This window comes from Watersipora subatra, chromosome 6 (assembly GCF_963576615.1).
Source record: "Watersipora subatra chromosome 6, tzWatSuba1.1, whole genome shotgun sequence".
NCBI classification, from domain to species: Eukaryota; Metazoa; Bryozoa; class Gymnolaemata; order Cheilostomatida; family Watersiporidae; genus Watersipora; species Watersipora subatra.
This window is the reverse complement of record NC_088713.1, coordinates 19,723,628-19,867,806: the sequence shown is the minus strand read 5'-3', so window position 1 is coordinate 19,867,806 and position 144,179 is coordinate 19,723,628. Positions and strand designations below refer to the sequence as shown.

General features: G+C 34.9%; 1 protein-coding gene across 2 annotated transcripts; it reads right to left on the bottom strand.

Moving 5' to 3' along the window:
• Positions 1 to 65,783: 65,783 nt before the first annotated feature.
• On the bottom strand, positions 65,784 to 124,053 carry LOC137399019 (ER degradation-enhancing alpha-mannosidase-like protein 3). Of its 2 annotated transcripts, none has more exons than XM_068085163.1 (22): positions 123,923 to 124,053; positions 121,533 to 121,578; positions 113,852 to 113,952; positions 111,974 to 112,126; positions 110,609 to 110,762; positions 108,050 to 108,162; positions 105,317 to 105,429; positions 104,927 to 105,014; positions 104,585 to 104,720; positions 101,935 to 102,102; positions 100,066 to 100,190; positions 97,008 to 97,164; positions 95,482 to 95,636; positions 94,215 to 94,425; positions 92,723 to 92,840; positions 90,302 to 90,459; positions 85,813 to 85,930; positions 81,503 to 81,682; positions 76,639 to 76,820; positions 73,108 to 73,242; positions 69,742 to 69,910; positions 65,784 to 66,578 (listed from the first exon to the last, which is right to left on the bottom strand). In XM_068085163.1, exons 1-22 carry the CDS (start codon positions 124,009 to 124,011, stop codon positions 66,034 to 66,036), a joined length of 3,414 nt encoding a protein of 1,137 aa, XP_067941264.1. In that variant the 5' UTR covers positions 124,012 to 124,053; the 3' UTR covers positions 65,784 to 66,033. The 2 variants fall into 2 exon arrangements, with proteins under 2 accessions (XP_067941264.1, XP_067941265.1); XM_068085164.1 differs by having other exon boundaries at positions 94,215 to 94,344.
• Positions 124,054 to 144,179: the final 20,126 nt, after the last annotated feature.

Sequence of the window (144,179 nt, the reverse complement as noted above, 5' to 3'; positions counted from 1 at the left end):
GTAATTCCGTTAGTCATTGAAGCATCGCGACGTTATTGTGGTCAAACTAATGCAACAACACCTGTACTATGGCTCGGTCAAATACTGGCAACAGTCAACACAAGTGAGTTATAGAAAAGTAGGCTATTGAGAAAGACTAAAATCTGGAGGCAATTGCTAAAACTCTCGGGTCTCTGGTAATACAGACATCAACTCATGCATTCTGTATTTTTTGTGAGTTGTCTAGACAACATAGTAAGAGTTGTGGACTTGACCAACTGAATACTTTATTTGGAATGTTGTTAAATATACAACAAACAAGTCAATGTTTTTCAAATCATATTTGGTATTTTGTGAATGGAAACTTAATAGCCTGGCAATTAAAGAGTTTGTTAACTTAACTGGTTCTAAAACTATGTCATTAACATAAAAAGTTGGAGATTCAGGAGCGTGCATGTCTGTGTAACAACGCAGTTTAGCAATTATATGAAGGATTATTGTACGGTTTCAAAATTTTACTCAAATTTGATTTTACATGTAGTTTAATAATTAGATTGTTTGAAGCCCAGGTTAAAAGAAATACAAATTTTAGAAATAATTTTTAATGTTCAAAGAAGTTTTAGGAATATTACAAAATTGTCTTTATTTCAAAAAGTATCTCTAACAATTGATGTCTTGATGCCTATAGTCACTTGGGCAATCTCCATCTTATTGGCAACTGTTGTAGTAAAAATTAGGTACAGGCATATTTCTGTTCAATAAAATTCTAACGTAACTATTAAATTACTGGGTTTCCATGAATTGAATGGATTTGGAGTTTCTTCCACTTCGAATCATAAAAATAGTAAAATATGAACAGATTCGGCACCATTTTGCTTTGCAAAATTTTTGCGAAGGCATTTGCAGTGAGACTACTATTCGAAGTTACAGAACTGTTTTCTGCAAATGCATTTGAAGCAGTAATATCCAATGAGGCTCTTTTCAGTGGAGGTAAAAATGTCAACGCTTTTATCACAGCAGGTATATTCTAACTACTATTATCAACCATAGGTTGCTCATACGACAATTATGGGTAATTACTTTTTTTATTTTATTATTGTTTACGGTTGTAATATTCTGTAATATGTTTTTCTTTTGACTACATTATCTATGTTATTAATAACATATTGATATTTCATAAATAATATTTCATATTGTCTGCAAATAGAGGCTTTTTTCTATTCAATTCAATATAGCATTCATCGTCATAAAATAGACTATCAATCAAGCGACCTCAGAAGTAAGAACTGCATTGCAAGTAGTAAACTCTTTTGCTGTTTTGTAATATAGGAAGGAACAAAAAACAAAAAGAAAATACTTTTTAGACATCTTGGCTGAGCTGGTGCAACCAGTGTACAAAACGTGAATTGAAATAAATCTGTTTGTTTTGTTTTACTATTGTTGCATGGCCTAATTTGAAAAACATTTCTATTTGTGAAATTAAATTATTGCCAATAAAGTACTATATATAGATATATATATATATACTATATATACTACAGATACTATATATATACTATATATCCACTATATATATACTATATATCCACTATATATATAGTATATATACTATATATATACATATATATAGTATATATATAGTATATATATATATATATATATATATATATATATATATATATATATATATATATATATATATATATATATATATATATATATATATATATATATATATATATATATATATATAATCGTGACCCGAAAGAGATTCTACTTTACCAATTTCTGTTATGAGGAGTGTACATCGCTAGTCTGGAAAAAATCGATAAAGTCCAATTCCGAATCGTTGCAAAAGTAATTTGCAAATTTATCAGGAGAGGTAAACTCCGAATCCATCCAAAGCATGAAAACCCAGTAATTAAGACTAGTCCCTTGCTAGCACCATTAGAGATCATCAGGTGTAATAACTAACTATACATTTGTTTCTCAATCTAGGAAGGCAGACAATTTGTTATAGATGCATGTGGTAGAATGACAGTCTACTACTTAAAAGTTGTGATTTCGAATCCTACTGAAAGCAATATTTTTCCTAACCTATAAAAGTAGCTTTGGACAAATAAATGGACGAAGCTTTTATTATAGTATAGAATGCACAGGTTATTTTAAACAAGATAGAATGATGCCACAGTAAAAGAATGAATGTATAGCCCTTATCGCATACCTGCTCAATGCTGACACATCTGTTTCAAATTTGAGGTGTTTATTTTCAGAGCATCAGTTTTTTCAAATATTCATTTTTATCAAAGGATGATTCTTGCCTTAACAAAGATTTTTTTCTTTCTTTTTCCTATGCATTGTTGTTTATTAAACCATAACTGTCACGTATAACTTTATCGTATTTTCTAGGTAAATCAGACACGCTGATTCCAATTTTGCACACAAAATACATATTGGTCCACTAACCTTCAGTCATGGAAGGCTTTTTTTACAGCATTTTAATATTGGTCTCGAAAACAACCCGATCGGCACAACAAGCTCCGCCCACAAATATGTGAGGTATGCCAGCTTTTTAGGGATGTTTAGTTCGATTTAGAATGATAGAGATAGGTGTCTTAAAACCTATTATTATCTAAATTCAGTTTTCAAAATAATCTGTTTTTTATGAAAGGTAGATAAACTATTTAAAATTGCTCGTAGCTTGTTACATGATGTTTAATAGGCTGAACGTCAAGAAAAATGAACTGAGAAAAGAATGATTTTATCACAAGCTAGCATTTTTATCGCGCTTTTTTGAGCTCATTTTCAAATATGCAATGTTAACTAGCATATCTACCTTTCAGAAAAGACTGAGCTTATTTTGAAAGCTGAATTTAGATAATAATGGGCTTTAAGACACCCATCTCTGTCATTCTAAATCGGGCTAAACATCGCTCACTTCCATTCCTAAAAAGCTAGCACACCTTAGATATTTATGGGCGGAGCTTGTTGTGCCGATTGTGTTGTTTTCGAGACCAATATTAAATCGTTGTAAAAAAGCCTTCCTTACTCTGAAAGTTAGTGAACCAATCTTTGTTTTGAGTACAAAATCGGAATCAGCGTGTCTGATTTATCTTGTAAATATGATGAAAGTTGGACGGGACAGTTATGGTATAAACATCATTACTGAAAGACCTTCTCAATTTTTAGGAGCTCAATCTATTGATTAAAAGTTCATAACTAACCTTGGCAGAATGACCTGTTCAAACTCAATTGTGAGATTTATGAAACGTCTGCTTTGATTTATGAAAATTCTGCTTTATGATACAGTATAATGCATCCTCAGGTAATTCTACAGTGGACCCTCGCTCTAAAATCATATGCCGAGGGTCCACCGTATACAGAAAGTCTGCTATATTGTCTATGCATAAGCCAAGGACTATTTTTGAGTAATCAGTCACCAAAATGGTTCAAGCTCAACTTTTACAAATGTTGTACGTCTACTAGGTTAAATTAAAAAGCTTTCGCAATAAAATCTTTGACACCTGATTCTACAATGCTTTTGATTACACTAGAAATGTGTATTTTTTCATTTGTATTTTCTTTGTAATGAAAGCATAATTTTCTCATGATGGGATGGTGTTTTAATATTATTCAAGTTAATTACTAATGGTATAGCCTGGTTCCCATATCAGCTGAGGGACCCCGGCGATAATCTTGCACAAGAAAACACTTGAGGCACTAGGCTAGGCGGTTGATGTTCACATAAAACTGCGCCACTGATGATCACATAAAATGACCGCTAGCAATTACATTTTAAGAGTGCTAACATTTACCTATACAGTGCATTTCAGAAATGTTTTGCCTGCAAAAGTTAAAAAAATTGAACAGAGCTGACCTTTTGCGTTGACCGCTAGCTACTACTAGCAGTACGCGACACGTAGGTTCGGATTTCACCACCGATAGCCGTACGATCTTGCCACCTGCCACCATAAATGAGAACCAGGCTTACTTTAACAGTACTGTGTGCCAATAAAACAGAAAAGGCTGTCAATTTGCGTAGGTGTGAGAGGGCCAGACTGCTAAGTCAAATGTCACGAGTTCAAAACCCATACCCTGCAATCTTTTTTCCTAGGCTTTGACTGCGGCTTCTGTCAGATTTCTGTTATATCTGTCATGGCTTTTGGTATAATAGTGATTGCGTAAAGATTTTAAGCTAAAATAATCATTCACACAAGCTTCTTCGGAAAACATCTTCTCATATATAATACAGTATTTACCAACGATTGTCATATGATAGCATTAGCCAAAGAGGCACTTACAAACTTGACAGAGATTCAAAAATAGAATTTAAAAACACTAAAATATATCTTGTATATAGGAAGAGAAAATAATATAATAAAGTTAACTTTATATACTACAAATGCTATGAGAAGAACGTAACATAACACATGGCAATTGTGATAAAATAGTCTCACTGATCCAAGTCTTGCGACATTTGAAACATTACTAAATATAAATTACTCCTAAGGAATTCAACACAAACAGTACAAATTGTAACCATAAAATAAAATAACTATTTTCATAAAAGAACTTGACTGGCAATAATTATATATAACAAGCCAATATTGGTTAATGATACTCATGACATGAGAAGGCAATTCCTTATGAAGTTTTTTAATGGAAAGACAACTTCAACACTAGCAGCTGCTCTGGCTGACTGTCATAGCAGGAAGTTCTATTAATCTCTCTAAGCATTTGTCAAGCTCATTTTCAAAGACAGATTTCTCTAACGAATCGATGCTCATCGCTCTACCAGCTTCAAACAAAATGGCCGACTCATTCTGGTTCTTGCTCCTTACGCTGACTTTAAATGTTGGCTTGGTTCTGGCTAAAGCATCGACAGCCGTATTTGATGTGAAGTCATTTGTGAGTGCTAGGTTCGACGTTTTGTTGGAACGCTTTGGTGGAGCTGTCTGAACAAGCTGTACGTACGTACCCATGGGCTTCATTGCTGAATACACGCCTTTGTCATGACCTGAAACAGAAAAAATAATTACCAGAACTCTTTCACCATTAAAACACATAGTTTAAGCTTCTACTAATCAAAAATTCATGATCCACTTTTGCTAACTTGAAAAGAGTGACATAGTGTAATCAGTAGATGAGGCAATTGTTAAGAGAACACACAATTTTAATTTAGCTCAATGCAGCTGCGCACAATATTTTGTCTTATTCGTAATGATTTCTACAAAAAATTATCTGGGTAGGAATACACTATTTTACTCTAATAAAAAATTTGTGTTGATCATAATAAAGAAATTCCTTTCTAACCTTATTTTTAATGTAAAATTATGTTATGCGATGAACCAATGTCAAATTTTGAAAAGTTTACCTATTGATTTTTTAATAAAATGTCCTTTTGGGTTGGATTCTAAATATTCACCAGGAAATATTGTTTATTACCAAGCAATACAGGCAATTGGTCTAAAAAGGTTTGTAAACAATAAATAGCGCATGATCTCATACTCAAAGCACATTTACAACTTTTGTGCCTTATTTGAAGCAGTATAACGATATAATAATATAATATATAATATAATAGATATATATCCCTGCAGCGGTTTTAGAGCCGATTTGCTTACAAAACCTGATATAAATTCTTAAGTATTATAAACTATAATTATAAACTAAAAGTGTTGTTTCGAATTTTCTAACTTTTACCAATCAAAAACCATTTTAGATATGTAATTTCCAAATAATTTGCTTTTTATAATTTTATATAATACGTAAAAATACTATAGCAAAAAACACACATGCACTTATTGATTTGAATATTATTGTCACATGGTAAAATTTGCAAAAGAAACACGTAAAATCTTAAGAGAAATTCAAAAATAGACTTTCAAAACACTACAAAATGTTTTTAAAATATGTTTAAATGAATAAACATCTAAAACCTTATGTGTTTACCAACATATTCCATATAAAAATGTTCGAGCACATTTACACCAATATTTTAAAAGTCGCCTCCATAAGGGCATAACTCCAGATCACATCAAACTCTTAGACTTAGCCGCTGTTTTAGATAAGTAATTTTCAAAAAACTCAGAACAGTGAATGATGCACAAGGTTCTATCAAAGCAAGGAAATCTAGAGGTTGAATTTGTTTCCACTACTTAAGTTGTGTGTGCCGGGTTCAAAAAAAGTGAATAAACACATCAAAGACATACTCTACACATCACAGTAAAAATTTAAAAGCACGAAAAATCTTTGTGTAACCTGCCATAAACTAGCAAATGGTAAGATTTCTTGAAGTTCAGAATTTTTTCAATTGTTTTGCTATTTCATGTTTTCTGCACTATTAACCATAAAGAAATAAGAAAGCAATTTTTTTGCCAAAAATGCAAATAAATGCTAGCCTTAGCTATTTACAGCTTTGCTACCAAATTAATTTCTTTACAAGGACATAATTACATATTCGGTAAAATCTAACATTTGATAAAGACGGATATAAATTTTCATAATGTTTGAACCCTACGATTTATAAAATATGTTTTGATACCAAATTGATCAGCATGAAAATTTACATCAGCCAGTCTTGTAAAAATGCCAAAAATGTGTTGCAAAATGAGCGTAGACATTTTTTTGCCCACTTACGTTATGACTGGGAGCATGTTCAAACTGGAAAATTTATCAAAATTATTACAGCTAACAGCATTATTATTACTGCTAAGATTAGCATAATCACTCACAGTAACGCTATTGTTCAATACAAATCACACAAAGTCCATTGACCTACAATTAGTTAAACCTCCGTGGCTGTATTGCTTCTGACACGACTGGGCATTGTTAAGAAGAAATTGTGATAAAAAATATCAAATTTTTTTGTTCAATTAAGTACATATTAATAGGCTAATTAATCACTCACTAATTGGAAACATTTATACAAAGCCAACTTAAGCCGCACCATGTGGCTCCTGGCCATGCAAATGCTTTGCCGAACTGAACTACGTCGCTCATGGTAGTGAAAGAGTTAAAATGGCGTCTACCTGATTACAACTTTTGTTAGCTTTTATTAACTAACCCAAAGTTTTCCTTAACACCATGATTATATCGACAAAAGAAATCTGCTTCATTTTTATTTAAACTCTCACAAATATTAATGGCTATTTTGTGTTAAAACCAGGTTTTGCGAAAAACTATCTTATTCTTTGCCAGTATGGTTGCTAAATTTATGCGTAAATTTGCAAGACTTATTAGTCAAGTGAAACTTAAATTAACCTTGTACAGCTAGGAAATTCACAAGGCTTATTAGTCAAGTGAAACTTGAATGGACTTCATAACAGACATGCGTCTATTTGTAAACATACCATGTAAAACTGCCTTCACTGCTGAGTGGTCTCCTCTCTGCTGGTAAAAGAACAGAAGAAAATTCAGCGATGTTATGTAGACACGACAAACTATTTATAATGACACTAGAATTAAACTTGGATTTCTCCTATTTTCAACAAATTTTTTCATGACAAAAATCCATGAATGTGTTGTGTTCACTGAGGACAGTTGCTTTCAATGCATGCAAAACCGTGTTCTTGTTTTTCATTAGATAAATTGTGGACACATTTATGCAGAAAATAAAAGTTCTAAGAGGCCAATCAGGACCAGCATTGCTTGAAATAGGCCCGCTTTTAAACCTCTTTGGAATTTGATCAAATGACAAAGATAGTAGGGTGGTGGCCAGGCAAGTGAGAGGTTATGAGTTCAGAACCAGCACTAAACATCCTTTTAAGAAGCTGTTTATTTCAATGCGATGGTTTCAAGGTTACAAAATTAGACTTTAACGCTATCACAGATTCGTGTAAATAGATTATTGTATATAATACATCAGACAACAATTGAAGTGAAAAAGACACTTGCTGTTATCTGGTTACTTGCAACCACCCAAGAAAAATGGTTCCTTCGAGAAGACAACTTCTAATTCCTTAAATTTCCATCACATTCGGTGGTTTTATAACAATACTGTTTTTTTAAACTAACTTTATGTTAGAATATTAAACGGGAAGTTCGTGCACACATCTCTTCTGATAGGTCAGCTTAGTTCATTAATTTAATTCAAAATAATTAATAATCAATTAATTACAAATATCTAATTAATTATATCATGATGTAAGTGATAATTATATAAATATAATTATAATTATAAATATATAACTACATATTTATATTGTGAACTAAATAATAATTGTACAATTATAAATATACATAATTATTATTACTCTATATAAAATTATAGTTATATAATTATGTATAACTATAATTATATATAGGTAATCATATATTCTAATAATATTACAATATATAATAACCTAATCAATTAGTTCACAATATACAAACTTGCATGAACTACTAATTTATTGCCTATGACCAAAAAATTTAATCTAAAAAATATACCAAACTATACACGAACTCTTTTTTGATAGAAACAACATATTGCTTGACAAATTCGTAAGCATTAGCTAGCTACGCGAATCAACTTTATCATACCTGCAGTTGGTCGAACTTTTCATTCTGAGGAGAGTTCAGAGTCGTGACCTTCTGGTGTGCGTAAGGATATCTGCGACCAGCTAGACTTGACCTAGAATGACTTAAGGATTGACAACTCCAATATAATGGTTTGTTTCGCACAAAGAACTCTTTCCCTTGACTTCTGCTATCCGTCAAGTCAGCTGTCGATCGTCGTATAAGATACGTTTCGCTTCTTTTTAGCCGAGAACTTGATGAGCTGCCATTCGTTGAATCACACGAGATGTTCTCATAGTGAGGAGACCTCTGTGAGCGACTGTAAGTTCCTGTTTTAGGAATATTTGGGGTTTCCATCATAGTAACGGTGTCTCGCATTTTAGATGTCGACCTCCTTTCTATTGGCTCATAAGGATTCTCTTCTGGCTCAGTAAACACACTGTCTGTGGAAGTTGCTAAACAAATAGTAAAAAATTGAACAAGCAAAAAGAGACATCATTAGTTAGGGGCAAACATACTGTCCACAAAAGTTGCTAACCAACAATAGCATTTCAAAATGTCAGTAAACAGCTTTGCTTTGTGGGTAATTGTTTTTCAAACTGGCTATAGTTTACAGCTTACTTTGCACGAGCTCTTTAGCCTCGGAGTAAATGTGCTCACTGAGTTTGAGTCGCTTAGGTTCAGAGTCTGAAGCAGGAGTGCTACTGGCTGAAGGCTTTCTTTGGGGAGTGAACTCATCAGCTGGTGAAGAGACTACATCTGAAAGAGGTTTGGTTCAATAATCAAGCTTGGGTAGCATTTTTATAAACAAAATTAGAACAGCAAGTAATTACTAAATAAAAAACATGTGACGACTAAATCGTGAACATATGACGACTCAATTACAAATGACTGATGACTAACCCAAGAACAAGTAACGAATAAATGACAAATAAGTAACGACTAACAGTTCTTAGAAAAGAAGCAACAGTAGGTTATATTATGTGGTGTTAATAAATTCCCTACACAGTTATGTGTGAAAAAAATAGCTTATTTTATTTTTTGTAGAATGGTACAATAAGCGCATAGAAAAAAATGTTGAAGCTATTTTCTACTTGTCCTTTCTAACAATTTGGTGCTTACACGTTATTTACTCTATCGATCAGAAAGTGAACTAGCCTGATCCAAGAAAAACATTTTTAGTTTTTTTTCATTCATTTATGTTACACTGCAAATGCTTTCTATTACCATAGCCTCCTAAATATTTCAGACTACAGTTTTTAATGGTGCATTGAGAGGGTGTTTTCATTCTTTTCAAATTTGGCCTACCCATACCAGATATCATCAGTATGGGTAGGCCACATACTGATGATATCTGTGCATTATTCACCAATACTATACCAGAAACCACAGAAACTGCTTTAGTATTGTGTTTGCATTTTGAAGGCCACATGTAGACCCATGGCTCTCCTATATGTAGAAAATTGGAAATCACCTTTAATGTAGTTTAGCAACTTAAAACCTAACTTTGTATACGCAAGGAAATTCCTTGATTCTAGGCCGTATTAGGAACTTTTCATTGACTGTAAAAGTATTTAGAATAGCAAAATTCTTTTTGAACGGAGTATCATATTGAAGCTCCAAGTTTGCAGAACTCAATGAAAAACAGAAATAACATAAGTCCATATTATTTTCTCCCACACTAACAAAGAAGTGGTTCTTTAGAGGTAGCTGAAGAAGTGTAATGATTGCAGTACACCGAGTCAGATAAAGTGTGTGTTTTTTATGAGTAGAAACACCAATAATTTTAGTCTAAAAAATGTTTTTGTTGCTGAAGAGGTGCTTTTTAGCTTTGCCTATTTTAGATCATTCATTACTAAAAATTTCAGTCAATGTGTCTCTAGAAACTAATGTTCTGTCTGCAGCCCATTTTTATTTCTCGGCAGGTTAGAAATTTCCTCAGTATTTTATCAATATCTCAAGAATTAATAATCCAATCAACTTGAAACTTAAAAATTACACTGAAAGCCTATTTCCCACTAGGCGACCAAAATTTTGTAATTTTTTTGTAAACTGGAAGTATAGAAAAACAAAACGAAACTATGGTGTCAAGTTTACTCAGCGTGGGATCTAGGATAAAAAATTTCCTTGAAATATCTCAAGCCCAGACCTCAAAGTGTGTGTGCTGGGTCAAACAAAGATTGGAATATTCCAAAGTTGTTCATTTTATACCAGTTTTTAGCAGGTTACAAAATCTTTTCATACATTTAGGCAGTTCACAGCCGACTATTGGAGGTATAATGGAGATATAATTGTCAAAGACTAACTTACTGTATAAATGCTTGCCTACGGATAACTCCATACTTTCTAGTGACCTACGGATGACCTTCATCTTGTCATAAATGTCGTTAACGCTGGGATTATGAGGTTTTTTTCGCATTTGAGGTTCGCAAGGTGGCGCTTTTCCAGAGTTGGTTTTTTTAATTATCCGGTTTCGTGACACCGTTTTTGTGGTATCTACGTCGCTGAGCATTATGTCTCGTAGAAGCTGTTTTGCTAAAAATAAACAAAATTATCATGAATTTTTTTTAAATATATAACATATGTTTATTTAGTATATGCAATGAGTTAATTACAAAATTATAAACAAATTATATTCAGAAACAGTTGGAAAACCATGTTTAGGTAGTGTATGCAGTAGGTTCATTACCAAATTATAAACCAATAATATTCAGAGATAGTTAAAAAATATTTGCGTAGACCATAGCTCTATGCATGTTAGCTCTATGAAAACAGGACAGGAATACAAAAGCTCTATGCAGGGCTAAAACCTGTAGAAGCAAAAGGAACTAGCAAGCAAGGACATCCCAAGCCAAAGACTACATACAACAACTACACTTACCAGAGGTTAAATTAATTAGAAACCTGGCAAAGTCAATATTTTAGATAAAATGACTTGAATTTAAAAAAATACATCACATTCCCCATTTCCAAAAAACTTGACAATTAAAAAAACAGGCCTTTTAATATAAACCATCTATTTAGAGGTGAAAGAACCCATTCTATCAAACATACCATTTGTAAATTCAAATTGTCAACCATGTCAAATTTTAAAAGATTCTATCAAAAAGTATAAATTTTTTTTCTTTGAGATTTTTTTGTTGTATTGGGTGATCAGTCTGCAAAAATGTCTTAAGATGAAAATCGGCAAAACTTGATTGCGCTTAAATTCTCAGAAGAGAAAAACATGCCCAGACTTGCCCAAAAAGACATCAGTAGCTGTGCATTTAGTTTATAAGTGACAAATATGCTTGACCTCAATAATCAAGTATTTTATTTATAAGTGACAAATATATGATCTCATCAGCATTGAGTATGTATATATTTACACAGAATTGAGACGGACAGTTTTTGACGAACGTATTTTCAAATCATTTGAAAAATCTTTAGCAATGTATCTGAGGCTCCGTTTCAAGTTTTGTTCCAACAATCATGAGCAAGTACAAACTGAAACATGTCAATTGAGATGCACGACACTGCAACTTGAACACAATAGCCAATGGCATAGCAAAAGGGATCAACAGGAAGTGCAACTACTGACATCATTTATAGAGACATTTTTTCTGAGCATTTTAAACCTATTTTAAACCCTAATCAAGTTTTTGCCGATTTCAATCTTGAAACATCCTGATAGTCAGATCACCTCAAACATCAAACAAAATTTCAAATGCTGGAAAAATATCTAGTATTTCTGAAAAAATCTTTTAAAATTTGATGCGATCAACCCTCTAACACACAGCTTTTGATGCGATCAACCCTCTAATACACAGCTTTTGATGCAATCAACCCTCTAACACACAGCTTATGATGTGATCAACCCTCTAACACACAGCTTTTGATGCGATCAACCCTCTAACACACAGCTTTTGATGCGATCAACCCTCTAACACACAGCTTATGATGCGATCAACCCTCTAACACACAGCTTATGATGCGATCAACCCTCTAACACACAGCTTTTGATGCAATCAACCCTCTAACACACAGCTTATGATGCGATCAACCCTCTAACACACAGCTTATGATGCAATCAACCCTCTAACACACAGCTTATGATGCAATCAACCCTCTAACACACAGCTTATGATGCGATCAACCCTCTAACACACAGCTTATGATGCGATCAACCCTCTAACACACAGCTTATGATGCAATCAACCCTCTAACACACAGCTTTTGATGCGATCAACCCTCTAACACACAGCTTTTGATGCGATCAACCCTCTAACACACAGCTTATGATGCGATCAACCCTCTAACACACAGCTTTTGATGCGATCAACCCCCTAACACACAGCTTTTGATGCGATCAACCCTCTAACACACAGCTTATGATGCGATCAACCCTCTAACACACAGCTTATGATGCGATCAACCCTCTAACACACAGCTTATGATGCAATCAACCCTCTAACACACAGCTTTTGTAGAAATAGAAAAGTTCTATATCAATGTTCATCTCAAAATCAACATGTGGAATTTCCTAAATGTATTTATTCATTTAGTTGCATATTTTAACACTAAAGATTAAAAAAATTGTCTAACTGGATTGAAAATAGAATTTGGAACAAAGTCTTTTGACTTGAGACCTTACCATTAGGCGAGTGACTGTAAGGCACAACAGGCGTAGTAATTGGAGCATCCGTGAAGCTCTGGTTGGCTATATACAATTTGTCATCATCAATGTCATTGGCTAATTTTGGCAGCTTTCCTCCATCACTCGCTTGCTTATCCAAGCTTTTTATTAACTCATCCAATTCATTCACACCATTTGTGTGAGTCGGCATATTTGATTGGTTGGTACTATGAAAATGGTTCTCTGATTGGCTAGCAGGTTGTGAGGGCAGCTGTGATTGGCTAAGACGAAGCATAGCCATGTCGGTGAATGAAAAATCTCTGTCGATAGAGAGTTTTCTTTGAAGCATCTGCTGCTCAAACTTGGAAGACCTGATCGAACAAACAACCACTGCTTTCTGACAAAATGTGTCTTATAATTATATAGTACTAGCTGAATGCCCGGTTTTGCAGGAGTAATAGAATAATTACCTAATAAATTTGAGTAACTTACCTTGAAGGATAGCTGTTTTTACTAAAATCTTTACCAAAACAGCATCCACGTTTTGAGCCAGTTATTAATCCCGAGCAAATGTTTTAAGCTAGAGTATTTTAACCAATGCAATGACTATTTGTCCAATCAATCTAATGGATTCTGTGTGGCTTAATAGTTAAGTTTGCTGCTTCTCTATGTGGATGTCCCGAGAGCAAATCAAGTGCTGTGGGCATTTTTCATTGCAAGACTTAGTTGCTATAATTGGACACAGGGTTTAACAAAACGGCAAAAAACAAACACAGATTTATTTATATAAAATTTTGTAATTTCATATGTGTAGGGCGATGTGTAATCAAAGTTTTAGAATGTGTTAAACTCTGGTATTACTGTGATCGCCCAATGATTGTGGTAAACATCTGTTCTCAAAGCACAAAGATGTCAATGGACATGAATTGTAATTGAAAAACTTCCACTTAGATCTTAGCAGATGTTTAAGATTTGTAGACTATGATAAATGAATATTTTTGTATAAACTCGAGTATCAAAAACAGCGTTAATGAGTTTTCTAGATAATTTTTTTATAATAAATACAGGGAACTGTTTATTATTAAAATTGGCAAGTAGAGGATAACTCCGAGTTTATCCTAAAACAATGAAATATGTTTTGTGTAGCCAAAGGAGTACATACATGCAATTCATAAACCTTAATTAATTAACCATAAGCTGAAAGAATAGTCTTGATATGATTCGGCTAGTTGCCATCATCAAAATAAAAGATTCATCATTTAACCACTATCAACCAAGTAAGCCAGTTAGACATCACCTCATGGCGTTACGACACGTCATGACGTTACTGTCAGTTAAGCTAATAGTGTCGCAAGTGCTGCACACATATGTGCGCATTTATTACCCTAGGACACTTATATTTCGCTAGTATTTAGTTTCGTGAGTAGCACACAGAGTAAAATTTCGCTGCAACTTAATTTCGCAGCTCTGATGAGTGCGAAAATATAGTGATGTGAAAATAAATACAGTGGAACAAACAAATTAGATTCCTCAGGTCCGGTCCTCTAGTAAAAAAAGTTTTTATATTTGCGACTAGTTTGTATTTGTAACCCGCAGGTATAAATGTATGGCAGAAATCGATAATTCAACGTGATCGCTTGCTGCCATTTGTTTCTTGGACTATCAATGACGTCTCGGTCCTTTCCGTCGTGACCGATATGGTACCAATATTAGATCTCAAGTATTTATAGCAAGCGATGGCCATGGCACGTTTTGAGTTCACAATATTTCAAATTTAAACAAAATCAAATACAGGTCATGTCTCATAAAAAAGAAAATAGATAACAACCAACATCACAACCAGAACTGTATAACATGGTTGGACCTGGTGAGGGTTGTTATCGTTTTTGGTTGGCAGTAAAATTCATCACTACAATAAGTATTATTTAATTGTATGACTTCACCTACCAGACTTTCATCCTCATCAGTTACAAATTCGGTGACTAAACTGATATCATCATCTTCTTCGTTTGTCTTGGCTTTTCCAAAAAAACTTGTTATCTTAATTTGCTTTGCCATGCTGCTCATTCGGTGTATTAACGAATTTACTAGAAATTTCCCAATGAGCTCAATCACACACAAAATTATCTGCATCTCTAAAATCATGATTTTATAGTGGATATCAATGAACTACAGGGCCGTATTCCCTTGGACAGCTGGCCGGCTAAGACGCCCCAACTTTTTAGGAATTTCATAGTCCAACGGCTATAGAAAGGTTTTTATCGCTGTAGAATATCACTTTATTCGAAGCCATAGATACAAACATCAACTTTTAGTAGTTCTTAGGCGTCATTATTATCTTCATCAGCGGCAAAATATTCTTGTTAACGACTTTTATAAAGGTTTGCAAAATATCAAGTTTTAGCAAACATCTGCTTGCCCATATCCTACTTAATGAACTTGAAATAAAATCGGCAAAAATGATCTTTGTTAAAACGCTTAAAAGAAAAAGATGTCTTCTTTCTGAGCTTTTTAACTGCACACAAGTTTTGCCTGTTTTAATTTTAAAACGTTTTGTCAGTCACATCAGCTAAAACAAAGCAAATCTCAAAAAATAGAAAAATGTTGATACTTGCCAATAAAATTTTTTAAAACTTCACGTGAGAGGCCCGGCTGAGGCCCTACATAAGAGAAACCTGTTGGGAGCTTACAGCACCCCCCCTCCTTCTCCACACCCCAGATGTTCATAACTAGTCGTCTAACATTAGCCCCCCAACTTGCAACCAGTGAATACAGGCCTGTGTAGAACATAGCTATTTAATTTCGAATTTTCGCTAGTTCGTTATGATAGTTTAGTTTCGCGCATGAATTTTTCGCGTGATGATGACTCCGCGAAAACGCGAAAGTTAGATGCCGCGAATACTTAAGTGTCCTAGGGTAGTTAATATCGTCAATTGGATTAGTAGTGTAGTGGTTAGTAAAGAAACAAAATAATATGGAAAACAAAATAAAATATTCACCAAGAAAAGCAATGTCTCTTGATTAAATCTGTTGTTTTTATTTTTTAAATAAAGAAATGAAGTTTCATATCTAAAAGGATCCTGCACGGGTTCATCTTTGTCAAAAAATTGTATTAACTGAAAAAGCTAAAAATTCAGTATGTCATTTGCTGTTTTTCCATGCTGCGAACGGGTTTGGAGTTGTTTCCACTCTGAATCATAGAGATGGTAAAATTCTAACTCGCTAAATTTTGTTTCGCTAAAATTGTGCACAATCATTCGTTGCGAAAGTGCTATTTGATATTGTAGAAGTACCCACTACTGATAGATCAGAACTGATAAGACTCGACAAATCTCTCCACGTGAAGATAAAAATATTCAGCATTGCGATCGATTGCGATCAAGCATTCTAGTTTAGTGAGTGCAACTAGTTGACTATGCATGAATTGATAAGTGATCAGGAGCCGACAGCGAATCCACTTCCACAAGATTTGTTTTGAAGGATACATTTGGAATTTTGTTAAGATCTATATTGCAACTCCAAATTGCTGAAATGGTAGGGTACGAATTCTTCGGCAGCGAGCCAATGCAAATCAACTCAAAGAATGAAAAAGCAATGATTGTATATGTCTGGTTTTACATTCCAATTAGCTAGCTAAGAGATGAACGTCTAGAAATCTGTGACAAATAGATTTTTGTATATTAACAATTTGGCAGACAATTGTCTCATGATAGCTGATCAGATCTCTTAAAATACGTGGACAGCACAACACATAGACTTACAGCTGGTAGCTAGAATTGGTTGGAGTCGCTAAAGTTTGAAGGGTGTCGTTCAGCTTCTCGTATTCAACTCTGAACAACAAATACAGGTCTAAGGCTACTAAAACCGCTCATGCAGGTAGAGGGGGTGAGGCGAAGGCACTCGATTGCAATACTTTTTCAGAAAAAGCAAATGATGAACGATATGAACATTCATACACAAATAATGTTGGAGTAAAATAAAAATTCACTATCCAAGAGACAAGCTATCACTTCAGAATTCACTAATGAAGCAAAGCAGGGACAACTCTTATTTCACGATCGAGACATAACAACATGACAAGTACAAGCATGTATGCAAGTATGGCATGCTTGATACCTACTGCTTATATCTGCAGCCAATTGAGCGATTGATCATAGCTTACCCTCTTATCTCATTCTTACAGTAGGAAGACAACTCCAAAAAAGTGAACAAAACCTAATCACATGGTTCAGTAAATGACTTACAGCAGATCACTCTGAGAACTCCTAGCTGACATCTCCTTGTGCCCAGAGTCAGGAGACGTTTTCACAGAGCGACTACTTGCATCATCTTTTGGTCTAGAACTTGGGCTACCTCTTTGAGTGCTCGACAATATGGGCTAAAAAAAGCGTTAAAAGTTGTGGCTTAACTGATAAGGCGATAATCAAAAGATTGAAGCGATTAATATAATCATTTCAATTTATTTTTGAATTAGATAGTGACTTATTTTTACACCTAACTATAACTTATATGGATTTATAATTGAATTGTTTTTTGTAAGTTTCACAACTGTAAAACTAATTCTTTTAATCTTTCGTCAAAAGATATAAGATGTACACCTATACTTTGGAGTTTCAAGTCCTCCTTGTATAAGTTTTTTTTGTTTATGATACCGCATGGTAAAAATTGTATTTATTAATTTTCATGTCCCGCCATATGGAAATTATTTTTCTGTAAAAATGATAATGGGCTGTGCAATAAAAGCAATATGTACACACATACGTACATACCTACGAACGTACGAACGTACGTATGTACGCATATACGTACAAACATACAAGTTAGCATACTCGCAGCTGAAGTATTATGGTGAGCTGACAAATATTTTAACATAATTGGTTTCTTATCAATATTTTAGATAATATTTAGTCTTGTGCTCTTTTTTTGTTTTTTAAATAATGTTCTGCGCAAAAAAGTTGAGACCTACAAGTTTCAGTATTGCGAAAAAATTCCAAGGTAACAAAATCATTAACCACATGCATAGTTTAATCAGTCTCTATGGTTACCTGCTGATTATAATGACTCATACAATCTTGAATATATTACAACATGCCAGGGTCTAGTCTTCAAACATACCTGTGAAGCGTTGTATTCGTTGTGATCAAGATTTGCCTGCTCTCTCAGCTGCTTGTTCTCCACAACAAGCCGGTTTATGTGTTCAAGGAGGTCTTTGTTGTGAAGCAGCAGCTGGTGGCAGCGAACCTGATAAGGTAACATGGTTAGACAACTTCCATGAGGATATAGCATTTCTTGAAAACTCGAATGGTTTTTCATAATCAGTTGAGATATCAAAGATCATTTGCATTTTTCTATTAAACGATGCGTTTGTATGGCATACTCACTGCAAATATGCTTTTATACAAAAAATTGATACCGTTGAAGCGAATAACCATTTGAGTAAAGGGTTAATTTACGAATATCTACAGGAAATAATCTGGCGCATCACATAATCAATAGAAAATGAAACTATGCTATCAAAGATAATGGCAGAAATGAGGAGGAGCCCAAGTAGCAAAAGGAGACCGGATGGGTAGACAACTCCTCATGTGCCTATCATCGCAAGGAGTGAGAAGCTGAGAAGTTTTAGCTAGGAGCTCAATAACTGACCCTTGCAATCGTAAAATCTCATATAATGAACAATAATAATAAAAGTACACAATTTATATTAATTAAAACATGTTTTAAATATGAATTTTCAAGTAACGATTTTGAATGACATTGTAGGCTTTCAGACTTTCAACAAAAAACAACTTTTTAGCTAATCGGATCAAACAAAAATAGGTGTAGGAATCAGGATAAAAATCCAAACTAATCTCACCTCTGCATCATTTCTAGCCTGAGTCTCTATAGCAACCTGCTGCTTCAGTACTTCCATCTCGCTGACAGCCAGACTTATCTGCTGCTCCTGGTGCTCTACCTGCAGCCAGAGCAACTGTACTTCCTGTTGCTCTGTCGACGTCAAGTCATTGTCCTTCAAACAAGTAAAGTTAGATGTATTATTGATACCGAGATATTATTACTTTGTTAAATTAAGCAAATCATTATCTGTATCTATAGTTATCCTTTTTCTACATTTTTAGGCTTCATTGATTGGTTTAAAACTAATACAATCAAACCTCAGCATACAAATCCAAACCTTTTTGATAAGTATTTTGTATGTCGAAACTATTGTGTGTTGGAGCAAATATTATATTTGCTCCAATGCACGATGGTTTCAGCACAAAAATGTCAAAACAAAAAATAGGTGCAGAAATAGGTGATTTAAAACAATTAAATTGTAATTCAAGTAATTCGTTCTACAGTTTAAAATTCTAACCATAAATACATCAGTTAATTAGATCAAGTCTCAAAACAAATTATTTTGAACTGTAAAAAATTAATTAATCGAGTATTAGTTTATCAAAGGATTTTATTGCTAAACTACTAGCTACTGTAGAGACTCAGATACATAGGGTAGAGCAAGTTTAGCAGCATAACTTACCCTGACTTACACTGAATGTTGTTTAAATTAATTCATATACTTTTAAATAATTTTAATATTTTGATCGTACTAACTTCTGTACTTATACTGATAAAACTGTAACTTTTGGGAAATTTCCAAAGTTGTGTGTTAGAAACTTCCTTGTATGTCAAGACAAATCTTAGCTCAAATTTTAAGAAGGATACCTAATAATTAGTAAATATTTACTATAATTAGAGCCATGTCTGTCCTTCTGTCACTACAAGTGACAAAGTTCAAAGTAACACTAGAAGTGTTAGGAAAAAAGATTGCCTAGCACCAAAATTGTCTTCGGATATTCTATTCTGAAGCCAGGCATGCTATCAACTACACCACTATGAACCTTGCTAAATTGAAGAATAATTGTACACAGAGTTAATACATCTAACAATCTTTTGTAGTGCACAGATCTGTCATCACACTAGCTTCTACTATAATACAAATCATGTCCGTCAGTTCAAAGTCATGATTAGAGGATGGAAAAAAGATTGTATTGTTCTGGATTCGAACCTGCAACAATGGGCTTCCGTGCCCAGCAAGCTACAGCCTGCACCAGTTTGCCTTTCATGTTTTAGAAAAAATTGTTGAATACTTATTCTCTGTGATTCATCAACACAACCAAAAGACTGCCAGGGCACTAGTTAAGGTAAATGTAGGCAGAGGCTGCCTGTATACTTAATAAATATCTAGGAGCTTTACATGCAGCTTCTCTATTTCTGTCTGGCAGCGTTGAAGGTCATCACAGCTTTTTTGTTTAGATACCAACATCCTCTTCTGCAGTGCCTGCTGCTCCTTTATCTGCTGAGATGCTTCAGTCGTATCACGCTTCGGTCTTTTGTCATCTGACACACTGCTGAATATAGAGAGCACGACTCCGGCTTATTTTAGCGCTTGAACATCATTCATGCCTTTTCAACAACCTGCGATTTATTTTATTTTATTCCATTCTATTGACAGTCAGTTTAATTAGGAGCAAAAATACTTGAAATTTTTTTGAATGATATAATATGTTTTTTTTCGCTTTTTTATTTTTTTCATTCCTAAAAATTTTTTTAAGATTATTTAAATTATTTTAAAAAAAAATTTGAACTTTGTATAAACCAAACAAATTGAAAAGAATTTATAACATAACAACTAGAAGTCATGCATTACTGTAACTAAATGCTGATCGAGTTGCAGAAGAACACATCACAATAAACCAGCTTAAAATCTGTCATTTTTACAGTTGCACTACAATAATACATGTTTTATTATTCCTTTCATTTTTTTTGATGGCCTAGCCAACATTGAAATTTTTACAAAAGTCTCAAGACGTCTAGAAACATCTTAAGAACGCAGGCAAATATGTGATGTCTAAATTTTTTATTATTGAGCGGGGATGATACTTTGCCACCATAATCTTAAGGTCTGTAAAGCCAGCCAATAAATCCACAGTTTTTATTTTAAAATACTTGCAGCAAGAATATTAAATCATTTTAAAATACTTGCAGCAAGAATATTAAATCAAAAGAAAGCACACAGAATAATTTTTGTAATATTCGGCCTTTAGAAAATCCATTGCATATATAGTATATCATACCATGGCCACTGGCAATGTTTTGAGCTGAAAGCCGCATCTATCCAGATAATAGCATCTATCCCGATAATATCATCTATCCAGATAATAGCACTCGGAAGATGACAGCGACCCTCTAAGGAAGCAAACCTACCTTATCTTGCCATTGCCAGTATTTGGTGTCTTTTCATCAGACAAAAACACCGAATCCTCAAGTGATTGACTGGCTTCACGTGACTCTTTATGACTTGAGGGCACCTCCAAGCACTTGCCATTACTTGTTACCTCTGTATCACATGGTTTAGGTAAATACTGACAGATGGTGAATATTCTGCCAAGTCCTTGAATGATGAGAACAGCCTGTAGCTGTAAGTAGAGAATCACCAAATATTGAGCATATAGTTGGACTTGGTTTCCAGAAAGGACATCAATTAAATTAGCAGTATTAAGGATGAGCTCAAAGTTTTAGCAGATTTTATCAGAAAGTATCAATGCTTTGCTATCACTTGAGACTGTTTTCAATGTTTGATGTGATCAGACTGCCAGAATGCTTCAATATTAAAATTGACAAAGTATTTGTGCAGCATGATCTTTGTCCAGCACTCAATTCTATCCATGTGGCCAAGAGAAGCTTACAGCCATCCTGCCCTGAATATAGCCAGGGCAACAACTTACCTTTTTGTACGCCTTAAAAACGTGACAATGGAATGTAGAGGGCTCCGTCTGCTGACTCAGAATGTTAGTCCTGGCAGCAGCTGATGTCACGGCCAGAGCTGGGTTCTTTTTTGAGATGTAACTGAATATCTTGTTGTCCTGATAACATAAGTATTACAGTTCAAATTATATAGAAAGTGATGTCATCACGATGTGAGCAAGCTAGTTAGCCTGTGCTTTTCGTAATTAACATTTCCATCTCTCCAAACACTAAACACTAAAAACTAAACACGTTAAACTCTACCGGATACAGCTTTAAACGACAACATGGTTTTGCTTCTCCACAAACTTGCAATTTGAGGAATGCAATCATAGGCTGTAGGAGTGACCAGCAAACTTACCTGTTTAATTAAATAACAAATGGAAGGCACCAGAATAAATTTTTATTACAATCATTATAAAATAATTAAAATAAAAAAATTAAGTATTACAAATTAAAGAGTGTAAAAACTAGGGTTTTAAACTCTCTATCCAATATTTTTAATTTTTTCTTGTTTATGTGGAAAAAGTTGCTTCACACCAAAACAAGTCTTTAAAAATATTTCAGTTATGATAAGAAAAATGAGCAAATCTTCAGAAACTGGACCATAGTTTTCACATTAGCAACATAAAAAGGAGTTGTCTGCTCAGAGCTGATAAGAAAATTTTTTAAACATTAAATATGAGAGGACGATTTCTTTTACATCTCATTAGACTGCGATGTAATATGAATGACTGCGATATACAGCAAAGGTGAGCGCTAGAGTAGAAACTTTTCTACTCATATTATATATAAAGTATGTGACATTATTTTTATGATAACAAAAGCCTTTTCGGTCCATAACCATGATCACAAATTGAAAAACAGATTGCATTATAAAGGATTAGAACTCGTAACTTTCGCATGGTAGACCAACACTAACAGCTGTACTAGCCCACTACCCTATGACACTCCAAAATAACTGCACATATAGTTATAACATCGGATGATCTTTCACAACGCACTAAACTGCCAGGGTACCTAGCATTTATTATACTATATAATACGAAGAACACAATATACATGTACAATAGAACTACTCAACTCACATGTGAATCATGGGATACATAGAATATGTGACATATGGGTTCCTCCATGAGCAATAGATCATCATCATCCAGAGCTTCCTTCCTCTGAAAGTGTAAACAAAACCTATCTGTATCCATGGTAACACTGTAAACTAATAGCTTTGGACTAATATTAATAGCAACATTGATATCATGCATATCAGCTGATTGGCAGTAACCTATCTGTCCTATATCCATCATTTGTTGAGATTTGAACTTTGAACCCTAATGGCTGTTATTCCGGCATTGTGTATGGTGTATCAAAAACCTAACTACCGGAATACCGGCATCCACATGGCTGTGCTTATAAATGCTGTTTCTAAGTAACAGCGTGAAACAATCAAATTAATCTTTGCACATAGAATTAGACCAGAAATTTGGCTTCCACTGTTAATCGTTTTCAAATATTTTTATCCACTTCCTTCGTTATGATAACAATTTTACTGGGACGACAATGCGAAAAAGATTGATTTGATTTGCTTGTTGGTATGTGATAGATGATTATAATACAAATAAAGAATTATATGATACTAACCATAATTTTGCCCATTACACCATTTTGAGTCGTAAATGATGATGAAAGTGTGGCCAAAAACATGATGCTGCTGTAAATATTTTAGGTTTTAAAATCGGATGAGTTTTTATTTTTTTAGCCCCAAGAATTGTGAAACAATTTTTTTCATTTTGTTACATTTGATGTGTGTTGCTGGACAGTTTTACAAATGTTTTACTAAATATCATTGGATTATGAGCATATTTCGATTTTTTTTCAAAGTTTCCTATTGCTGAAAAAGTTGGCTAGAGATACTGACATACATTAACAAGGTTGACCAGGGTTCAAAGGGTTAAAGCAGCTTAGGCCATAATCTTTCAAACTACTCAATTTTAAGCAAATGAGTTGATATTACATAATCTGTCTGCATTATATCACAAAAATGGCATTCTCGGGCAACCTATTTTCAACAGCTAAACCTTGGTATTATCTTGCTAAGCACTTAGTGGTACAGATAGAGCAGTAAATGTGCTCATTTAAACAAATTACGCAAAAAAAACTAGTGAGAAATTGGCACTCCAATCATTAAAGACTTGAATAAAAAAGGTTTTTTACCTAAAACAATTTTATGTGCACTAGAAATTACAAAAAAGATTTAGCAGCTCAATACGGCATAGCTTACTATATTTTTAAACTTCATATCCATTTTCTTTTCTTTAAATTTTTTGAATGTTAAAGCTTTTAATTAACCTAAACTCTTCCAACTTTAATTAAGATTCTTTTTGGAATTGTCTCTTCTTTCTGCTTTGATAATTGAGCCAGGAGTATACCCAATAAGCTCTTTAATATGTTCAGTCAATAGTTAATGGAGTTATCTTACCCTGCGCTTATTCAGCCGTACTTTTACTCCATTCACGCCAATCTCCAAGAAAACTTTCTTTTTTTTAGTGTTTCTTGTTTTATACTCTATCTGCAAGTGTCAACACAAATAGGAATTATTAGTCACAGAAACAAGTGTGTTTAGACATTAAAAGTTTGAAAGGAGTTTGTACCTACCCTCACTCGTCTCATTGCACTCAGAATCTCAGCCTTTGATGTAGGCTTCATCATTGACATGCTTCCGATGTACTGTTAAATACACACATTACAATTTAATTAAATGAAATGACATATGATATAATATAACGCAATGTAATATAATAAAATATAAAAAGAACAGTGCCATACAATTTAACAGAAAATAATGTAATATATCATAATATATAGTAGCATAACATGACAAAGCATAATACAATAAACATAACGAAATATAATAAAATATATTTAAATACAATATAATTAAATATTACATAATATAATAAAAATATAACATATTATAGTAAAATATAAAACAATATATAAAAATATAACATATTACAATAAAATGCAACATACTATAGTAAGATATAACATAATAATTAGCTCTAATACAACTAGAAAGCAATCAGTTTATCTTCAGCTCTGTGACCAACCAGCTTCAAGCTACAAGTCTACAATTGCTTGATATCTAAAAAGCTTCATAGATATAAAGTCAGAGCATCCATAGAGGTATTCTGTCATGTATAACATTCATAAAAGTATAGAGCTATTAAGTACATTCATGAAGCGTTCATAGATATGTTCGGCCAAATAAGCTACTCCAAGAAGTAATGTATGATGCTTTTGAAATCAAACAATAAAGTGTTTGGATAGTTATTACTTCAGCAAGTGCTTAGTGATGTACTTAAGTATTCAAACATACCATGGGTATATTAGGGTCATAGATAGATATCATAGACAACTCATAGACAACTCATAGACAACTCATAGACAACTCATAGACAACTCATAGACAACTCATAGACAACTCATAGACAACTCATAGACAACTCATAGACAACTCATAGACAACTCATAGACAACTCATAGACAACTCATAGACAACTCATAGACAACTCATAGACAACTCATAGACAACTCATAGACAACTCATAGACAACTCATAGACAACTCATAGACAACTCATAGACAACTCATAGACATATCATATACATATCATATACATATCATATACATATCATATACATATGATAGAGACACATATCATATGATGCATAGACAGCGTCATCAAAAGCATTTCGGCATGAATAGATGATGTACTCAATTAGTCTTATAAAATCTTTTTAATGTAAAAAAATTCTGGAAGTTGAACTAGCCAAAATAATCCCTCCAAACATACATGACTATGAAGAAAAAAATTAATCCCAAGCTGAACAAACACAAATCAAAATTTTGTTTCAATCAAAAATCAAACTTATCAAACAAAAATCAAAAATATTCTGTAAGGAGTCAAATTCCTCTACCAAACAGCCCACTGTGGTAGTTGTTTACGAAAGGAAATACTAACAACAAATTGTTGTTGACAAGAGGCAGTCTCCTAGGAGCGCTTTATATAATTGGACTAGTTATTACGAGCCAATTAAATGTCTTTGCTAATTGAGAATGGCAGATTACCAGATGCTCAGATTACATTTCTAAGAAAAAGAATAAATGGATTATTTTTATCTTTGTAAATGTCACTGCTGGGCGAGCTAGCACGTTCCATATACTCTATTCGATATGCGTAACTCTATGACTCTGAGGTAGCTCAATAAATGTTTCACCAGATCAAGGGACTCTTTTTCTATCTATTGAACTGTTACTACCTCGTATAAACCCTTTTCATAGACAAGGATAGCTCTATGAATATAGTTTATAGGCTGTAATTTGTTTAAGAAACTACGATTTGGTTAGGATATCTCTATGAACACAATTCATAAGGTAAAACCCTTTTATAAATAGAATTCACGTAATAATAGCTCTAAAGCTAAAATAAAATTATCGTCAGTTCTATGAACTGCCTTTACAGGTAACGATCTCCTAGTGTTAGTGTTTAATAACAAGAACAGATTTTTCTGTAAATTAAAAACAGCAATATATTTTTGGCTATTTTGCATAAACTGATGCGTCTACAATAAGTGATTGAAACCTAAAGTCTCTATGAATACTCTCTATATAATTATATCTCTATGAATACTTTTCAAGACCTGATATGGTCTTTGAGTGCTTTCTATAGGCAAATATCTCAATGAATACTTGGTATGGGCAAATATATCTATGAATGCTTTCTATGACTTTTTTCACTTTATAGAATTTTCCTATGCCCTGATATATTTACTGATAGTTTCTGTTGTGTGATACTTCTATGAATACTGTGAAACTTGACACCCCAATAAATGCTTATTATAGCATCATATCACATTCTACACAGATTTTAACAAAACGATCTGCAAATTACTACAATGAAGAGGTTTGATGAACAACCTAAACATAGAAAAACCCTAAACATACATAAGTAGTCTAGGTAGCTCCAGGAATACCTTGCATGGGTAGGTAATTCCTGCATGATAATCTTCATCATTGGCTAATTCGACTGGTGCTGGGTTTGACCTCTTCTCTGAACCAGCCATGTACTTATATCTCTTGCTGTCAGTAGATGTCTTTGACATCGCTGCCTCTGATGTTGTTTGCTCAACAGATGGCTGTAATTAGGAATATAATAAGAGAATTACCATCTGGATATTTGGATCGTGACAAAGAATAAAAACTTATCTGTAGTACAAATCTATGCTAGCCAGGCTTATGAGTAAAAGGGAAGTCATATTTCAGGCCTAATGATTGCTATAGTAGGTCATTTAGTAAATTTACACTGTTTAGACAATTTATCTGTAATTACTTTAGAAAAACATAATAATAAGAATAATAATACAAGAATATAATGAAAGATAGCGCTAGTACTATACAATATAACATGGCATATCCCAATGCAATACAATAAAACAACACAACATAGTATTATAACACAATGCATGGTATATAATACATATTTTATAATGTATAAAATAGTATAGCTTGATCTAATACAATAATATATAACGCAATACAATATAAAATAATATAGATAAATACTATACAACAAATACGATACTATATAATGTTACATAATATGCTATAATCTGCATAATTGAATACCATATATAATATAAAATACAATATAATAAATATAATGTAAAATATTATATTTGTTATTGTATAACAAATATAATATTTTATTCATATTTTTATAAATAAATTTATTTTTTTATACAATATTTAATATTATATTTTAATATGATGCAAAAAAATATAACCTAAAATAATATAGTACAATATAGCATGCTATAACATATCAGAAACAAAAACGAGAGCAAAATCATGATTTAATATTTCCCAAGCTTCTTAGAAGGCCTTAATATTAAGATGCATGCTACTTGTGCATATTTATGCTGTCCAGCTTCTATACGCTTCTCTGTTTACATATATGATTTATTACTTCTTAGAAATACATTAAAACTTCAAAAGTTTCCACTAAAGCTTAGGCCTACCACAAGGATTATATAAACTTGTCAACTAGACAATATAGGCTTTAAGGTTGAAGCGAAGTAAATTACTCTAACTTGGGGATAAAAAACTAACTTGCTTTGTACATTTTCCTTGTCGTAATGCTTTCTTCTGTGTTTAACTTTTAACAGATGCAATATTTCATATATATTCATATATATATTTCAATATTTCATAGATTGAAATGCGTTGTCCAAAAGATAACTTTGCCTGTGAAGCCAAACATTTATCAAATTTCATGTAAACCAAATTGCATGGAAAATTTTTATGTAGAGGTCGTTATCAACAAAAGATAGTGTGTAGTTTTCATGCGTAGCTGAGAAGATAAAGTAATCCATGAAAACGTGATGCCGATCGACTACCTGAGGAAGTGTTATTGACCAATCATAAAGCTTATACAATTCACTAATCCTAAAAATAGCAAAAAATTTAAAATTTGAAACTCGAAATAGCAAACACCAATTTGACAGTTTTTAAAGATCAACCTTCTTGATACTTTTCTTTAATATATTGTCAAACATAACAGCTCATTGTGAATGAGGTCTCTGCAAGGGTAGAGTAGAATAAAATCTTTCTAACTCTCCTACTAGCATAAAATCAATAGACTACACCACGCATTGTTAACCCGTCCCCCTTCTCACACACAATTATAATACACGGCTAATCGTTAGGGTTTTCCCTGCAGAATATATGGAAGACATCATGAATATTCAGACACCTATATGACATGCCATAGTAAAATAGCAGGTAGCTTGCATGATCAAAAGCCACAGGTCCCTGAACACTTTCTAGTGCTTGTTACACAAGGCGTTGACAGCTTCCGACAGGTGCTTCAATTTATTCAGGTCATTCTCGATATAAATTTTTAATGAATTCAAAAGATTTGTCCAGAGAAAAAGCTACTATTTCACTGTCGCGGATTATTGCCGTATGGCAGCTATTGCCTATTTATAGACTGTGCGTTGTAAACCGATGACATCGCTGAGATGAAGATGAAATGTCGTAAAATGTTGCAGCTGTTCAACTTTCTTAATACTTTACCAAATATCCACGACAACCGGTGCAATGTACACCATCTCAGCAATGGTGATTGGCTTTCACATATTGCTAAATCAATATTTTCTTTCATGGAAGTTGCTGCGAGACGAGTATTTCACCATTTCAGAAACTGCATTGCGTGATGAAAGCACTATATCGAGCAATATTTGCTGATGTAAATGATTTTACCATAAATGAACACGAATGAAATATATGAATTGTGTTGCGGAATTAACACCACCATATGTAGATGCAGAGTAAACCAAAATTAAATTACCACCAATTAAATATGTCGGTCACAGATGTTACAAGTTGTGGACAGGTTTTAACAATCATTTTGTATTTCTTTTAGTTTTGAAAAACATTCCTACGACTAATGGAATCCCACCGGAAAAGAGACAGGCATGCTCAATCTTATAAGGAGCGTCGAACTTTGGAGACATTAACCATTTTGAAACTGCATTAGTTGCATCCACCTTGTCTTGACCACTAGGAAGAGCTTAGGTCACATCTTTGGTTCGAGATATCTCATAGCTTGTGATCATATTAAACATTTGCTCCACAAAAAGTTCTTTTATCATTCTATGTTGAATAACTCGAATAATATCTTAAAAAAGAGAGCGATTCATTTTACTTCGTTTTATTTTGAACAATCGTCTAACCAAGATCATTACTGACTCGATGCCTTTAGCAGCTGCTTTCCGTTACGCCAGTGAAATGGCGCAATACCTATTCAGCTGGTGTCAGCCATGATGCATACCAGCGGTCTATAAATAGTGAAACAGTGAACGGGTAAATTACGAGCTTTGTTTGAACTAGGAGAGCATACGTCTGTGAGCAAACTAATTACAGGTTTTTATAAAATGTAGCAAAAGATTGTATTATAAAAACTTTGTGTTAAAGATTTACCAGAAAAGATAGGCAAAAATGGACCAGGGTTATAATTATCTAAACATTAAAGCAATGATTAACTCTATGTTCAAAGCTGGTAATATGTTACAGATGTCTATGTGAATAAGCTTTCTCCTGCTGTGTCTAGCCTGAATATAGCCGGTTAGTGGCATTTCTAAGAGAAGTAGTCGATTCCTTCGATTATAACTACGTAAGGAGTTTCTACGTGTGCTGCTTGCAATGGCATGTGCAAAAAACTCCCCCGACAAGGGTAGATCATTGTGTGATGTCATGCAGAGTGCGACAATTTTGTCAGCTTTCGCCTTTGTGGATACAATGACCAACTGAGAAGTAAAAAATCAAAAATTCATAAACAATATTTTTTAAAATTTTCAATATTATGCAAATATTATTACAATGCATGTAAACTAAATAGTAACAAAGTGGACTCATTAATAAAGTTATATTTTTTGTCTCTTAAGAATAAGTGTCAGAAGAGCATTTCATTCAATTCGGGTTATAATTTGTTCTATACAAGTAAAAAAGGCCAAAACGCTAAAATATAACTCACTTCATTGAATAAGGCCTAATTTAAGAATTTCAAACAAGTTGAATAGTAATTTTTTCGGCATGGTCGAGTAATGCCATAAATAGACACTAAATAATACGCTCACAATATCTGTGAGCTAAATGAACATTGAGACAAATACTTGCATGATATATGTAAGACACATCTGACCTCTCAACTGGCTCTATCAGCTGAATAAATTATCTGGCATGTCAGGCCTACCTGGTCTTTCTAGTGGAATGCTACTCGTTACAATCAACATATCAGAGCAGGAGAACAAATGAAATATATGTACACGACTTTCCTTTTACCTGCTGTACATAAAAATGTATAGCATTGAGTCTATTCTAGTAGTTGAAATTCAGTGAAAAACAAATATTTTCCAAATTTTTCGATACAAACATCGGGTGTTTTCAATTTAAAAATACTTTCAAGTGATGAAGTTATCGGTTAGTATATTTGGATATATACCTCTGGAGTATATACTCAACAAGCCATGAGCCTGGAAACAGAGATGTTGCTTTTAATCAGATAGCTCGCAGCATTTGATTTTCAGCTGATTTTCAACATCCGATTTTCAGCATCCGATTTTCAACGCACCATTTTCAGCACCCGATTTTCAGCACCCGATTTTCAGCACCCGATTTTCAGCACCCGATTTTCAGCACCCGATTTTCAGCACCCGATTTTCAGCCGGTGTTCAATCGTATAGCTCCCAGCAGGCGTGTAGATTTTCAATGCAAATTACTACACTACTTTTTAACAACATTCCATAAACGCATTCATTGGGAACGATTGTCCTTAATGAATACAAAAGTGCATTCTTGTGTTTCTAATCAGGTAAACTGAACGTCTAAGCGGCTGGTTCTCCCGAACCAGACGGAGCTTTTAAACCTAATATTTGAGCGAACTGGTAGAAGGTACAGAGCATATGTGTGTGGAGATCAGATGAAACCAGGGAAACAATTTTGAAATGCATAGCATTTACACAGACTAACAGACAGACACAGACAAACAGACAGACAGACACGCGATGACAAAGTGAGATTTATAAATATAGTCACAGTTAAATTTGCCTTTTTATTGTAAAAAATGACAAGGAAAACTTCAATGTTGTAGGAAATTTAAATTGGTTAGAGATAGTTGGGGAAACTGAAAACCAACTAAAACACGTCTATGGAATAGTCATACTGCCAAGCTTTTACAAAAAGCTGCAAGATTAACTATCAGGATTGCATACTAAGCGGTAAGGAAGCCAAAGAACTCAATGTAATCCATACAAGAAGGCTAGAAAACAAGACGTTGAGATGCTAATGATAGAGATCTGGTCACACACTGTGCATATAATAAGCTTGAAGAGCTATAAGTTGGCAGATACAATTGGCAAAGCAAACCCTATAATTCCAGCAGTGCCACTTTTATGCTAAAGTGTTAGGTTTTATAATACAGAACTTCAAAACCCTATCAATCATTTCATATTTCCACTATGCTGACAGCTTTCTAGCTGCAGACAAAAACTTCAACATATTTTAATACAACTCCGCAAATGAAAGTGCCTTTAGTCGCCTGTAGATTAAAACTATTTAATAGTGAAAAGGAGTGAAGCAAGAGCGATTGTTCATACCTGAGAATATTCATAAATTGGGAGTTACTTTTTTTATAACCCAAATGTGAGTGAAAAACTATCAACAACGTAATTTATCTATCAAAGCCAATGTCATCACTTTTAATATTTTTTGAAATTGCCTGTTTTATAGTAAAGGGTTGTTTAGTATAGTCTATAAACATTAGCAATCAATAGATCTCAGGTTAAGATTCCCTGTGACACACCATAGAGGCCTATTGATCACTACTGCATGCAAGGCTTCTATTTGAGAACTGCTAATCATTCTCTACTCATTATTCTCTAAAATAACTGTTAAACTTACCATTATAAAGATAAGTTAACTGGAAGTCCCTTTTCTAATACATACGCATCATGCCTAGTTTCTAAGGGTAGGAGACCCAGGAGCATTCTAAATATCTCAAATAGTCATTGATACAGAGAGCATGCAGTTTTTATTTTAAACAAAAGCAAATGATTTAGGCTGGTTGCCAAAATTAACCAATTCCTTTAGTGCAAATAATGCAGGAAAACAAATAATTTGAAAAACTTTACAGAGAAAATTGTTAAAAGCTTCCAACAACCTTTTCAATTTGGTACATGGAGCTGACCTGACCAGAAATAACCCAAGAACAGACTCACTTCCTAGCTTAAGACCTACACAAACAAAGGGAACGGTAGTAGAGTACCTCCAAGCTTTCCATTATACATTCTCACCGATACTACATGCTTGAAATAATCTCTATCCAAACTATTGTTTGCAAATAGCAAACAAATTTGGAAAATGCGTCAACCAACACACTTACATTCTCAAACCTACCTACTTACCCTACACTTCAACAAATGCAACTGCCGAATGCCTTAACGTGAGAAGAATCGTGTCGGGCACTCCATAGACTCTCAATCTACTCAGGCTAGCTAACAAAATACTCCGTCTCAGACTAATGCTATGCAAATGAATACTAGATGAGATTATATAATGGGTGAGGTGGAGAGTTACTCAGCGGTGCAGATGGGTCTCTCGTACGATATCACATCACCTCTCCTAAAGCTGGTTTAATAGGACGGAAGCTCTCTAATTAAAGTGTTAGTATTTTGAGGCATTCTCTTCACAAAAGCCTTTTGTTAATGTAAGCTGTCATGTTGTAGGCTTTAGTGCGAGCCGCACGTGCCACCAGAGTCATAGCTCAGCTGGTCTGATGAATGAGTGACTCATGCTCAGCGGTTTGGTGCTTGAGCGTGATTTCTCTACGCAAACGGTTTTGAAGGACTGTGATGTTAGGTCAGAGATGTTAGGTGTCGGTGCGTTAGTGAATAGGAATGTAGAGCATGTTTGTCAATATTTTCTAGTGAGACAGAGCAGCCTTAAAGCCTGGTTCCCATATACGCTGCAAAGCACTAGCGTCAGCACTGCAGGCTATCAGTGGTAAAATGTGAACCTACGAGCCGGGTACTGCCGGTAGTTGCAAGAGTCAACGCAAGAGTTTAGCGATTTTCAAATTTCACGAAGAGCTGCAAACAAAACTTTCCCAAAATGCACAGTACAGGTGAAGGTCAGCAATATCAAAACGGCATGGCGAGCGAACATTTTTTATGCGGTTGTTAGCGATGCAGTTTTAAGTGAACAGAAGCCGCCGAGCCTAGCGTCACAAGCGTTTTGCTGCGCAAAATTACCGCCGGGGTCTCGCAATCGATATGGAAACCAGGCTTTACTAATGATGACCTAAGCATATTAATTCTCCGTCATGCAATCACTATTTTTTCACGACACTGTTAATCCGCAAGAAGATGCTGCGTATTAACAGTGTCGTGAAAAAGATAGCTATTCCCATTTTAAATAATTACTACACTTCAAGAAAGCGCGTTGCACAGTGAGACACGTGAATATCTATTGAAACACTCATCACACGATAACTAAATGTGCACACAATTCCAAATCAGCATCATCCTCACATTGATAACTTCGTGAATGTGAACTTTAAAAACACATTCTTCTTTAGATCAAATGTAATTTACTACATACAATTTTTGAAATGTTTTGAGATATTACAGTTTTAAAAATCAAGTCAGGCTGGTAAAAAATTTACAAGCTTAGAAAAGGAGATGAATAAAAAGTACACGTATATAAGGTAGGTTTAGTCTAAGTTAAAGTAAGTTATAACAAGGTTGTCTCTGTCGCCATCTCTATCACTAACTATGATCAATTTTATTTCATATTAACTTGAATACAAATATTATCTGAATAACCTATTTGGATTCTTTAATCAGAATAAATCCATCTGTGATATGTAAAAATAGCATAGGAACAGCATTATCAGAATAATTGGCTTCTGTAATAAAACTGATTGCAAAACGCGAGGCTATATGCTTACTGCCTATCGTGTGACAGCGCTGTTGTGAAACACTCAGCTTTCAGAAACCAAAAGCACACCACTACCATCTAAACATATTACTTGTTGAAAAAATCCTCTGTTTAGATTATCCTGATAATAATGAAACTACCGACTTTAAAGGGTTATCTGTATAATGTTATCCAAATAATACGAGCCCAAGGGTCGCGTGCAGTCTATGCAGTTTATCTTTTGTGTGCGATTGCTAAGCTAATAGGTTTAGTTACCAGAGATTTGTTTCAGGAGCTGGTGTGCCACATTCTAACACAAGGAGACTAGCAGTTATACACATTTAGAGCTTCCAAGGTTATACACATATAAGCTCACAAGCTTATACTGCAAGGTTAACCCTGATTTGAAATATTTTGAAAAACGAAAAAATGAAAAATCCCATGAAATTTTTTGAGTATGAAATTTATTAGCTATATTAACAAAATCCAACTTTGTCATTGTGTCTGTCTGTGTGTCTGTGTGTCTGTGTAAACGCTGAGTCTTTCAACATTCTAAATACAATTTCATCTAAATATCACACACATGTGCCCAGTGCCATCCGCCTGGTCACTCAAATTTTTGTTTCAACTCTTTGATAATTTTACTAAAAATGTGTTACTAAATAATTATTTCATTCTCTTAAAATAAAGATTAATTTCGTTTTAAGATTATATCTTTGAGTCTTTAGCCCAACTTACTAGACTAACTGTATTCTAGCAAGCTAATATACTCCACCTGCTAAATATATCTTACCAATACTTATGAGTCACGAGAGTGAGTGTCACCGAGAGACAGCCGATAGACAGCCGTTTCAATGAATGGAGTTCCTAAGCCGTCTCGGAAGGAAAAGACGCAATGAGGTAACATCAATAACTGATGTGTTTGAAGCTCATTACGGCAATTAGCTTGTTTGCATGTCGCTAACCACACTAATCATCTTCCACACACATTGCCTCTACCCTGCACAGATTTGTTACTGTAAATCTCTGCATATTGACCTTGCTACTGTAAAGTTCTGAATATTCACAAGTGCAGCGTATATGTGTAACATTAGCAAGAATGGTTAGTTTGCAAAAATGAAGATTTTTTACTGTAAATCTCTGCATATTGACACGGCTACAGTAAAGTTCTGATTATTCAAAATTCCAGCGTACATGTATGTGTGTAACATTAGCTAGAATGCTTCTGCAGGCATATGCAAAAATGAAGATTTAATACTGTAAATCTCTGCATATTGTTTTGTTCGCAGCATTCCCCCAATAATGTTTTGAATGTTCCCAAGTTCAAACCATCGCCCGTGTGCCATTCTGTATGTGCACTATCGACTGTTTTTCAAATATGATATTTTTGGAGAGTATCAACTCTGGTTGTTCATAAACCAAAGAAATGGCTCATTCGAGGTTTTATCAAACATTATTTTTTCTTCTTCATTAGTGGCAAAAAGTTTATCGTCACATGCTTTTTACATCGAGAAAATAGGTCGATTCAGAATTGACCAATGAGACGAGAGAGAGAGAGACGCTCATGTCTGTCTACGGTATCTGGGGCCTTTGAGTAAACAAAAATTGTTGGTTTCATAGAGCTAGCTTCTGCATGTATGTGGGGGAACAAAATATTGCAATCTTCCTGCTGGCAAGTCTGTAGGCATGTTGCGTAAAAAAGACAACTCCAATTTTTTAACAAAAGAAGGATTAAAATATTCCCGCTATTACCGTGTTTTTATGCTTTGAATGGGTTCAGAGATGCTTCCACTTCTAGGTGAAAGTGAAAAAAATTTAAACCATTTCTATGGTTCGGAGTTGCTTCCACTCTGAATCATAGAAATGGTTTAAATCCGACAGCTAAATTTATATGAAGGCATTTACTGTGAGAGTACTTCGACATAGAAACTCTCACTGCTGATGGATCCAAATCAATAACAAACGGCTAAGCTCTCCCAAGTGAAGGTACAAAAATCTGTGCACACCCACAGAGGCCTCTACTACGGAAATTTCCTACTGTTACTGCTTGACTTTGTATCTTTACATTAACATTTCCATGCCAAGAATGGGCTGCTCGTGCGAGGATGACAAAATAATAATGTTTTAGCGCAACTAGTTGATTACACATGAATTGAAAAGTGACTATACCCCGAAAGTGAGTCTACTTCAACATGTTTTGTTTTGAAAGATACATCACAAATCTTGGAAAGATCTAGAATGCACCTTCTAATCCTTGAGCTGGTAGGGTACGATTTCACCGGCAGCAGGCAACTCCGAACCCATTCGAAGCGTGGAAATGCTGTAAATGTATTTATCTATAAGATAGAAGAGGTTGTAAATACCTCATCAGATTTATATCAGGCATCAATTTTTTACGCTGCCGTTAAACATCTGTGCGCTGACTAGTTCCTAGTTTTAAAACGTCAAGCATATCTATTGATTAAATTTTGAAATACAGGAAAACTTTTAACAAGATAAAAACTGTATATTGATAGATACATATTCAAGTTATTACGATATAGCTAACGCCTTAGATCAAAGAAGGAAGTCTTTCAGACCACTTGGCAGCGATTTTAAGTATATTGTTCTCTGTGATGCACTGGTGCAGTCAGTCCTGCAGGCAGCAAGGAACTGTTTTAACACTTGATGATTTTAACGACTCTTCATGACTTGTTCAGGTTGAATTTACTTGAGAGAGACGATATGATTGTTCCTAATTATGAGCCATTTGGTCACTCCTGTGACCAGGGCCTGGAGCTTAAATCATTCAGACAACAGCATTGACTCACAGAGTTAAGGCCCCTGCACACTATCGCTCAAATCAAATGATTAGCTGTATTGCGACATCACTAACGATAAGGTGTCACACTATGAGCTATTAGCTGTAGGTGTTCGATAACCAACAACCAATTAGAAATTACGAATTTGGATTGGTGATATCGCAGGTCCTTCTGTTATCTTTTATTTATTTGATTATGTAACTCATCACCACGAGTGTAGTTCTTCGGCATGCTTGCAAATATGAATTGACACCAATCTTTAAAACTGTTGAAACTGTATTTGATGCCATCAACAAACAGCTAATCAAGAAGCTAACAATTGCGATCATTGGTGTCAAAGTTTAACATGTTGGAAGTCCATCGCATCGTCGCTAGCAACGTTTACATTGGCCACTCATCGCAAAATGATGTCATAGCAGCCCATCGTTGCGGTCAATCGCACAGCTAATCGTCGATTTGAGCGATGGTGTGTACACAGAGTTATTACATCTAACGATCTTTTATAGTGCACAGAACTGTCATCGCACTAGCTTTTACTATAATACAACTATGTTCGTAAGTTCAATGTCACAATTAGAGGTTGGACAAAAGATTGTATAGTTCTGGATTCGAACCTGCAACAATGGGCTTCCGTGCCCAGCAAGCTGCAGCCTGCACCGGTTTGCCTTCCATGTTTTAGAATAAATGCTGAATACTTATTCTCTGTGATTTATCAACCAACCAAGGATCTATCGCGAAATGTAGGCAGAGGTTATCTGTATATCTAGTAGCATTACATTACATGCATATAGTCTTTTTCTGTCTGGCAGCGTTGAAGGTCATCACAGCTTTTTTGTTTAGATACCAACATCTTCTTCTGCAGTGCTAATCATCACAAATAGTGAGAAGCTGAGAAGTTTGAACTAGGAGCTCAATAGCTGACCATTGCAATCGTAAAATCTCAGATAATAATAAAAGTACACAATTTATATTAATTAAAACATGTTTTCAATATGAATTTTCAGGTAACGATTTTGAATGAACTTGAATGATTCTGAACAGACCTTTAATGTAATGACCAGCATTGGTGCCCCCTAAAACTGTTTATACATTTCATTTGCGTCTTCACATAAACACATGGTCGGGGAGTTTCCGTAGACACATGGTCTGGGAATTTCCGTAGACACATGGTCTGGGACTTTCCGTAGACACATGGTCTGGGACTTTCCGTAGACACATGGTCTGGGACTTTCCGTAGAAACATGATCTGCGACATGCCGTAGACACATGGTCTGGGACTTTCCAAATACACATGGTCTGCGACATTCCGTAGACACATGGTCTGCGACTTTCTGTAAACACACGGTCTTCAACGTTATGTAGACACATAGTCTGGGACTTTCCGTAGACACATAGTCTGGGGGCTTTGAATATACTATTATCTGGGATTTTACAAAAACTTTTTATGTAAAATGACTTTTCATACACAAGTTGTCTGCGACTTTCCCGGTACAAGCCTTCTGCGATTTCACACACATAAGTCACCAGTGATTTCACATTAAGACATTCACGATATCTCCATAGTACGCAGGATGCAGACTTGGAATTGTGTGTACGTGTAGTTACCACGAGAGAGATGTTTTAATGGACATGCTCTGCTGCAGATTAACGCAAGCGCTCATTAACAGAAGAAGAGGAATTATATGTTCCAGGTCATAGCAGCACACTCTGGTCTTGCAGCATGCTTTCGAAATAGAAAAAACTGAAGCAGAAAATGTTTTGAAGTGGAGTAGCTTGCACAGCACCTTCTTGCGCATCTTGCAAGTGCTGTTTCCATCTTTCACAACACGAAACACTCAGTACAAACTTGCAGATTAACAATGCTATAGAAACATAATCACTACTCATGACACAAAATCGATCAGTCGATAAGGTGAAAGATCAATACAAATATACAATATAGCTATGAACTGGGATCGTATCATCAATCATAGATAAACATCGGTTCAATACAATTGAAATCATCGATTTTGTTGATAAAAGACTGTTAATGAGGAAAGTCATCCCTGAAAGATGCAATCAAATATGCTTAAAAGTAATCATAACATCACAGAGCAGTAAATAAAACAGACGATCTGTAAAAATTTGAAAATTTATTTACGACAATAAAGCTAAAGAAAGGCTGAAAAAATTTGAATAAAATCGTACGGTCCTGGAAATATACGATACAGGCATGACTGCTGCAGTGATTCCTAAATGTGTAGAGTGAGATGTGATAAACTTTATTTCAAAAAGTTAGTCGTCTCAAGTGCCTTCAACCAACAAATATTATAACATTGTCATTTAACGCGATTGCTATTTTATCAGATCGACCAACTGTTGGTCCTGGTGCTGATAGAGGAATAGTCTACAAATCCTACCCGTATGAATGAGTAATCTTTTTCAACCTTTCCAGTCTTATATGATTTCATTTGCACTCCGGTAGCCAATAAAAACTAATTACTTGTGAAATTTTAAGATGAAAACTAAAAAATCGTAATATTTGTTCAAGAGCAATTTTGTGAACATTTGAACTGCTGCTTATCAAGTAATCTCTCGGTACTACACGGCTGTAAGACAAATATAAAAAAAATTATTTGCGCTAAATTTTTATTTATTTTTTATTTTTGTGGTAAAAATATTTAAAGCCTAAAATAAAAAAAAAACTAGAATCTATCAATGTCTCCCTATCTTGCCCAGTAAGACCCCTCTGTGAACCTCACTGTGATAGTTGTTTACCTTTTACACTTTGTAAAGCATGAAAGTGTAAGTGCTTATGAGACCCTCCACCATGTGTCTTAAATGTCCTTGACCCTCAAAATATGTATTGATAAGCACTCTCAGTGTCAGGTTAATGTTTTAATCTATAAACAATGTCTATAAAACGGTCCGATCAATCGAAAGTGTGATTATGATTATATAATTACAAAGAGACCGACAGAATAGATGCGTAACTTTGCAATTTGAACGCTATAATAGCCAATACTAGCTATTATAGCAACGATAGCAACTAGTGATGTCATTTCACCTGTATTTTTCATCTGAGCCAGTTAACTGCGATCAAGTTTTGTCCATTTTAATCTTGAAACATCCTGGTAGTCAGATCACCTCAAATATCACATACAATCGCAAATGATAGAAAATACTGATAGACAATTTCTGATAAAATATTCTACAATTTTGTGCAAGTGTTCTTTAAAGGTTTTCTGTTCTTTAAGAAAGCATCTAACCATAGACTATATAGGTGATGTTTTGTAGACTATGGGCTATGGAAAATAGATTACGGACTATGGACTATAGATTACAGGCTATGGACTATAGATTGCGGGCTTTGGAAAATAGATTACGGGCTATGGACAATAAATTATGGGCTATGGACTATAGATTACTAGCTACAGACTATAAATTACGATCTATGCACTATGGATTACAAGCTATGGACTATAGATTACGGGCTATGGACTATAGATTACCAGCTATGGAGTATAGATTACAAGCTAGGGACTATAGATTACGAACTATGAACTATAAATTACGAGCTATGGACTATAGATTACGAGCTATGGACAATAGATTATGGGCTATGGACTATAGATTACAGGCTATGGACTATAATAGAGGAAGAAACATTTTTCTGAAATATAATAGCACTGAATTGGCATCAAATGATTTACCTTATTAAAACATCAAACTTTTTGTCAATGTTACAGATATTATATAAAGGAGTCAATTAGTTTTCTCTTCTTTAGTTTTCTCGCACTATAGCTTCCATCTATAGGCAAAATTTATGAAATCCGTCTATAGATTTCCCTATAAATTCCATCTAAAGATTTTCCTTATAAATTTTCAACAGCTTAGCCTCAATGCAGGCTCTGATATGTTAAACGCACGCTGCCATGGCAGTCTATCTGTCTAAAATGCATTCACAGCTTTTTTCATTGATCGGATTAGCTGGCTAATCATGTTATTTAGAAAGAAGGTTTAAAAACCGATTGCTCTAACTCCGAAACATATTCTTATTACAAATTATTCAAACAGTCTTAGTGTGCTTTAAAACTGAGAAACAAAATTTTTAAAGCCTTTTTAATTATTTCACACCAAAACTACATATTAAAAGAGCAGGCAATACATAAAGTACACTGAACACCGTAAGGATACTTAAGAGAAAACCGGGGTGAGTATATGTTCGATTTCTGAATTTTTGTTCGACATCTGAAGCAAAAAAACTCTGGACTTTTGCAAACTCAGAATTGTTTGACCGGAGATATTAAAAACAGATGTTGGGCTGTAACTATTTTCTGCAATAAATACACAAAAAATACTTTGAACCCATATTTCTTTGGTCTACGAAAGCCTGCACGGACATCACTTTCTTATAAGCATTAATTAAGAAAACATTGGCTTGTTTTTTTGGCAAGTCAAACCAACATTATGTAGCAAGGTGTACCTTATCCAACATAGACATGTGCAACCACCTGCTGTCCTTGGTAACAAAGACTGGCGCACCATTTGTGCACCGGTCTTTTGAATGAGTGAAAAAAATATGTGCTACAAATTACTTCATTTTACATGTGATATAGCTTATATTAACTTAATTTATAAGTTTATGCTTTATTTTAATTGCTACTAGCTTTTCTGCTTTTAGTTTTAATGTTTCAATAAATTTTGGATGTCATATGTTGAAAATTACTTCTTATGTTGAAACAAATATTGGTTCAAATTTTGTCATATATCGAAAGGTTTACGCATCAAGGTTTGAACTTTATGGAATTCGCTATTTATAACATCAGCATTTATCATCCGTAACACCATAGCAGTCATCTCCCTTGCCTCTGGCAAATGGCAAATGACGTATCGGTCTTAAATAGTAGGGCCTTAACCATCCTTAGAACTCTCTCTGACATGAAGCAGTACATCTGAACTCTTACTACATACATATCTAGTGATTAATATTACTAGTGTGACGCATATGCGTAACAGTGTGGGTAGTCCTTGCAAACAAACTTTAAGTACACTTGACTCTCTTCCAACCCACACAAGTGTACGCCTATGTTTATGGTGTGGGCTACTGACCTGGATGTCTATGGTGTAGGTTATTGACCTAGATATTTATAGTGTGGGTTATTGACCTGGTGAGAAGGCATTCACCTCTAGATCAGACTGCAGAGAAAGTTGCCCCCTCTTACTTAATTAAAGATAGACTCATACAAACTTTTATTAGTTTATATCAGAAAGTTTCGTATTTTTCTATTATTTGCGATTGTTTTTGAAGTTTGAGGTCATCTGACAGCCAGGATGTTTCAAGATTAAAATTGACTAAATTTTATCGTAATTAAAGCGCTCAGTTCAAGCAAAGGTGCCTGATCTTAATTCTAAATTCAGATCTGATTCTAAATCACCAATTTAGAAAAAATAATGATTTAATTTTGTAGTTAGCAAAATATGACCTCAACAATTGTATCAATAAGTCGTTAATCTTTCGTCAAAAGAGATAAGCTGTTCACATAAGCTTAGTGGTTTCAGTTTCAAGTTTTCTTTGCGTAATTTTTTTGTTCCTGTGTTTATGATACAACACAGCTATGATATCCTTTTACAATTAATCAATTTTATATCCATGAAGATGTGTGTACACAGAAAAGATTACTGTTGCAGCCGAAGCTCGTTGTATTCAAAGTTTTGATGGACGATACCGGTACAAACAAAAAAAAGAAACATCAGACTTTCTTTGTCTGATATTTTGTGTGACCAAATGGGGAGATAGTGTAGAAGCAATTCCCCCGCCAGGTAATATAATTGTCCACGTGAAAAGCATTTAGCTTTTACAGGTTTACCAAAACTGGAAATATGAGTATAATAGCATATTTGAAATTGAAACGACACCTTTGAAAATTACAAATTAAAAAATAGGTGATAATAAAAAAATTAGCTTTTCAAAGATTTTTCAAAAAAATAAACATAAATAGTAATATTAATTGATAATAAAAAGTGCACATTTAGCGAGTGAAATCAAAGAAAAAAAGGTTGAATGTTGCAAGTTCAAACCCAGCACGAAGATGATTATTCGTTGGTAAAACTTTAATACTATAACTGGCATATAATGGCGTATACATATGCTGAAAAATAATGAACAGGCGCAGCCCTATGTCATGCCCTCTATGATATCATCAGAGCGTTCTGCGAGGGTTGTGAGTGTATGAGAGATGTGAACTGAGAGTTGAAGTGTGTATGAGATAGAGAGGAGGGCTAATTGTATCTTATGACATAATGCAAGAGTCACATGATCTAATTATCTCACAGTGGGAATTGGTAGTTGAGACGCTGGTCACTGTGACAAGATGAGCTTTGCAGTTTTGAATGACATGCGAGGAAGATTTTATGCACAACTTCAAACCACCTAGGTATATCCATAGAGTTATATCCCCCTAGATAACTCTATGGGTATATAAATCAACAAGATGTTTGTGAGTATAGTTTAAAATCGCAGAGAAAAGTTAAATGTGGATTTAAATCGTTTCAAAAAAAAAACAAAATATTCCGTTTCAAACCACGTCGGAGAAAAACCAAACGTGCAGTTTCAAATCGTGTTAAACTGGCAACTTTCATAGGAGAAAAGTCAGCGCACATTTATTTTTAAATCACATCAGAGATAAAACCATATGTCTAGTTTCATGCTGCATAATGAAAACCTACTACTATATGTCGGTCTATGTTTAGTAAAAGAAACGCACTACCAGAGAATTTCTTAAACCATGCAGACTGGCTACTCGATAGATGGCGATATATCAATAAAAACCAGTATCTCATTAGCACTTGGTATAGGCACTTAAAGATGTGGTTGCGTCAAAAAATTCGATTTAATGAAATTAAGACCCATAAAAGGCTAAAACATCAGCTACAATTTAATGCCATTTTTGTCTTTGTAGACCAACCCTGTCCAGAGATATATGCGTTTGAATGAGGCCCCCTTTTAAAAAGCTCACGTTCCAGCGGGTGCTTCTTTCGTGACGTCACAAGCAATATATCTGAAAAGAAACCACGAGCGATAAATATGAGGTCGCTTCCTTAGCCAATCATCAACGCAAGATTTTTATATAGGCCGTAATAAATGTTATCACTCGTAAAATGTGTTGTCTGTGATCTCAAATTTAGGGATTTTACTCTATTATTAAATCACACGGACATTGATATTTACTAAATTAATTAACATCGTTACTTTAATTAATTACTCGATCGACACGTTTTATTGGTGAACAGCATACATGTAATTGTAAAATTGCTGTAAAGTTACTGCGAAGGTGACTCCGAGTTTTCTTGGCATCAGGTAGTTAAAGTTCTACGGAGGAAGATCGGAGAATGGAGGTAAATTTATCTTTTACTTTGAGTCTCTATAGAGTTTCCTGTTGAGTTTACATTCAGATTATATTTCCCTGTTTGAGGCTAAAATGTAATTTCCTGCGTGTGCGAGATACGTATGTACAGTGAGTTCTTGACGGCTTCTTTTTAATCTTTAGCATCTAGCTATACGATGGCTTAGATTGATGAATATATTAAAGGTAATATTTTAGTGCTCATTAATAAATGTACTAATTAATAAAATTATAACTTTGGCTATTACTAATCATCGTTTTATATTTCTTTATTGATTCACCTAGCTACATTTGTTTCAAACTTTCTGTGGCAGCCTTATCTAGTAAATTAGATTTATGATTTGACATTAGATGTTTACTTTTCACTTGTAGAAAGTGAAGAAAATCGATTGATCAATGCAAATCTTTAATTTCCAGAACCAAAGCTCCGAATCGTTGGCTTGGCGTACTTGTGCCTTTGTTAAACTTTTATTCGTTTTTAAAATTACACTCGCAATCTATTTAACTCCCAATTTGAAAGCTTTCAATAGATACACTTTAGAATGACATATCTATGAATGACATATATTTATTGCATTTGTTTTACTGATTACAGAATGTTTATGTCGTCCCACCAGCCGAAGCAGCTTTGTCAGTGTGGAAACTGCCATAAAGGGGAAAGAGAAACTTGAATGTGTGCTGCATAAACCACGATGTTTTGTTTGAGTTTGTTGCAGTAGATGAATTTGTCTTATTGTATCAGCTAAAACTATGTGAGTGGCCACGACTTGATGAATATTTTTAATAAAAGCTTTATGCCGAGATGAAAATATTTTTGCTTGTAAAAATTATATAATAAAATGATATTGTTGAAGATAATGCAAAACATGATAGTGAATTGGATATGGTATATGGATGTCCGCAGAACTGGGGAATGTGAGTTCAAATTCAGTTTGCAGCAGACATCTCATCCTTGAAACTCTATCCCTATGTATATTCTTTCCAAAGACGCGGCTTACTTACCGTAGTAAGAAACTAGTACTGTAGTCGGTGTAGGCAACGATATGCAGCCCCGCCCCAAGGATAGGCGACGGACATAAGGTGGGCGGGACTTATGGGAGGCTGTATATCGTTAGTATGGGTAACAGCGGAACTGTGCTGATACAAAGACCTTATTCAACACAGTTAGCTTGACAGAATTACCGTAGACCGGTAGAATGGGTAGTCGGTACCCAAATGTTTACACATTTGGAGAAAGTGAGTAGAACAAATTTTCAATTTTCGTTATTTGATGCCTTTGAAACATTCATAATAATGCATCTGTAGCTGGATTTAAAATTTTATTCTAGCCAACATGAACAAATACAAAATAAGATATATGCCAACAGAGCCGCATAGGACTAGACTTTTATCGCAAATAGCCGATGTGAATACGAGAGATTGAGACAGGTTGTATAACATGTGACATCATTTTGGGCAAGTCGGGGCACGTTTTTGTGGCCTGAGCGTTTTTACGGCGATCAGATTTTCTCGGTTTTAATCTTCAAATATCTTGGCAATGAGATCGCGTAACACAACAAACAACATATCAACTGATAGAGAAAAAAATGCTTTCTTTTAAGATCAACTCAAATTTGATGCAACCACACCTTTAACAGCATTTACATGTGGTGCGCACAACTCTAGTTCAACGCTTGTCTGAATGAAATTATTTTCAAGAAAATGTCAACCAATTTGAAATGTTAAAGAAATATCAAAGATTAGGTAAGATAAACTCTCAGTGGAAACTCTGGCATAAAATAGGAACAAAACAAGTTTTCCATCCAAACCCATCTTTGGCACAGAGAAGGGGAAGAAATACATCAACGCACCTCGTTCCAATTTTTTTTATTACAAACCTATTGAAATAACAGAATTTTTCATTTATTGTTCACTTTGATATTTTAAATGTTGATATTTTATATACCTAAGAATATGCACATTTTGTACACAAAGTGTATGATTGCTAAAAAACATCTTAAGTTCCAAACCAGTTACATCAGTATTAGACTACCGACTGTTAACATAAATAATACATACATTTTAGCTTTTGCCTTCCCTGCCAATAACTGTTAATTTTTTTAAATTGCTATAATTAGTTACATCTATAACAATACAATGGTGGTTCATTCAATTTTAGTAATGAGTTCATATTTTAAAAACAAAGAGTTTCACACAGTATACTCTCCATACATAAGTGAAGTCAGAATTTGGCAGAATAAAAAAAGAAAGAGTCCTTGAATATGCTTCGAGAGTTCCTACACATATCTTAGATGGATATGCGCGCAACAATTAATAAAATCATGTTATTATCAATTTGGTCATATCACTATATCATGCCACTGTCATTATCATGTCACTATATCATGACATGGTGTATATGATAAGCATTCCTTAAGTACTATGCATGTCCATTATTAGGAGTTATCCTCTATATTCCTATTCGGTAATTTGTAACTAACACAGACATTACTCTATGAATGACGCATGAATTAACTCAATAAATAATTTTTTGCATATACTCAATGTGTTTGTTGTAAAACAGTTTATTGTAGCCTAAGGGCATTAAACTTCATATGGATCTTGAAATACCGCCCCGCATGCGCTTATTCAGTGTAAATCACGCTTCTTAAGTTCCCTCGGCCCTCAAAATTTAATGAATTTAATGAAATGAGGAAAACGCATATGACTTCATAAAATTTACCGACCCTGTTGTTGTGCACCCGACTGTTGGGTGCACAACCGATTGTGCAGCCGAGTTGACTCTTTCGGTTGTTGTTTCCCCTCGTGAATCCTGATAAACAAACTACTGTAACTCTCCTAAAAGTGTGAGAGGTTCCCGATTGGCAATCGAATGCTTCATGTGTACCCTATCTGTGTACTAGCTATTTTCAAGAAACACAAAAGCCTTCGAAGCTAATGTATAGATGTAGTACAATTAGCTTACGTATAGTTACCACTTAACTCTTTTGCTACCGCATTACATCCTCACCGAGTGATTACTCTGCCCAAATTAATTCAAACGGATTTTCGAAAAACCGATATACCACTAGTATTTACACAATATCTCGAGAATAAAAATCGATACCATTTTACTGTAACATGCATCTTATTCAAAAAAGAATTATCTACAAGATAAGTACAAAATTGTTTAGTGAATCTCATTATCACAATTTTTATGACGCTTTCTTTGCGCTGAACGAACACTTTGTGTTTCTTATTGCCATGGCAATAACAATCTGGTTTTACCATTTTGAAAAAATAATTAGAAATAAAATTGTTGAGCCAAAAAAATTTCTATTGGGTGCACATGATTGGCAACAGGGTTGTTCCGTTGGAGACAAAATTTGATTAGTCTAGCTGTGTAGGCTTCGTAAAGAAAAGTAAAACCCTATTGATAAGCCAATACATCGCCTTACGGTCTGTACTTATATTACTGTGAAAGTCGATACATCGGCTTACGGTAGCGAAAGAGTTGATAAAATAAAACTTCTACTTGTGTTCGTATCAACATCTGCATTTTCCGACATAAGATGTTCAACTGAGGGAAATATTTCAATCTACACGCAAAGTAATTGTTGACACCCATGAATGATAAACATCTCCAACATACCTGACCAACTCCTGTAGACGAATCTCCAACTGCTGCGAGATTGGCCAGTGTAACTGTGACATCATCAGCTCTGGCAGCATGGCCGTGTATGGGACAATCACTTTCAGCTGTCAGCACAGAGCTATCTTCGCTAGAGAGTGTCAGCTGCTGCCGCAGTCTGTAAAGATCCAAGGGCTTGTTTCTCGTTTCATCGACGACTGAATCTTCCGGAAGATCAGCGAAAGCGGGCTTTTGGTTGTACACGGGCTCCTCCTCCTTCTGAATAGTTGGAAGTATAACTACTTTAGGTTCTAAGGCTAGAGGGCTCTGGACTTTACTATCCAACTTAATTTCTTTCAAGCAATCATCTCCATTTGACATTTCCTCTCCTTTTTGCCCTTGACCCAATTTTAAGGACTCATATCTGGGCGGAGAAAAGGGAGCTTCTATGACAGTATCAGAAAGGTCAATGAGATCGAATGTCACAAATTCTTGCGTATCATCCAACTTTTCTGGAGAGACATCAATGGTGACCTTCTTTCCAGTGTTATGCGGCCTGTAGACAGTGAATGTTCATTTGCATGGCAAATGAATTTAAAGTTACACTTCCCTATATAATGTATGAGTATGAGTTTGACAGTCTAAATATGAGAGAAGACAATTCTAATAGTTTTAGTTTCTGATCTGTAAGGAATTAAAGAGATGCAGTGCATGACAAGACAAACTGATAGAAAATTTAAAAGGGATATCTTCCATGTTGTAAGTTCTTCACAATTTGTTACAAAACTAAAATACTTTAGGAAGCTTTGAACGTCATATCTTATAAATTAAATCATATTTAGAATAAAATATTTGTTTGATTTCTACATTACTTGAAAACTTGTAAGTGGTAGTCAAACTAAAGTTTCCATTTACAACTGAATAATATCCACTGTACAAAGATACAAACACATGTAACACATACACTCTACTGTACAAAGATACAAACACATGTAATACATACACTCCACTGTACAAAGATACAAACACATGTAATACATACAGTCTACTGTACAAAAATACAAACACAGTTAATACATACACTCTACTGTACAAAAATACAAACACATGTAATACATACACTCTACTGTACAAAAATACAAACACATGTAATACATACACTCTACTGTACAAAGATACAAACACATTTAATACATACACTCTACTGTACAAAAATACAAACACGTGTAATACATGCACTCTACTGTATAAAGATACGAACACATGTAATACATACACTCTACTGTACAAAGATACAAACACATGTAATACATACAGTCTACTGTACAAAAATACAAACACATTTAATACATACACTCTACTGTACAAAAATACAAACACATGTAATACATACACTCTACTGTACAAAGATACAAACACATGTAATAAATACATCTACTGTACAAAGATACAAACGTATGTAATACATACACTCTACTATCGAGGCAGGTAGACTCAGCTCCACATGCTGATATGTCCAGCTCTGAAATGGCCATCTGCTGATATAGACTGGGAGTACAGGATTTAGTGTGATTAGACGGAGGAGCCCGGCCTGCTGCCAGAGATCTGAAATTGAAGGCTGGAGAGATGGCACGAAAGTAGATATCCCGTCTTTTAGCTGCATCCTGTAATCAAGAACTGAGAAGTGAAAACAACCAGGATCATAGGTAAACCATGTATAGATTGACTGACGTTTTTTGCAAAATAAATTGACAGAAAGCAAAAACAAACCATCGAAAGAGTTGTCTTTCCTTGAAGATAAAGAAATCATTTGTTTGCGATAGATGTATTGTTTGGATGGTTAAGAGAGAAGATTGAAAACTAAAAGGTTGCTGTTATGCAACATACAGTTTAGTATATAGATGCTAAAATACAAAACGCTATGGTTATGATTAAAATATAATGTCATTTATATAATATTAATAAAATTTAAATGTTATATTGATATTTATTATATATAATTTATAAATTATATAAATATATTATATAATAAATATTATTATTTATTATGTTAATATAATATATTAATATAATAAATAATAATATATTATATTAATATAAAATATCAATATAATACAACTTAAAAGAATAAGCGTTTCATCGAGTGACATCTTACGAAAATATGCTGAATGTGCTCAGCTGTTATCACAGTGCTATGAACATAGACACTATAAACTTTTAAACCCTCGGAACACAGGCTATTTTAGCTAATTGAGATCAGCTAACGACATGACTCCTGATGGTTGGTGAAAGATAACTGAATTGAGAAGTTAAAAAAGCAAAGAACTACATCTTGCATTTGGAAAAAGTTTTTGAATGCACTGAAAACATGTATAGACTAAAGGCCTGTGCACACTAACAATCAAATCAGCGTCCATCAGCTGTGCGATGGACTGCAACGATTAGCTGCTTTTATGTCATCCCCAATGATAAGGTGTACACACTATGAGCGACTAGCTGTAGGTGATCGCTAACCAACAACCAATTAAAAATTACAAAATTGATCATGCTATTCATCAGGAGTGTAGTTCTTCGCCATGCTTGCAAATATGAATTGACACCAATCTTCAAAACTGTTGAAATTTGATCCTATGCGGTCAACAAACAGCCAATCAAGGTGCTAACAGTTGCGATCATCGGTGTCAAAGTTCAACATGTTGAAAGTCCATTGCATCATCGCTAGCATTGATTACGTTGGCCACTCATCGCAAAATGATGTCATAGCAGCCAATCGTTACGGTCAATCGGACAGCTAATCGTCGATTTGAGCGATAGTGTGCACGAGCCTTCAAAGAAGAAAATTTCATAAATAAATCTCTAAAAAATATTGTCACGTAAATCAACCATTCAATTGTTTTTTAATTTTGGAGACACATATAGAATCAAAACTTACTGAAATTAAACCAGTAAATTCAACAGATACGTATTCTATCAAACATTAATCTTGCATTGAGCAAATTGTATGTAAATAAAAATGATGACGCAATTGGATCAATAAATGAAAGATGATTGCTCTAAAAAGCAGAGGGGGGTCAGCTATATGCTGGCCTATATATATGAAATAAATGAGGTCAATAACTTTGATGTATTGCTGCGAATTGTTGTTAGGGGATATCTTTAAAGCTTACCATCAGCCTATTTCAGATATTAGAATAGTCTGCAACATCACCTACTGCTAACATACATCTGCTTGTAATATACATGTGCTTGTAATGTACATTTGCTAGTAACATACATGTGCTTGTAATATGCATTTGCTAGTAACATACATGTGCTTGCAATATGCCTTTTTGTAATATGCATTTGCTAGTAACATACGTGCTTGTAATGTACATTTGCTAGTAACATGCATGTGCTTGTAATATGCATTTGCTTGTAACGTACATTTGCTAAAAAGTTGATACCCTCCCAGCACTAAAATTACTGATAATTGTGTTAATGTTACCAGCGCTGAGCTCTCTGACAGATGATCATCCGTGTCTTTACTGACACTGAGTCTATCATAACTAGATCCTGGGCCCACTGATCTCTCCAGTATTGAAGTGATTGTAGAGCGGGAACTTGACCGTCGTCGTCTTTCAAAGGCCATCACCTAGACTATGTGATACTTAGTAAGGGATGGGATGAAACCTGCCCGTTGTTAGGTGATTAGCAAAAATATGAACCTACAACAAAATGTGTATCATAAATAACTGTTGAAAGATTTGTTTTTATGAGTTAGTGTACAGTATGCCCTCACTTTTCGTTGTTAATCAGGACTGAAGAACTCGCAAAATGTGAAAATCTACAAACTTATTCTAGTAAAAACTAAAATACTAAGTAATAAACTCATCTCTATATATGTGACCTATATATGATATATATAGGTCGTATCACTTTCAATACTAATGAGGCGTTTTACATAGCGCACGATGAGCTCCCAAAGTGAAACTTGTCCATGTGGCTTAGAATTTTGTGAAGCCAAGGCATTCCCAACATTTATAAAAATGTAATGTTTGTAGCGTGCGGTTGTTATGACCTTCCTAAATGTCAACAAATGTTTTGAAAAGCTGATAAATTTATTTATTACATAGGGCTAAAAAACAAGTTTGTGATCTGACCTCATTTGTATCGAAAATAATATGACCTGTCACATATAAATCTCAGTGTTCATCTGTTTGTCTGTCTGTGTGTCCAGTTATGGCACCTAAGTTTTATTAATGAAAAATCCACTGCGCACTGGATTTGAACTCAGAACCTCCAGTTCAGCAGATGGGAGTTTATCCAAAACACTGCACTGTCCAATAGACTATACTTTTGAATATATTGGGTACTTACTTATTTCATTTGCCAATCCTTCGCGGCTTTACGCTTAACACTGCAGGCACCGTTATGTGCGAAACCATATCACAAGAAAAATGCTTACACTCACATGGCCAACAAGACTATTGCAATCAGTATAGAGCTGTGATAGGCACTGAAGCTAGTATGGTATGAATTACACAGAAATAACACACAGTACACATGAATAAACACAGTACACAGAAATAAACAAAATACCTAAATTTAAAAGTTAGAATGGTTAATGTTGTTGTATCTATTGATTAAAAATAAATTTTCTGCGCAAAAACGTTTTTATTACTTGTGAAATGCCGAGCGTTCATCAAGTATGTAATGAAGCATCTTTTTTAATCGTGAGCATTTTTCTCTTTTTATGTATTTATGTACTTCCGTTTTTTTCTAAAGTTTATTTATTTGTTTAATTTTTAATTTTGTGATGAATATTTTTACACTGCAAAGTACTGAAGCTGCGAAACCTGAACTGCGAAGTAGCATAGATTACTGTATAATATGTTAATATATAGTAATATAGAGAGAGGCGGACAGGTATGGCTTTGACACAACATAATTGGCTCAGTGCCAGTATTAGCAGGAATGAAACCAAAATCTCGCATGATGGAGTTTGTTACGATCACTAGTGTTACACGCTACAAATTTTTGTCGTATTTTCCATCTTCGTAGCATGTAAACGGTTTCAAACGTCGCGGATTTATTTCTTCGAAGCGATTTAAACCTCTGATTCAAGGGGAGTATTTTTGAAAACACTATCATGTATACATCAATATTCGTGTTATTGCACATATCTTTGCGATTGGAGGATTTTCATCGTCTTCATTGGTGACGTCCTTACAGTATCAGCCTTTGGATGTTGACATTTGACCTTAGATGCATTTTAATAGTGTCAGCCTTGTTAGTGTCAGAAAATATCAGTCCTGTTGTAGCTAAAAGCGCAACAAGCTAATATAAAAAAACTCAAGTGTGCGCCAATTTTTTCGTAGCACGTAAACTCGTCAGCTACGAACAATTGGGAGTTGTATGACCACTCCTGTGTATCATGCAAATACGTTCTCTTCATTCCTATGATCAAAACCACAACTTCCAAGCTATAATATTTGTAGCATGTAACACCAGTGATTAATTGCTGTAGTTACTTCATTCAAAATAGTAAAATAGCCCGCGACTAGCTAAAGAAATATTTATACCAATCTGCTATCAGATGCCCTGTCTGGCTTATAGCTTTTCTTCTTGAAAACAAAGCGGTGGGGACAAGATGTAAACAATGGAACACACACAAACCCAGTATGGTTAGAGTGGCGTAAATGTGAATACAAAGTTTTCAGTTAAAAGACTGCAACCAAACAGAGAGGAGCCAGATAGTCTGACCAATGAATGTACGGCAGGACCGCAATACCGGCTAGAGCTACAGTCAGAATAACAAAGTGAAATCAATCGATATAAAATATTTGTCTGAAAGTATGCAAAGGGGAAGGCTGGAGATGATTTTGTATAAACCAACTTTCAAACATCTTGTGAGCGGTCATAGAATTAGATCACAGCAATGGAATCACTATGTTTTCATAGAGACACAACTAATAATGTAAGTGACCAGTAGTAAAATATCTTTGAATTCGGGTTAACTGTCAACAAACCATGTTAACAGTAAAGAAGTAGGTTTCCAAAATATTGATCCAAACTAATATTGAGAAAACAAGATGGATCATTGAGAAATCCCTTTTGTTGATGAAGTTAACAGTCGCGCATTTGAAATTTAGGTTAAGCGTATCACTTGAAAAAGTGAAAAGTGGGGCTGAATATGTTTTCCTTTTCATATACTAATTTCTGTCATTAAAGATGATCTCACACAAAATTTTAGGAGATTTTATCAGAAGGTATCGCTATTTTTCTATCGTTTGAGATTGTTTTTGATGTTTGAGGCGGTCTGACAGCCAGGATGTTTCAAGATTAAAATTGATAAAATTGTTCCAAGTTAAAACGCTCAGAAGGAAAATATGTGCCCAAATGACATCACTAGTTGCTATCAATGTTATAGTTGATATCAGCTATTGTGTTCAAGTTGCAGCGTTACGCGTCTCCATTCTGTTGGTTTCTTTGCAACTATAGACATCATAATCACAATTCAATTGATATGATCATTTAAACCATGATGAAGTTTTGTCAATTTTAATATGAGGCATCCTGGTACTCAGATCAACTATAAGAACAAACAAAATCTCACAGGATGAAAGAATGTCTATACTTTCTGATAAAATCTACTAAAATTTTGTGTAAAATCATCTTTCATGACATAAATCAGTAGGTCATGAAAGGTCAGTAGGTCATTTAGGCTGACATAAATCAGTAGGCCTAAATGAAAATGAAAACAGATTCAGCCCCACTTTCGTCTTTCTCATGTGAGTCACCAAATATGCTCCGTAAAATTGAAGCATGATTATTCCTCCAGGACTTTAATATTTCCTCCGGTTTACCTAAGCCTTTGAGTCCCGCTGAGAAGACAACTCCTATGTAATTAGATCAATTACCCAGACCTAAGCATATCCGATCAGACGTGTCTAGTCTATATACAAAGGAAGAAAAGATAAACAGAACATTTCCTGTGTTAACAGGATTAGCAAAAGATAACTTCCCTCTCTCAACTATCCTACTTGCTGACCCACTGCCTGCTGCCGGAGGCGCAGCTAAATGTGGGCCTATGTGTGAACTAAACTGAACTAAACTGACATTTCAAAAATTGATTTAAATTTTTTGCATAACAACATAAGATATAATTTTGTTATAAAATATATTTCTTTTTATTTTGAAAATGCCAAATCCGAAAAACTCTCTTATAGAGTAAAATATAGCCATAGCATTTTATCCCCTCTTTAGTGCAAACCTTCTAATTGACTCACAGTGGGAGAGTTAGAGAAGAAATTTATAATCTATATTAATAACTAATAATTTCTAATTGTGTCTGTCTGTTAGTCTATTGCACGCATTTTCAAATTTTTTCCCCGATTTCATACAAACGTCATATACGTATGCTCCATGCCTTCTGCCTTGTCGCCAAAGATATTTGTTTTTGAAATTGCGTTTGTTTCCTTGTTTCCTTCATTTGTTTGTTTGTGAAAAACCTATGCTTAGATTAAACTGGCTGCTTCTCCTGAATATAGCTTATAGCGTTTAAAACTTTTCTTTGTTTGCAGTGTGACACCTTTATTTATTCATTTCTGTAACTTCAGTATACTTTTGTAATTTTTGAAATATCAAACGACACTTTCTCAAACATCCTTTTTCATAACAATATCTTAACTCTTTCGCTACTGCCCTAAAATCACTATTCTGACCAAATTAATTCAAACGAATTTTCAGAAACTTGATATACCGCTAGTATTTAAGCAATATCTAAAGAATCAATGCAGATATTTTTTTACTGTAAAATGCATCTTATTCAGAACAAAATTCCCTACAAGATAAGTATATAATTGTTTATTGAATCCGACTTTCGCAAAATTTCTCACGCTTCCTTTGCATTGAACGAACAGGGTGAATTTTTTAAGACCATGATGATAGCGATCTGGTTTTCCCGGTTTGAAAAATGTTGAGGAATGGAATGGTCTAGCAAAACGATTTTTGATTGGTTGTACGTGATTGGCAACAAGGTTGCTTCATTGGAGACCAAATTGGATTGGTCTAGCTTATGTGTAGGCTTCATAATGAAAAGAACAGTGAAACCCTATTGATAAGCCGATTCAGCAGCTTATCAATAGGGTTTCAAATGGAAACCCTATTGTTCAAAGTTCGTCGGCTACCTTGGCTTAAGGTAGCGAAAGAGTAAATGTGACAGATAGCCAATCTACCTGATGATTTATTGTTTTTATAAACTTGTAATCAATTAATAATATAAATAATGAATAATAATAATATAATAATAAATAATGTAATATAAACTTGTAATCAATGATTCTAGAAGGCAAACTAACCAAGAAAAGCCCTGTAGCATGTGCGTACACATTATGTTTCTGTGAGCTTCATTTGCTGTTATATTCCGGTGTTGACACAAACTGGCAAACACAGACCTGCCAACCCAAGAGTGGGGCAATGCTTGAGATTTGGTTTTTGGGCAATTGATGTATCAATGATAGTATATATAAAATTGTGGAAATTGGTGCAAAAATCTCACGCATTTCTCGCGCATTTTCAATTTTTCTTTGGGGTGATTGCGTGAGTCTCACACCCATTGCGTGAGAGTTGGCAGGTATGGACAAACAGTAAAAACAATATGAGATCATTGGAATCATGAGACATTGACAGTAATATTAAACGGCTAAAGAGAAACTACACAGCATAGCTGTTACAACAGAAAAGTATCCTTTTTGTTTGTTGTTTCCCATTTAGATAATTTGTTCTAGCCGGTAAAAAGGTTGCTAAAGAGAAACCGCGCAGCAATATTAATACAGTCATAACTTGACATATGAGAGACTGAACAATTGAAAAAATCGACATACGAGTAGAATTTTGGGATTTTTTCTTCTTTGAGATACAAGAATGGGTGCCAGTTCTCGATGGCCACTATATGGCCAAGTATGCGTGAGGCCGTTTTCGAGAACAGCACTGCTCATTCTTTCGCCTCAAATCAGTTGGCAAAAATTTATTTAAAAGGTTGGCTAAAAGTCTAGGGAATGCGAGGCCCAAAACGCCAAACCAGAGAAACCAATTATTCTAGATTCATTAAACTCTAAAATATTCTAGATTCTAGAACATTCACTGGTAAAAAGGTTGTTAAAAAAAACACGCAGCAATGCTATTACAAAAGGAAAATGAAGTCCTCTTTTGTTTAACATTTCCGATTTAGATGGTCTTTTTCTAGAACATTGTAAAAACAGTCTAGCCGCAAACAGGATTTGAACCACACACCTTGGCAATACAACACATTTATTCAACGGCCCTTCTACATCACACCATTCATCATTCTTATTATATAAATCAAGAAGCCTTACCTTACACGAAAGGGAGCTTACGAAATTAGATGATTGTGATGGCTGGTTCTACAGTCAGTCACTAAATGGAAGCCTCCTTCAGTCAGAATATTACCACCCTAGCAGAAAATTAAGGTGAATATAAGAGATGATAACAAACATTGCATAAGGTCATTAGCTAATCACTCCATGTATATATTACAGCATAAGATTTCATATCCTTGACAGGTAGGGGCCCTCAGCCCCTCATCCTCTAATCAACACGAGGAAAGTAGAAATTAGTAGGCTAACATTCAATGGAACAACTATTTCTAACAACGAGAGTTGAGTCCCGCGGCACACGGGAGGAATTTGCTAATTTATGAACATTAAAGGTGTGGGTAAACACAGTGGTGAACAACAGCAACCGGTGTGAGCTTCAAAGTGTTTGATACATTAGTTGGCTATTTTGCCCTGATTGGCCGAAATTGTCAGTGATTATGTTTCACGATGAACCCCGGGATACGATGTCCCTACTAGATGGGTTATTCGCCTTACAATGTCGTATGATGTTTTTTCGTTCCTGTCGTTCAACATTTTTTCTGCCATATGGCATTGACAAAAAGTTCTCTCAAAATTCACATTTGGCAGTCGGTGAGCTGAATACATCGAAATAAGATGCGGATATGCTATTCATCGAAATCTCTCCCACAATGCCTGAAAAATAGGATGCTTGCTATCTCTCAGTTTAGCGTTACTCGTTATAAGTTATAGTAAAATTTAAACCAGAAACAAATAAATGATAAATTTTTTCCAAGTTTAGATTAGTAAAATACAAACCAAAACTTAGCTTTAAGCACGAAAAAAGCTAAATTCATTTACGTTAAATTCAAAGTTTATATTATAATGTTGTCTCAAAGGTAAGAACTCCCTACGTACTGCACATTTAACAGTGTAATGTTACATTTTATTGCAGATCATAGCCATTAAATACATTAAAGTTACTGTAGGTAAGTATAGTTACTAAGGCTAACATACTATTCAGTTACTAATATTTAATATGTAAAATACGTATATAAAATTTTGATGTTTTTACCAGGGGTGCTTGCATTAGATAATTACTACGGGCTTCTATAACCCTTCATACGACGTTTTCGCCTTACAATGCCAACAACGGAACGGATTGATGTCATCCGTTCTACCTTAAAAATAAAACAGTAAACAATCTTTACTATAATGACAGTCGTGACTCTCTGAAACCACGTTTAGAGGGTGAGAAAAAAGATCACATTGTGCAGGATTTAAACTTGCAACTTTAACCTCGGTAGCCAAAACTTCAACACCTGCTCCATGCAACCACTGCCTAGCTCTTTGGAATAATTGTGGAGATAGTTATTCTCTAGCACAGCAAACAGCACACTAGACTACCAAGCTACATAATATAGAAAATAGCTCAGAGTTATATTATTAAAACTAAAATCTAAAAACAGCTAAGATCTCACTTGGGACTAATCTATCAGGCTTCTTCCGTACTGCCTTTAGATTCCTTATCTGATGTAATACACTAATCTACAGTACATTAGTTCACGCCCCACTACTTGCTGACCCTACCACTTCCACCTTCCTCCTCTACATCGGGTCATAGACGGGTCTTGTTTGAGGTGTTGGCACTCTGGAACTCAGTGTACACTGAGCTCAGACAGATGAGCAGGTTTTGAATGATTCTAATCAAGTCTCAGGCAGCACCTTGAGTCACTGGAGTAGTCATCATGTTTTCTCATCTAATTAACTAACAACTAACCAGGATCAAGCGCCAGGACTAGCGGACGCCGATGCATATGCTGGTCCTGATTGCATCTTCTTTCTCTAGTATTTCTTGCTATTATATACTTTTTCAAAGAAATTAAACAAACAAAACAATTTTTTTAAATAAAAGCGAATTGTTAAATAAATTAAGTTTAGAACAAGCTCTCAATTCTGCCACAAGCTTCAAAACAAAATTTCAGTTGTATGTTAATAACATTAGCATTCACAGAACATGACTATTAGGTAAAACTCAGTCTACGAGCATTGAATACTGACAGAGAATGCTACCACATTTTTCGAGTGATTTCATCAAAAATTTGAATGCATATTTTATGTGTCTTCTACAAGATAGTCAAACATATTTGGTTTCAAACCTCCTCTGGTTCCTGAGCACCAGTCTCTTCAACATAGAAATGTCAAGGATACAAGTTATTTCTAATGCCTCTATTGCGCTTCAAAAAACCTCGCTATCGCTTCTTGTAGAATTTGGTAACGACCTATTTCTCCATTACAGTTAACTCCGCCCTATAGAAGTATTATTACTAACGACTAAACATTACGATGTGAAAATACATATCTACCTCTCACCGTATCCCTCCACCGGCATGTAACGGCATTGCACTAAGTTAGTTTGGCATTTATATTAAAATGGAAAAAATCTCACAGCATCCAAGTGTAGCACTATTCAAATATTTAGCAAGTTACACATTTGCAATTTGTTTGATAGTTGGTTATTTCCTCTGTTAGCATAAAATCAATACTTGGCATGCAGATAGGAAATGTGCAGTAACACCTTGCATTGTTATTCATGAGCAGAAATTTAATACTTCTTTGCAAGCTATCGAATTTCCTTGTAACAATCGTTTGAGCTTTGATAAACGGAAAAAAACTGTGTGATATCGACAAAGTCTACACGTTTTTGCGAAAACAAATACAGACAGACAATTTTATTTTTGATCATTAGGCAGACCTCCGTACAAACAGTATTTCCCATCAATAATATAAATTGTAGTGGTTATAGCTATCTACTCATTTCCCAGGTCTAAAATTTAGCTAACACTAAGTTTGTTAACTGTTAACTCATTTTAGTTAACCGTTAACACATGATCAGTTTGCCGTTTCATTTTTTAGCCTTAGAGATTTCTTTAAAATAGCCTAGTATTCTTCATTAAATCATTCTAAATACAGGTACATTCCTTTTGCTACAGTGTTTGAATGTTTTTGCTAAAGGTATGCTCTGTCGATCAATACCAGCAATGTTTTATCATTATTACAAAAATACAGAAAACAGTATTTGAGGGTAGCATAATGTGAATGGTAGACCGAGGGAGGCAATTTCAAATTTGGTTTTGACAAAAGTTGAAACATAAAAAGGTTACAATAAACTTAAATTTTCAAAATTGTCATATTGCATTTCCTTTAACAAGAGTGCTAAAGCTACATAGATATGCAAAGCAGTAGATGGCAATTAACACTTTCACATTTACAGATATGTATACAACAATCCCTTGCTGTTACCCAACGAAGTAATGTAACTAAGTGCGTTTCAGTACTTAAATTCATTGCTACGCGGGGTAAACATAGTCATTAAAAAACAGAAAAGCGACTTAAAATAAATAAAAATAAAACAACTTAAATACATAAATCTCTCTCCTACTCTCGCCCAGTGAGATCGACAAGCATCACTGTAACAGCAGTCGTCGCGGTTTGCTGTTTCCTGTTACTTTTTGTGAAGTGTAAGAGTACTAACTGTTTATGACACCCTTTATCATTTCTCTTAAACATATTTACATCATATTCCTACATTTATTATTCCAACAAATGATCTTTCCAAATATTTGCATCTTCTTACTTTGCCTATGCTAAATGTTTATTTTACTTCAATTCAGGTTTCAAGATTTTTCATTGGTTGTGTCCTCCTTTTTTACATGGCAGTTACAGGTTCTCAACTCATATCAATTTACGTGATATGAATAAATTGCATACAATCACTAACAATCATTTTGAAAATATCATTGTCAGCTGCTTTAACAATCTTCCCCTAATATCCGTTCTCTTAGCAGAGAAAGGCATTGTAAACACTATGTGTCAGACTATTTATTCAATTTTAATGGCAAACTGTTGTTTTTTCCCCTTTTTTGTTTTACTATTGTTGTATGGCCTAATTTGAAAAAACATTTCTATTTGTGAAATGAAATTATTGCCGATAAAGTACTATATAATATTTAACTACTTGTCTGTATATTCATCATTTCTCTTAAACACCTTCGACCCTCCAAATAGTCTAGCAAAACTCAGAAAAAAAGGAAAATGCGTTAGGAATGAAAAAGTAATATTTTTAGTTTCACAGATTTTCACATATCGCGGGGCGCATCAGTCTCGGATTAACCGTGAGAAGTGAAGGATTATTATGCATTGTATTACCATCCCTCAAAGACACTATCAGGATTTTCTTGGATCTTTATAGTACTCTATAAAACCTGAAAGAAAGAGTACTACAAAAATTAAGGTCTGAAATAATCCTTTGGTGAACAGAAACACATGTAGAAATATCGAAAATAATCAAATGGTAATGAAAATAAAGTATTTTGTAAATAGACTTTAACTTTTTTTTAAATTCTTCCTATTAAAGTAAAATGTAAATCTATTTTATTTTAAGTCCAATTTTTTGAGAAGTCGTTTAGATTTTATATTAAACGATAATCGCTGGTGATCAATAAGTCTTTCAAGACAAAGCAGAAACTGAAAGCTTGACGCATTCATCATTCACATAATTTATACTCACGAAATCGCGAATGAAATATCGGCTTTTATACAACCGTTGGACCACAAACTATACACATCAGCCACGCCATATTCAGTTATTGTTCAAAATAAAACACGGCAATTCATATAAGTCTACAAAATTGTGTTTACAGCAATTGTAATTCAGATCCAACAATTTGAAAAATTATTGAGTAGAAAACCTTTAAATCTGAATAAGACAGAAAAGGAGTGACCGACTGAGAAGAGAAAAAGGTTAAGAACCGCGTATAATAAGCCGGGGGTCTTTTTTGAGCTCGTGAACCTACCTAAACGTCGGGGCACCATAATAACTGACCAATGACTGTATGGAAACCAGGCTACAATTACACCCAAACAGCAATAATGGCTGGTATGGAGGGTATCTTTAAATGGCGTGAATAGGAGCAATGAACACAAGCACGGCGGGATATGATACAATTACAACCGCTGACTTGAGTGCTGCCGGACTCTCCTAAGTCAGCAGTTCTTAACGTCATTGGACGATTGAACCAACCATTTACATATGCGCTTTCAACGAAGTCTTTTTCATTGAAAAGAAAAATATGCCTTCTCTCACTTTCAAGATGGTGAACACAGTAAACTGTGCATTAACATCACTGTGTTCAAGGAACAAACCAATACAATGCATGAACTCACAACTAATTACATATCTTTTTATAAAGATATCAAATCAGTGTCATTTCCGCTGTAGCATTCGACAGACCTCTACCGAACCTCCAAGACTGACTCACAAAGCCCCTAGTGTTTGAGAGAACCTAGGCTATGAACCCCTGTATTAAGTAAACATTTCCGAGAATTTCGATAAATATTTGTCATCAACTGGGGATACACAATGAGCCATTGTTGTGGTCTATGCTTACCTGTAAACTTGGAGTCATCTACCACATGGCAGTCAATAATAAGGAACAACCACGGTTACTATTCTAAGGTAACGTAGAAGACCTAGGCAGTTGTATGTCAATAATATTAGCATTCACAGAACATGGCTATCAGGTAGAACTCAGTCTATGAGCATTGAATACTGACAGAGACCTCAGGCGATATGTTTGATTAATAAATCCAGCTGTGTTGTGGTATATGTATGCGTGTCTGTTAATCTGTGTCAACGCTATGCGCTACCACACTTTTGGGGCGATTTCATCAAGATTCTAAAAGCATATTCTATGTGTCTACTACCAGGTAGTCAAAAATAATTGATTTCAAAACTCTGTCTGGTTATTGAGCACCAGCCTTTTGAACACCCAACTGCAGGCTATATGATTGAAAATAAAGGAAGCGCCGGGCATCACCGACAACTGTTAGTTTTGATGATTTGCTGTCTACGGCAGTCTAACGTAGTCCACCGTAATAGGTCTACTGTACTTGGGGTTACTATTACTACTGATATAGTATTGCTTACACATATTTATACTCCTGCCTACTTGCCCTTAGCCAGCTCGTGAAAGGTTTAGGCATCGCTAAACATAAGTACAGTAAGTACAGCAGTGTGTTAAATAAACTGGATTCTTCTGTTGAAAAACTAAAATTCTCATTTAAAATATTGTTATTCATTGTGAATTTAATCAATAGTCATAAATTATATTAAATATTAAATTAATTATTATTTTGTACTGATTTCAAATATTTCAACCAAACAGCTGTAAAATTAAGTTTTTAACGATTATATAGGCTGAATTCTGAACATTTCATTATTTTAATGGATTCTAATAACATTCTGTACAGATATGATCATACCACATACATTTTTATTTGCTTATTCCTACTCATATGCATGAATGCGAGTAGGAATTTTGGAAATGAGGATTTTACCTTTGAACAAAGAAGTCTAGTTTATTTCACCCACCACTGTATATATCTATGACAAGAAAGCTGATGAAGCCAACATTACTTGGTGAATTTTTTGTCACGTGTAAACCTTATATTACTAACATACAAACATATCTGTTTGCTCTGACGTCAAGTCCTGCTCAAAACTATAGTTCACCCCAATGACACGAAAGCAAACTTCCTAAAAAGATCTATTAATGAACGCTGAATTTGTTATAAAATAGTGACAATGATGATGCCACAAACTTCCAGCAAGAAATCTATCACTGCATGCTAAATTTTTCTTCTGAAACTTACAAACATGTTTGAGTTGTATTTCGGTGGATTAAAAGTAAAAAATTTAAAATAATACAACTATGAACAAAGAGCAAGAACAAGTGAGCTATTGAAACCAGCTTTATCGGGTTCAACCCTCCTGATTACCATGAGCTACTCATCACCCTGGCTTGGCTCAACTGTGTTTTTACTGTCATTTCAAATTAGTAGCCAAGGTCATGAAAGGAAGCCTAGCCAGTGCTACGACTATTCTTTCGAGATTCCAAATAAGGAAATGGAAGAAATCTTTACAACCTTTCGGCATATAAAACTAGCAGTTCGGACATCAAGCTGTGAATAGCCGCATTATTACGAATAAAGTTCGGTAATAGGAATTTTTTCCCTCTCTGAACATAAGGAAAAGAGTGAATAACTCCTCATATGTTAATAAAGTTATTAGATCCATCGCTACCTAACTCTTTCACTACTGCCCTAAAATCGCTACTCTGACCGAATTAATTTGAGTGGGTTTACGAAAGATAGATATATACCGCTAGTATTTACGCTAAAATCGATATTCTGACCGAATTAATTTGAGTGGGTTTTCGAAAGATCGATATACCGCTAGTATTTGCGCTAAAATCGCTACTCTGACCGAATTAATTTGAGTGGGTTTACGAAAGATAGATATACCGCTAGTATTTGCACTAAGATCGCTACTCTGACCGAATTAATTTGAGTGGGTTTATGAAAGATAGATATATCGCTAGTATTTACGCTAAAATCGATATTCTGACCGAATAAATTTGAGTGCGTTTTCGAAAGATCGATATACCGCTAGTATTTGCACTAAAATTGCTACTCTGACCGAATTAATTTGAGTGGGTTTATGAAAGATAGATATATCGCTAGTATTTACGCTAAAATCGATATTCTGACCGAATTAATTTGAGTAGGTTTTCAAAAGATCGATATACCGCTAGTATTTGCACTAAAATCGCTACTCTGACTGAATTAATTTGAGTGGGTTTACGAAAGATAACTATACCACTAGTATTTACGCAATATCTTGAGAATCAATGCAGATATTGTTTTACTGTAAAATGTATCTTGTTCAGAACAAAACTTTCTACAAAAGTATAAAATTGTTTAGTGAATCCCACTCTTGCAAAATTTCTAACGCTTCCTTCCCATTGAAAGAACACAGTTAATTTTTATTGCTAAGACGATAGCAATCTGGTTTTCCCATTTTGAAAAATAATTAGAAATAGAATTTCTAAGCAAGAAGATTTTTGATTGGTTGCACCTGATTGGCAACAAAGTTGTTTCGTTGGAGACAAATTTTGATTGGTCTAGCTAATGCAATGAAAAGAAAAGTGAAACCCTATTGATAAGCCGATACATCGGTTTACAGTCTGTACTTCAATTACCGCGAAAGGTAATACATCGGTTTACGGTAGCGAAAGTGTTAAGCGGTGTGTTGGAGCATTCGGTCAATAATTTAGTCCCAAATTCTAGTCACAAATTTACTATTTCGCTCATCTCAAACAAATAAACCGAGGATGCCTTAGCAATTCGTGTATTTAGCATATCTCAGAGTGATAATAAAAATATAGTGGGATACCAAATGCACTAATCGTCGAGGTATATTCTGCAAGGCATCATCCAAAGACTAGCATCCAGTCGTAGCTGAATCGAAATCAATAAAACTTCTAACAAAGTATTTGTGTAAAGTTCAAAAATACTCTCTGCAATTATCAACAGCTTATGATAGAACAAGAAATAAATAAACGGAAGGCGATAGACTGTAAAACTACAGCTCGTCTTTAGCCTGAGTATCCTGAGATGTTGGTTGTCTTGCGTCGTGGGAGTCCTCCATTTTTTCGTTAACGGGTTCGACTGGTTTTATACCATTTGTTTGCCAATATTCTATTGGGTCTGTAAGTTGCACACCGTCTCTTTCCGATATTACTGTGTCCACAGCCCTTGGCGGTGTATTTTGCGAATTTTTACTGGTTAGGTGGGGTGGTTTGCCAATGCCAGGAGGATATATGTGGCTGGGGTCATCTTTAATATAGATATGAACATGTTCTTCGCTCGTTACTATGTCCGGAGGTGCAACTTGAATGGGAGGTTTTTGTCTCATTTCATCATCTTCTGAGCCGCTATTATCAGAGTTGTCTCTCCCTTTAAACTCGTTAACATATTGCCGTCTCTTATTGGCGGAGTCATCCGAAACAGAATGCTCATTGGACGGTTTGAAATAAAAATCGGGTAACTCACCGACATGTGGTGTTTCTAAATTAGATACCTTCACATTTCCATTCTCATCCTTTTCCGATTCTTTCCGAAATGTTTCTGTAACAGAATACATTACATATTTAACATATTCAATGGTATTACATCATACTGTTGAGCTTCAAGATGAACTCTCACAAATTTTTAGTTTATTGGCATTTTTCTACCACTTGAGATTGTTTTTGATGTTTGAGATGATCTGACAGCCAGGATGTTTCAAGATTAGATTGATAAAAATTGATCAAAGTTAAAACGCTCAAGAAGAAAAATATGTGCCCAAATGACATCACTAGTTGCTATCATTGCTATAGTTGATATTAGCTATTGTGTTCAAGGTGCAGCGTTATCCGTCTCGATTCTGTTGGTCTTTTTGCAACTATAGATGTCCAAATAACACTTTCGATTGATCTGAGAGTCTTAACCAGATTAAAGTTTAGGTCAAGTTTTATCGAGTTTAATACTAAACCACCAATAAAAACTTACAGTAGTGTACATAGTAATGTTATATTTTATTGCAGAGTTTAACAACTAAATATGTATTATTGACTTTGTTGGCGTAGGTACTAAATTACCATAGTTAAAGACACATTTTTCCACTATTATATCCTGTTTCATGTGGGCTTTTACATAATATGGTAACGGATTAATTTGTATTTAGTTATTTTATATAAGAAATAGTGCCTTGAGACACGAATAAATTGACATATAGGCTCATCGGGCTGAGTCTCAGAGCGCATTAAGCTTGCATGTCACTTGAGTGTACAAAAGAATTGTGAATTCCTTTTTTGAGTTCAAGCAGTCAGAGTACCTTCAACAATACGTATTAAATGATGCCACTAGTTGCACCTGTCTCACTCATTATAGATTATCAGTTATTGAGTTCAACTTGCAGCTGTAGTGCAACTATAGATGCTGTAACCAGACTTTCATTTAAACCTGATCATTTTAACCGCAATCAAATTTTGTCGATTTTATTCTTAAAATATTCTGGCAGTAAGTTTACCTCAAACATTCATAACAATTGCAAATGATGGAAAAATATCGATGCTTTCTGATAAAATATAATTGAATTCTGAGTAAGTTTATCTTAGGCATAGATTAAGAGAATTATTACCGTAAAGCAACACAGCACATCCCTAGGCTTGGTATTGCATGGGGACAATCTGTACCATGAGAACATCATTTGCAACACTGTGGCTACCTAGTTTAGACATGACAGCAAAAATTCGAACTCGTGTGGCCATTTGCTACAAACTTTTATCGCTGTGGCAAAGGTTTGTGTACTTATGAAGCTTCTCCTCAGGGGCCATGTGGCCGCAACTCCAAACACAATTAAATGTCGGAGCAAAAGAGGCTGGCAGCAGAGTTATGTGTTTGTAGACGGCAGTATTCACGGCCAATCGTTCTTACTTCCTCTTTATCTCTTTCGCTAAAGAACGCCTTTATAATGGCTTACTTTAGTACCAATACGAAAGTTAATTGTAGATCAAAGAGTTAACCGACCTATCCAAAATTTTGCTGAGGCAAACTTATAATATTGGGTTATCATTTTGCCAAATAAATGAACCAATCAGTTTTTTGACTCAAAATTTGAAGTACAATATAACGGTTTCCAAAATATATAAATTTCGGTTTAGAAAATACGAAAAGAAAAATTGTGAACAGCGAACTAAACATATTTCTGCTAAATAAATTATTTAAAATCGGGCCTCAGATATTTCTGTTTGCAATGTTTTTATATTAGAGAATTGGGGTCCCCGTTTTGGTCAACCTGCGAAAAGGATAACATTTTTGGCAGCCGATTCCATGTAAACTACAAAAAGAATTAATAAAGATTTTGTTTGTTAAAACATTGATTCTTGCGCAGAGTTTTCTGCTGATTCCAAAAAACTTTAGATTAAAGCTCTATGACAAGCTGATGATAAAAGCTCGAGTCTTTTCAGCAAAAAAACCAAATTTTACGTCAGCCAAAACCTTTCAGCATGAGTTCTGTAGTTCTGTAGTCTGTAGTTCTGTAGTTGCAAATTAATTGCAATTGTATTTAGATATCTATGACAAGCAAACTGATGAAGCCAACAATACTCGGTAAACCTTTTGTCCCGTGTAAACCTTAAATTACCGAGTAATAACATACAAACATTCATATATTCAGCATTTCAGAACGACCAAAAATTTCCATAGTGAACAAGCTCAATACCTAAAATCTACACAACCCGATCAATTGAGTGTATGTACACAAACTACCACCATGCCAGTTGGTGATATACCTTGCTAACAATATTCAACAGCCCTTAAGTACTTATCATTGAATGACGTAAAACTCCAATGACCTCTTAACCTTTTAAACCTTGATGACCGGTATTCCGGCATTTTGTAGGCTATGTCAGAAACCCTGACGGCCGAGATACCGACATCCACATGGCTCTATTTACAAATTCTGTTTTCAAGTAACAGTGTTAACCAATCAAATTAATTTTTGCGCAAGACCTTAGAACAGAAATTTTACTTTCATTTTTAACCCTTTTCAAATATCTTCATCAACTTCCTTCGTTATGATAACAATTTCACTGGGACCATGTCGCGAAAAAATTGATACGACTCGTTTGTTGGTATGCGATAAATTGAGTGATGTGGATGAAGAATAATATGATACTAACTATAATTTGCATATAACTTTGATTCACGAAATGATGATGAACATGTGCTCGATGGCTATTATGTTAGTGCAAAGATTGTCAGAAGTTATAAAAACCGCTTCAACCCGAAGAAATGTGAAAGAAACTTTTTTGAAATATTTGGTGAGATTTGCTGTGTGATGTTGGTCTTTTTTTACCAGTGTTTTACAATATCCTTCGTTTTTTCGTGACGTCATTTTATCGTTGTCGGCCATCTTTATAGACAATTTTATCGTTAAAAACACGAAGCTAAAAAGCTTCATTTTCAAAATGAATTTTTGAAAACGATGCTTTTATTTGCAATTTTTTTATTATAGTATCAAAACAACACTAAAAAGTACTAGTAAATAAAAGCAAAACGATTGTTTTCTACAAATATAGCGGCTTATTCGTGAACGAGCGCATGTGCGAACAACTTAATGACGTCAAACAAAAAACGATGGATCATTTGATTATGAGCATATTCAGATATACATATTTATCAAAAGTTTCAAACATTGACAAAGCTGGCAAAAAATCAAAGGGTTAAAGGTCGGCAAGTAACATACCAACAGTAGCGCAGTTTCTCAACTCTTTGATTAGCGTATATACTTCAGATTCTGTCACAGGATTTTGGGGTGCCTCTTCTTCCTCCTCAAATGGCTGATAAATATAGTTGGCTACTGCAGTGATGGTGTCTATATACTCTTCCGGCTCCTCAGCCTGGGGGCATTTTTCCTGTTTTAAATAAGTCTGGACTACTGAATGTCTATCTTGAGACCGGAAAATCTAGGAGCAAAGGTTATTTAGAGAAAACATGAGTCCTTGCATAACAGCAAACATTTTATTAGTCATAAAAACTCCTCAGTACCATCTTAACTTGTTAAGCGTGATAAAAAGATGTTTAAAAAGGGATATACCAAATAATTAATGAATATAAGCAAGCCTAGGAAATTTGCTATTCAATATTAGTAGTAGTAATGGTTGTACACTGGACCCTCAAGATACAATTTTGATCCGTTCCACAATTGGCATCGTATGGTGAAAAAATCATATGTGGGGGTACAGAAACCATAGTAATTATATAATGCAAACATCCCCTAGTAAAAATTATCAAAATTTTATACAAGTGCTGAACATATTAAACATTAGTAACTAAATAGTATGTTAACCTTAGTAATTATAGTCACCTACAATAACTTTACTGTATTTAGTGTATTTAGTAGTTATCATCTCCAATAAAGTGTAACATAATGATGTACTTATAGTTCTTAGTTAGGAGTTCTTACCTTTAAGACAGATGTAGATATAAGATAAACTTTGAATTCATCTCAAATAAGCTTAGCTTACTAAACACACACATTTGAAGCTGAGCTTTAGTTTGTATTTTTAACTAAATGTATTTTACTGAATTTCAACTTTTTATTGCTAAAATTTTATCACATCCGTTTCTGCCTTTGCTTTCACTATAAATTTTAGCTGGTCTGTTTAAAACTTTTTTTAACGATGCTGCTTTCATGATGAAGTAGAGTTTCGTTAGCAGGTCTATAGAAGTTATCTGACCACATCAGGTGATCAAGTGGTTGATAACCTTTTTGAAGAGATCACAACTCCAACTTTGCTACTGGTTTTAAAGGGAAAATATCACTGTTTTACACATGAGAATTGCTGAACTCAGAGATAAGATATTGATAATCACGTATCTTTCAGGCATCGTAAAAGTATTTAAATTGGCAAACAACATTTTGGCGTCTTTGTTATTTTGACATACGTAATAAGCACACCGACCACCAAATTTGAACTCTGGCGAAAGATTTGTTGAATTTGTATGTGAAAAAAAAAGATTCGTATGGTGAGGTGAAAAAAATCCTCTCGTTCCACTTCGTAAGGTGAAAAAATTGCATATCAGGGTAATCGTATCCTGAGGGTGCACTTTAATAGTATTAGTAATAGTAGTAGTAGTAATAGTATAAATAACATTCCTTTGAATAGATATACCGTACTTTTCGGACTATAAACCTCACCCCTATATAAGCTGCATCTGCTTTATTTTCCAAAACTGATAATAAAACAATACATAAGCCGCATCTTTGTATAGCCCGCAGAACTCAGGACGTTGCTTTTTAATGCGGCAGCAACTTTGCTGTTGAAAACGAAACAGTGCCTAACAGCACTGTTTCGTATTAACCGACGCTTTTTAACCTAACGCCTATCGGAACAGTACCGTTAGACATTGTTTTGTATTTTCTTTCACTGCTAGAGGCGCACTAACCAGAGATTCTGGTTAATGCGGCCTAGCAATGAAAAAGCCAGGCCACAGAATAGCCGCACCCTTATATAAGCCGCATGGCTCAAATCGTCAGAAAAAAGTTGCGGCTAATAGTTTGAAAAGTACGGTAGTTTTTACTGTTACATAAAGTTTATTTAATATGACATGACTCCAGCTCAGAAAATAGCGTTTTCTGAAATACAGGAAACAGTCCAGCATTGGAAAAAGTAAAAAAGGATAAAAATGTCGGACAAAAGGACAGCACCATTACCAAGAAATAGAGACAACACCGAGACCAACCTCACCATATAATCTGTAAAATATTCTTATAAGTCTCTCACGAATATTTTTTGTAGCACCATTTTAATTGTTCAAAACAGTAATAAACTTTATCTCAAAAATGAACATTAAATTTAATTCACGTCGTGAACATAGAGCATTTTTGTGTTTAGCTGTTTTTAATACTTTTTATGGTTGACGGGTATTATTTTTATAGCAAAATTTATATTCCTAAATCCCACTCGGTCATTCCATGTGTGTCGGTCTGTGTGTCTGTGCGTCTGTCTGTGTGTCTGTATGAGTGTCTGTCTGTATGTCTGTCTGGGTGTCTGTCTGTCTATCTGTGTGTCTGTCTGGGTGTCTGTCTGTGTGTCTGTCTGTGTGTCTGTATGAGTGTCTATCTGTGTGTCTGTGTGTATGTCTGTGTGTCTGTCTGTGTGTCTGTCTGTGTGTTTGTTGGTCCAAGTAAAGCTAAATTTGCGGCCGATTTCATCAAAATGCCACACACTTATGCTGTGGACCTTCCAACAGGTTGCTAACATATTTGATTTCAAAACTCTGTCTGGGACCTAAGAACCAGCCACTTTGATTAAAAATAACAGGTTATTTGATTGAAAATAACAGAAATGACCAGGCATCTCCAGGCTCACTCCTAATATTACAACAAAAATAGCTGTACAAATGTTATTAATAGCCAGTATCGTTGATCATCCATATATCAGACAATAAACATCCTGAAGATACTTAAATAAGTTTACTGGAAAATCCAGCAAAGATGTGATGACTTTACACGACTGAAGCCAATCATATTGGTCAATCTATTTTTCGGCATGCGTAGCCTTCGGCCTTAATTTCAACCAAAACTATGACTAACAACTCACACAGTTTTCCCCTGACGTGAAGCCAAAACTTGGTTAACTGTTAACACATGTGCATAACATTACATAGAGTGAGTTACAGCTGTGAACCAGTGAATGGGATAAAAACTAAATTTTATACACTAATTAAAACATAGAAATTGAAATGTTAACCATTGATTACAAATTGTCATCAACGGAAAGCTAGCAATAATATGCTGCCCAAACCAGATATTTGACTCAAGATAGTAACAATACTACTGAATATTCAGAGGTAATGTCAGACGTTATTTCGCTAAAATGAGAAATAGTTGAGAAAATACATATATCATCTCGTTATTTATATGCAACTGTTGGTAGCAACAGACAGTGTACATTGAAAAAAATTGAAATAAGTTGATGCTAGTCAATTTGGGTATTAAGTTTTAAGAGTCAATATTTTTTGTACATATTACACCCAAACTACAATATTCTTGAACATGCTATTTATTCTTAACCCCAATGAACTTTCTATGACCTTTAGAACTTACCAGATGACTGATGATGAGATCAGCTATAGCTTCAGAAAGTTCTCCTCGAGACGGGAATGTCTCAGAGAGCATATCAAACTTGAAAATCCGGGCAGGAGCCAACTCCAAGGTAAGCAGTCCGTCTGACATACTAGTCTACAACGCGTGCAGCATTTTATTGGAGTTGTCTGACCATATAAGTTGTGATCTTAGTAACCTTAAAAATGTTGAGACATAATCACAATGGCCCTGATAACGCCAAAAAATTTTCCAAGGGCTACATACGTTGTTAGTCCAGCATTCAGACAAACTATCAAAAGTCCTAAAAACTTTAATCAAAACTTAAAGAGGGTGTTGAGACGATTTGGATTGTGAAAAAATAGTTTTATTCATGTATAGAAATCCAAGTGTTTGTTTGTTGGTCTGTCGTCATCTGTATGTCCAATTATAAAGATTAAAATCTAGGAAGGGAAAGCCGCTTCACACTGAAATTTAACACGTAAACACGGGTTTTACCGTACTATGAAATAATTGTGGATATGCATATTACATCTGCTAATATTTAATGGTGATTGGTTAAAATACGCACACTTCACTCTTCATCTAGAAAAAAATGCATGTCCAGACCAGACTTTCCCAAAATGCTATAAGTATAATTATGTGTATATAACATAAACTTAATTAAACTTATACATAAAGAGCTATAAGCAATGCTATGGTGTATAGCTCTATTGCCACCACTTCTATGCAAGCTAAGGTATGCTATGGTGTGTAGCTCTATTACCACCACTTCTATGCAAGCTAAGGTATGCTATGGTGTGTAGCTCTATTGCCACCACTTCTATGCAAGCTAAGGTATGCTATGGTGTGTAGCTCTATTACCACCACTTCTATGCAAGCTAAGGTATGCTATGGTGTGTAGCTCTATTGCCACCACTTCTATGCAAGCTAAGATATGCTATGGTGTGTAGCTCTATTGCCACCACTTCTACGCAAGCTAAGGTATGCTATGGTGTATAGCTCTATTGACACCACTTCTATGCAAGCTAAGGTATGCTATGGTGTATAGCTCTATTGCCACCACTTCTATGCAAGCTAAGGTATGCTATGGTGTATAGCTCTATTGCCACCACTTCTATGCAAGCTAAGGTATGCTATGGTGTATAGCTCTATTGCCACCACTTCTATGCAAGCTAAGGTATGCTATGGTGTGTAGCTCTATTGCCACCACTTCTATGCAAGCTAAGATATGCTATGGTGTGTAGCTCTATTGCCACCACTTCTATGCAAGCTAAGGTATGCTATGGTGTGTAGCTCTATTGCCACCACTTCTATGCAAGCTAAGATATGCTATGGTGTGTAGCTCTATTGCCACCACTTCTACGCAAGCTAAGGTATGCTATGGTGTATAGCTCTATTGCCACCACTTCTATGCAAGCTAAGATATGCTATGGTGTGTAGCTCTATTGCCACCACTTCTATGCAAGCTAAGGTATGCTATGGTGTGTAGCTCTATTGCCACCACTTCTATGCAAGCTAAGGTATGCTATGGTGTGTAGCTCTATTACCACCACTTCTATGCAAGCTAAGGTATGCTATGGTGTGTAGCTCTATTGCCACCACTTCTATGCAAGCTAAGGTATGCTATGGTGTGTAGCTCTATTACCACCACTTCTATGCAAGCTAAGGTATGCTATGGTGTGTAGCTCTATTGACACCACTTCTATGCAAGTTAAAGTATGCTATGGTGTGTAGCTCTATTGCCACCACTTCTATGCAAGCTAAGGTATGCTATGGTGTGTAGCTCTATTACCACCACTTCTATGCAAGCTACGGAATGCTATGGTGTGTAGCTCTATTACCACCACTTCTATGCAAGCTAAGGTATGCTATGGTGTGTAGCTCTATTGCCACCACTTCTATGCAAGCTAAGGTATGCTATGGTGTATAGCTCTATTGCCACCACTTTTATGCAAACTAAGGTATGCTATGGTGTATAGCCCTATTGCCACCACTGCTATGCAAGCTAAGGTATGCTATGGTGTATAGCCCTATTGCCACCACTGCTATGCAAGCTAAGGTATGCTATGGTGTATAGCTCTATTGCCACCACTTCTATGCAAGCTAAGGTATGCTATGGTGTATAGCTCTATTGCCACCACTTCTATGCAAGCTAAAGTATGCTATGGTGTGTAGCTCTATTGCCACCACTTTTATGCAAGCTAAGATATGCTATGGTGTATAGCTCTATTGCCACCACTTCTATGCAAGCTAAGGTATGCTATGGTGTGTAGCTCTATTGCCACCACTTTTATGCAAGCTAAGATATGCTATGGTGTATAGCTCTATTGCCACCACTTTTATGCAAGCTAAGGTATGCTATGGTGCGTGGCTCTATTGCCACCACTTCTATGCAAACTAAGGTATGCTATGGTGTATTGCTCTATTGCCACCACTTCTATGCAAGCTAAGGTATGCTATGGTGCGTGGCTCCATTGCCACCACTTCTGCCAAATTGCTGCATTGATAGATATACACTCCCATTCGAGAGACTCTGAAGATAAAATCACTATAAAAAGTAGTTTTCTATTACTCGTGAATGAATAATAATGTATTATTTAAATCTCTCTTTATAAGCTCTATTATTCATCTATTTTAATGCTATATATAATTAATAACCTGCATTATTTATTAAGGAGTGATTGTAGGCTTTTAGAAAGTGGAAAGTATTAAATGAAATACAGTGTATTTTTATAGAGATATTTGATTTAACATACGATGGTTCAAACATATGAAATAGGTTCTTGACTGCATTAAATAGATATGTAAAGGTTTAATTTTACTCATAAAATTTCAAAGCCCTAATGAACTAAATTCAAATGCACTAATTCTGAGTCTGATTGGTTGCGGAATCATCCAATAAAATCAATCAACTAATATAAAATGACAACAAACTTTAGCCTTATAATTTCTGTGAGAGTTGGAAAATTTGAGGATTTAAATTAACATAAATTAATTAAATTAATTTAATGACTTTTGATTATTATATGTAATCTAAAAATTTTATAAAAAGTTCAATGGATGTTCGAAGGAAAAAATTAGTTCAGTTTTAAGAGATTCTGGAAGAAGAAAAATTATTTACAAACGTTGCACGCTAATTCCTTGCTTTTCATGTTTCATTCATGAGTATAGTATAAATAAATGAAATCAGACAACTCCAAAGCAATTTTAAAAATATCTAAAATCACAAATTGAAAAAAGTTTTATAGAATCATAAAATAAGAATTTAGCATAGAGTCATAAATGAAGTAAAATTGTGCACTTAATATTTATAATACATGTCAGCTTGTAATGTAATACATGTAATGATGTCAGCCTTTCAATTGTCAATCACACAGAGGGCAGACCAAATGAGGTGCATATAAAATTGATTTTGAGATAAACCCAAACATAGAAAGTTTGTTGCGTAAAAAAGAGCCATAGTTAAAAAAACTATCAAGGGCAGACAACTACAATAATGTTCCATAAAAGTCACGAGCGAATAAGCCTTACCTCAAGGAAGTCCTCTGGAGCGCTGCCTTCTTTTAGATTGTTCATGATAGTTAGAGTCAGTCGAAAAGACTTCGTCTCAACAAAGACCATAAGTTCAGGGTCAGCACTAGTTATTATACTTCTAGGGTATTCTTGTTTTTTGGGGCTTCTTGTATGTAAAGGCTTCTCCTTCTTGTCATACTCTGTAAATGAAGGGCAAACGATTCCTAACAGACCTCTCCCCACAGTTGCGAGTAGAAGACTATGCCATAGGTCATACTAATCAAGGGTAACTAGTCAATTGCAAGACATGAAGATGACAGGTGATGGGGTTTTATGTAATGGTTTTAGGTTACATAAGATGGATGACCTACAAATATATTGCCTACGCATTTTGTTAAAAGCAAACCCTTACATGTTTTAACAACAACTAGATATTTTTGCTGCTAGGCAATCTCGTGTGCCGTGAAAAATCATCATCATCATGTGTAATACCTATGTGCACAATAATTCCTTCACATTGCAAGGTGGTTTAGTGGTGCAGTTTGTAGTTCGCTTGGCTGCAAAACTCAGATAACTGAGTATACTACGAGAACAACTTTTCTTCCTAACGCTTTGATCGTGCTTCGAACAATAGGATACGCCTCCTAATATAGTAAAGACTAGCGGAATGTCCGGAGTTGCACGGGTAATAAAAACGGCTTATAAACAGTGACAGGTAATGTAATTGCCATTGGCTAGTTTGAGTATGCTATTATCTGTATTGCTAAACTTACCTATAAGAATTGTGAGAGCAAGCTTTAGTGACATTGCGCGTAACGCAGAACTGCTATGTGTAATTTAGCCCAGATAATGACTCATATTGCCCAATGAAACCATTTCATTCATGTTTAGCTTAATGGGTTAGTTTGTCGCCTTGTGAATGGGAGGCTCCGAGATCAAATCTTCTGTGATAACAACATTTTCATTGCTAAATTTTAATCGCTATAGCTGGACGGACACCAAATGGCGACAGGCGGCGAACTATGAGATTTATATATATATTAGCTGGATTACCCGTCTACAGGAACAGATTCACGTGCAGCATAAGGTTTATTGAGAGTTGTCTTTCATACTGTAAAACAACTCCAAATATGCAGTCTACTGAAATCGTTGTCCTGATCAGAGAATGCATGCACATATACATGTCAATGTTGGGGAGAACAATGGAAATTTGCAATGTGTCTTACAGCTACATGCGTGTAAAATTTAGTAAATATTCTAGATTCATGTGTCTAGATTCATGCATCAGTTCACCCTCGTCTATATTTGCAGTTGAAGATCGCGCACTTCTGCCGCTGAGCCCCCGCCTTGGCTGACCAGTCTTTACCCGCCTCGCAGTTGACAATCACGTTCTTGCACTCGCCTCACAATCAATCGCCTCGCACTCGCCTTGCAATCAATGACCTTGCACTCGCAACCAATCGTCTCGCAACCAATCGCCTAGCACTCAATCGCTTTGCAACCAATCGCCTAGCACTCAATCGCTTTGCAATCAATCACCTCGCACTCGCCAACTCATTCATCCAGAAAGCCGCGCCTGGAGACTCTCGCTGTACTCGGGGCAAAAAAGGTCTTCCGTGGATCCCCGAGTGACGCCATGGCCCCAAGCCTAGCTGTGCTACCCGGCGTTGCCAGGGTAGTAAAAAAGTATTTGCACAGAAAATTGATTTGTTTTTAACATAGAACAACATTTGCCATTCTAACTTTCAAACTACATATCATGAAAGAAGTGTTTTGTGTAGTTGAAATAAATTAAGAGCGAAAATAAAACAACTGTAAAGGTTTTCAAACCAATGTAAATCTAAAATTTCCTAACTTCCAGCGACCTATATTTTTTGATAACGTATAGTGGAACCTCAGTTCTCAAACATAATCAGTTCCAGAAGGTAGTTCGAAAACCGAGTTGTTCGAGATCCGAAACAATTTTTCCCATTAAAATAAAATAATGCAAATTTTAATCCGCTCCAAGGCGAGAAAACAACTTCAGTAAAGTATTTTTTCAACATTTTACACCATAAGCTGTACTTGTACCTGGGTAATAAAAAAGTCTTTGCACAGAAAATCTATTTGTATTTAACATAATATATAACAACATTTGCCATTCTACATTCTGCCATTCAACATGAGAAAACATGGTAGGTAACGTATCATGAGAAAAATGTTTTGTGTAGTTGAAATAAAGAGAAAATAAAAACAACTGTAAAGTTTATCAAACTTTGTCAAACAACTGTAACTTTCAAATTCCATATCATGAGAAAAATTTTTCGTTTAGGTCAAATAAATTTTAAGAATAAGACGACTATAAAATGGTTTAGATGTACGAGGTCTGATCAATAAGTTCCCGGAATTGTGTTATCACGACTAGTAGTCTATGTCGGAGTTACTTTTTCATGGCTGCAAACGAAAGAACAACTCCTAATTAGTTAGTACAGAAAGTTTTAGGCCAAAATTCTTAGTCGTTGCTAAGCAATATTAATACAATCACGGACTAGTTTGGATCATTCGGCGAATTTTTCAAAATGGCCGATCAAAACGAACAACGCGTCTGTATAAAATGTTGTGCTAAACTCGGTAAATCACCATCAGATACCCTTCAAATGTTGCATACAGCCTTCGGAGATGAGTCCCTAAAGAAAACACAAAGCTATGAATAGCACAAACGGTTTATAAAAGGAAGAGAAGAGGTTGAAGACGATAAACGCTGTGGAGCTCCAACATCACAAAGGACTGTCACTGCTATTGACACTGTAAAGGCTATAGTCAACGCTGATCGCCGTGTTACTATACGAGAAATAAGCCAACAAACTGGGCTTTCTTTTGGTACCATTCATAAAATATTAAAAGATGATCTTAACATGCATAGGGTAGCTGCAATGTTTGTTCCACGTTTGCTGAATGATGATCAAAAGCAGAGAAGAATTGGCATTTGTAGCGAACTTAAGACAGCAGTACTGCATGATCCCGACTTCCTAAAAACTGTAATAACAGCTGATGAAAGCTGGGTGTATGGGTACAACCCTGAAACCAAAATGCAGAGTTCACAGTAGAAGTCACCTGAGTCTCCTAGACCAAAGAAGGCGAGGATGTCACGGTCAGCGATCAAAACGCTTCTGGTTGTTTTCTTTGAGATTGATGGAATAGTACACAAAGAATTCTTACCTCAAGGAACTACTGTTAATCAGTATGTTTACAGAGATATCTTAAGGCGCTTGAAAGAAAGTATCAGGCGCAAAAGACCAGCTTTAGCGAAGCCAGGTGGTTGGAAGTTACATCACGATAACGCCCCAGCACACACATCTTTGACTGTGAATGAATTCTGTGCCAAACACTCCATCTCTATTGTGCCTCATCCCCCGTACTCACCAGACCTTGCTCCCTGTGACTTCTGGTTGTTTCCAAAGTTAAAAATTTTTCTTAAAGGTGAACGAGTTGAAGACATTGAATCAATTAAAAGAAATACAACTTCGGAGTTGCGGGCCCTGAAGAAAGCGGACTTCTGTCACTGCTTAGAGCAATGGCAGCGGCGTTGGACTAAATGTCTAGACTCTCAAGGAATGTATTTTGAAGGAGACTAATTTAGTTTGTTTGTAAAACTATCTATATTGCAACAATAGAGCCATTCCTGGAACTTGTTGATCAGACCTCGTAACAGTGAAATAATTAGCAAGTAATAGCTAAATTGAGTCTGTTTTGCTACGATTACAATATGAGATGATTCGGTAATGATACAATTAATACGAACTGAGAAAACAAAATAAAATTCGCGAATATGTTGAATTAATAATAACAATTCTTGCATAGAAGTGTGTGTATAAAAAAGTTACTGTTCCACCAACAACTATCCATCAAAACTCTGAATACGAAAATACTGGTACGACGACATGTTATGTAAAAAATAAAATATTGTAAGGTCTTTGTCTGATAGGAGGTGAGAGAATCTGGATGCTATTCCTATTCAAGGTAATGCAATTGTCCGCGTGAAAAGTAGTGACCTTAACAGCGATTAGCAATTGAACCTTGAGAAAAGCCAGAAACAGAGGTTCACAAAAACGGCATCGTGTTTCATAGAGTTAATAAAATTTAATCACTAAATTCTAATATCGAGAGAGTCTATTGTCGATATCGTTTAGCCCTAATACGTCGAGGACGAAAAAGCATCGCGTGTCATGAAGCTAAAAGAAAGCCATAGAGTTGTAATTATTACGTCATTTTTGTGTGAAAGCGACAAACGATGGATAGGTTATATATAGAGGCTAACCGGAGAATCCCGTGAATGCGCCCTAGATACCTAGTAGCGGCTAATAGTCCAAAAAGTACGGTACTCTATAAGGCGGACACATACACACACAACGATTGCCATTTATATAGTAGATAAATTATGACAAACCGATGTCTCCATGTAATTCAACACGTTCAAATGCTTTGTGATCAAAGAGCTTCATCTATTAGTTCTTGCCACCGGACCAGAGAGTCCAAAAGAATAGAGATGTGTAACGCCGCAATTTGAAGAGTGCAATAGCTGATATCAACTATAGCGATGATATGAACTAGTGATGTCTTTTCACACAGATTTTTTCGGAGCCATTTAACTGTGATTAAGTTTTGTCAATTTGAATCATTAAACATCCTGGCAGTCAGATCACATCAAACGCCAAAAACTATAACAATTGATAGAAAATTACCAATACTTCCTGATAAAATCTAGTGAAAATTTGAGTAAGGTCATTTTTGAGCCACGACCACTCCTGATATGAAACTCAAAGTTTCAGACATAAAACTAATTGTTCTAAGAACTACATCTAGCTAGAAAAATCCTCTTTACCTACACTAGTAATCCACTAACCAGCATCCTTGACCTTAGCAAGGTAGACTTGCAGGTCGTTTCTTTTATTGATCATCAGATTCGTTAGAACTGCAGCTTCAGTGCTGAAAAGAAAAACGACGGGAATCGTTACATCGTCCACATCGTCTCCCGACATCTGGAAAAACCCATTTTCTGCCTTGCTGCTGCCTATAACGTTGTCTGTAAACCAACCAGAGATGATATTACAGCTTCTCATAACATCATTCACACATTACAGAAATATCACCACCATACTATGGCAGTGACTTCTAAATTCATGTATGATTGTATCCTAGTACTGCCATGTTACACCCAAACTGGCTAAGAAGGCAGGTACAGTTAATATTTATAAAGACTACAACCCTGGTGGTCTCGTGAGCTGTGAGAGAATGTCATGTGTAATATCTATGCACACAATTATTCTTTGATGCTGCAAGGGGGTTTCATGGCACAGATGGTAGTGTACCTGGCTGCTGCACCGAATATGTGAGTTCAATTTCTGGGCTGCATGATCTTTTTCCTAACGCTCTCATGAAGCTTCCTTCGACCAGACGAACACAGCTTTTATTATAGAAATACTAGATGAATGCCCGGCATTGCTCGAGTAATAAAATGGTTTTGCTCAGAAATCTTTTTATTTAACATAGAACAACATTTACCATCATAAATTTTAAAATTCATAACATGGGAAAGGTGTTTTGTGCAGTTCAAACAAATTAAGAGAAAAACTGAAACAGCTGTAAAGGGGTTACAATGTGAAATACAGTCAAACATGGATAACTCGTCCACGGATAGCTCGAACACATGGTTAATTCGAACATTTCCTTTGGTCCGTTCCCACGTAATGATAAATTGCTATAGATAACTCGAACTCAACACTGTTAATTCGAACTGTTTTTTTGCCCAACAGCTACCGAAACGGTTGTTATCGCTTTAGAAAATCACTTTATTCAAAGCCATAGAGGTAAACTTCATCTTTTCGTAATTCATAAGCGTCGTTATTACCACCATTGGCAAAATATTTTTGTCAACGACTTTTCTAAAAGTTTGGTGAAATTTGATTTATACTGCTATACGATGAATAGCACGGGCTAGCCGGGTCACGCGCGCAAGGATTTTCACCACGCACATACAAAACAAAAATCGCATGTTGTTTTTGTTTTGTATGTGCGTGCCGAAAATCCTTGAGTGCGTGACCCGGCTAGCCCGTGATGAATAGTTTTCCGACGTTGATTCCGTGTTGAATCAACGTCGGACTGTTGAATGTTTAAAACGTCTTAAAAATTGTTGTAATTAAACGTATACGTTGACTGAGCTACAAAAAACTATTCATCGTTTGACCTAAACACAGAATACGTGTGTACATTCAATAAGTATCTATTAAAAAAGCGTGAGTGATATAGAATGTACCGTAAAACCTCGTAAAACTTCTAATTGAACTGCCTCGGAGTGTTGCTCTTAACGAATCCCAGGTAAAGTAAGGTAATCTTAGCATAAACTTCAAGAAAAAACGGCAAAATTGATCGTGGGTAAAACCCCAAAAGAAAAAAATGTCTTTTCTTTTGAGCATTTCAACAACGATCAAGTTTTGCCAATGTCAATCTGAAAAACGTCCTGGCAATAACATCACCTCAAACAACAAACCAATCTCAAGTGATAGAAAAATCTCTATACTTTTTCATAAAAACGTTTTAAACTTTACATTAGAAGCATTTAATTTGAAACAAGCCATTTGTGCTTTTGATTTATATTATAGTTTGTATATGTACATGTATCTACTAATAAATAAGTAAATATATGGACTTGTGACAGTGCTCTGATAACTTGAACGCTCTGATAATTCGAACACTTTTGCTCGGTCCCTTGAAGTTCGAGTTATCCATGTTTGACTGTAATTAGTAAGTAATTGCTAGATAAAGCGTGATTTGTTACAATGAAAAGTGAATTGAATTTGATACATATAAAACGAACTAATAAAACAAAATAAAAATCATGAATATGTTGAACTAATAACAAAGAGTACATAGAAATGTGCGTATGAAAAAGGTCACTGTTGATGCTGAAGCTATCCATCAAAATTTTGAATAGGACGACACAGGTACCTCCTCATACTTGGCACAAATGATACTGGCCCTTTGCAAAAACCGAAAACTGAATTTGTGCCTTTGAAGTGGAACTTGTGAAATTGAAATGACACATTTGAAAATTACAAATAAAGAAAGATTAATAGATTTTAAAATGGATTTAAAATGTCTAAAGAAGAACAAATGCCAAAGATTATATTAATTTATAATAAAACGTACATATTTAGCTTTAATAGCTAAGGATATGACAGTTGAGCTAAATAAGATAAGATCGGCTTAACCTTGTGGTTAGGTGGGTGTGTTTGCATACTGGCAAATGCAATCGTCATGAGTTCGATTCAGAATGGTGGGGATTTTTTATCGCAATACTCTAATCACTATAGCTAGACACATCGGCAACAGAAAACAAAAAGGCAAACAATAAGATTTATATACATATACATGTATATATATTACTAGGTGAATGCCCACCATTATCGTTATACTAGCGGTAAGCCCAGCGATGCCAGATGTTTTTTAAATTTTCAATCAGATAGCCACAGGTGGGTGTGTAAAAGGCTGGTTTTCAGGAACCAGATAGAGTTTTGAAAACAAATATTTTTAGCAGCCTGGTGAAGGCAATGGAGTTATGCATGGGAAGTTTGGATGATATCGACCAAAATAAAGTGGAAACGCTTAGCATTTACACAAGCTAACAGATAACACAATGTCAACATGGGATTTATTAATATAGATGTGAATTCACTAATATATTGTGCACTGATCATTATATTTAATATTGGCAGGTTTTTCGTGCTAGGGTGTTAAGCAGAGGCAAAGATTTGATGCATTGAAAGCTATGCAGGTAAAAATCTATGCAGGTAGAAAGCTATGCAGGTAGAAAGCTATGCAGGTAGAACATACATGTACATGAAGTTTTCTTAACCGAGTTTCACACAAATTCTATAGATTCCAATACTGACTGTATATTGACTCGTTTTGATGTTAGTGGCGTCGAAATTTTAGCGTTGAAGGTTATTTTCTGTGATATGTATCTACTTTTACAAGGTATGAGAGCCATGCCTGTTCCTCTGTCCAAAGCGAATGGTGGATAGCGAGAAGATTGCATCATACAGGGTTAAAACTAGCGAGACTTAGACTGGTCGACCAACACTCCAATACCAACCAACTGCATTGCAGAATATTTGTGCACATATTTATGACATCTGACCATCTCTCACCGCGCATGGGACTACCAGCATACTAGTAATTATAATCATAGCAATTCTCGATAACTGAGAACATGAAAACTGCTCAGTTGCCAAAGAAAGAATTGGACAATGAGAGATGAACAATGTAAACGTGAGATGAAAAAAATGGAACGACAGAAAACTGCCAAAACCAGCAGCGTTGTCAGTCTATTCAGACAAGCATAAAATCAACTCTTCCATCAAAATATAATGAACACTAGAACATATACATTTCAAGTGGATATATGTAGTTATAAGTTAAATGTAATACATACACATATCAGTAATAAATAGACATATCAGTGACACATAGAGATATCTGTGACACATAAAGTCATCAGCGATATATGGAGTTATCAGTAATACATAGAGTTATCAGTGATGCATAAAGCTATAAGCAATACACCGAGTTATCAGCAATACATAGTTCTCAGTGATACATAGAGCTATCAGTGATACATAGAATTATCAGTGATGCGTAGAGTTATCAGTGATGCATAAAGCTATCAGTGATACATAGAGTTATCAGTGATGCATAAAGCTATAAGCAATACATAGAGTTATCAGCAATACATAGTTCTCAGCGATACATAAAGCTATCAGTGATACATATAATTATCAGCGATGCATAGAGTTATCAGTGATACACATGGTTCTCCGTGATACATAGAGCTATCAGTGATACAGAAAATTATCAGTGATGCATAGAGTTATCAGTGATGCATAAAGCTATCAGTGATACATAGAGTTATCATTGATACACAAAGTTATGAGTGATGCATAGAGGCACCAATGATGCATAAAGCTATAAACAATACACAGAGCTGTAGAGCTATCTCAGATAGAGCTACATAGAGCTATCTCTAAGCAATTAGAGATAACTCTATGTATCACTGATAACTATCAGGCATGGCTGATAGTTATCAGTGATACATAGAGTTATCAGTGATACATAAAGTTTTAAGCCTCTTAAAGCTACAAGGGTGCCCATACTCACCCATGACAATGACACCGACTGCGCCGGCATTCTGGCAGGCTCTGGCCTTATCTACAAAGGTGCAGTCACCGCGAGAGACAAGCACTATGTTTCCTGATAACTCTTCTGAGTTTTGGATCTGAAAATCAGAATAAGCAAAACAGTGAGAAGACATGGGTGTTTAGTTTATTTTAGGTAAGCACCTGGTCATGAATGTCAATGTTGAAAAAAAGACAGTTATAATCTCTGGCAGTACATGAAAGTATGCTTGGGTGGTTCACGTATTGACCCAGTGTTCCACTCGTGAGTGATTGCTCTATCACTCCCTCTCCCCACCTCCCTTCCCCCACCCCACCTCTATGGTCTTAGAAAAGGGAGTGTCACTGCATCTGAAAAAGAGGCTGCTACATGAAAAATAAGCGAGTTAAACGCACCTGCGCAACCGTAAAACCTCTATTTGAACCTTTATCTTACAACCTTTCCCATGATGGCGCTTAATTAGAGGTGACGTTCAAATAGAGGGTGGCATTTCGGGAAGACAAATATCCATTTACGAGCTAAGCGTATGTCGCATATATCTCGCACTCTCCTTCGAGAGCAGCATAAACCCTTTGAGATGCAAGAAATTTGCTAACTTAGCTCCAATTTGTCAGAGATCTCTAAATTAATATGCATTGGAATTCTGAGTAACATTTCTAACAGTTGATGTCTATTGCTTGCAATAACCTATGATGATCTTATAGTCGTTGTTGTAACTTGTGCGAGCTTGCAATTTTTTATTTCATTCTAAAATTCAAGTCATATTTTTATTTTATATCTATAATTAACAATGTTGCATAAAAGCTCATTGCAATCATTGATATGACTGCTATATTTTGCAGCCAAAAACTGACTTATCATGTGCAATATAAGGGGAGTTATGAAGCTGCAATGATGCTATCAAATAATATGCTATAAATATACCAATTTTTAATCTATGTAATAATAATCTATCAAATGCTACATATATATATATGTAGCATTTGATAGATTATCATTACATAGATTAAAAATTGGTATATTTATAGCATATTATTTGATAGCATCATTGCAGCTTCATAACTCCCCTTATATTGCACATGATAAGTCAGTTTTTGGCTATATATATATATATATATATATATATATATATATATATATATATATACATGTTCAGAAACAAGTAACATAAACAAACCATACTTATAATACACGCATAAACAAAAATTAACATTTTTGAAACAAAACTATTTGCATCGTTTGCTCGGCCAGTTGCATTCTGATTGTTGCTTTCATTTGTACCCATTTCCGCTTCTTTTCGCTGTTTAATACCTTCAACAGTGTCTGCTGACCCCAACTTTTCTTCTGCACTGATGCACTCGTTGATATTAGCATCTGAACAATTGCTTTAACAGAGCAAACTTTTACACTTCGCTATTTAGAATACACTCGGGCGCAAATGAAGAGAAACCACATGTAATATTGCACACGCATGCTAAGCAGAAGTCGAAGCCTCAAATAGTATTCCAGATTCCACACTAAATGCTGAATGGTTTTTCACATACGTCAAAGTATCAAGACAGTGTTAAAAAAGAACTCCTACGATCCTGATGCTTTCAAATTTTAAACGAAAAATCGTAAAGCATTGGAGTTAAAAAATGAACTTGTCGAAATGGCGCTCAAATAGAGGCAAAGTTCAAATAGAGGGTTAACATTATATTCACTAACAGAGCAAGCAATTTAAAGGCTGTATATCCTTCTACCATCGGGCTTCCCAGAAATCAAACCCAACCTGCGGTTAATGGATCAGAAGCTGAGGGTCACAGCAGACTGATCGAACAATGTGAACATTGAAAACATAGTTCCACTGCATGAATAAGATGTTTAATCAACCATTTCAAATTAATTTGCAAATTTTTTTATCAGTGTATTCAACCAAGCTGATCAGAAACAAGGCTTTTCAAGATCCAGAACTTTTGAATAAGAGCTATACTATAGATAATATACTATAAATAGTATATTCTTATACTAGATTATATATTATAACATTATAATAATATATAACAATATAATAATATTTTATTATCTAATCATCTAATTGTAATATATTATTATATAATCCTATAATTATAATATATATTATATATACTACATATTATATTATTACTATAGTATACTAAACATAACATACTATATATCAGCTACCAATGGCAAACATTAATAATTTATTCCAAGATCATTTAAATTATTTTAATCATTAAAACTTTCAATTATTTCTTTTTCATTTGCTGCTCAGCCAAAATGAAAATAAGCAAAATGCTTCAAACAAGTCTTGAACTACTACCCAAAGTTTCCAGAACTAAATTTGTCTTTGAAACTGGAGGCAATGGTTAAGACCTACTAAAATCATTTTTCATTCTCTAATAAAGCACTTTTAATGATTTTGTTTCAATTGTAATTTATGAACTATTGTAACGTAAGAAATATGTAAATTTTTAGTTATTTTGGTGTGATTTCAAAGCTCTGACCGCAAACAAAAGCTGTGCTTGGCACCTTAAAACTTAGTCAAATATTTGTAAACCTGAAAGCATGGAAGCAAAAAGTACTTCTTAGCACAAGTCTGACAGTCAGTGGTGTGTCAACCACCCGCCACGGGCATAACAGAGAGACAATTGATGGATTAATGATTAATTGAATTAATGATTCAATTCATTAATTATGTGTGCGGAGACTGCTCAAATATGCACCGAATAAATAACTTATCGTGGTTTCGGTATTCCATCTAAAAATAAAATATATCCAACCTTTTTCCATTCATATTTGTGTGCTAATGGCTTAGCAATAATTTTACAGTCTTTTGAATCAGTAATTCAAACATCAATAATGAAAGCTTGACCTTGACCTCACATGCAGACATAGAATCAGGTGTAGAGTAGAGACACTCGGCATAACTCACTCTAACTAACATATTTAAAAAATTAATTTTCATGCTTTGTAACTTGTATTTTTGCTGTTGCTAGCATTTTTATTTATGACTGAAAGCTGAACACAGGTTGCTGTTGGTTGTTTATTGTGATGCGTACGATGTAGTAGGGCTTCCCAATTGGTGGTGTGAGCTGTTGTTCGTGGATGTACAAGGATTAATCGCTAGGACAAAAGAGTGTATTTGTTGTCACAACAACTTGCCTGTATGAATCCGAATTTTTATTTCTTCTACGTATCAAAATAAACATCAATCCTGAAAAGTTATCCAGGTATTTCACTCACCCACAGGAAATCACATTTTGATCAGATTATACCTGAGAGGACACAGAAATAATTCAAAGATGATAAAGCGAGTCGGTTTTTACAGGCTGCCGTGTTAAACGTTAGACTATTCTTAGAATGACCTTCTAATAACATATTGTTTTTGTATATTTTGTACATCCTTGCTTTTCAGTAAACTTAGTGCCATTTTTGTTTCATTCCAAAGATGGGAATGTGAGATTGAGACACGCGATTTTATAACACAGCTCTACACTTTGCACAAACAGCCTGCACAAGCCTCTGTATGTTGTTCTCACTTGATAGCTATATGCATTACATGAACATTCTGAATGCGGCTGTTTTTCATTATTCCGATCCTTTTTGATTAACTCTAAGGAAAGGGGTGCGATATTGCCCCCATCGGTCATGAGGGGAGGACGCTGCGATGAAACAAATAGGGAAGCCCTGATCTACGAGAACACCATGTTTCAAGAAACTTCGCATGTTTTGACCTTTTGAACCCTGACGGCCAGTATTCCGGCATCCACATAGCACTGTTCACAAATGCTGTGTCTAAATAACAGCATAAACCAATTCAATAAATTTTTGCACAGGGCGTTAGACCAAAAATTTTGCTTTAATGTTTAACCTTTTTCAAATATATTTATCTACTTCCTTCGTTATAATAACAATTTTAATGGGACGATATCGGGAAAAAAATTGATACAACTTGTTTGTTGGTATGTTATGGATGATTGTGATGCAGATGAAGAGTTATATGATACTAACCATATTTTTCAGATTATTTAGAGTCATGAAATGATGATGATAGTGTGTTCAATGAACATGATGCCACCATGAAGAATTAGAAGTTGTTAAAATCGTATGAATTTTTATGGCTTCAGTCCGAAGAACTGGGAAAAATTTTGCTTTTTCATTTAGTGACATTTGCTGTATGTTGCTGGACATTTTTTACCCTTGTTTTACCAAGTATTATGATTATGAGCACATTTAGATATATTTAATAAAAGTTACAAATCTTCCTATCATTGGACAAATTGCCCAAGGATACTGCCACACATTGACAAAGACAGCCAGGGTTCAAAGAGTTAAGAAAGAAATAACTTCAGGTTTGAAATCAAATAACTTATCAAATTCTACATTTAAAAACTCATGCGCTGAGATGGCCGTCGGTAAAAATTAATTGTATAAAAATAGAAAAGGACGATTAATAAACGATACTTACAGCTTTACAAGCATCTAATGGTTTAGCTTTTACTACGGAGGATCGAAACCCTTCCTTATAAGCTCTGTAATGGTTAGAGATTTTGTCAGAAGTCACAAAGTCCCAGCCAAACTGGGCTGGCCCAGCCTCCAACACCACACTCTGTCTTGTTGGTTGATCTACAAGAGATCGTAACTCCGATGACAACATCATAATGTGATGGCTCACCCTCTCTTTGCTTCACTCAACTCTTTCACTAATGCGCAAAACACGATATTCTGACCAAATTAATGAAAACAGATTTTTGAAAAATCGATATATCGCTAGTATTTATACAATATTTCAAGAATCAATGCATATATTGTTTTACCACAAAATGCATATTATTCGGAACAAAATTTGCTACAAGACAAGTATAAACATGTTTTGTGAATCCCACTCTCGCAAAATATCTGACGTTTCTTTTGCATTGAAGGAATGCGCCAAACTTCTTATTGCCATGACGATAGCAATCTGGTTTGCTCAGTTTGAAAAATAATTAGAAATTAAATTGCTCAGCAAATAGATCCTCGATTGGTTGCACGTGATTGGCAACAGAGTTGTTTCATTAGAAACAACATTTGATTGGTCTGGGTAATGTGTAGGCTTCATAACAAGAAGAAAAACCTTATCGATAAGCCGATACATCAGATTACGGTTCTTATCAGAGAATATCAGTATTTTTCTATCATTTGCGAATGTTTTTAATGCTTGAGGTGATATGATTGCCAGGATGTTTCAAGATTAAAATCGACAAAATTTGGTCATCATTAAAATCCTCAGCTTCAAAAAGTGTGATTACAAGAAACAGACCAACAGAATAAAAATGCGTGACATTGCAACCTCAACACAAGAGCCAATATCAATAACAAGAGAGAAACAGCCGAGCAATTAGTGACATTTCGGCAAAAAAATTTTTCTGAACATTCTAACTGCGATCAAGTTTTGTTGATTTTATATTGAAACATCCTGTCAGTCAGATCACCTCAAACATCAAAAACAATCTCAAACGATAGGAAAATACCGATAATTTATGATAAAATCTACCAAAGTTTTGGGCCAGTTCATCTTTAAATGTTCTGCGGTTTAGTATTTTTAGACGCCTAGCCAGTGTTGTAAAAGCAAAAGGACTTTGGGAGCAGCGACCAGCACACAAAATAGGATGTTTATTATTTGCCTGCAACTTTAAAATTCTTGCTCATTAAATTGATGAATAGACCAGGTACTATTTTATATAATTCTAGTGCACTTTTTGTCCTGTGCGCCCATGAGAGGTTATTCAGGTGTAATATGTAAACTGCTCAATTATTCAGAAGTGCAGCAATGTGGACAATGAGAGCAGGTGGTAGTGTCAGTATATAAACCTGAAAGTCACGGGTTCAAATCCTGTCTAGAGCAATCTTTTTTCCTGAACTTTGAGTGTGACTTCGGACAAGTTCTTATTATAGAAAAGATTATTTTTTGTACTAAAAATGAGTTAATTTTATACTGACGCTTTATTTACATATTACATTTTTTTATATTTATAATGTAAAAATACTAAGTTAAATGAAAGGGGTTAAAATGTCATTTATGGATAAAAACCACACAAATACCTTAGATTATTGTTAAACTTCAGACACACAATGAAACATTCCCATAAAAACACAAAATACTTTGTAACATGATGTTACTATAATGTGATCTGTCCTTGGAACTTGCAACTGATCTTGAACTTTTTGCTTGTTCCCATGGAATTGATTTTTGCCAAAAAACTGTTGACTGACATAGAATCAGTATTTTTGTTGTAAAAGCTAGAGGTTATGTCCTGTAGCTTCACTCTGCAGTTCTTTGAAATCAACAGAAAACTGTGTATGAGACTCAATGCATTTAAAATACAGAAGCCATGCTTATTAGTTATTTTAGTTTCGTGAAACTGACTGCAAAAAAAGCTATCATTCTCGCAGTATGACCAAATCGCAGAGCTCCATTCTTTAATATAGAAATGTAGCCATCAGAAATATCGGAGACCCAATATTGAAAATTTCATTAGCATCAGAAATATGTTTAGGTTGCTGCTTACAAATTTTTTTTTATCCATCCTAAACCAAAAACGAAAAATTCAAAGCATGTTATGGTTCGAATTTCAACTGATCCCATGGTTAGACATCTGCCATTTTTGACAACGTGGTTTAGCGAAATACACATATCAGTAATGAATGAGAGTTAGACACACCTAGAGCTGTACAACCTAACAATCTATAGAGCTATGCACACCTAGAGCTATGTGCATGCTATTGGATGCATCAATAGAAGAGACCATAAAACATTTTTCAAGAACTTGAAGTAGATCATAGGGGCCAAGAATTGACAAACAGCCTGACAAGAGCCCTAGTGCAGCTATGTAAAGGGTAGACAACTCACTGGTGAACATAATCTGTACAATCCTTGGTTCGGTCAAGAGTTCCTGTTGCGACTGAGCCAACTCAAGCATTTCTTTCATGAAGGCCAGCCCCTCCTCTGCCAACTCTGTCGAATCAGCCTGTTGATATGTAAAATAGACTAGAGAATATGCTAGATATGTTATAATATAAAATATAAGAGATAACATGTGTATTTATAGAATTGAATAAATAATGTGTTTGCTTATAAAAATAGAAGAAATGTGTTTATTTATAAAATGTAAAAATTACTGTTTGTTTATAAAATATAAGAAATAACACATTTGTTTTTCTAACATAAGAAATAATGTGTTTATTTAAAAAATATAAGAAATAACACATTTGTTTATGAATTATGATAAATAATCTTTGTTTATAAAATAAAAGAGATGAAATGTTTATTAAAAAGCCAGGTTACTTCCTGCACAGAGCAAATGTAAAAAACATGACTCAGACAACAAGCCACAATAAATTCATAGAAGTACTCAAACATACATGGACTATTAGAAATTCTGAGTGAAGGAGTGTGAACAAAGGCTAGCTAGTAACTGAAGGCCATCCAGTCAGTATCAATGAAGAAAGGCCGAACTAGGAGAAAATGTATTACAGGCGAGTAGCTGTATTATTATTAGAGGAACTGAGAAGCTGTGCCATCAGCCAATCACTGAACACATATAAATAGCTGTGGTCTCTGATCACATGACTCTTTCTGTGAAATCATCAGCTATATTATATTTAGTAAACTACTAACCGAATGCCCGGCATTGTACGGGTAATAAAATAATTACCCAATGTGTTGGAGTAACTTAAGCTAGTAACTCAAGCTAGTCTAAATCTTTATTATAATAAGAGTCTATCTGAAGCCAGCTTAATAATCGATACGCGTGATGAGCTCTCTTAACAATCTTGATTTTTAAGCGTGCTGGTAATAACAAATAGTATTTTTCTAAGTAGATTAAGTGTGTGTGCGCGCGGGCGCGCGTGATATATATATAAAACAAAAAGCCGCCGTAGATTGGAATCAGTTTATTTCTCTGACGTTGCCATTACATTTAGTTATTGTTTTGTCACGTGATGTTCTCACGTGAATTGAAAGACCAAGAAAAGGCTCAATATGAAACTTCTCGTAGCACTAGTTTATGATAAACACTTCGAGTTTTATATATATATTATATATATAATAATATAATATTATATATATTATTATTATATATAATTATATATATTTATCTATATATACATTGTATATATATTATATATATACTTTTATTTCTATTAAATCAATTGATTTATAGTTGTTTCAATCTAGTCAACTTTTACTATGACAGCCTTGTCGATCCATAGCCATGGCCGAGAGTTGGTAAAAAATATTGTGTTGTGCAAGATTCAAACTCCAAACATTTTTTATAAGCTTGCTAACCAAAGCAGATTAACAGATTAGCAGATTAACCGTAAGAATTGTAACTAGTTACTACCTTAGTAGGCGAGTGTGTGAGTTGTACCCTTCCATTGATATTCACCAACTGTATACCCATAGACTCCAATGTTTGGGCCTGCTTTATGTCTCCCGGTAAGAACTGCTGGGCTCTTACTCTAGGTGTTCGTCTGCAATGATTCGACATACCAACATTTGGTAAGACAACTGCAGTTTTCCCACTCTTAGACGACATATAGTCATACCTCAACCTACAAGGTTAATACATTCCAGGACTGGCTCGTATGTCAATGTTCTCATATCTCAAAGCAATATTTGCTATATAAAATAACCATTAATACAAATTAATCCATTCTCCTCCTCTAGAAATACAGAAAAACGCGTTCAAAATTGTTGTAATTCAATACCTACACTTACAAAGTAGCCAATGCCTATTTAGTGGCTATGGTCTGCAATAAAATGTACAGCACTTGCTATGTACCGTATATAGAGTTCTTAGTAGAGTGAGAGAGACTTGAGGGCACCTCGTTCGGTATGCAACAGTTTTGAGACACTTCACAACATAAACTTTAAATTTAACTGAAATGAAATCAGCCTACCCAACACGAACTTAAAGTTAAGTTCCAATCTTGCACTAAACTCAATTCTAATTTTGACTTTGTTTTCATATTTCATTGTTATCTTTTAATTTGGCGCTTTGTGTCTGGCTTCGACTCCTGCTATTGAATTTCAAACAAGTAAAAGTCCTATCAACCGTGACAAAGTAGCACCAGTACTTTAATAATTGCTGTTAGTTTTCCAAACAGGAAATTTTTTATAGAGATGAATGATGTCGCACTTAGAGAACATGTAAATATGCATAGAATCTTTAAAACCATGAAAATGAAAAACAGATTCTTTGATCCCTTACGACTATTTGACAGAGAAGGGAAGACAACTCCCAATGACTACATATAGATAATTTTAGCTCTTCATAAATAAAAACAAGGATACATTGATCTCTTATGATTAAGTTGCCTGAATTTTTACAAAAATAGAGCAGTGAGACCAAGAGTCAACCAAAGACAAGACGCATAGCAACATAATCTACACAAATTCAAGGTATTCCATTAAAGAGAATACAACTCACGATGCCTTAGGTTTAGAGCATGTGGGCTCCACATACATAAAACAAACATCCATTGATCCTTATAATTAATTTGACAACATTTTCAAATTAACTAAAAAGTAAAACTTTTAGCCAACTAAATCAAAGAAGCTTAGCGACATATTCTAAAAAGCATTCCATTAAAAGAAAGACGACTCACGATGGCTTAGGTTTTGGGCATTTGAGTTCCACATAGTTGTGAAGTGGTGTACGAAGACTCTGAGCATATCGTATGACTGACATACTGCTCAATTCCCGTATGTTGGGGCATGAGTGATCGTGATGAGTGCCTTTTGGCTTTGGCGCTGTCGGTGCCTGCATATGTACACATATTCTGCTGTTAGGGAGTATACAGTGTACATGTAGCTATTAATGATGGAAATAAATTTAGTGTACAGTAAAACCTCTACTCTCTAAAAATTTTCAAGTTGTGAAATGTTTTTGGTAAGAAATTTGGCTGCGACTTATGAAAAATCCTTCTAGATGCGAAAGACCTTTCGTTTGTTCGTTTCTTCCCATGGCCCACTTGCTCCCCATGGAAACGACTGAGAACGCCACAGGTGAAAAAACATAGTACAGGCAAACTTAGACAACTCAGACTTCACGGGACTAAGCAAAAGTGTTCGAGTAATCAGAGCGTTCAAGTTATCAGAGCACTGTCACAAGTCCATGTATTTATTTATTTATTAGTAGGTATATGTACCAATATACAAACTATATATATAAATCAAAAGCATAGATGGCTTGTTGCAAATTAAAAGGCTTCTCATAAAAGTTTAAAATTTTTTATCAGAAAGTATAGATATTTTTCTATCACTTGAGATGATGACTTTTGGTGATGTGATGTGACTGCCAGGACATTTTCCGATTAAAATTGGCAAAACTTGGTCACTGTTGAAACACTCAGAAGAAAAACATCTTTTTCTTTTGAGCGTTTTAACCAAGATCAATTTTTCCAATTTTTCTTTAAGTTTACCCGAAGGTTACCTCGCTTTTCCTTGCTTTCGAAGAGCCATCGCAAAGCGGATGTTTGGTAAAATTTGATTTTCTGCAAACCTTTAAAAAAGCCATTAACAAAAATATTTTGCCGATGATGACGCCTAAGACCTACTAAAAGTTGATGCTTATTTCTATGGCTTGGAATAAAGTGATATTCTAAAGCGATAAAAACCGTCTCGGTAGCCGTTGGGCAAAAACTGTTTGAGTTAATGATGTTAAGTTCGAGTTATCTAAAGCAATTTATCATTGCGTGGGTACAGACCAAACAAATCCGTTCGAGTTAACCATGTGTTCGAGCTATCCGAAGGGGAGTTATCCGAGTTTAACAGTATTTAGTTTTATAATCATTATTTGTCATTTGTCAGTTTTTCCTTTTTTCGATGAGTCCCCCTTAGGCCATATAAGATACAATGAATTCGTTAGGCGATATGAATCAAATGAGTCACTATTTGGGTTAAAATATGCGTAGTGACTCTGCGTTACGTTATGCTCATCGTCACTAAAGCTTGCTCTCACGGCTCTTGTTAGTAAGCTAGGCAATACGGATACTAGCTTGCTCAAATTAGCCAATGGTAACTACATTGCCTGCCATTGTTTATAGGTTGTTTTTGTAATAGGTGTGCAACGCCGGGCATTCGGCAAGTATGTTTATAAAGAGCAGTTAGCACAAAGAGAACATTGACTAACCTTCTTGCTATCAAAACTATGATTAGCCAAAGACAGGGGTAAGATATGAGCCTCCGTGGTAAAGACATATTGGGAGACATCCAGAGTCAGGTTCTCTTCTTCCTCGAAGAGAAGGTACAAGTACTTGAAGGTTTCCGCCAGCACAAATGAGTCCATCCTGCAAGCGGATGTAGCAGCAGAGCATGAATAATAGCCGATTATAACTCAAAATTAACAAAACATCCTTTTGGCAGGTCAAGGCTCCTGTAATTTCCAGTTTTTGGCAAGGGTGTCTTTCACATTTTTTTATGATTATGAGCTGTTGTATAATCGTAATAAAGAACATAAATAGTACATTTTTAATATTTTGCATCAAACTGCAAAACAACTTTGTTTGTCATCACAGGTTAGTGAAAGATATCGATGCTTTAAATTTTAGCAAAACACTGAGTTGCCATGGTAACATATTTACATAGAAAAAACAATTTTTTGGGAAAAACAGTAAAGCATCAATATTATGGGTCGCGCTTGACCCAATGAGTAATCAATCTAAACCAAGAGGAAGGTTTACCCATAACATAGATCTAGCCTCAACTGAGAGGAAAGTTTACCCATAGCATAGATCTAGCCTCAACTGAGAGGAAGGATTACCCATAGCATAGATCTAGCCTCAACTGAGAGGAAGGTTTACCCATAGCATAGATCTAGCCTCAATTGAGAGGAAGGATTACCCATAGCATAGATCTAGCCTCAACTGAGAGGAAGGTTTAAACATAGCATAGATCTAGCCTCAATTGAGAGGAAGGTTTACCCATAGCATAGATCTAGCCTCAATTGAGAGGAAGGTTTACCCATAGCATAGATCTAGCCTCAATTGAGAGAAAGGTGATGAAAACTAGAATTACCCAATCATATCAATCCTATCTCTAGGGAGTCTATCAAACCTGTCATTACTTCAACACCACAAAGCCTTACCATCATTTGGCGCAAAATGTTTGCATCACAAGGTTTTGATGATAATTGTTTTCGATGTGAGCTGGCATTAGAAACAATGACACCTACCCTGTGCTTAATATTTACTATAATAAGAGCCGGATACGTTTCTATACCACTCTAGACGACATTTTAGCCTCACGATGCCAACACTGAAATTAATTAAAATCGTACAGTATAATTGTATATCGAATCATTTTTCACAGTAATCGAAGAAAAACAGACTTTAATTAGCCATTACTTGCTAACTATTTCACATTTACATACCTTTAGTTGTTTTATTTTTTCTCTCAATTTGTTTCAACAAAACACTCTTTCCATGATATAAAACTTAAAGGTTAGTGGTTTGAAAACCTTTAGTGCTACTATTTTTTCTCTCAATTTATTTGAACTACACAAAACCCTCTTTTCATGATATGAAGTTTGAAAGTTAAAATGAGAACTGTTGTTATACGTTAAATGAAAATAACTTTCTTGTGCAAATACTTTTTTATTACCCGGGCAACACCAGACATTCAGCTAGTATTTATGATAATAAGAGAAGTGTTCGTTCATCCGCCTGTCTGAAGCCATGCTACGAGTTTTATGAAAAAAGATTGCAACACACGGGAATCGAACCCAAACATTTAAATTCCCAGCCAAACGAGCTACCACCTGTGCTGCTCAACCACTAGAGATGCCCCGATTCTAAATTCGCCAGCCGATTCAGATACCGATCCGATATACCGATCCTAATTGAAAAATAATCCGATTCAGATACCGATTCAGATCTTTTGTGTTGCATAGATAGTAGCTCATTTTATTATGCAAATACAAACATAGCGTAGAGAAAACATGAATATTATTGTATTTATTTGTTTGCATTTATGGAAAAAAATATATACATATTCACATACTGACATACCGTGCATGTAGTAACAAAACAGTCCATGTTTCTTGTAATTTGTAAATAAAGGTAATTACTGTTAGTGGTACAGTTCTATCTGTGATAACGAAGTCCCTCTTCTATTGTTGGATGAACTGCTGTGCCTGTACAAGTTTAGAGCAAATCAATGTTTCTTTTAAAAACCGTTAGTGATTCAATTATCTCAGTAAGACGTCTCTTTTCTTCCATCATTATCAATGTAGCCAAGCGTACTGAAGGAGGATTCCCTTGCAACAGATGTTGGAGGACAGGCTACATACCGATACGCCACTGGGGTTACCGTTTTTTGTACAATACAAACGATCCATTGTATCGTCAAGATCAAGAGCGTGATAGATAACTTTATGCGTCGACTGTTTAAATTACTTTCGTAATGCTAGTAAATAGAAATATTACACTGCGTTCTTGTTTCCCTATTTTGTTATCTTGTTCGTGATTGCTTGCAATAAAACCTATCGCTGTAATTGGGAAATACCACACTTTTTGTTTACGTTCTGGCTAAAAAGTTTCCTTCGCTGTGTTGATCAGGCTATAGACATGAAATAAATTGTGTGGCAGGCCTGAAATTCATTAAGTAAAAGTAAGAAGCTTACAGCTGATGATTTTTTATTAGTATAGCAGGCTAAAATACAGTTTTCTGCTAAATGGTTGGTCTGTAAAAAGTATCGGAAGGTTCAGATTTTTTAAGAAAAGATCGGCCGATACCGATTCAGATACTTGACACTCATATCGGCACCGATACCGATTCCGATACCAAAATCGGGGCAACTCTATCAACCACCTATACACATCCAAGAACAATTGTGCACATGTTCATTACACCTGACAATCTCTCATGCTCTCTTCTATAATAAGAGTCATCTCCGTTCGAAACCATACATATGGGTTAGAAAAAAGATTGCTTTCAACTGGATTCGAACTCGTGACTTTTGGATTGGTGGACTGATACTATAACACCAGTGACCTGCTGAGCACCAATCTGCTGATTGAAGATGTTTGGAAATTATTGCGGAGATAGTTATTCCCTGTGCTTTATCTCTCAAGGCAAACTTGACAGCCAGGGTAGTAGCATACATAAGGCCAGCTATATCCAAGGTGATTCGTTCAAGTGTTACTATGGCAACCAACAACGGGATGAGCCACAGTTTCATAAAAACTTACTGATCTTCATGGGTGTTGCCCCGAACATCTTTGATGGCAGCAAATCCACAAGGAACTCTAGCATGCTGCTCTAATTTTTCTAAGACAGTTCGCCCTACATCACGGTAGTGGGGATCTCCAGTAGCCTGTAAGATGTCAAACAGCAGTTCAGCCTTGACTCAGCACAAATGGTGATAAAACCGGTAACCAAGTTGTGGCCACACAAACCTAAGCTGTCAACGTATGACCAATTGATAAAAGGATTCTCACAGTTCATAGTTTACTAATTTACATCTGTCCAGCTATTTTCTATCTTATTTGATTTCATTTGTTGCTTTCAAAATGTACATTATTACTGGTCGCTGTTTGTCCGTCTGTTCCTTTTTTTTATCACAAACCAGTCTTTATTTTCTGACTAGCAGAATATCTGGCGTTGCACGGGTATTAAAAACTAGCTTATAAACAGCGATAGCGATGCCACACTTATAAAATCAGCTTATTAGCAATGCCACTTGCTATTAGCCTGGTACATTGCCAATGGCTAATTTGAGAGAGCTAGTTACTAATTATACATAGAATGACGTTGCGCCATAACGGAGAAAGCGGTAGCGTATTTTCACCCACATAGCGAAATATATCGCCTAATGAATCCATTAAGCTTGTGTAGCTTAATTGGTAAGGGATTGGACTGGTGAATAGAAAGGTCCGAGTTCAAATCTTCTGTGATATACATTCTTCATTACAAGATTTGAATAGCTATAGCTGGATAAACCCACACAGACACACACACAAACTTTGAGGAATATATAGATTGGCCCAACAAACCTGAAGCCTCGGAAGGCAGCTGATTAGATAAGTTGGTTAGTGCATCGATCTAATAAGCTGAATGTCATAGATTTGAGCCCGATATTGGCCAACATTTTAGTCGTCTCATTAAGTGCATGTTCAGAATTTCACTTAAAATTTGGCATATTTAAAACAACTGCTATTGTAACACATAAAAAGGCTTTGACATCCATGCTACGCTTCAACATTTATGATAATTCAAAAGTCACATTTTCTTACCAACAAATCGGTGAGTTCTCTTAAATGAGTCTCAAATGAAACTGATTTCATATAGTAAGAATTACAATGGAAATTGTTATCTGTCCAATGAGGACCATACATCGCAATTTTTTAAATTTACACAAGTTATCTCTCATTCGTTATGCATGATCATATGTAAAAAAATAATTAAATGCTGTAACCGCTAAATAATAAGTTGTTCAATCAAATACAATCTTTGGCTGTATCTCGCTGAACCACTTAGATCATGAACAGAGTGATTTAAGTTTTAGTTACATCAGCTGCCTCTTCCTACCAAAGCATCTGACACCAGAAACTTTGGTTACCATGTGACCACTGCTGAACGATAACCTTTGTTATCCTCAAGTAGTCTTTTAGCTGCATAAGCACAAATTGTATGTTTTCATTTATTACTCACTACGACAAATTTTATGCCAATGGATTAATGAAGCGCAATTTTATTTCAAACAAAACCCAGATAAGTTAGCGTTGCTTGGAGTTTCAAACCTATGAAGGGGCATACGAATATGTAAACATGTTCAGTCAACTAGCAGTCAGGGTAAATACCCCACAGCAGTATTGTTAGAATACCACTATAAATTATACTGGACTGAACCATGTGAACGAAATAAACCAATCAAATCTAAATGAATATTGCAAAGTGCAGACACTTGCGAACATAGCTTTTCCTCTTGCTGTAAAATTCTCTTTTAGAAATAATTCAATTATAAGTCAGTTCTTTGTGCATGTGTACCTAATCGAGATGTGAGAGCACATGCACAGCAAATAAAATAGCCCACACCCACACACGCCATCTAAACTCACCTTATAAAGGAAGTAAGTGGATTCAACAAACTCAGGCCTGAGTGGATGCTGACCCCAGTGCACATGGAAGTCAGAGGTTACTGCCTCAGGGAGGAACGTGTGTCTCTGTGTGATCTGATAGAGTACTTCGTGCATTTCTATTGCTGACTTTAGGTCTCCCTTGAGCACCTGCATGACAGAGTCAGCACGCAAATAGTATACCAGGCTATACATGCAAACAAACTTGCCTTTCCGACATTACACACATTTTCCAATATCATACAACACCACTCTTAGTATAGGAAAGATTATTCTGCAAAGCTGACAGAGGTTTGGATTAGCGCAGTTGGTAGAGGGTTGGTACCTTAATCTGAATGTCCTGAGTTCATATCCCATCGAAAGCAATCATTTATAAAGCACTTTAATTCACTACTTTTCCATGATGCGCAATGCTTCGGAGTTGCGCTATCTCCAAATCATGGCTATCTCCAAATCAGCGTCTTTGCACTGATCAGTGCGAAGCCAGCGCAAATTCGCATCAAGGAAACAGCGATTGCGCAGTGGCTGCGCATTGCTCTCATGCCGTGGAGACGGATTCTTTGAGGGCCATAAACTAGTACAAAGGTTATCCCGCTAATCTTGTTTTTTTTCTATTCTTCCGATCTTCTTTCACCTAAACTTAATTATGGTCTGCACCCATGAGGATGATGAGGTGATTACTTTCCTAGACTTTGTTATCGATGCCAACACTCTTCGAAAAAAAGTCCTAAATTAACTTTTAAATAATATATTACTTAAAAATACTTGTTAAAAATATATTGCTTTGTAAAATTTGTGTTAAGGTTTGTAAAACCTTGTGAATGTGTATTGTAAATAAAAGTATAATGACGACAGAAGCATAAAAAGACCGTTTCTGACGTTCGGTATCCGTGATCGATTCTATTTCTCCATCAGGCGATTCGATTTATACAATTTCTCTTATCTGGCTAATTTGCTGAAAACCACTGCGCAGCATGGAAACGTACAACCCTCTTGACTTCGGAGGGGGCTGCAACGCAGTACCGCGCACCATGAAAACATAGTGATTACAACCCATAGTACTTCTTCAGTGCGATGATTTCAAGAAAGATCACAATGCAAGAATGGCAGGGGACGGCTAAGCGCAATTGGCGTAGCGTTCATATCCCCAGCTGAAGGTCATGAGTTCAACACTCATACATAGTTATTTTTTATGAAACACCCTTGGTAAGGCCCATATTATTCCAGTGATACATTAACATGCAAGATTACAAACTCAGTGTTTTATAAGGATATAGATTGACATCACTCTAACATTTCTAGACCTTATTCTAACTTCATTATCTAGCTTATATATATATATTTCTCAAAGTCTGTCGTGTGTCCGTCGGAAATCCGGCTATAGATCTTAAAATCTTGGAATAAATATTCCGTACCGAGGAGGATTTGATCTCGGACCAAGCCGTTCACCAGTATTATGCCTATTTAGACTATGGAAGTCGAATTGCTAGCCTTCCAATATAAGTCATTATATCTGAGCAATACCTAACGGCTTTACGCATGACGCTGGTCATAGCATAACGTAACGAGAAGCTGTTCGCTCACATTATTAAACTGGCTAATAGCAAAACTCTCACTACTTCTCATTGTTTATAAGACAAAAAACTTTTCTCATGACATGTAGTTTGAAAGTTAGAATGGCAAATGTTGTTATATGTTAAATACAAATCAATTTTCTGTCCAAATACTCTTCTATTACACGGGCAATGCCGGGTGGCACAGCTAGTTTAACTATATAACCCTGCATCAAATTCTCTAGCTCTGATCTGAGCTTCTTAATCCTAATCCTGAATATATAGCCTTAGTTCTAACTATATAACAATGAATAAATCCTGCTTATCATTAATCCTAACCTCATAACACTGATCCTAAGTTCATAGCAAAACTTCTAACTCTACAGCCATGATACTAGCTTCTTGGCCTTGTTCCTAACATCTAGTAGAGATACTACATATATAACCTAGTATTTAAGATATAGCCTTGATCCTAACTGCACAGCCCCGACCCAAGCAGGCTGATGTTCATTGAGAACCATAAAAAGGTTTCCGAGCTGAACAGCATTCAAATAACGATTATTTGATTAATAAAAAATTGTTGTGGCAGAAATAAACTTTATAATAGTTGGAAATAAACATTGCAGACGCATAGTAACTCGGAGCTTCTTGGTTAGAATTTGACCTTTCACAAATGACAGTTTAGCTGGAAAGATTAGTTATTTAGCCCAGTTTTATTTTGGTTATGACTTCCGTCTGTAGGGTGAACAGACACACTGAACTCTCCGACATGGCACGTTCAACAACTAAAGGAAGTGTTTTTATAGTCAGAAAAAAATGATTGACACGCTTGATGATTTTTTCCTTTGACAAATTTTAGCAAATTGGCCCACTTTATTTGCTAAAAGTACAAAGATAATTTTTTTCAATTATGAAGTGATTTTGTAACAAACGTAATAGCCATAGCCTACAAGCGCTCACACATAGATATCATCACGCTAACACGAATCATTCATTAGACCAAATCTGTTCTTTTGTTTAACCACCTGTTACTATCTGCCATTACCTGTACCTAGCGGGCATAACTTGTTCTCACCCACCTGGAGGCCTGGCCAAAAGGCCAACAAGGAATCCATTATATTTCTGCCACTAACTGTAGGTTTGTGCATGTCAACGTTCAACATGATTGGTCCTTGATTAATATAGGTCATGATTGCATCATAATGCTTGTTAAACCTGCAGCGACAAGACACGATTAATACCTGTAATCAAATGAGTATGTAACATAAATGTTGACATTATTATTTTAGGTTATAAGGCCACCTACTTTTACAACTTAGGAGTTGTGAACTCCTGACAAAATATAACTTCACGAGCAGACAATTTCTATATACATATTGTTGAACTGACGTTTTCAGCACCAAGGATGGACACGAACATACCTGGTTAAATATGCATCATCCCCTAGTAATATATAGGCTTTAAGTAAATATTCATAATATGAGTCTATTCCCGCTCCTATACCGCTCTCTGCAAGAATAGAAAATGTGTCGTTGAACATAGACTTGGTGAAACATCTTGCACGCAGAATAATAGTAACATGTTATACAACCCCTTGAGCATAGTGGAGTACACTCACTATCAAGACATCTGAACAGAACAATGAACACTTAGAAATATACATAAATGACAAATTAATAAAAGTTAAACTAGTAAAAATCAATCAATATATAAAATATAATCAATCATACTGAGAACACACATTGCATAAACATCTGGATGTAACAACTGATACTGTAAGCTAAAGATACTGATATATGTGTATAGCTGACCTCTTCTCACCCAGTCCCCATTGTTTATATTCAGTACTGTTCCCATGAGGTTACTGTGTACATTCCTTTGATCCCACAGAAAGTCCATTGCCTTATGGGCCGCTTCCTCAAACCTATCGACATATACCTGAGTTTCGATCATCCTATACCGACGCTAAGGCTTTATATTCAGAAGCTACAGAACTGGCATAGGAGAACCCATTTCAATTGTATAGTGAATTATTGTCGAGGAACACTTTCATTTCAGAAAAAGAATGAGGAATAGGAACTGTAACCTCTGCATAGAAAAAATCTTTAAAAGAAAAAATAAATACAAAGCAGCAATATTATACCTTGGATAACAAACGCTGCCAGCAGCCATTTGTGCATATTCTAAGTGTGGTTTATAAAAAAAGGGTAATGATAGCATAGTGAAATGTCTATCTATGCATTCGATATACATATCGAATTTTGTATCTTTTATATACAAAACAAGGAATTAAGGATTGTCCTTTCTTTGAATTCAACATTAACAAAAAAGAAGACAACTCTATGTCATCTTCTACCTTTATGTTAATTTCAAAACAATAAGTAGGTTTTACAAGTTATAGCGCATATCGTGTGGCTCAAAATTTCTATTACTCTAAAATAGGCAAATTTTAGACTGACATCAATAAAAATAAATTATATTTGATAACCTAACTTGTCCTCACTGAACATTTTCCTTGATCAATCAAAACTCTTTTAATGTTTACAATGGAAAAGACTGGTTTACACTGCATTACACTGGTTAAAGCTGGCTCAAACGAGTTTACCTATCCATTGTAAGCAATTATCATTTGTATGGTACGTATTTATGTAGAAGTAATTTAATGCCCTACTGAACATTTTTTTAGAATTTTATTATTTTATTAGATAAACATCTCGCTAGGTTTCTATAGCAACAGCTAGCTTCTTGAGATGAAGCCATATTTTCCTATACTCAGCAATGAGGTAGAAATATGGGGGTAATAGCATGAATATGAGGCATAGAATGCTGGTTAAAATTTGTTTGAAAAAATTTTTCTTAACTTGGTGAAAAAGTAAGCTTTTCGATTTTGCAAGATATAAACTAACAACATAGCCGTGGTACGATAACATAATAACTTTGGTCAATATGTCATTAGAACGAATATTATTAATTGTAGTTGGATGTAAAGCACCCTGAAAACCATGAATCCATACTCCTTTCTGACAATCAGTATGATAATACTCTGAATTGGAAGGAATTCCATCGATCGATTGCAGATCTGAAGTTCATTCGTAGAGTGGCGACATGTTGGAGCTAGAGAAATCAAAACTGAAGAAATTCAACACTATTTCAAACAGATTTTTATATTGGATTTTGGCTCGCAGGTCCAAAATTACTAGGCAGGAAGTCAAAGCAAAAATATGTCTTCATTTGTACACTTTAAACGAAAGTTTAAAAATCTTACACAGTATATTCAAACAACAATCTCCTATAATGGCTGAAAACCAGCATTTCTCCTATGGCATAAGACACATTACAGAAAGCCATAAGATTATAAATGATAAAATTTGTCAAACTCAGTTTAAGATGACATGTTTTGAGACAAGACAGTTTTAACACGAAGTTTTAAAGATTAGCTTACACAAATCTTTAGTAGATTTTATCAAAAAGTATCAATATTTACTATCATTTGCGACTGTTTTTGATGTTTGAGGTTATCGGACTGCCAGGATACTTCAAGACTAGAATCGACAAAACTTGACCTAAATGAATCTGAGCTAAATGCTCAGATTCAAGCAAAGTTGTGACTATAATATCTATAGTCGCAGAGAGCGGCAGAATAGAGACGCGTAACGCTGCAACCTCAACGAACTAGCCAATATCAATAACGAGAGAAACAGGCAGTTGCATAACTAGTGACGTTATTACGTAATGTGTTTTTTTAGCGTTTTGATTGCGATTAAGTTCTGTCGATTCTAATCTTGAAACATCCTGGCAATCAGATCACTTCAAACATCAGCAAGTGATACAAAATACTATTACTTTTTAATAATATCTACGAAAGTTTTTTGGGTAAGTTCCTCTTTAAAGAGTCCAATTAAAATCATTCACAAAACTATCCTGTCCAGAAGTCATAGCCACTCATGTCCAACTAACACCATTAAAGAGAAATAATTAAAACTAATATATATCAATTTAAACAGTGAATAGAAAACTAAGACTACAAGGCAATGAAGTAAAGGCTGGCTCACACTATATCGCCGTATCTTGTCGTTGATGCCACAATACTTCAGTGATCATCGATGATAACGATGTTCCCACTATGACCAACCCAACGGCGTTTGCATCAGCAAATAATGCGTGACGTAGTGTTCTCATTTGTCCTTTTAAACTTTCGCAAAAACCTCTCTTTGGGTGCTTGAAGCAAATACTAGTCCTGCAGTGACTATCATAAACAGAAATAAATAAATCACGCTATCTGTGACCGCGAATTACCATCACCGAAATGGTTCACGCTGTAAAAGTGGGCGGCGATGCTCTGTGAACTATCGAGGAAAGTTTGACGGCTGCAAACTTTTGCGACTTATCCCCGTTGCTTCGTCGATGCCATCAGTTTACGGTTCACATAATCGACGATGAAGCCGAAAGGAAAACTCTGACATACGACGATGTAAAGTGAACCAGCCTTTAGAACACTCAGGACTGAGACAGTGGTCTGCACTGAACTACAATGCGTGACTAACCTTGTATCACCCGTTAGTCGGCTGAGGGCAGCAAACTCAAGCACCATGGTACCTGCACAAGCTGTACACGTGTCCTTCACCTTTAGATTCTTTAGTCCTGTTACCAAGTTTACCTGCAGAATCAAATCGTGTCACACAGTCATAAAAATACCGCTGTCCACATAAAACAAACATACTGCTGAAAATGTAAAAGCTTAATTGAAACACTTCCACATCTGATGAGTACTACAACTAACTATAGATATATTCTCAAGATACAATTTTAAATTAAAATTAAAGTTTTAATTTAATTTTAAATTAAACTAAAATTAATTTAAAATTAAATAAATTAAACAAGAAACTAAACAAGACAGCCGGTCAGAGACAGGGATGAAGCCATTCACTGTTAAACCTCTGCGTACAAAGTAAACTTGTTGTGGTGGGTCATACGCCCTAAAACCGTCATAAATTTGATCAAATATTTTTATAAGAAAACGCCAAATACCTATGACATTGTTATAAATACCATAGGTGGCTATACTCGGTGTTAAACAGATGCATTTTATAAAACTAAATGTAAAACCTTAAATTTAATGGTAGAAAAAATAATAATAATAAAGTAGCAATCAATTCAAGAAGTTTTTATTGCCATAGATAAGTTTGGAGGTTAGGATGTTGATATATGGCATAACTTATCCTAACTTAAACTACATGAGGTTGAAACTAGCTTATATATTTTTTATAATTTTTACATTTTACGCTGTATTTCAAATTTTCATGTACCTCTTTCAATTTCGAAGCTGTGAAAAGTTGAGAAACTCTGCATGCCTTTTAATGGAAATTACGTAGGGCATGATGCCAAATATTTTCTCCAATTTAAAATCATATGTTGTGCAATTTCTATGTCAAGGTGAATATAAGTAGAGATTTGAGTGTATTGAAAGCGAGCATCGAAGTGTATGAAAGCAACTGATGTAACATTTCACGCAATTTTTCAGGCAATGTTTCATTCAATGGGTGTACCCAATTCATACAACATTGAGCACCATTCCCTTATAACAATGAAATAGTTAATGGGTTAGTCTTAGAACTTCATCGATTTATATTTCATATTATGTAATAATTACACAATAATCATCTCTAGTAAACCAATCCATTTTGGCAGCAAACTGAAACAGCGGGAAGAGTATTGTGTAATTAGGAGCAGCTTGATGCTTTTCGATTGGCTGAACATCTTGTTCCATAGTTTAAATAATGTTGCTTCACCTTGTTCCTTCTTAAAATCCACAACGAAAAGTACTCTATAGCAACAAATAAAGTGAAGTGAAACAACTCCGTGTTTTCTGTTTACATAATAAATGCTTTTGTGAAACTAGCTGAAGCGCCAATGATACAAACGTATTAGCTTCATAAAGCATTAAAAACGTAAAGTAAAAAGCATTAAAAATATATCTGTACTAAAGCACCGACCTTATAATAAAAACTGATACCTCCAAAAAATTAGCAAGCCGACAGCTGCATATGAATGAGACAAGTTTGGGCTTCACCATAGAATTCTTACCAAACTACTTTCTATGAGAACACAACTTCACATAGATTTAGCCTACAGCAGATCCTAAAGATTGGCATCTTTACAAAGATTAACAAATTAGGAACTTTTTTAGCTTGAGAAGATATAACAAATATTTATGATGGAGCAATTATCTTCTGAAAGGAAAGACAACACCTAACTTATCTACAACAACCAATGTAACCCAGTTATACGAATTACTCCCTATTACTAGACAACTTTGCTTATCACTGATCTGTCACTCCTATCCATGTCTATGTAACCTAAGACAGTAAGATAAAAGGCCTCTTTCATGGCCACTTACATTTCGACAGCCGCCTTACAAATACATGGCATTCTCATAATCTAAGCCTACCATGCTATATTCTATTGATATCCATTAGACCTGTCAGAGAAAATAGATAAATCTAGACTTCTAATTAGTAGAGCATAGGAACTCAAGTCCTTTGACAACTTTCACTACCAGGAAATTCTATAGAGAAATGATTTCTACCCAAGCTGTGTGCTATTCATTTGAAAACATCAACGGCAAGATAACTCCTTGTGACTGATTTACAGAGTTTGACGATTCAAGAGATGTCGAGTAGTTCCCTGATAAAAAAACATTCAAAATTAACTGAACTTGGAACCTAAAAACTCCATGCAACAAAATTTTTTTTTATTGTTATTATCAAATCCAACGCAAGCTTATGATAGCTATCAATGGCCCTGCTTTAGTTAGGGTAATCGGGCTAGAGAGATTACACTAAGAATAATTGTGTGTAATTTTAAATAAAGAAAAACAAATAGTCATTAAAAATTTCATAGGGCACTGATTGGCTGATGAAATTTTTTAACTTGAAAATGTCGGTGATTTATGTCAGCGAGCAATCTTCCGGTATTTGGCCTATCAAACCAGATGACCTTTTTATCAACTTTACGATTAGCCTTTCCCGAAAAACTTGTCTATCTAACGCAAGTATAATAGTCTTTGAGCATATAGTGCGCCACAAAAATAGGCCAAAGCCTACCTTAGGGTAGGGGATGCCGCTAACTGTATCAAAAGCTAGGAGAAGCCTCTCTCCAAGGTCTAAGGCTTTATCGAGTAGTTGATCGGTGTACCAGTGACAGCACTTGCCCTGCTTCTTCAAATCTACCGCTGCCACATGGCCTCCGAGAAGACCGCTGTAACAGTATCACATATGTTACATTATTAACATTAATTAAAATTAATGTTCGTAATGTCTTTTGAAAACTATATGTTAAGAATACTATGAGAAACTATCAGAATAAGTGAAACGAGTAACGAGCAAAATATATTAGCCGGATACAGTTATTAATTATTTGGATGAGGTAGCTTTCAAAGCTTTATTATTATGAGCGACCGTTAAAGAAAGCTTTAAAGAAACAACTGGAAAGCTTTGAAGCTAAAAACAAACTTCAATATGCTATAACAATGGCTGCTATTACGTTGTTACGGTGTTATTATGGTGTTCCTGAAGAGTATTTTCATCAATTATCAAAGCACTTTAAAGTCTTCAGGTAAGATTGTAAAGCAAATTATGAATGAATCTGAAAACAATGAATCGGATTTAGACCTTAATGACTTTGAATCAGAGTGTAGTTCTAATGATCGTAATGATCGATCTACTCAAGTACACAGTCATTAAAACCATGGCAACCACTATAGCAACAACAACAAAAAATTAATCGTTATTGATATAGCCGAATCCACCATTTTGTGGACACTTTTCTACTGATCACTTTATTATGGGTTTGTAAAGATCAAAGAATGTCAAAGTGGTGGTCAAATAAAGGTGGCATTCAATTAAAGGGTGATGCTGTATCTTTCAACCCTTCTCTTGTAGCGGCGTTACAATAGAGGCGGTTTTCAAATAAAGATTTTACAGTAAATAAAGAAGAAAACATTAAAATTTAATGCGTTTTTCATAAGTTTTCACTTACTAGTAAAAACGGCCAATAGATATAGGAGAAAGAAAAAGGTGAAGTGCAGTGTAAATAACCTATACGAATACGATACTGTAGCTTACTACCAAGTGAAATGTTTATCAATGAAGGTTAGAAGGGGAGGGTGATTCCTTTAAAGACAAAATCGTTTAACAATGGGATTTTTAGAACGCAACCCCGTCATTAAGCAATGACAACTTACACTTGATTTCCAAATTGTATTGCCAAAAACAAATTGGGTACTCTCTGAATTCAAGGTAGATAAACCCTAAAAACTTTTAAAAATATTGTCATAACATCAGTTAATCACCATTTACCTTCTATTTCCTTAAGCTATTACAGCCTTACTAAAGCTACAATCTTGAGGCTAATACGGTAGCTCTAGTTAGCAGATGGGTGTCAACCGCATCCTGTCACTGTTTACTCACCCTAACATCCTGATGTTTGTTTCAAAGACGGACACAACAACATTTGTGTCAAATGATGTCTGCTCAAGAACTAGCCGAACGGCCGTCTCAAACTCTTCAAGCCTTCCAAGCAGAGCGAGTGTGTCAAGGGAGTCCACCAAGGTCAAGGTGAAGCTATAACAGATTCCAATGCTTTAATAATCATCACACCATATTATCCGTCTATATAAACAGCTTGAGTATAGAGCCAAAGGTAACAAACCTTTACGGAATACTCTCTCTAGCGATAATAGAAATCAGCAATACCCAATCTTTATTGTAACAAGAGCCCTGTCTGTTTGTCTGTCTGATGCCACGATTGGAGGATAAGTAAAAAATGCATCGCACAACAAATCAAACTTAAATATTCCGCTTTGCAGCCAAACACATTAATAACTGCGCAACTCTACCACCTTGCCATATAGTGGAATAATTGTAGAGATGGTTATTACACCACTGGAAGGCACACTGGAATGCCGGATACTAGCTTTAATAAAATTCCTCAGATCTATATTAATAAATTCTAGTTTGTGATTGTGTGTGTCTGTCTGTGTGTGTGTCTGTGTGTGTGTCTGTCTGTGTGTCTGCCTGTGTGTCTGTCAGTGTTTAAAAGGCTGGTTCTTGTGAACGAGCCTTTTAAACACCTACCTGAGGGGTATCTAATTCAAATTGAAAGAAATCCTGGACATCTGCAGGCTTACTGGTTAGTAAATTCTATCATTTAAACTGATACTTGTCAAAGTAGCTTGCTGACCTTCAAATAGGACAGGATTATAGAGCTTTCTGGGACCAAAGGCTAATGCAGCGCTCTTTTCAGAAAGTCTGATGTAGATCAGGCACAGTGAAAGATTGGGTATATAGCAATATTAGCGGTTCACAATTTTTTTACCCCGACAAAATGAGCGTGATACAGAGTAACTAGCCAAACAACAACGTTAATTTGCAAGAAAAAACGAATGATTTCCTTATCATCAAATTGAGGAAGCTGGCTCTTTCTTATAAATTAAAATTTCTTTTCCTAAGCTAGGTCTTGAACACATGACCTCTATCACAGAACTGACAAGTCCTACTAACAAAAACCTTTGTAAGGTGGTCTAAATAAGTAAATGATCCAGTGTCTGTTAACTTCTCAGCGTAACTGCACTGTGTGTAAGTGGATACAGTAGGAAACAGACAGTGTGCAGGTAGACAAGTAGGTAACAGACAGTGTGTAGGTAGACACAGTAGGAAACAGATAGTGTGAAGGTAGACACAGTAGGAAACAGACAGTGTGTAGGTTAGACACAGTAGGAAACAGACAGTGTGTAGGTAGACACAGTAGGAAACAGACAGGGTGTGGGTAGACCCAGTAGGAAACAGACAGTGTGTAGGTAGACACAGTAGGTAACATACAGTGTGTAGGTAGACACAGTAGGAAACAGACAGTGTGTAGGTAGACACAGTAGGAAACAGACAGTGTGTAGGTAGACACAGTAGAAAACAGACAGTGTGTAGGTAGACACAGTAGGTAACAGACAGTGTGAAGGTAGACACAGTAGGAAACAGACAGTGTGAAGGTAGCCACAGTAGGAAACAGACAGGGTGTAGGTAGACACAGTAGGAAACAGACAAGCAGCATGCAGTTACTGTTCGTACAGTAATTATATGCAATATAGCCTATAACATCTACAATACTTTATAGTAACAAAATAAAGGAAGAATAAATATAAAATGGAAACTTTTTCAGCCACAAATACTGTAAATACTTGGTCCTGTCACAATTTTTTCTGTGAAATTGTAAAAATTAATGCCAAAGTTAATATAAATTGTTAATAGACTGGCATATGACACAAATGCATATGACACAAATGGGTATCTTACTTTCCGAGTGAGTCATCAACATCTCCTCTGCTAGGCTTGTTTCCACGATACCGACCTTGACACGATAATGGCATGAGTTCATCAGCAGGAAATGCGTGGACCTAGCAACACAAACATAAGAGATTAATACTGAGCCCAAAGCAGCACTTACCAACTTGGCATATTTCCTCTAGAGCAGACAGAACTTTGAAGATGTATACGAAAAAAGTAGTGAAAGTGTTTCATTTTTATAACTAGAACCTACAGTTCTCTATTACGACTCCTCAGCAATACTATTAAATTACCAAATTTTAAATACTTTTGTTCAACTCACTCAATAATTCCTGACTTGCGCCTTTTCATTTTGGTTTTTAGCGAGTAACAAAAACAGTTTTGTTGATGATTATTAACGCCAAGGAAAATTTATACAGACACACTATGTTTCCATAACACGCATGAATCGCATCATGTGGATTTAAGTTGTGTCCAAGTTGTGTCACCATGCAAATTAAGTGTGTCTATGGACATTCGCATGATGCGGATTGACTCCAGAGCTTTGTTGAAAAAGGGTAAAGAATTGTACCCTTTAAGTTAAGAATTAGCGATGCAGTTAGTGACACAAACACGTGAAACTAGATCGAGAAAGGATGACGGAAGTATTGAGAATGTTTAAAATTGAATAGCTGGCGTGATATTTTAATGCGCATCATTCGCAAGTGCTGTTTCCATAATTCGCAAGTATGATGGATTCAATAAAAATTTGCGAATCGCAAAACTCGCTTGGCTTGCGGATTTATGCTGTTTTCATGATGCGGTCAACTTGCGGATTGGCTCAAATATGCGAATCATGTGCGCCATGGAAACATAGTGACACGCATTCATGAGCTATTAAAAGCTTGAACAGCTGCCAAAAAATTTCAGCCAGATTTGAAAAATTTCATATATGTAGTTACAACATGAAACAACACAAAAGGATATAATAAAATCAAAACTTTGAATCAATTTTTCATTGTTTACACAATTAGTAAAGTTTGTGAGATAAATTCATCTACCTAATAATTTTTCAGAACACCCGCAGACATACACGAATAAATCTCATGACTTGTTCAGTTAGAACCAGCTGCAAAATGTTTTGTAATAAAACAGCAGAAATTTATAATTGTTTAAAAACTGTGCAGAGAATGAAGCTAGAAAAGAAAGAATAACGATAAGCGGGGCGAAAACATTACAAATATGCTGAAAGAAATTGGGTGGCCTTGTATTCAACACAGATCTGTACATTCGAAGTTGAGCTTACACCAAATTTATCAGAAAGTATCAGAATCTTTCTATCATTTGTGATTGTTTTTTATGTCTATGTGGTCTTACCACCAGGATGTTTCACGATTAAAATAAACAAGGTTTGATAGCGGTTGAAATGTGTAGACGAAATATCTGTGCCAAATAACGTCATTAGTTGCTATCGTCACTATAGTTGATATCGGTTATTGCGTTACTATTTCGTGCAGTGTTACGCTTCTCTATTCAGTTTCTTTGCAACTATATACGCCATAATCGCACTTTCGCTTGATTTGAATGCTTGAACAACGATCAAGTTTTATCGATTATAATCTTAAAACATCCTGGCAACCAGATCACCTCAAACATCAAAAACATTAGCAACGATATGAAAATACTGAGTTTTTGACAAAATCTACAAATATTTTGTGTACATTCATCTATAAATGATACAAATATGCTGAAAGCAATGAGTTGACCTTGGTTTCACCCAGGATTGTACATTTAACATTGCTGTAACTCAATTTATTGATCTGACAAGCGGTAGCAGGTTATTGATTAAATGCTCACAGGAATCCCAACAAAGAACTCAACACTGAATCATTAATTTGATACGATGGCATCTTGAGTTAACAATCACTATGTTTTCATGACGCTCATGATTCGTAAATTTGAGCCAATCAGCGAGCTAACCTCATCATGGAAACGGCATAAATCAGCGAGCTAGGTAAGTTTGGTGATTTGCAAAACTTTATCGAATCCATCATGCATCATTTGTGAATGATGCGCAGTAAAATACCGTGCTAGCTATTCAATTTTGAACATTTTCAATACTTCCGTTCGTCCTTTCTCGATCAAGTTTCAAGCGTTTGCATCACTAACACATGCATCGCTAAATATTAACTTATACTGTACAATTCCTTACCTTTTTTCAACACAGCACCAGAGTCAACTCACATCATGCCAATGTCCATAGAAACATTTAATTCACACGGTAACACAACTCCGAACCCGCATGATGCGCTTCATGGGTGTCATGGAAACATAGTGATCGTAGCTTAGATAGCATTTACACATTTGATGGAAATTAAGAACCTGGTAAAGTTGTCTCATTTCACTACAAGATCAAAAAACTAAGTACCGTATGTCCCCACAGCTGACGCTAGGTAACAAAACGGCCCTAAAATCAGAAAATTTATAAGAATTCGTTCATAAGCCGACCCTATAAATCATTACACGCCGACCGTAGCTATTAAAGCAAAATGTTGCCGAAATAGAGCCGCTTTGCATGATGGGTACAAAATGTTTTCGATCGGTGAGTATGCAGTTGTATAATTAGCCTATCGTGTCTCCGCTTAATGAAAGAAACAATCATCTGCTTGCAGAGAGCCAATGAAAAACATGTTTGCATCTCATGGTGACTTTAGTTTCGCTTTGGAAAAGCATATTTTAAAAACTATTTCTTTTTTGCAATGATCAGACACGTTACAGCTAAATAGGTTTCACAAATTGTAGATTAATGAATTTCTGATGGTTATTTATTGGGCAATAATAGTAGTGACAGTGAGTATCAATTTTTAACAGTAATAATAATGCCTTAAGCTATAGTAATAGTGGTAACTGGTCTGACTCAGAAAGTGCTAAACTTGTCAACCATGATAATATGAAGAGGACAAACAAGTGTCCGAACTCATTCTGCAGTACATTAGTAGCCTTTTTATGGCATCAGATGATGTAAAACCTTACGCTAATTTATTTGGTCAGTGATGTGATGTTATGACAACTTATATGCACAATGTCAAAGATTTTGTTTTACCGAATTTTTAATTGTCTCCGTAAAAAAATTTATTTGGTAGCGAAAGAGTTAATGATAGTGGTAACCATTATTGTTGTTTTACTTTTATTAATAAAGTTAAGTAAATAAAGGTTTGAATTGTAGTTGTTAAAATTAAGTTGGCATTATATCATTTCGTTTGATTTCAATCAGAGTTACTCGCATATAAGCCAGGTCCTCTTAGTTTGGTAAAAAATCTGCGTTCCGGAATCGGCTTATATGCGCGGATATACAGTATTTTATCTTATTTAGAATTGGGACATATTTTGATCCTGTAGAGCAATCAATTTAACAATTGGCTACTAAATACTGCACTACTAGCACTAAGACTGGTTCACACTGTATCGTATGATGTCGGCCTTAGTCCCACAGTACATTGGTGATCAATTGTGATAACATCGTTCAGACTATCACAAACCCATTTGCGCTTACATCGGCAAATAGCCCGCGACAGTATTCGCGTTATAAACAATAATGCTGGCATCATCAACAAATTACTAGTCTTGAAGCATCTGTCACGAAAGGAAATATAAACTATGCAATTTGCGACCACAAATCACCATAGTCGAAGTGGGTGCTGGCGACTGACAACTGCAATGTTTCCTAACGTATCCCCTTTGCATCGGTGATGTCATTGGTTTGCGACATACATAATCGACAAGAGGATAACCCGAGATAAGGCAATACAGTGTGAGCCAGCTTTAAGCCCGGAGGATTTCGTTTGTTTTTAATCAGATAACAGCAACCTTGTAGATTTTTAATGCAAATAACCACACAGCTTTCACAACAATCCATGAGTGTGTTCACTGAGAGCAATTATCCTCAATGTATGCGAATGCACATTCTTGAGTTTCTAGTCAGGGTGTTTAGAAGGTTGGTTCTCAGGCTGTAGATGGAGTTTTGAAACCAAATATTTTTAGTAAACTGTTGGAAGGCATCGAGCAGGGGTGTGAAGTTTGTATGAAATCGACCATAAATGTAGAAACACTAAACGTTAACACGGACAGACAGACAGACGCACTTACAATGACCAAGTGGGACTTATTAATATACAGAATTGTTGAAACAAAAACACTGAAAACATAACCAGAAGAATATTAAAATTCTTTATTAATGTGTGAACGTTGTAAACCCAAAGTCCGCAATGTATTTATTTAGTCGATTTAAAATTTCCAATTTTGTAAAGGAATTGGTTTTATTTAGCAATATTGAAATCATTAAATTCATAATCAAAGGAAACCTGATACAACAATAAACCATATCATCCCAATCATGGCCAGTGTTTCAAGATGGTGAATGGCTTCTATAAGGGAATGAGACCACGAGTTAGTAACCGACACACAGAGTATTTAATCAGAGATGAATGATGGAGTATTTCTTTGAAACCTTCATTCTGCGGGAATCTTCAGGCATTCTTATGAACAGATGCTATGGTGAAGTGAAAACTTTTCAAATAGCAAATGAAATCTGAGCTAAACTCATTTGAGGTTATTTATAAGGTTTGACAAAACAGAATCAATACATGCTCTCTGGTTAGTTGTTTAAACAGTAAGTAATAAAAAACCCGACATAACCTATATACCAGCTAACAACAACTGAGAAGCACCATGAGACAGCAAACACATGTTACTAAGCTAGGATATTGATTTGATAAGTTTTTTTATAATATATATATCAAAATCTTAAGCATGATAAAAGATGCCGCTGACTTTTTTTTTAATATTTTTACCAATTACCAATTTAATTTTAACAAAAACAAAAAAGCATAAAATACTAAGAAAATTTACTTGAATTTTTCTTTTATATATAATATCATAATATATTATATAATATATTATGTAATATATTTTATATAATATTATGACCATAAGCATAACAGATACTTCCTGTATGTAATTTTAATGTGAAAATCTGACGTTTTAAGATATTCTTTTACAAATTGATTTAGGTTCCAATGACGACAAATATATACATAAATATGCATGTGTACTAACAATACACTACCACAGATGACAAGATGTCTACAGTAGACCAACTAACTCACAGTTTTAAAAAACCCGTGAATTCTATACTATTCACAAATAGAAGGTCCCCACTCCTATCTAGAGGGCAAATGTAACTTCTGGTAGACTAACTATGGGTGTTACATGAATAATTTTTGAATAAATGAAATTAAACAGCTTGCTACTTTTCACTACTCTGCACTGATTGGCTGCCACGACTGACTTAGTACCCAACAGCGCTGTTATTCTCGTAAAATCTTAGTGGTGTTGGTGATTTTCATCAACAAACTTTCAAGAATGTAAAAAAATGAAATTCCACTTCATTTAAGCGATAAGAGTCATCGTAATGCAAAAGCATTTTAGTTCTTCAACAAGAATATGTTTATCTCTCAAGTCAAGCTTTTTGAACACTAGAAAGAGAAAACCCCTGAGAATATGCATTTTTGATGCACCAAATTCAAAAGATTTTCTCAACTGTCTACAATTTAGAAAAACTAAATTATATTTCCCAGAGCCTGTATACCTAACCAGGATCAGGCAAAACTTGCGCAAGAAATAAAAATGTTGCATTTGCATCAAAACTCTCTTGCGTAGTAAAATGAGTGTGCCAGGGAGAAGATAAATGATAGGTTTGACCTTGCAACACAGCCCCTAGTTATTCTTTCTAACTCCAAACCATCCCTACAGCTTAGCATAGAGCTTGTTCACACACAGCTGTGTCTATGACAATTAGCCTCGTCTTTTCGATGATGAAAAGGCTATTCATTCATAGCGGGTGCTTGAACCTAACCATTGTATTCACGGGTCAAGAGACGCACTCTGAGTTTGTATGCTATGAAAGAATTTGTTGAAAATTGTCTCATCAAAAGGTTTTATCAACTCCGGTGGGACATACTTGAAGGTTCACCGACTTGCAACAAAATTCACATTACAGTTATTTGATATCAAAAGATTCACCATGTCTACAGCCTGGTTTCCATATGACAGCGGAAGGCGCGCAACAAGGCGCACGACGTCGTGCGTAGGCCAGCTGTGATGTGGAAACTTCAACGCACGACGATCGCGCGACGATCGCGCGACGAGCATACGCTGATCGCAAGGATCCAACAGGATGGACCCTTGCGACAATACACCGCTCGACCATTTCAACCTATCCCACAAATCAAACGGAGAGCCGTTTTTTGAAGAAGTCGGGTCTCCCGTACGGAAAAGTAAGGAAATTACCCACCCTGTCCAATGCATGCATGGCGCATACGCGTGCTATGGAAACACTGCGTCGCAGCCCAAGAAATGCATTGCGCACGATGACTGGGCCGCGCACGATCACTGCGCTATCATATGAAAACCGGGCTGTACTCTGCTATGTTGCAGGCACAAAATATGTGGAAATGTGATTACAAGCTCCTAAAAGCTCAAAAACGAACAGTTAATCGCAGCCATCACAAAACCGCCGTAGATTAGAATCACTTTCCAAAATGGCTCAAATGGGACCTAGTTGTACAAGATGGCTTCTGTTTACACTTTCACACAACCTCATTCGTCAAAACATTTTTACAAATATACTTCACGCATTCAATAAAACCATGTCTATTGTTTTTACGTGTCTATTTTATCGTCATCGTAATGCTGACACTTTCAGCACTGATATCTTATAACCTACCGTGAAAATTCGTTTAATTTTTTAACCTTAGCTCGAAGGAGTACATATCATTGTCTGATAAACATGACGAGCCTGTTGGTCACCTGTGATAATGGAAAAATGCTGCAGAAATTATTCGCGAAGTATGAGTCACATGATCAGATAAAACTAGATGATTAGACCAAGTCTAAACAAAACTGTAAAGTAGCGAGCACCTATATTTGATACGAGGTCTTCGGTAAAACCCGAAGTGTTTGTCATAAACTAGTGCTACGAGAAGTTTTATATTGATCCTTTTATTGGCATTTCAATTTACCGGAACACATCACGTGACAAAACAATAACCAAATGTAATGAATACGTCAGAAAAATAAACTGATTCCGATCTACGACGGTTTCATGATGGCTGCAATCAACCGTTCGTTTTTGAGCTATTAAGAGCTTGTAATAACATTTCTACAACACAGCAGAGTAAAACATGGTGAATCTTTTGATACCAAATAACTGTAATGTGAATTTTGTTGCAAGTCAACCTTAAAAGAATAGAATCCACACAGCCACTGTTTTCATGATACAATTAATACCCATGATAAACAGGCAAAAATCCCATAAATCAAACAAATTTTGTTACTCACAAATTTTCATCAAATGTTTCACACATGCGAGAGATTAAAACAGTACTTGCAAATGATGCGGAAGAAGCAATTTCATTTTAAAATTTTCCACACTTTAGTCATTCCTATTTCAAAAGCATGGTGTTATGACCCCTGGGGTAGAATTCCTTCTTTTTAACAAAGAACTCGCGTTAATCCGCAACATGCGAATGTACATTCAAACACTTACTACACGTTGAGCTCAACATGAGCACAATTCCAAATTCACATCATCCACACAATAGAAACTGTTACCTCTAATTGTATTTGTGTGAGGATATGATACTTAACTTACCATGTATGAGTTGTAGGCATGATCAAACATCTCTAACGCCTTGTCTCTGTAAAATATAACATATATATAGGGCATAAATTCAATTTTATCCTAGACATTTTGAAGGTGTGTACCCAGTCGAAAGTTCAGATAATATGGCATTAAATGTTATAATTATTACACTGCATAGAGGCTCACTTAAAATCTGCAATTTAAACACAAGCTGTAAACATAAATGTCATTTATTGCCGTCAGCCAACCTAGTTATTTTAACATTCATATATGAGGCATTCTTCTAAGAGAAAAAGGGAGGAAAAATGATGGGAGACAGAAAGAGAGGGGAGAGGAGGAAAAGTAAGGAGAGAATGGGAGAGGAGAAGAAATGGGAAAGAGAGAAAGAGGAGTGAATGAGAAAAAAGAGAGGGAAGGAGCGAAAGAGAAGGATATGACAAAGGAAGTGATAAAAAGAGAGAGAGAACAAAAATCCCTTCAAGTTCAAGGGAATGCCACAGAGGCAACTGCCGGTCGGCCCTTCGCAAAATTCACTACGGGAAAGACAACTTCATATTACTCAGGAGTAATCTCCTCATAGAACAATGTCTAATCAAGTGTCATGCTTGTGAATGAGCTGGCCAATAACCAGCAAATTATTGTTAATATAGTTTCTTAAAGAACTATCCTCTCAACTAACCCCAAGCACTCAATGCTATGAGCAACCCAGTACTATCACACCGTTTTCTGATGTCGAAGTCGTTTGGAGAACTTTGTTTAACATAGCTTTATATATTATATTATTATTATATATTTCGAAGAGGAAAGACGAACCACAAAATAGTAAACTGAAAAAAATCAAGTCAACTGAAAGCTATTTTATGTTCATATGAGCAATGATACATGCTATTGTGGTAACTAAAAAAAATACAGTATTTCAAGACACTTTTTTCATCAGAATTGCTTAAATATTACAAAAACAGTGGTGCATGCATATTCTCCATTTGCAGCTGCTCCAGAATATGAAACAATAGCAAATCTTCTAATGCTTATACAGTTAAACCTTGACACGCTAAATTAATCTGCTCCAATACTTCTTGGTATGGCAAAGCTATTATGATCAATAAAAACTTGTCAACCTACTATATATTTTCACAATATTACAATGCGATAATATATTTAGTGTATTCATTTAATAATTTAGTTTCATTTAATGTATATTTAATAATATAAGATAAATATCAATAAATTTGATGTTGTAAGACAAAGGAAATAAGCGAAATGCAATTAGGAGGATCACAGGCCTCTGTCAGTAAAGCAAGCAGCTAAATTATTTAAATACCAAAGTCAAACATTGAATGCTGCCCGTAGATTGGACATAAAGCACATCTTGCAATAAAATACCTGTAGGTCTTGTTAAAAACATCTATGCCATGCACACAAAAGTAGACAGTGTTTAACAAGTATATGTATAGCGCAAACAAACAATAATATATAATATATATATGTTGGCTACACCATATGCTAGTAATACACACATGTCCGAAGTTTCAGCAGGCGCTGCCATATTTTAAGTTCTACATTATGAACATTTGACGTTCCACTTTGTTAACTGGTTGATAAATCATTGTGATTAAAATCCATTTTAGAACAAATAAGAGATGTGGTAGGCCTGTGCAGAACTATGTCAATGCTCTGGAGCTTTTCAAAACATGCTTTGTTTGGTTTTGGTGGTATGCAAAATTGAACAAGGGTGTAGATTAATAAGTTCATTGGTTAAAGATGGGTTCAAATATAGGTTTTTAACTAGCCTAAAAAGTGTTATGAGCAAACAAAACTACATTAACTAGAGTAGTATTTGTAATGTTGCGAATAAGTGTAACAGAAGAGCTTTCAAGTAGGCATTCGTTCATTCAATTCAAGATGCAGCTGCAATATTTCTCAGTTGTAATAATCAAATCATTTTACCTTTCATTCAGCGCAATCTCATAAGTGAATCAAAACCAAACTAATGTTTAAAACATGGAAACAACTTTTATCGATGTTTACCATATAATGCTATATATATACCTACGCATACGAGATATCAAAATACAGGACTTATGCCTAACTATTTTTATTATTCACACGTGAGTAACTATCAATCCACCAAATTTTCGTGCCGCAGAAATAAATTAAATTAGTGTAGTTGTATGACTGCTGAGACGAAGGACGTCGATCGACCAAATGTTCAACTTGGATTAACGAAAGCGGCCAGCATTTACGTCTAACCTCTCCCTACTGCTCAAATCGTCCCAGCAAAAATAAAGCTAAACAAATAAAGCATCTTGTCTAAATGTATGATTCAACAACTACCTAAAATCAGTCGCTGTCACTCCGTTCGTTTTAGGCTACAGTTAATATTTCCCTAGAGAACTTACCTTAGGGCTTTCGTATCGTTTAGTTTTATAAATCCATTAGTTTGTATAGTCGCATGAAATAGCACCAGCCATAATAGATGCCAATACATTATACTTTAAGGCCTTTTTGACCAATTTTTATAGTAAATCCGGATTAGTCCTAACACCCATGGAGGCTGCCATGTTGTCAATAACGCAAGATTCACGGACTATTGGGAGCGGTAGTAGTTTTTATTTTTATGGATTGGTAGAGCAACTCCAAAAATGACAAAATATTGCATTGTTATGAAGAAGACAAATCCAATACGGCTTGACACGTGTTGTGGCATCATTGTGACTAACGTTCTTGTAGTACATTATAGTAATAATAAGGGCGTTAGAGGTAGACTGCAATACACAATTTACTCTCCATAAGTTTTCTAACACTTTTGTTCTATAATCTTTTCTGCACTTTGGTATTAAATAATTTTTATCCTTTCCGCAAACTTTCTGATTATCAGTAAATCTAAAACGTTTAGAAATCTTTCTTACTTTTTTCACAGCCATCCCATAGTGTGTCAAAAATATTGAAAGTAGCTATATGTTAGGATTTTACAGAACAACAACCAATGAGCCAATTTTAAAACAAGGTTAAAGAGCTATTTCCTCATTGCTTAATTATGTTTAGGGCCTGTTCTGGTGTCATTTAGAAAAGCAGATACAAAGTATAATACGTGTACTGTTAGTTGAATGTTTCTCCTTTTCTTTACTAATACTAAAAATGCCTATTTACTCTAGTGCATCGGTATTAAATCTTATTAACATTGAAAGCATCATCTTAAGGGCAAGTCAGAGCTACACGTATGCACAATCATTAGGAGTTGTTTTCTCATAGGTTGTGACTGTGAGTGGCCACAGTCCATTACGTATTCATTTTAGCCTAGACATTTTCTGATGAAAATATGTCACAACAACTTTATCGCATCTTCAAGTTTCAGTGCCGTGCAGAAAACAGCTCTTGTGAGGCCAGAACTTGACTATATGTGACTATATTTAATAAACAGTCACAAAATGATTTCTAGCTAGTTGTTTTGCTACGATCAGGGTCATTTAAATTGAAGACTAATATTGCTAACACGTAAAGATAATCAGATGAGCTGACATCAAAACAAACAAAACCTCTGTGGATGTTCTTATTATCACATGTCATTCTCTTACATGTACCTGTCATGTGTGCACAAGCATGTAGCTTACATGCACATGTATACACATATGGCATCAATATAATAGGCAAACTGTATCTATAGATGTTCAAATAACTCATTTTTATTGTTTTTTGTTAAGACATTGCAATGGACAATCAACGCATTACAATGTGAATGAAATAATGAAATTTACAATATAATCATAGTATTATACATAGCTAGTTATTTATGGAATAATTACTTATTAAATTTGCTTGCTTAATGTATAATTCAAAGATAATACTTTTGCTATAACAGCTCTCTATACATATATACTTGGGATGTCTTTTACCAATTCATTGTAAACTCAAGACTGGAATAAAGAACATTACAGCGATAAAACAACAAGTTCTGTATATTTTTATCAAGGAAGCACCATATCATTCTATTTTTGCTTTTTCTATTTTGCTATTATAAATAAAAAGAATATTATATTGTAACTGCAGCTAACACAAACTAACAGTGCGCTAATGTGTTCACGTTTGTCTTTTCTTGCCTTCTGTCTCAATTCATTCTCTACCAAGCCTATGGTTTTAACCCTGTGATTTATGTTTAGGGAATTTCCCTTTTTCACGAGACTGATTTCGTTGATGTGCGCAATCTGGCAAGTCAAAGCAATTGGCTCTGTTCAACTAATTGCTCATAAATTGATATTAACTAACCAAGTTTAAAAGGCATCATTTAGAAGGCATCATTTAGACAGTATCATTTAAAAAGTATCGTTTGGAAGGCATCGTTTAAGAGACATCGTTTAGAAAGTATTGTTTAGGAGGCATCGTTTAGAAAGTATCGTTTAGAAAACATCATTTAAAAGACATCGTTTAGAAAGTATCGTTTAGGAGACATCGTTTAGAAAGTATCGTTTAGGAGGCATCGTTTAGAAAGTATCGTTTAGAAAACATCATTTAAAAGACATCGTTTAGAAAGTATCGTTTAGGAGACATCGTTTAGAAAGTATTGTTTAGAAGGCATCGTTTAGAAGGCATCGTTTAAAAAGCATCGTTTAAAAGGCATCATTTAGAAGACGTCGTTTGATAACATTCAGTAATAAGGAAATTTTTACTGAGTCTCTCCATTTAAGGCCCCTTCATTATACAAACCATATTTTATAGTGAGCAACTCTGCTGCAGTGTTGCCATCTAATACAAACATATGACACGTGAATATTAAAAAGGAATGTAGGCTTTCATTGGCAATCCCTATCATACAAGTATTTGAACTTACTTTGAATGAAATGTTGCGAGACTGAAATGGTGTATATACCCCCGGTAGAAATAATCAAGGTAGTGGTCATATAGTTTATGCTTTGGGTCTTTCCCTGTTTCTAACAAACAGATTCCTTTGAAATGCGTTCTTTTGGCAAAAGATTCCTTTGACAGACTAGAGCAATCGGTTCCGTTCAATTATTTACTAATAATTTGACAATGTCTAATAACATGCAGAAGGCTGTTCAGTAACAAGCAGAGCTTTAGCGGGTCTATGCTTTTGAGACCACTTTATTGTACAAACCATATTTCAAGTAAGCAATTCTACTGCAGGCTTGCTATCTAATACAAATTAAGTGATATATCAATGTCAAAAGAAATGCATATTTTCATTGGCTAATCCTTTCACACAGGTGGTAGTTTTGGCTGCACTCTGTCATTAAACCGACCACATTAACAAATTTTGTTATATTAATAAGCTGCAAACATTATGACTACCAGCTTAAATATTATAATTAGAAAAATAGTTGGTTCTTCCTAGTAACCTAATATTAACACTGGCCAAGCACTAGTGAAGAGACTGCCCGCAGTTATGATGAGGCAACTATGCAGCATTCTGATTATCAATTGAAAAGATAAGGTCCAGAACTCCAAAGCTCTATGACGTCTGGCCTCCCATCCATGGCAGATATGCCGATAAAAAAACTAATGTGGCTGGAACATGTGCATGGGATGAGTCATAGGCGGTTACCAAGACATCTACTGTACTCATAACTATACCAAATGTAACAATAACTAACTGTACAAATATGTAGCTAAGCGTAGCATGAAGTTGAGAGAACTAAACAGAGACTTATATTAAGTATGATGGAGATGTGTATGACTCAGTACAGATACACTTGTATGCTTGTTGTAGTTCCTACGTATGTCGGCTGTTTTAGTTTCAATATTAACAGTTTCTCCATGTCAAGTTCTTATAGCACACCTGCAGAGCAATGCTCCAACTGTCAAGAGGCTGGTAGGTGATTTCAATTTTGACTCATCTGTCTTCCTTCTCTGGCAATGACAGAGCTTTCATCAGCTGAATCAACTTTACATATAAAACAGGAAATGTATAGGACAAAAAGTATACTATAATAAAAATGTAATATAATAAACATATAGTATGAACAACTCCACGAAGGAAAGAAGAATCGGGCAGACTCGGGGTGACATATACAAACGATGAGATACAAAGATGAAGTTAAGTGTAACATGTAGTTGAGGGAACTAGACACAAACAGATGGTAAAAGAAGGTGGAAAACAGAGTTGCATGGAAGTCGGAAATAAAGCCCAAACCATAAGACTATCATTGTCAAAATGACAGTCTGCAAAAAAAAATATTCCGACTTTGAACCGACCAAATTGTTGCCTATGGGAATAGAAAATTACTTATCTCTTGGTCAAGTTAAAGTGATTTTTATAATGCGATTGTCTGGTTAAACAACTTGAACCACCTTTGCTTAGGTTGTCCTGCCTTGGAGAAGTTTCCATGATCAACTCAGCATATTTTGTCCTTTTATATATTTGATGACGTTTGGTAATGTTTCTGGATATTTTGCAATAATATCTAAATAGGCACAACTCTTCACAGATAACTTAAGGGGTTTATTTTCAGGCACTATTACTATGACAGCAGCGTGATGCTACTGTAACAGTGCTATTGCTGTGCAGTTAATCAGTGGCAGCAGTTGTATTCCATCTGAGAGGTTTACTTGAGCGTTTTTAGAGCAAGCAGGTATTCTAATTAGGGTTTGAGCATGCAAATCACTAGCGAGTTGAACAAAATCACTGATGATTTGCACGCTATCACCCACACTGAGTCGAGTTTTGCTTTGTAAAAACATGAACCTTTTTGGAAATTTTTTCTTCACAACTACCAGTAGTGTCAGACTCATTACAGCTACCGAGGCTTCATGAATTATAAATCAATGAACTTCTCGTGATTTTCTATTAAGTAAGAGTAATAGGGATAGTGATTATTTTACTTTTGCAATAATAATATTAATAATAATAATAATAACGCCATAAACTATAGTAAAAGAGTGAAAAACCTGACTCTGAGCATGCTCAAGATTTAGTCGCAGTTAGTTGTTAGTCACATTTGGTTGTTAATCACAGTTAGTTGTTAGTCCCAGTTAGTTAGTTGTTAGTCACAGCTAGTTGTTAGTCACAGTTAGTTGTTAGGTACAGTTAGTTGTTAGTCCCAATTAGTTGTTAGTCACAGTTAGTTGTTAGTCACGGTTAGTTGTTAGTCTCAGTTAGTTAGTTGTTAGTCACAGGAGTAGCTAGATTAGTTGCTCAAGTGTCCATGTGAAAAAACATAAATATTTGCTGATCCATTATAAATACTCTAATAGCTTTAGACATTAAATTTAATTTGTGTAAGGAAAGACAGAAAAAAGATGAAACAACACTCATTTTAGGTAGGAGCCTGTACACACACACACGCACGCACGCACGCACGCACACACACACACACACTTACATAGACATTACTCGACCCTAAACATTCGCTGTTGTGACCTTTCACCTTATGTCTTTTTTTTGCTGACTCTTCCTGTCTCCACAAACATAATTATATTTTGACTGAAACCTTTCTATAACCACTCCACTAGTATTGACCATTATTTTAGGCTTGTAACTCCGAAATTTACATACATGCAAGCAAGGCCGAATATTATCTCTGCTTATCTTGCTGCAAACAAAGGCTGTCCTTGTTTTTAATTAAGAGCTTTTTTAGACCAACAAAAGCTCTGTGATCTTGGTTAGACAAGTCTGAGTCTAGTGGCAAAAAAACGTCGATGGCTGGAGAAATGCTCAGTTGCAGAGATCAACTTAAGGTTATTTTATTAATCTTAGCCATCATTCTAAACTTTTATCTAGTAATATTCTTATTTGAATTAATAGCAATAATGATAATTATCTATATACAATGTACATGTATATAAATCTCAATGTTTGTCTATTTATCTGTCTGACGCCCTGACCAGTTACAAAGATAAAGCGTTAGGAATGACAAATCTGCTGCACATTGGATTCTTACTACTTTGAACAATATTTTGCTAGCTTGAGTTACGGTTAAACTTTAAACTGAACAAATGCTTCATTTTATACAAATCAAACTCAAGTGAGTTTTGTAAATTGTAAATCTGTTGGATCTTGTTTCATTTTATTACAGAAATTTGTAATCGAAGGATAGGTGTCTAAAAAGTACTAGCAGCCTGCATGTGCTCATCTTTTTGAGTCTGTATACTTTTAGCAGCTATTTTGTTGTATATTATGAAGTTAACAATAATAATAAACTAAAAAAACAACAATAGTAACACTAATAATAATAAAAATACAGATTATTTTCGGCTTGCTCTCTGAGTTTTTGTGAGGTTTCAAGACAGAATGATGTAATCAAAAGCTCTGTATCTAAAAATACTAGTAGTCTGAAGGTTCCTGGAGTAAAATCTTATTAGACAGGCTCAGTACATTTTGAGCGGCCATACTGCTGTACCATCTGGAATATTAGCTTAATTTTCTTGCATGATTGTGACAGAATTGATGTCAACAGATTATCGGTTTAAAATTTTTTTTAAATGAACAGCGAGTAAAATGAAAATGAACAAGAAAACGAGTAAATATGAAACGAACATAGTTTTATTTGTAAGACAAAGATGTTGGTTAAACTATTCTGAAAAAAAACTAAATTAAACTCCATTGAAAAGAATATAAATAGCATAAAAATAACTAACCAATGATGCGATAGTTTTGCTTTGTTCATATAGTTGCCACAATAGCTCTTAATTCAAGTTTATTCCATTGATAAGTGGAAACAGGAAACCAACAAATAACAACTCAGTTTGATAAACTCTGACACGGTTAAGCTCATTCCCACCGTTACACATTGACACCACCAAACTTTAAACTGTTTGCTAAAAACCTGTTGACTAGTTCAAAACTCTGATAAAAATACTACACATTTCTTTTAACAATAAAAAAATCTGTTTAACATTTTTATAACCTAATCTTGTACAAAGAGGCAGGTTCCATGATTCTAGACCATATTAACAATACTCCATAGACTGTGATAGCACTTGAAATAGTACAATTTTATTGAAACTGAATAGCGTTTTAAAGTTCTACGCATGCAAAAAAAACAATAAAAAAACAGAAATAAAATTGAGTAAATAGTTATATTTCATTCGCATTTATATAAACATTTCACTAGTTTAAATTTCATTTGATTATCAGTGATATATCACATAATTTGTATTAAATAGTAACACTGCGTTGGATACGCTTATTATAAAATATGGTTGACACATTGGAGTGGTCTCTAAAGCGGATGCCCACTAAAGCTCTGCCTGTTACTGAATAGTCATTTTAACAGATGTCTTCTGAACATGATTTGATATTGTGAGATTATTAGTAAATAATTGAACAAAACCAATTGCTCTTGCTTACCAAATAATGAGTTTCAAAGGAATTTGTTTGATGGAAAGAAGGAAAAACCCAAACATAAACTACAGAACTATAATCATGACTTTGATGAAGAATCAATTGAAGCGGAGATTGAGGAAAACCTGATTACTGGTGAATTTTTAAATAAAGGTTGGATGCTGTTTTATATTGAAATATACTGTTTGAAAACTAAAGACTAACTAAACATTCACAATATCATTGCTATGATTCACCACATCAAAGTTTTTGTAATTGTAGGCACATTCAGGGCACTTGTAGTTCATGTCAGTAAGCAATAAACCAGATACTTGTAGGTCTTTTATTCTGTTTGCTAGTGGCCACCTTTTTTACCTACTACACGGCTTCCTAAGTTAATTCATTCTTTAGGTGGCACCCCTCAATTGAAGGTGTTCTAACCAGAGCTTCTGTTAGAAATCTTTTTTAGGGTGGTCTCATGGTAGCTTCTATTTGGAGAAAGAACTGACATAGAGAGAGAGCATAAAAGTTTGCATCAAAAGACTTCATTCATGGTCAGGCGCAAAAAAATGCCCGTTTGACTGGAAAATATGTTATTAGCGCAAGCAGTTTCTACCGTTTTCAATGAACTGCTTTTAATGTACTTTAGAATGCATCTACTTTACTCATGAAACAAAAGACAAGAATACAGAAACGTAAATTTTTAAAATTTTGTTGGGCCAACTTATTGCAAGATTTGTCTGTCTGTGTTTAGACATACTTACTTTGTAGTCTGCTGTGCGGTTACCCTTTCATTGTATCTATTTTGATGTGAGTTAGATGAACTGTATTCTCTTAATAAACTTGTATGAGTCTATTGGAGTATTCTATAAAGCAATGATCTAATGTTCTGTTGTTTGAATTTTTGTTTTTGTTATCAGTTTTTTAGGCACAAGAATTTCCTGAGTACGCAGATAATGCTGACGATTGTTTGACATAAACCTATATAACGATATACACTTGATATAAACCTATATATTGATATACACCTGATATAAACCTATATAACGATATACACCTGATATAAACCTATATAACGATATACACCTGATATAAACCTATATAACGATATATACCTTATATAAACCTATATAACGATATACACCTGATATAAACCTATATAACGATATACACTTGATATAAACCTTTATAACGATATACACTTGATATAAACCTATATAACAATATACACCTGACATAAACCTATATAACGATATACACTTGATATAAACCTATATAACGATATACACCTGATATAATCCTATATAACAATATACACCTGATATAAACCTATATAACGATATATACCTGCTATAAACCTACAAAACGATATATACCTGATATAATCCTACATAACGATATATACCTGATATAATCCTACATAACGATATACACCTGATATAAGCCTACATAACGATATATACCTGCTATAAACCTACAAAACGATATATACCTGGTATAATCCTACAGAACGATATATACCTGATATAAGCCTACATAACGATATATACCTGCTATAAGCCTACATAACGATATATACCTGATATAAGCCTACATAACGATATATACCTGATATAATCCTACATAACGATATATACCTGATATAAGCCTACATAAAGATATACACCTGATATAAACCTACATAACGATATATACCTGATATAAACCTACATAACGATATATACCTGATATAAACCTACATAACGATATATACCTGATATAAGCCTACATAACGATATATACCTGATATAAGCCTACATAACGATATATACCTGCTATAAGCCTACATAACGATATATACCTGATATAATCCTACATAACGATATATACCTGATATAAACATACATAACGATATATACCTGATATAAACCTACATAGCGATATATACCTGATATAAACCTACATAACGATATATACCTGATATAAGCCTACATAACGATATATACCTGATATAATCCTACATAACGATATATACCCGATATAAGCCTACATAACGATATATACCTGATATAAACCTACATAACGATATACACCTGATATAAACATACATAACGATATATACCTGATATAAACCTACAGAACGATATACACCCGATATAAACCTACATAACGATATATACCTGATATAATCCTACATAACGATATATACCTGATATAAACCTACATAACGATATATACCTGATATAAACCTACAGAACGATATATACCTGATATAAACCTACATAACGATATACACCCGATATAAACTTACATAACGATATATACCTTATATAATCCTACATAGCGATGTACACCTGATATAAACCTACATAACGATATATACCTGATATAAACCTACATAACGATATATACCTGATATAAACCTACAGAACGATATATACCTGATATAAACCTACATAACGATATACACCCGATATAAACTTACATAGCGATATATACCTGATATAATCCTACATAGCGATGTACACCTGATATAAACCTACATAACGATATATACCTGATATAAACCTACATAACGATATATACCTGATATAAACCTACAGAACGATATATACCTGATATAAACCTACATAACGATATACACCTGATATAAACCTATATAACGATATATACCTGCTATAAACCTACATAACGATATATACCTGGTATAAGCCTACATAACGATATACACCTGATATAATCCTACATAATGATATATACCTGATATAAACCTACATAACGATATATACCTGATATAAACCTACAGAACGATATATACCTGATATAATCCTACATAACGATATACACCTGATATAATCCTACATAACGATATACACCTGATATAAGCCTACATAACGATATATACCTGATATAATCCTACATAACGATATATACCTGATATAATCCTACATAACGATATATACTTGATATAATCCTACATAACGATATATACCTGATATAATCCTACATAACGATATATACCTGATATAATCCTACATAACGATATACACCTGATATAATCCTACATAACGATATACACCTGATATAAGCCTACATAACGATATATACCTGATATAATCCTACATAACGATATATACCTGATATAATCCTACATAACGATGTACACCTGATATAAGCCTACATGACGATATATACCTGATATAAACCTACATAACGATATATACCTGATATAAACCTACATAACGATATATACCTGATATAATCCTACATAACGATATACACCTGATATAATCCTACATAACGATATACACCTGATATAAGCCTACATAACGATATATACCTGATATAAAATTAGTGATAAAGCAACTTTATCGGTTAGGTAATGGCCAAATCTTACAATGCAATGCATGTACACATGCAACAAAAGTAAATAGATGAGGCAAGATTAACGTTTTTATTTTGTGTACACCTGTTGCAAGCTTTGTATGTGTTCGTTTTGTTATGCATACTCCAAAGTCTTGTGTGTAGCTACCTTTTCACTGTATCTACTTTGATATGAGTTAGATCAACTGTATTCCCTTGGTGGACTTGTAAGAGTCTATTAGAGTGCTCCATAGAGCAATGATAATACGGTTCGGTATGTCAATAGTTATTTCCTAGATAAGCAGAGAAATATTGACAAACCTCTGAAATAAACTATTTCAACCTAATGATGTATGAGACAACCTTGTGATAATGCCATTTTAATAGCTATATGGTTGCCAAGTCATCATTATCTGCTTTTGCATTATAATATTCCAATCAGAATTTTTGGCTCTAAAATTATCCAATCACAATCAATTATTGTTCTTACCAAGCCAAAGACAAGGTATCCCAATCATCATCTGTTTATACATTTCGTCATCAAATGCACATTACTAACATCATAGTTAATGTCCAGCAAAGTTGGTTGAATAATGGTGTTTTTATGAGAGTTTTAAGCTTTAGAGAGATACCTTTGCTTTGTTATAGCTCATGAGCAGCTATTGGCACTATGAAAGACTACCCCATGACCTAAGCTAACAATGTGTACTTAGATAAACTAGAAGCCATGATTCAAGAAAACTCAAGAAGCTACCAGAAAAAAAAATCTTATCACCTCTGAACATGATCAAAATTCTACTTCTGATTTTAAATCCGTCTAGTCGGTTAATAGTAGAAGTCAGTAGTAGTAGTAGTTATAGTGATAGTGGTAGTAATAGTATTAGCAGCAGTAGTGATAGTAGTAGTAATAGTAATATTAGCAGTAGTGGTATTAGTAGAAATAGCAGCAGTAGTAATACTAGTAGCAATAATAATAATAATATTAAAAATTTGTGAACGAGAAAGTGAAGCTGCTATGGGACTTTAATGTGCAGACAGACAAGGTTATTAAAGCTAGAAGACCAGACCTGATACTAATAAATAAAGAAACCAAACAGTGTCAGGTCATAGACATAGCAATACCTGGAGACACAAGGGTAGTACAGAAGGAAGATGAGAAGATTGGTAAATACAAAGAGCTTGGGTTCGAGATAAACAGACTGTGGAAGGTGAAGACCGGCGTGATACCAATAGTAATTGGTGCACTCGGAACAATATCAATGAGGCATATAGCATACTTGGCGAAGGTGGGAGTGAATATTCGTGAGTTGTGTCGGGCGCAACGGCACGACAGGCTGCAAAATTTGTGCTCTCTCTGTTGCTTTTTTTAAAATTTGAAATAATTCTGAAAAGCAATGGGTAACAAGTCAAAAAAGAGGTAAAAGCAATCTTCTGAAACTAATAAAGAAGGGCATATAGACGAACTGGACAGTCAGACTTCTGAAGAAGAAACAAATGGAGTATTAAAATCCAATCAGCTGCCATACATCTTGTCCAGGATCAAATCTCTTCACAAGAAATTAGATCATGCCGAAAGGACTAAAACTACCTACGACATTCTGGGTAAGCCTGAAAACCCACAGATAGTAATAAATTGTACTGCTGCCGGTTATGAGGTTTTCAAACGTAGTTTCGTGGTTCACCTTTCATCTAACTTTAAAGTGGAATCGATCAAGGAGAATATAGACCATTCTGGTCTAGTAGTGCACTCGAGTGTTTCAGCCTTGTATACTGTAAATTTTTACAACACTACGAGTAGAATACTTGTGAACAAGCTTACAAATCTTGACATCTTCTTTTCCCACTATGAACAGATATGAACCAGCTTCACAGAAGATCAAGAGAAGGCTCTTAATGTGCAAATAAAAACCAAGTGCATTGATGAGCTTTCAGCGCTGTCTTCATCTAAGTCTCCATCATATATTCAATCAGTACTTTTGTGTCTGTCTACAATCAATCATGAAGCCTCAACAAGTGCTTCATACACTACTTCCGAAAAAGCTACAGTAACATGTAAAAGCTGCTCAAAATTGAGTACTACAGTAGAATTCTTAATCACCAGAGTTGCGGATTTGGAAACAAAAATTGACAAGTTACTATCAACATCTATTTCTACAGAAAATCTTAAGGATGAATTCATCAGGTATTCATCATGGTCATCAAATCAGTTTGATAACAAACTTTTAGCTATGCAAAAATCATTACTTGATGAGCTCAAGGAACAACAAAGTTCTTATGTCGAAACAACAAAGCGAAATCTTTATCTTCAAGATCAACCCCTAAGGAAACATTCAGCTAATGCAACAGTGTGTAAAAACCCAGAAAGTAAATCGTGCAACAAACAAAATACGCCGTCAACTTCTAATCTTACCCAAATGGATGTTGATCAGCGTATTCCAGCAACAGCTGTCAAGCAACCAGCTCAATCTAAACAACAAAAGACTGCTTTTGTTGGAAACAACAACATTGTGGTTTCAATTCGACCAAACTCTTCTCTCCATAAATCATTTAATCAAGAAACGGTACGGAAAGCTATAAACAGTCAGTACGGGCCAACCATCATTGAACTCGTTACTCGCTACAACTTCAAATCAAACAATCCTAGAATTATGATTCAACTCCGATCTCGGGACATCGCTAAAGGAGTTACAGATTGCTGGAAATCTGATCTGTTTGATGGATCATCTTGCAGACTGTCCATTGATCCAGATTCTCATAAAGACAATGTAGTTATTGTTAAAGGTGTCCCACTCGATGCAGATGACAATAAAATACATCAAGATATCAAAGATACTGACCCTGATGCCTTTATAGAAAGATTGTTCAAAGATGGTAAAAGATTGAGGTCCTTGAAGATTAAATTCTCCTCTTCCCTATTCTACCAAAATGCCATCTCACATGGAATAAGTATACCATCAACTCATTGTTTATGTCACGCTGAACCTCTTAAATGATGGATCTCTCTAAAGGATTTTCCATTGCCCATTTAAATATAAGAGGTTTATCTTCCAAAATAGATGAAGTTAAGTATTTGATTTTTAAGTATAAATTTAAAGTTATTTGTTTTTCTGAGACATTTCTTGGAGCTAGACATGGTGATGATTACTTTAAAATTTCTGGTTATAATATGATAAGAAATGATAGGAACTATAACCAGGGCGGTGGCTTATTATACTATATTCACAACTCCATTAATTTCAAGCGTTTGGAATTTGCTATTAACAAAATTGCTGCTGATAGTCTTTCCATTAAAATCATTCCAGTTATTTTGAGACCTTACATAGTGTCTTTTGTTTATAGACCTCCAAATTCTACAGTCGATTGGATAACAAAATTTTCAGACTTCGTGAAAGAGTGTTACAGCAACACTGAAGAAATTTTGATACTAGGTGATTTCAATATCAATTTGTTGAACACAAAAGAAAGTTCCAATTGGAAAAGGAAAATATGTAATCCGCTGTCTTTAAAACAGCTGATTGGTGAACCCACAAGAGTAACTGTAAACTCCTCAACATTAATTGATCATGAGTATACAAATTTCTCTCATCACGCCAAGTTTTCTGGAGTACTTAAATTGTCTATGAGTGATCATAATTTAGTATTTATTGCGAGAAAAATTGGTGTTGCACATAAATCTTTTCCTCGAAAAATCACTTATAGAGATTACTCCAGATTTGTTCCTGATAATATTTCAAATAAGTTTTCCTTCATCAGTTGGAATGATATTTTGATTAAAAAGAACACTAATGACATGATTAACTTATTTAATCAAAAGTTTTCTACGGCTGTCAATGAGTTGGCCCCTCTTAAAACTAGAAAAGTCAAGTCAGAATCTTTACCTATCTGGCTTGACAAAGAGGTACAGCAAAATATTAAGTTGATAGAAAAACTGAAAAATTCCAAAGATTGGACTGCTTACAAAAAGCAGCGCAATTTTGTCACAAATCTCATTAAAAGAAAAAAAACGAAATGTATCGACGAACTTTTTAAACAGTCAAAGCTTGGTGATACGCGTAAGCTTTGGCAAGCTTTGAATGTGAAAAATAACAAACCTCAAAGCTGTGACACTTGTTTGTCAGCTTCAGAACTTAACTCACATTTTGTGTCTATTGCAAGTAAACTTTCAAATTCAATTTTACCGTCATCCAATCCTTATTTGTCTTGTCAAAACAGCGAGTTGAAGACCACATTTAATGAGTTTCCCAAATTTACTCCTCATGATATTGTAAAATACATCAGTAACATTCCTAATTCAAAATCCTCAGGCATAGACAATATTTCTGTAAAAATGATAAAAGCAACTCTTCCATTCATTGTACCTATTATCACTGATATGTTTAACAGAATTTTGATTGATGGCTATTTTCCTTCAGCATGGAAACATGCACGAGTTACTCCATTGTTTAAAGGAGGAGATAATAGCAACCCATCAAATTTCCGCCCTATTTCAGTACTCCCTATTTTATCTAAAGTTTTTGAAAAGCACTTAAATATTCACATCTACTCTCATTTGTCCAAAAATAATATTTTACATCCTTATCAGTGTGCTTTCAAAAAAAGTCATTCATGCACTGATGCTGTTCATAAACTAATCTCAGATTGTTTGGATTTGAAAACCAGAGGTGAGAAGATTTGCTTGATGTTTTTGGATTTCAGCAAAGCTTTTGACTGTGTCAATCACAAAATATTATATCATAAACTAGAACTTGCTGGTTTTAAAAATAAATCGTTGCAAATACTCCAATCCTATTTTCACAAAAGGCGCCAAAAGGTCATCATGAATGACAACGAATCATTGACACTAGATATAAATGTTGGTATTCCACAGGGGTCACTTATTGCGCCAGTATTATTTTTAATATATATAAATGATCTTCTTAGACTTATTTCATAAGGCTTTGCCTGCGCCGATGATACTGTTTTTGTTAGTTATCACAAAGATGTGCAACTTCTTGAGACGAACTGCAATCTCATCATGAAAATTATCAGCAACTGGTGTACAGCAAATCATATGACAATCAATTTACAAAATTCACACTTTCTTCTCTATAATACTGATGAAAACCTTCGAAAAAGCTTTACTCTTAAGTTTAATAGTCAATCCATCACTTGTAGACATGAAACAAAATTGTTAGGATTTGTTTTGACAGATCGACTCTCTTGGAATAATCATGTCGACACTGTTTGTAGTAAGGTCACGAAGTCATTGACTCTGCTCCAGTTTTGCAGGCCATACATGAACTCAAAATCTGCTATTGCATTTTATTATCAGTTTATATTTTGCGTTATTATTTATGGTATCCACATTTATTATAATCTAGCTCAAGATATGTCACAAAGGATTTATTTTTGTTGCAAAAAAGAGCATTTCCACTCATTGCAAATTTACATCATATGCCTGCATATATTATTCCAACAAATGATCTTTCCAAATCTCTGCGTCTTTTTACTCTGCCTATGCTAAATATTTATTTTACTTCAATTCAATGTTTCAAGATTTTCATGGTTTGTGTCCTCGTTTTTTACATGACAATTACAGGTTCTTAACTCATTTCAACTTACGTGATATGAACAAATTGCATACAATCACTAACAATCATTTTGAAAATGTCATTGCTAGCTGCTTTAACAATCTTCTACCAAATATCCGTTCTCTTAGCAGAGAAAGGCATTTTAAACACTATTTGTCAGACTATTTATTCAATTTTAATGGCTAACTGTTGCTTTTTTCCCTTTTTTTTTGTTTTAATATTGTTGTATGGCCTAATTTGAAAAACATTTCTATTTGTGAAATGAAAGTATTGCCAATAAAGTACTATATATAATATGTCTTTTTAGACTATACAGAAGACGGCCATCTTAGGAACAGCTCACATTTTGAGGAAGGTCCTCTCTTAGTGGAGTTGAGGAAGATGTTGGATCCTTTGGCCTTTTGTTAAGACCCGGACTCGACATGGACAACAACCAGTTATCTACCACCACACGACTGTGAAGAAAAACTTTTACAACCTTAATAATAATAATAGTAATAGTAGCAACAGTTGTAGTAATATTAGTAATAGCTGTAGTAGAAGTTAGTACAAGTAGAAGGAGCAGTAATAGCTGTAGTAACAGTAATGATAGTAGTAATAATAGCACTAGTAATTGTGGTAGTAGGACTAGTAGAGGCAATCTTAGTGGTAAAAGTAGTAGTTATAACAGTAAGAGTAGTAATAATAACATAGGGTGTCAGTTTACCAGAAGTGTGTCAGGCATGGTCTGGAAGATCACCAAGAAAATTTTAGGCCAGATTATGATTAATATGATGAGACTCTGTTAACTTAAATTTAGAGTCAATCAACAGTTAAAAGTTAATTAAACTTAGGGCTTAAGGTTAAAATGCATTAACCTAGTGACAGAGACAAGCATGTGCTTTTATATTAAACCACATTAACCTGGTGACAGAGGCAAGTATGTGTTTTGATATTAAACCCCATTAACCTGGTGACAAAGGCAAGCATGTGCTTTTATATTAAACCCCATTAACCTGGTGACAGAGGCAAGCATGTGTTTTTTATTAAACCACATTCACCTGGTGACAGAGGCCAGCATGTGTTTTTATATTGAACCCCATTAACCTGGTGACAGAGACAAGCAAGTGCTTTTATATTGAACCCCATTAACCCGGTGACAGCAGCAAGCGTGTGCTTTTATATTAAACCCCATTAACTTGGTGACAGAGGCAAGCATGTGTTTTTATATTAAACCAAATTAACCTGGTGACAGAGGCAGGCATGTGTTTTTATATTAAACCAAATTAACCTGGTGACAGAGACAAGCAAGTGCTTTTATATTGAACCCCATTAACCTGGTGACAGAGGCAAGCGTGTGCTTTTATATTAAACCAAATTAACCTGGTGACAGAGGCAAGCATGTGCTTTTATATTAAACCACATTAACCTGGTGACAGAAGCAAGTATGTGTTTTTATATTAAGCTACGTTAGCCTGCAGGTATAGTTTTCTGTTGATATAGACTGTTTATATAATAAATACTCTATGCAATTATGCTTGAAAGATAATCTTATTTATGGTTTGATCTATATTTGGTTAAATGAGATCTGACTTAAATTTAGCTGACCGAAACTTGTAGCTAAAAATTTAAAGATGACTGTCTCAAAGAAATGCTAAACAAAAACCATGTTCTATATTTAATGACAAACTTTGTAAAAGAGGTTACGGCTTAAATCTCTGATGGTACTGACAGAACGAACAAGTGTCATATTGGTTTCTTTTCCAAGTACTAGGGCATATTAATCTAAACAACACTCTGACAGCACTCTGACATGCATTTACTTAGCAAGAACTACATATAGGTAATCAGTACTACTACTATGACACTGGAGTGAGTAAAACTGCGGTCGGCTGATACACTGCATTTACTTTGGTAGATGAAGCGTATTCAAAGTTTGGAGTCTAGACTGCGAGGTTCTTATCTCAACTTATTTGACTGAGTCCTATTGTAAGAATGTGAGAAACATGGGTGGTCTGAAGTAAGCTCTTCTAAAACCTGCATGACCAGTTAATAAGCAGGTCTATAAAGATTCTGACAACTGTGGGTGGTCTGAAGTAAGCTCCTCTGATGTCCTGACCAGCTAATAGGCAGACATGTGCAAGTTTATAAAGAGCCAGCAATACCTATGATATGAAAGAGACTTATGAGAAGGTTAGATCAAAAAACTTGATGGACTGGTTCTAAACTCAGTTGGTTGACACATAGAGTTAATCAACTGAGTTACCAAACCAAGCTACGTTACCAACTCATAGAGTTGGTAACTTGGCTTGGCAACCTTATAAATTCGGCTCGCTAAAGCCTAAACAGATAGTGTCTGTGTGTCGATGTCTCTTGAGCGTTCTGATCCTCAAATAAGGACTACATGTATTCAAAATAGAGAACAATCACAAATAAGAAGGTTACACCATCCCACTTACCTGAGAGACAGACACAGTACAAACTTGATAGCAAAAACTACTGATCAAAAGGGCATAAAAGAGGCTGCAAAATCTACAGCATTATTTGTTTTACCCATTTGTGACATGTTACCAATTTTTCTTTCTTATTTTGATAGAGTGAGAAACACAGCTGTTTATGTAACAACTGACATTCACCACTCCTACTATTTTAGTTTTTGTTTGTTTATGACCGTCACGTAGCACTTTTCTGAAGAGTTTTTGCATATTTTACTAAAACTATAATTTAGGGTGAAAGTATAGTTTAAGATCTGTTGCAGTCAAAACTGTACTTTTGCTCTAATCAGAAATGCACAAAGAAAACTACTCAAAGAAACAATTCCCTCGAACAGATCTTCAGAGAAGTTTTACCTAGCTGAAAAATAAAGTAAAATTCATTGGTGAACCTGCTCTCAATCAGTTACAGTCACAGCAACAATCAAAGGAAACTTCAAGCTATAATATGGTTATGTCTCCTGTTGAATCTTTTCCTTAGTTTATTTAGTTTATTACTACTCAAGTGATCTTGACTTTGTTGGTGGTCTAAAACAAACATCTCTTCTTGATACCTGCATAATTATATAATTAGCCAATAATACCAAAAACGATTTAAATGTGTGAGATAACTCTGTAATTGCCACACTCCTAATCCTAACCAAAAAATGTTCCATAGAATGCACTATTTTTTGTTACATAAAGAACTTTTCTTTTTGGGTTGATCACTATTTAGTATAGTACTTATAAGTTTCTTAGTAATTTTTGCATTAACTTATTATACAATAATGCTAAGGATACTATTATAGCTCTTGATGTTCATTAGGACCTGATGCAACTCATGGTTTTGCAAACAACTTTGAACCTTTTGGGGTACAAACTGAAAAGTAAAAAAGCTGTTTGCTCACTAAAATGCTTTCCACAAACGTAAACAGAATACCTAGTATAAATAATAACAAATGCACATACCATATTCAGCAGGGTTAGATGTAACAGTACATATCAATAAACTTACTTAAATAACCTAGTTGTGGAAATACTTATATTTGATTAGTATGCGAAGCATCGGGTTTCGTAAAATAAAATAAACTTTACGTAAACCAATTTCAGTGAAGAAGATCTCTCCCATATAAAATCATAAACATAGTTTTGTAGATAAGATCTAAAGCCAAATTAAATATTTATAAAATCTAGATTGCCATAGATATCTACATCGATAAATCCCACATTTTCATTCGTTTATCTGTATCTATATCAATAAATCCCACATTGTCATTCGTTTATCTGTATCTATATCAATAAATCCCACATTGTCATTTGTTTATCTGTAATCATTTTTTGGTTTGTGCGTGTATTTGATTGCCAATTTTGATTGTATTTGATCGCTGCTTTCGACCTAATTTCATCATCAAATCTTTTTCTTCTTACGGTCTCTTTTTTTTCTTCACCTTAATCTTTGCAAGTCCCTGGCCTCGTACTAAGACCTTCTCAGGTAATAACAACAGGTCAACACTTTACAGACAGTGCGGCAACTTAAATTTTTAAGTTTCGTTGACGGAGAAACTGGTACACGGTCACAATAGAAGCAACCAAATAACTTGTAACAATAATAAAAATACTAAAACAATTAAAATAAAATAAAAAATATTTTAAATTATTTATTTCCCAGAAAAAATGTTGGAAGTGTACTGGTCCAATGTACACTGGTAGCCCGTGCATGTATGTTACTAGCGAGAACATCTTTATCTACATATATATTTCTCAAAGTTGGTCATGTGTGTATCCGTAGGTTTGATTATACGGCTATAGATCTTAAAATCTTGGAATAAAGATTCCGTATCGAAAAAGATGCGATCTCAGATTCTGCCATACACTAGTCCTACGCCCTACCCATTAGACTACAGAGATTGAATTAATAGCTTGCTAATATAAGTCATTATATGAGAGCAAATACCCAAAGGACTTGCGTATGACGCAGTCATAGTATAACGTAATGAGAAGCTGTTCGCTCATATTATTA

Coding starts and splice junctions, on each gene's coding strand:
- LOC137399019 (XM_068085163.1), bottom strand. CDS start 124,011: ATGTATTGGCATCTATTATGGCTGGTGCTATTTCATGCGACTATACAA. Junction 104,721..104,926: donor GATGATGCATATTTAACCAG/GTATGTTCGTGT, acceptor TTGTCGCTGCAG/GTTTAACAAGCATTATGATG. Junction 85,931..90,301: donor CATTAGATGCTTGTAAAGCT/GTAAGTATCGTT, acceptor TCTGATTTTCAG/ATCCAAAACTCAGAAGAGTT.